The sequence below is a fragment of the Sminthopsis crassicaudata genome, chromosome 2, assembly GCF_048593235.1.
Source record: "Sminthopsis crassicaudata isolate SCR6 chromosome 2, ASM4859323v1, whole genome shotgun sequence".
In the NCBI taxonomy this organism is placed as follows: domain Eukaryota; kingdom Metazoa; phylum Chordata; class Mammalia; order Dasyuromorphia; family Dasyuridae; genus Sminthopsis; species Sminthopsis crassicaudata.
The window spans coordinates 661782321-661926499 of NC_133618.1; the positions used below are offsets into that span (position 1 = coordinate 661782321).

General features: G+C 39.9%; 1 protein-coding gene across 3 annotated transcripts; it reads right to left on the reverse strand.

The window, feature by feature from the left end:
* Positions 1–2758: 2758 nt before the first annotated feature.
* Positions 2759–47409, reverse strand: LOXL1 (lysyl oxidase like 1). Of its 3 annotated transcripts, XM_074297027.1 has the most exons (9): positions 47285–47356; positions 47154–47216; positions 45784–46507; positions 20397–20505; positions 11960–12097; positions 10668–10824; positions 9485–9580; positions 7077–7192; positions 2759–3079 (listed from the first exon to the last, which is right to left on the reverse strand). In XM_074297027.1, exons 2-9 carry the CDS (start codon positions 47187–47189, stop codon positions 3073–3075), a joined length of 1383 nt encoding a protein of 460 aa, XP_074153128.1. In that variant the 5' UTR covers positions 47190–47216; positions 47285–47356; the 3' UTR covers positions 2759–3072. The 3 variants fall into 3 exon arrangements, with proteins under 3 accessions (XP_074153128.1, XP_074153129.1, XP_074153127.1); XM_074297028.1 differs by having other exon boundaries at positions 47154–47409; XM_074297026.1 differs by having other exon boundaries at positions 45784–47389.
* Between the last annotated feature and the right edge of the window lie 96770 nt (positions 47410–144179).

The following is a 144179-nucleotide window of genomic DNA, read 5'->3' on the forward strand; positions in this document are numbered from 1 at the left end:
CTAGACTTTAATGGGGCAAGATGATTGGTGCATGAAATGGGCATAAGATGGATTTGGGGAGCTGGGAAGGAGTCATTTCCTGCCTAGGTATCTCTTCAGTCTCTTCTGCTTTTTTGTTTTGGAAGTGGATGCATGCATGATAAATTCTAATCCCTTCTAGCAGGATCTCTCAGTAGAGTCTGTTCTGTCCAGGGAGGGCGGGGGCTGCAGCTGCTGCCCCTGAAAGAGTTAAGTCCAGGTGGAATGCACTGATTGACAAGCTGGCTTGGGGAACACATTCCAGTCATATTGTCACCATCACCCCCTCCCTGGGCTTGCCTGCCATGACCTGAGTTTCTCAGGCTCTGCTGCTGTAGACTGGGATTCTTTGGAAGGAGGATTAACTCCCTCTCAGCAGGAACTGCTCCCTGGGTCCTGGCTCCAGACAACATTCTCAGCTTCTTATCTGAGAAGTTTCGCTGACTGGGAATATGTGAGGTAGTTAGCAGAGCCATGGGTCCAGTGGGCCCCTACTGGGAATGGAGTGGATGGATCTTGCCCCTCCTTAGAAATTTTCATTGTCATCAGTTCCTGAGCATTTACAGGATTAGAAATATGATAAGCTTTACTTGCTCCTCCAAAGTTGTATATATTTCTTCTGACACTGATGACCAAAATTCGCTTTTAATTTGGGAGATGGTCTTTAAGAATTGATGTGACTGAAAGGTTCAATACCAAAGATCAAATCTGGTGATGAATAGGACTAGTCTCCCATGGCAACCAGTCAGCCAGCCTTTGGGCCCTGGACCGAAACACAGGAGCCATTATTAGCACGTCAGGTCTTGCTTTCATATCCATCATCAGATAAATCTGTCAGCCTGTTATATCTTCTATCTCAGCTAGAACATTGTAAGTCCTTGGTCAACTTGGGGCCTGAGATAGAAGGCACTCGTTTGTCCTATCCTTTTCGCCTGGGAGAATGGAAATACCAGGAAAGATGGATGAGACTCTGGAGAAAGAAAAAGGATGGAGAGTTTAAAATGACCATCGCTCTATGGCCAGTCAGCTGCCTTTCAGATACTCCCATGATGAGATTTGAATAGTGAATTATATGAGGGAATAAGCTAGTCCTAGTGGAAAAATGAGAAATGTTGAGTGAGAAGGGGAAGGCATCGTCGGGGGCTGCAGCAACAAGCAAAGTGGGGAACCATATTGATGAATGGAGAATCATTCTAGATCCAGCCAGAACCACTAGCATCCACCCCGCCCACAAGCCTCAGTCAGTCTCTACCATCCTGTTCTTTCTGTAGAGGTGAAAGTGGTCCGACTCTTAGCTCCTGAACTATATTTCTTTAAATTCCTCAGTTTTGGCTTTACTGCAACAAAAAAGGCTGCCAGCTCTAGGGGTGGGGCTTAGGAGCTGAGTCCATGGTGAGTACTTGATATACTAATTTAATTCTTTTCTGCTAGTATGATTAAAGAACTATGCTGTGCTTCTGTAGAAAATTCCCATTGAAATGCAGCAAGGATTGGACAAAATGTTCCTAGGTCATTCCTAAGTTTTCCTAAGGGATGGGGACACCAAAAGCCAGGGATCTGATAGGAAACATTCACTTGTAGCCTAACAATATGGATATTAGCAGTCACAAAGAAGTTAAAAGGAGGAGAATATTTTGGCTTTGATATCAGACTATAATTATTATATGTTCCTTTCCAAGCAAACAGATTGACCCTGCCATATCTCATTCCCAGCATCTTGATTTGGAGACAGAGGCCTGAATTTCAAAACTGATTCTATTATTTAGTGAGTCTGGCTAAGTGACTTAGTTCTTGTCCTATTCCCCGTTATCTTTTCAATTTCTTGCTGTAATATGTACAATGACTCTAAGGTAGATGAATTTCTTGATTTCTTCTACTGTAAAATGAGGAACAAATTGTGATTCTTTTTTTTCTTTTTTTGGCTGAGGCCATTGTGACTTGCCCAGGGTCACACAGCTAGGAAGTGTTAGGTGTCTGAGATCTGATTTGAACTCGGGTCCTCCTGACTTCAGGGCTGGAGCTCCATCCACTGTGCCATTTAGCTGCCCCAAATTATGATTCTTTTAACATAGATAAATTGCTACTTTAGATAATAATTGTTTAAATTTCTGTAATGTTTGAAGGTTCACAAAATGCTTTCTTCACTACAGCCCTGCCAGGTGGAAATACAAGAATTTCCCTCCTCATTTTATAGATAGGAAAACTGAAGCTCACAGAGTTTAAGTAACTTAGAGTCACATAGCTAGTAAGCAGTGGAAGCAGGATTTTTATTCCCAGAATGAGGGGTAATGTTTTAAGAAGAATATGAACCTCTCAATATGAAGTGTTCCTAAGTCCTTGATTTGGAAAACCGGACAATGTGAGTGTGGGGAATCTATCTTAGATTTGTCCTAGGTGACTGCCAGTTATTTGCTTCTTGATCTTGATAGCGGATGTGACTCTTGTTGAGATTTTTTTTTTTTTTTTTAGTTGACAAAAAAGGAGCCCAGAGGTGGAAAAAATCCTAATTTTGAGAATAGAAGAGCTGAGTGCAAATCCCTGCTTTACTTATGAGGCCTTAGGCAAAGCACTTATTTTCTTTTGGACTCAATTTCCTTATTTATAATAAAAGGGTCTCTTTTTTGGCTCTAAATCCTGTGAGTAACAGTGGTTTAAGCCCCAGAAACCTACTATAGTGGTCTAGCCTCCTGGATATTTGCCCAGAGTCCTGTCGGAGCCAGATGAAATGGAGATCAACAGAGTAGAAAATCTTGTTTTATTCAATTTAAATCATCAATAATCTTCACTCAGCATTGTGGTCAAAATAATAAAAACAAATTTTTTTAAAACCAACAACCGACACAACAAAGTTTTGGGGGGAAGTTAAGTATAAAAATAAGACCCAGAGTCACTTAAATCATCCAGTTTTTTCCATGATGCCAGTTCCCCTTCCTTCCTGTCCAAGGTCCACAGGCCCATGAGGGTTTTGTCTGTGTTCACAGGGCCCAGAAAGAGCCTGACCATGCTTGGAGAAGGGTGGCTTGGGTGGGGTGATATCAGTGAATCCTGAGCAGATCAAGATCTAAGAGAAAAGAGGCAAACACATCAATCAGCAGCCACGGGATAGATTTCCACCACTTCCCCTTGTTTTGTTTGGCTTCCTCCACCCTCCTGCTGCAACTAGCCTTTCCTCAAGGGTAACTCACTCTCCTGCTCCCCTCTCCATCCTAGGAACGTCTGGATGCATTACACATTATACAGGACTCTACCTTGGAATTTTAAAAAGTCTTCAGTAACTCCCTATAATTTCTTAGCCTTGCATTCAAGGCCTCTCCAAGAAGTCCTCAGCTTATCCTTCCTATGTCCATATTTTCCCCTCCCCATGTTCATATTTCCATCTTCTTTCATCTTGACCATGCTTCCTTTCTTCCCAGATGGTGGGTCACAGAGTTCTCTTGTCTAGAAACCTTTCCCTTCCTGCTCTCCCAGTCAACTTTTTTTTTTTTTTTCATTCATCCAAAATTTGTTAAACATCTGTTTATAGAGTTATAAGCTTGTTGATTACATGAATGTAAGGCTTTGATAAGATACACCTCCTTCTCTCATGGAGCTTACATATACTTAATTTGTCTTAATAATATGAAAAATATTAATATATTTTAAAATGTCCTATATTTCTAGAAATGCAAATATTTGTTTAAATTGAGGCAGCAGAGGCAGTAAAGTTGATCATTTGAAAAGATTCTTGTCTCATTCTAGTAGCTGTTTTTAACTTGCACTCAAATAAAAAATTCTACTATTACTACCTCTTTCCACTCTGTATTTCAAGGCTCAGGAAAATAACCAAGTATAGCTCAACTTTCACTTCCTTCCCTTGTCCAACTCACTCTTCATATCAGTCTGGTCTTGGGCAATAATGGTAATAATAATAATAACAGTTAACATTTATATGGAACTTTGAGTTTTGAAAAGCAAACATTTCATTTTATTCTTAAAACAATCATGTAGGGAGGTGTTCTTATTATTTCCATTTTTACAGAGAAGGGAACTGAGGTAAACAGACACTGAGTGTCCCGTCCAGAGTCATACAGCCAGTAAACATCGGAGGAAGGATTTGAACTCGGGGCTTGACTCTAGGTCCTGTATTGTATCATCTAACTGTCTAGTATTTGAGGTTCACAGACTAGGAAAGATTTAGCTAAAGAAGGAAGCTCCTGTTTTCATTAAGGTCTTCTACAATGTCACATTTCGGCATGAATTTATCCCTTTTTTAAAAGATTGTGCCAACATGGGACCAAGTCTCATAATGACTATGATTAGACCATAGATTTGGCACAGAAGGGGGCTCTATAAGTCTGTTAATTTTGCTGATGAGGAAACAAAAACCTCAGTGAATGTCTGAGGTGGGGTTTAAATCCAAATCCTCCTGACTCTGAGGTCAATGCCCTGTCTATAACCTCATGATTTGGCAGCTACAAGTATAGGTCAGATCTTGGATTGTGAGTCTATCATCCAAGGACCAATGATCAATGCAGAAGGATTCCTCATAATGGTCACCACCAAGAGGGATGGGCTTTTTTGGTAGGGGGAGGAATCCTGGCCAGATAACTGGAATGGGATGTCTAAAAAGCCAGTTTCTAGTCCCAGATTACCTACTAACTCAACATGCACCTTTGGTCAAATTATTTAGTCTCTCTGTTGGATCTACCAGTTGATCCTGCGGCCATGTCCCAAGTCACATCCCTCACTTTTCATCCTTCCAAATTAAGCCTGAGCATGACTTAATTTAGAGCAGGGGTTCTCTAACTACGGCCTGAGGGCCAGATGCTGCTGCTGAAGATGTTTATGTGGCTCACTGGGTTATGGCAAATGGGCTGAGGGGCGGAGACAGAGGGTGAGCTTTTGTTTTTACTATAGTCCGGCCCTCCCACAGTCTGAGGGACAGTGACCTGGCCCCTATTTAAAAAGATTGAGGACCACTGCATGGAGATTCATGGAGGCAGAGGAAACTGGGAGGGTTTGGGATGGGCCCTTCCCCTCACTTGTCACATGGACATCATGATGTTTGCTCTGCCTCCTTTTTTTAAGCTCACAGAAACCTCAGCACCAGCTCAGAGAAACTCCAGACCAACTTAGACAAGTTCCTTGGACCAGCTTGAGACTATCTCAGGATGAGATCAGAGAGACTCTTGGAACAAGCTCTCTATCCATTAGAGGTTTCATTGAAAGATTCCCATAAAGCCAATCAAACAACATTCATCTCCACCCTGGATCATTTTTCATTCCCTAACCATAACTGGGACTGTCTGGAAATTCTATTTTTCTGCCTTCCTTCTTTAAAGGCCATTAAAAAAGTGTCTCTCTTTTATTTTTCAAAAATGTTGTCAAAACCAACAGGCGTCTCATGGCCTTTCTGGGAAAACTTCATTCCTAGATTCCTGTTTGTCCTGGCTCTTCTAGAGTGTGGTTGGAGTCACAGAGAAATATTAATAGCCTTGTTTCATTGAACTCTGCAGCTCCTTCCAAACACTTATGTAAAATGTTTGGAAGAGAGCACGGTGTGGATTTCCACAAAGTGATGGAGTCTACAAGGAGAAAACCTGTCCCTGAAGCCCTAGGGCAAACAGAATGGGCTCTTCTGCCCCTTAATTCTCCCATTCTTTTGTTGAATGGCTTTTATAGTTCGGTTGCATCTTCTGTGGAAAAGATGTTGCTGCCCTTTTCCTCTTTTGGCAGAAGGAGGCAGATCAATGCAGGCCTCCATAGCCTATCTCTCAGTTGCTGCTGATATCCTTCCCCAGATTGCCCCTGACTTGCTTTCTTGGCTCCATGGTCTGCTTGGGCAAAGTGAGACTATGATGAGAAATCTGGAAACATGTCCTGCTTTTCTTCCTCCAATTTAGATAAGCTGTATTTAACTTACTTCAAAGTGATTTTAAACTCCAACTTAATGTCAACTGTTGGAGGACTTTATCAGAATATAAGTGCAAGGGGGTAGAGTTTCTGTTCTATTTACTAATCGGGCCTAAGAGCAACTACCTTGGTGCTTAAAGTACAGTGCAAATAAGGGCAAGATTTTGATTCCGAAGGCTAAGCGGGTTAATTATCTGTGCTAGGTCTCTGATAACAGATGGACTCCTAAGACACAGCCTAAACTCCTACCTCAGGTCCATCACTGACTGTGGTTGCAGACTGCCCTTTAGTACCAACCACCGAATAATGACTAATTTTGCCACAAATTCCCTAACATGCCTCAGAATGCTCCCTCACTCTAGCCACAGAATGATTCTGAAGTATATTAACCGACCAGATCTTTAAGGTTTGTCACAGACAAATCCCTAATCTGGCCACAGGCTGACCCCTCCTCACCTCACTCACAGACTAGCTGTTTAATTATATACACAGACTCAGCTCCCAACTTTCTAGCCCAAATTGATCTCCAATTCTGACTATAGATTGATAATCTGATTGCTTAGTTGCCTCAAAAATGTATATGAATGGTTATTAGGGGAACCAGATATGAGACTGTGGATGGCTCAGTAGAGTCTATGTCTTACTATGTGGACATAAATATGTGGTCAAAAATATGTGGACATAAAGGACCACAATGTTATCTAAAGCAACCAGAGCATGCCTTATGTGTGCTCAAAGTAAGTGATTTCCACAATCACAACTAAGTGAGTTATTCCCTTACTAATTGGGCACTCTATAGGAGAAGTCAGGTTTGGGGTCCCAAGTGAATTTCTACAGCTGTAGCTCTAATTGAATATGTTTGGCTGAACATCTATATGGTCCATTTCTATAGGATCCTGGGAGATCAGATGATCCTGACAGTATTTTTGATTTAAATATTTTTAAAACCCTCAAAAAAAAAAAAAAAAGACAAAACAAAAAAAAAATCTTTTTTCTTTCTCCCTCCACTGCCCCCCACAGCTCCATGCTTTCTCCTCCTTCTTTGTTTGGCTCATTGGTTTACCATTTCCTGGTGCATCCATTGTTTCCCTACCCAAAGTATAGATAAAACAGCCTGAAAGAAGGGAAGGAAGGAGTCCCTTGAGAGGACTTGTGAGGCTTCTTACTGGGCAATTTTGCAGTTCGTGGTGGCAACATAGCGTCCGGTGTAGTGGATGTTGCATCTCACAACATTGTTGGTAAAGTCAGACTCCTGCACGATGTACTTTGGGTTTACTTGGACCTATGAGACAAAAGGGGGTGGAAAGAGATGGGAAACTTGGTCATCCTCTTTTATTTAAAGTCTTCCTTCTTGATACTTTAGCTCTACTCCATGAAATTGGAATATTATGGAATACAGCAGAGCTAGAAGGGATTTAGAGATAACTTAGCCTGATTTTCTTTATTTTAAAGAGAAATAAACCAAGAGCTAGGATGGCAGAACTGGAAGCAGAACTCAGTATTTATGACTCTTCATTCAATGGCCTCTCAGCAATGGCTACTCAGATAGACAATGGTGACAGAAACAATACAAAGGAAAGGTCACAACATTTTTCCCCTTTCCCTTTCCCTCCCTTTCTTAGAAAAATTCAAGGTCTTCCACAAAACAATGGGGATTTTTCAACCCCATTCTATATTTATGATTCCAGAAAAGACATTTTTTGACAAATAGAACATGCTGCTACTCAAATACCAATGTAAAATAAACATGATTCATAGATAATGGATTCCAAGCATTGCCACTATTCTCCTGTAATAGATATACTGTCAAATCTTAATATTTTTGACTGTTTTTTTGTTTTGTTATCTGTGAGCATGTGTGTGTGTGTGTGTGTGTGTGTGTGTGTGTGTGCCTTATTTGTGAATTATTTAAAATAATGTGATTATAGAATTTTACAGTGCTAGGTTATAAACTTTTAGATGCCAAAAATCATAGCTTACTCATTCTTGCATCCCCACAGTATAAGTAGTTTTTTTTTTTAATCTCACTAAATGTCAGTGCCTTCCATCTGCTGATTAATTTCAATTGATATTACATAGATGTTGTTTGTACAGTTATTTATGTGGTTTCTCCCCCATTAGACTGCGAGAGCCTTGAGAGCAGGACCTGCATTTTGCTTTTCTTTATATTTTTAGTGCTTATCCTACTGCTTGGTACAAAATGGGCACTTAATAAATGCTTGTCAAATAACTGAAAAAATGTACTAGATGAATAAACTTTTAAAGGATACAAAATGTTCCCAAGCAGAGATTACCCCAAGCCTGATTTAATGAATAGTTAAGGGTAGGTTGTTATTAGTACATTAGAGGATGTAAACAAGGCAGTATGTGATGCTGAAAGTGTACTAGTTTTGGAATTAGAGAAATTGGCTTAATTCCTGCCCCCAACATGTATTGGCTGGGGGACCACAGGCAGCTCATGATGAGCTTCAGGTTTCTCCACTTTAAAATTGTGTGCTTATTTTGAGGCTGAAATAAGGCAAAGAAGGTAAGGTGCTTTTCCAACCTAAAAGTATCACATAATCTCTGTTATCACAGAGTTTGTTAAAATAACAATGCATGTTTTAATGGCTTGAATTTACAAAGCACATTATCTCCAAGGCTTCAAGGGATCTTTGCACCAATATGGTAAATAGGATTAGTATTAGTAGCTGAGGAAAATAAGCTCACAGGGATGAAACAATTTATCCAAGAATCCAATTAGCAAGCAGTGGGTTAGTATTGAAAATCTGAGACCAGTACACTTCCTATCATATATGCTGCCTCTTCTGTTATCATGTTATATTCATCTGTTTAACTATATCCCTCATAATTTCATTTTCATGGTTCATTAGCTCAATAAAAAGTGATGAAGTTTCATAGAAGAATGATTCTAAATTCCATGAGTAGGATTTAAATGGACCTGAATACAGGGGTCAACTCCCTTTCATTACCCAGAACACTCAATCTAGGATCTGAGTTCTAAAGCCTAAAGTCCTATTTTCTAGGAGGGCGTTCAGAATAATTTTCTGTTCCCACTGAGAAAGAAGGGCTTTAATTAGTTAAGAAGGACGCTTTGACCCAAGGTCTGGGAACTCTGGGATGTGCTGCTTACAACAGACTGTATTGTACCTTCTCTCTGAGGAGGGCAGAGATGCCTTGGGGGTGGTTCAAAAGGCCACATTGCCCAAGGAAGGAGCATGGATGACCCTTTTTTATCCTTCCTGGTCTTCAGATATCCTACCATATTTTTAATGTCAATAACACTGCCCACTGAAATGTCCTTGCCAAAGGCTTTATTATGATCTTTTGAGGTATGTAATGTTTAAGAATCTCTTTAGAAAGTATACATCTTGTCTCTCTCCTCCCTCCCCACTATAACAGAATGCTTTAGTTATTCAATTGTAAGTATTTGCAGATGAGATGTGGATAAAGCACTGCATCTATTATTTTTTGCTTATCTAGATGCAGAGGCAAGACCCATGTATCTGCGCAAAATGTTCCTTGTTTTCATTCCCTAGCGTTGGTGCCTCTCTTGGTTGTCATGGAAACCTACCTTGAGGATGTAGTTGCCAGGCTGCACATCAGTGATGTCAATCCATTGGCAGTCAATGTCAGCATTGTATGTATCATAGCAACCGGGACTCAGGCCCTGGGAAGAGAGAAGTGGAGGGAGAAAAGAATTCAGAATTCAGCCTCTCCTTTAGGCTACTCACCTCCCACACTGTGCTCTTTATTCCAATCCTTTTCTTATTGATCCTCAGGACTGACTGATGCTGTTCAGACCTAGTAGTTGGTGGAAGATTGAATCATCTTTTATTTCAAGTCTTCCTTCCTGATATTTTGGAATTTCCATGTATTTCCATGAAATTGGAATACTATGGAATATAGTACACCTAAAAGGGATTTAGAGATAATCCAGCATGATTCTCTTTATTTTAAAGGGAAAAAACAAGGCTTAGAGTGATTGAATAATGTGCCCAAATTAGTGGCAGAATTGGGCTCAGAACTCAGAATTTATGATTCTTCTTTCAATGGTCTCTCAGATTTCAAGTCACCTCTCACAGCAGGGCTGGGAAAGAAGGCATGGTGGAAGGGCTGATGGCAAAGAGCAGAAAGAGATAGGGATGTTAGAGATCCCTGAAGGAATCTGAAAAATCAGTAAAGAAAAAGTCAGGTCTTTATACTCAACACTATTTCCCTGGACAAAAGGACAGTAACAATGAAAGAAAAGGATTGTTAGTTAATCCGGGTAATTGTAATCACTGGCCACTTCAATCTTATCAGTTTTATGGACCCCATTAAATTCCTAAAACATTTGAAAGGTTTTCAACCATCTCTTCTCTATCCTCCTCCTTACCTCTTTGCTAAAACATGTGGAAAATTACCAGATCAGCCCTTCTGTTTTCCTCCTCATCCCTTATTATTAATCCTTACAAACCCCTTACATTAATCAATCCCTCAATCTCTTCTATATTACTAAATATACAGTGAGTGCTCAATAAAGACACTAATGTATTTAGTAGGTATTTTTGTTTTCTGATTATTATTGTGCTGTGTAGAGACTTACCTATGATCATGCAACTGCTTGCACATGTCAGAGATAGAGTCAGACTCATATTCTATCCACTAAACACAGGGTCTCATCAGAAAGGACCCACAGACCTTCCTTTAGCTTTTTCTATTGGACAGGTCCCCTTTCACCCTTCCATTGCCTTCCCACTCTTCCCCTCACTGACCTGTGTGTGGGAAGTACAGGCATAGCGCTTCAGGTTGCCAAAATCGCACGTGGTGTCCTCTAGGCAGAAGCTGGCCTTGTGACCCTCGGCCACTTTTCTGCCTGTGGTAGCATCCAGCAGGTCATAGTGGCTGAACTCATCCATGCTATGATAATGCCTGCAAAGAACAAAGATGCTCAGCCATGGCTTGCTATGCAGTAGATGACACAGTGCTGACCAAGGTGCTGAACAAAGATCCAGATAGTAATAGAGAACTCCCAGCATCTGTTCCCATCCTTCTTTACTTCCCTCTTTACCCATCCTCTTACCTGCCTTTCACAAATGATGGGCTGATGAGACAGAAGCCCAGGTATTAATAGAGAACTCCCAGCATCTGTGGTCCATGGGTCTTTTCCCTTTATACCATTGCTGGCTGCTTCACTTTCCCCTTTGCTCATCCTCTTATCTGCTTTTCCCAAAAGATGGGCTGATGAGACAGAGGGGAATCTTCTGCCTGCTCTTTGGTGTGAATGTGGGAATCAAGTCTTTTCCAATAGGACTTTCATACATCTCTTACTTCTCCCCATCCCCTCAGCATCCCTAGGATCCACATCTGTTCAATACTGTCTTAAACTCATACCCTTTCTTTTGATAGTGGTTACCCTATTAAAATATCTACATATTTTATTCCTTTAAATCACATTAAATTTTTACTAAGGTCTTGAATGCCTTCTTTCTTCAAGATTCATGATTTCATTGATGTCCAAACTTTCCCCATGGTATATATCACAACCCCTGCTCTTGATAACATAACATGGGTTGTCAAAAAAATTCACCACCTAATGGTCAATCTTCTGATGGTGAACCTTCTCTACATTTAGTTTGGTTTTCTGATACAAGTCATATATTTTTGGCCCACACTCAAAACCTTTTCAAGTTGGTAGCACCTTGCAGAACATTTTCTTCATACCCCCAAGTCAGAATAAAACAATGGGAGCCAATTTTAGCCAAAGTATAATTCTTTACAGGTGGAAGTTCAGTTCACTGGAAGAAATATTTTGGACAGTGGGAAAAAACTTCCTGGTACCCTTTGTATCACATGACAAAGGCTGTTATTCTATATTAGAGTACCAGTGGTTTGTTATAATATGCAAATGTTCCTTTTCTAAATCCAAATGACAAACAGGTACATAAAGGCAGAAAAAAGACCCCTCCAATAGAAGGCTGGCAGGATATCTAAAGGTATCTGTCCTTATCCCATCTGCTTACATTTCCCTAATCCCCTTCTGTTGCTTCTGAGAACCATTACTTACTGGTGACAGCTGTGCCATTCCCAGGTGTGGCGGGGCCGATTGGGCAGAAAGTCAGCCGAGCCCTGGTTCTTCACTCGTTGAGGAAACCTCAGTAAGACACGTACATCATAGTCGGTAGCCTCAGGGCTATATGCAGTGCTGGAGGGAAAAGGAATGGGAAGAATATCAGGGGAATTATCACTGTTAACACTGTCACCTTGACCAAGCCAATGATTTCACTGGTATTTATGGAAAATATTAGGGGACTTACTCTTGGAAGAAATAGTCTCAACTTCAATTAAGCCTAAATATTCATTGAATGTCTGTGCACATGACACTAAAATATGAGCTGGGAAGATGGATGATGTGAATCAGACTCCCTACTTTTATGGAGCTTACAGTCTAATGAAGGATAATACATATACACAGATAAACATAACATGAGGCAGAATGTTATGGGTATAAAGGAGAGTGATATCCAAAGTACAATGAGAGACTTAAGGAAAAAGATCATGGGATCACAAATCTAAGATGGAAAGGGAAATAAAAAGCTAGCTACTCCAACACTCATTTTACAGATGAGGTCCTGGAGGCTGACTTGCTCTAGTGCATGGCTTGTGAGCTCCTGGAGCTGGAATTAAGCTCAAGTCCTCTGATGAGAAGGTGAGTGATCTTTCCACTGTATCACACTGCCTCACTTAAGAAGGGTTGGGGGGGTGATCCGGGAACAGGTTGTGGAGGAGGTGTCTCCTGGATTGGTCCTTAAAGAAAGACAGAGTTTTTAATGGTCGGGAATCCATTCCAGGAAGGGGGCTGGCATGAACCTAAACAAATGTCCACAGATGGAAAAAAAATCATAAGAACAGAAGATAGCAAATGGTCCAAATGGTGAAGACAACACTTCGAATACTACCAACACCTCCAGCACGATGGCTAAACACTGCCAGAGAAGTAGCAATGGTAAGAAAGTTGGATTTAGAGCCAGAGGCTTGGGATCCACGTCCTGGCAGTGGACCTGTATTACTCCAGCAAGTGACCTGGTTTCTTTAGTTACCTGATCTACAACATGAGGTCTGGATGGCCTCTATGTTCCTTCTGAATTCTACGCCATATGAAGCAACATGGTGTGATGGCGTAGTGATTTAGCGTCAAAAGACCAAAGTTCAAATTCTGGTTCTGCTATTTACCACCTGTGTGAATTTAGGCAAGTCACGTGGCCATTCTAAGACTCAGTTTCCCTATCTGTAAAATGCAGAGGTTGTATAAGATGAGTCCTAAGGTAACTTCTAGCCCTAACAGTGTGTGTTTCTGTAATGCAGTCAAATGGAGTCAGATTGTAAAGGACCTTGAAAGCCAGAGTTTTACTTAGTAGACCGCAGAACCACTGAAGGTTTTAGAACTTTCGGGGAGTCCCCTGTCTAGATATATAAGAATACTAAACATTAGAAGAGCAGAGGGAGAGAAAAACTAAGAAAATTAGAGACATACAAACATCAAAGCCAGGATCACCAATTGAGGATTCCAAGTCTGAAATATTCATAGGTTTCTTTAGATTTCTTTTATTAAACTAAAATCTGCTATGTTGTTACTTCTACTAACTGGTCTTAGTTCTGTCCTCTGGGGCCAAGAAAAACAAGGTTAATTCATTTTCCATTGGCTAGCTCCTTTAATACTTGAAGAAAACTATATCATGTTTCTCTAAGTCTTTTCTTCTTCAGGCTAAAGACTCCCAGTTCATCCAATAGATCTTCCTATGGCATGGCTCCCAGTCTCCCCACCATCATGGCTACCCTCCAGTGGAAGTGCTTCAGTTGGATATAGGCTTTTTAAAATGTGGTGCACCTAACTGGAAGCAATTATCCAAATGTAGACTAAATGTAGACAGCATACTATGGCTTTAAATTCCCTTGATCTGAACCCTATTTTTCTATTAATGTACCCTAAGACTGGAGGAGTTCTTTCAGTTACCATGTACATTACTGACTCATAGCTTTACCCATCTATTAAAACAGTTGGGTTCTATTTGTACTGTTATCTATTCATGTCTTTCCAGTTCTGTCTTTGATGTAGTTGCCTTTCTGAAATGAGGATTAGGATTTCAAAATTATCCTTATTGCATTTCATTTTATAGATTCAGTCTATTTTTTCTAGAGATCTCATCACTTTAGCAGCGAACTTTTTTCCCTTTCCCCATAAGGCGTTTATCCCAGCCCATCTTTCAAACAATAATCTTTACTAACCTATTAATGAAATTATATATTAACTAATCACTACTATTTTTTTGTGCGACATTGGGGATTAAGTAACTTGCCCAGGGTCACACAGTTAGGAAGTGTTATGTATCTGAGGCTGGATTTGAATTCAGGTTGTCCTGACTCTAGAGCAGTGCTAACCATCACTATTTAGATCTGATAGTGTAAACTATGTTAGATTTTGACCAGTTAATAATCCTTTAGGCTGCACCTTTCTGTTATATACACAAGGATTCTGTTGGAAACAAAATTCTGAACCCCAAAAAGGACACAGTAAATGAACAAGCTCAGGATGAGTAGAGCAGTTAAACTTTTAACAAGTTCCTGCAGAAGTGGGTGGAATTCCATGAGTTCACACACACATACAGAAGGGAAAATGAGCTTTTAAACCCTAAAGTCAGTCCTACTCTTCCCTTCAGAGTTTCGTTGGCCCAAGCCCTTATCCATACCTTACATGTTGCTCCTAGACATGTTTCCCTTTCCTGGTCATACAGTTCATGTTCAAATGTGGGTGATTAATCCCACTATTAATTAATGTGTATGAAGTTCATTAAGCAAGTGTAGTTGCTAAAAGCTTGGATTCTTTATTCTAGCCCATTTTAAAAAGCCAACTTTCAGCCTAGGCCCCTTTATTAGGAACTCTATAATTTAACTAGTGTCTCCTCCTCCTCCTCCTCCTCCTCCTCCTCCTCCTCCTCCTCCTCCTCCTCCTCCTCCTCCCCCTCCTCTTCCTCCCCCCCTCCTCCTCCTCCCCCTCCTCCTCCTTCTCCTCCTCCTTCTCCTCTTCCTCCTCCTCCTCCTCTTCCTCCTCCTCTTCCTCCTCCTCCTCCTCTTCCTTTTCCTCTTTCTCCTCCTCCTTCCACTGCTGCTATTGCTCTCTCTCTTCCTCTTTTTTATCTTTCTCTTCCTTCTTCCTCCAACCTTTTCACCATTCTCAGATTTTTTTTCACATGACTTGCCCAGAGTTACACAGCTAGTAAGTGTCTGAGACCAGATTGGAACTTGGGTCCTCCTGACTGCAGGGCTGGTGCTCTTTCCACTGTGCCACCTAGCTGCCCCATCTAACTAGTTTCTTATGAGAAATTGCCAAAAACTTTCAGAAATTGAAGTATGTTGGCTATGACACTCTCCTGATCTGCAAATCTAGTAAATCTATTTAAAATGGTAAACAATATCAGTTTACCATAGTTATTCTTTTGTGTGTGTTTGAAATGAAATATTTAATTTAACTAAGGAACTGACAATCATTAACAAATATGACACAGAATTTCCCAATATGTTTGGGAAAAGAAGTAATATAAATTGATAATCATTTCATTAATTTCAAAGTAATCTTGAGCTTCCTTACTCTTCATTTAAAAATAGATTATTATTTTATTTATTTTCTAGCTTTATTATTATTTTATTACATATGTGTTGATATATTATAATAATATATAAATACATAAACATTATGCTTGTTATTTCTATATTACTTATTTATTAATTTTAAATATCAAGAAAACCTTGCGAATGTTAGAATGTAAGCCCCTTAAAGGAAGGGGCTGTTCTTGTTTCTGTCTTCTTTCTCTGATGCCAGAAAGCCAGCATGGCTTATGGACGGACAGAGATCTGGCCACAAAGTCAGAAAAACCCTTTTGCCTTGATCACATACTGGCTGCATGGTCCCTGGACAAGTCATTTAATTTCTCAATGTTTTAGTCTCTAAGATTATATGTTGCAGAGAGTTGTTGACTTCTAGTGGTAGAGACATTTTCTTCATTTGGAAGTTCCCATAGCAAAGAAATCAGAGATGCACTTCCTATTTCCAGTGCCTAACACAGTGCCTGGCATATGACAAGTATTTATACATGCTTATAATGTTGAACTCAATACACACTTATAACTATTTACATATAAACATTAACTTATATGTTCCTTTATGTCCATCATATCTTACTGGTCACTTTCTCCATATCTACTCTATAAATCCATATCTGTTTTCTGGCTATTCATCTCAGTATTTTGTATATTCTTTATTTCTTTCATATAGTTGTAGAATGGTTCTGATTTTTTCAATTTGTATTCAACCTTTCTAAATTTCATGTTCTTCAAATTTCTGACACATATAATATTACTTTATATCGATATATCTTTTTCACTCACTCACCAACCAATGGAATTTAGTTTTTTCAAGTCATCAAATACTTATTAAGTGCATATCATGTGCCAGGCACTACTCTAACCACTAGGATAAAAAAAAAAAAAAAAAAAAAAAAAAGACAAAACTAAAGTCTCTGCCCTCAAGGAACTCAAAGTTCACTGTTGTTTGTTCTTCATTCTTGAAGACCACCATGACATCACAGAGGTGGAGCCATGACATGCAAGTGAGTTGGATTAGAGGGAAAAAGAACTGTGCAAAGTCACCAACCTCAAATTTCTCTTTTTACATCAGGACAACTGGAGATGGCCCCGGATGCAGTGGGAGACCTTGGCTTTTTAAGCTAAGGTTTTTAACAGGTCTCAGTTTGACTGAGGCAATGCCCAATTAGTGATTAAGACTAAGTAAGAAAAAATGAGGTCCCCAAAATAGCCCTTTTTTACCTAGTCAAAAAAGTACAGAAAGAACTTGCCTACCATCATAGCATCATAAAAGTAGTAAGAACCAGAGCTGGAATTCAAATCTGGATTTTCAAACCCTAAGTTCATTGCTCTTTACTTTACAAGCTCTACAAAAACACATTGTTATTTTGGTTAGTATGACATATAATCTCCAAAGTACTTTAAGGTAGTTTTTAAAATTATGTTGATTAGACCCATCTATGAAAACTGAATTTCACTCCTATTATTCAGATCTTTCTTTGCCAAAATATTTTAAAAACTATTTTTATAAAAGTAATATGTCTAGACATACATTATTTCTAGACATATATATATACATGTAGATTTATTTAGTAGTATTGTAAATTGAGGTTTTACTTAAAAATAATAGATTGTTAATCTTGAATGGTAGTGTTCTTGTTCAGTCATGTCTCACTCTTCCTGATCCCATTTGGGATTTTGTTAGCAAGATACTAGAGTGGTTTACTATTTCTTTCTTCAACTCATTTTACAGATGAGGAATTGAGGCAAACAAGGTGAAGTGGTTTGCCCAGGTCATAGGACTAGTATGTGTCTGAGGCCAGAAACTAAAGATGAATCTTCCTGATTCTCAGTCTAGTGCTTTATCTACTTTTGCCCTATCTCTGCTCCCAGTCTTGTGACAATATATGAGAAAACAAACATTTGTTTATTGTCATTATATACTGTGCAATTGGTGATGGATTTTCTATGTAAACATCCATGTCATCTGAAAATAATGATAATCTGATCTCCTTTTGTACATTAATCTATTTATTATTGGAATTTCTAGCATTTCTAACAACTGAATAGAAATGGCTAAAATTAGACACACCTTGTTTCATCCCTGTTTCTTGTAAAAAATACTTCTCATGTTCCTTCATTGCATACAATGCTATGTCCTACTTTATATAAACATTTCTTCTGATTTTGAGGGATATAATTTTATTCTTTTTTCACAGTTTTCTTTCTTTTGAAACAATGAATAAAATTTTTATTTTACTGGAAGAATTTTAGGAATCTATTGTTAAAAGATTTTAAAATATTTTTCTTTTTAATAGCTTCTGGTTTTCCTAATATCGAGCTGTTCTTATATTGTTGACATAAATTTCACTGGACTAGAATGAAGAAATTTTAAAAATGTGGTGGTGTTTTTTATTTGCTAATAATTTTACTTGGAATTTTCACCTCCATATTCATTAATGAGTTTGGCCTAGACTTTTTCTTTTAAGTTTTGGTTTTATAAAGTTTAGACTTAAGACCATATTTTCCTCATAAAATGAACTGGGTACCAGTCCATCTTTCTCTAAATTTAGCAACATTCTTTGTAACATAGGAATTATTTGTTCTTTGGAGGTTTGGAAAAATTCCCCTGAAAATACCTTTGATTTAGTAATTTTTTTGCAAGGTAATTCACTGATGATTTGTCTTATTTGTTCCTTTGAAATTTGTTAATTTATCTATTTCATGTTGTATTAATTTCAACAATATTTAGCAAATATTTACTTTTTTCACACAATATCCAATTTGTGTATAGAATTCCTTAATGATGATATTAATTTTCCTTGCATTTTTATTATCTATTTTATTTTAAATTGGTAAATTATGTTTTTTTTTTTTTTTTTTTTAATTTTGGTGGGGCTTTCTAATGTGTCAACATGATGGGTTTTTTAAAGCTCTTAGCTCCATTGATTAAAATGATTCTTTTTCTTTTTCTGTCCTATTCATTATTGCTCTTATATCTCTTTTTAATTTCCTTTGCAATATTACTGTGTTCTGTTAGCAATGTTTTTAAGTATTGATAATCAATTTAATCTCTATTTTCCTTTTGTTAATTAAAGCCAAAATTTTTCTTCTAAAAATCACTAGTTGCATTCCATAGATTTTGATGAGTTATTATTATCTTTGAAATGTCATGTCATTTTCTTCCTTAATTTGCTTTTAATTTTAGTTTAGTATATTTTCTACTTTAGTTATGTTAAAAGATTTTTTTTAGTTTTCAGGTAGCTTTAAAACTTTTATTAATGCTACAGCTACATTTTCCCAGTTTTATTATATTATCTGATATAATGAAAAATGGAAATAAAGAGCATGAAAATAGAGTACATGTATTTTTGTCTTTTACCATTTATCCTTGGTTCCTTTAAGTCTAACTATGTAGTGACATGGTTTTCAGAATTTTCATCATTTTGGACTCTTTCTAATTTATAAATGTCCCATTTAGAACATGGTGCCCTGAACTAACATAATAGAATGGTCAGCACAGTAAAGGAGGGTTTAAATAAATTGGAGCAATCTGTCTATAAAGAGAGACTGAATCAAGGGAGTATTCCAGCAGAATAGGCTAGTAATTGAGTAGATGGAGCTGGGAAGAATAGCTGGATATGATCAAAATCACACAAAAGAAATCTATGCTGAATGTGAATTTTGAAAATGCTGAAGGATTAGTTTTTCAAGACATCTGAAAAAGGAGAGGATAGCAAAAGATTTGGATTTTTAAAAAGTGTTGGAGAGAATTATTGGGAGGGAAAAAAAAGGTGACCAAGAGGATACTGGCAACAACTGACTCATAAACCTAATTTTTTATCTCTATAATAAACCCAGGACAGCTATGGTTAGAGTGCTGGGTCTAGAGTAAAAAAAAGTTTTGTCTTTTGTGGATCAAATCAGGCCTTAGATATTTACTAGCTGTGTGACCCTGGAGAAGCCATTAACCACGTTTGTCTCAGGCTCCTGGTTTGTAAAATGAGCTAGAGAAGGAAATGGCCGAGCACTAGAATCTCTGCAGGAAAACCCCAAATGGAGTCACAAAGAATCGGGAATGAACAATACCAATAATGTCCTCTGATATACTCCAATGCAGCAGGGGTGAAACATGATCCAGCAAAGGGGACTGAGAAGGGATGAGCATAGAGGTAGGAGCAGAACTAGGAGAAACCAGTGACTCCAGAACTTGGGGAGGAGAGTGTTCAGGACACTTTAAAACAGTTTCAATTGAGTGGTGAGAGTAGAAGCCAGATGGAAAGGGATTAAAAAATAAGTGTTTTTTAAAAATGATTTTGGTTAAAAAAAAAGAGTTTACCCCCAGGAATGAATCAATTGCACATAACTTAAAATATAGCTAAGGTGTTTCTATCTTTTCCCATTTGATAAGAGTAGAATTAGTCCTATTCACTACCCACTCCCTCCTCTCCTAGGTACCTGCCAGAGCTAATGTCAACAAAACCATCCTATAATCATATTCTCCATCTGTAAGGCCTGAGTTGCCATGGGGATGTTCTGAGTGCTTGCCTCTTTCTCTCAATTTGAAGAGAAAGCTATGAAATTGAGGAAGGCGAGGGGAGGAATGATGACTCTGGAAATGAGAGCTGCCTTTGAAGGGGAGAATTTCTATAATTCTATAGTAATTCAGACCTGTGTGCAAAGACTTTGATCCTGGGGCTCTGAGTGAGCAATTAGAAAGCACAATTTTCCTTTTCAGGGAGAGAGGAATCAGGGATGAGGATTAGGTCTAATGTGATGTGTCCAAGGCTAGCGAGTGAGTGGGGACTAGAAATGAGTCCGTGGTATTGTCCTCCATCTTGCCATGACGTAGTTTTTATTCCTACCTGGCTAGACACTTCTCCTCTGCTGCACAACGCAGTGAATACAGATGAGCTCTCTGGACGTAAGTAGAAGCCTGTACGTAATTGGGATCAGGCACCAAGTCAGGCAGACCTGGAAGAGAGGGACAAAGATTATTAGAAAGATCTTTGGACTATTTAGGAGGCTTCCCCATCACTGCCATCTCCTGGCAGATTGAGGCTCCATTATTTTCAATTCTATTTCACATACTCATTTTCAATGTCCATCATGGGCAAATTGTACACTGCAGTAAGAAAAATTGGACTCGAATTCTACTTCTGATGCTCATTAGCTTAAGGTCCAGGCAACTCTCCAAGACCCTAAATGACAGATGTGAGGCCATTGAGCATCGGTGAAAGGGGTTTTCAGAAGAAGAGCTCTCATAGCTGTCAATGGATTTTCCTAAAATTCAGGTCTGATCTACTATTCAATTATTGCCTCCTGGATAAAACATAAAAGTTGCTTTGTCTTTTAAAGCCCTTCCTCACTTGACTCCATTGTCCCTTTCTTTAAAAAGTCTTTGTGAACCTTTTTTTTTTTTTTAAGAGTAATTATCCCTTTGTTAATAATTTCAGTTCTGAAAATTTAATTCCTTAAATATTATGTTTTCATTAAAGGACATTTGTGGTCATTATCCTATGATAACTTTTTTCATTTTTAAAAATAATAATAGCTTTTTATTTTTCAAGATACATGCAAAGATAGTTTTCAACATTCACCCTTGCAAAAATTTGTGTTCCAAAATTTTCCCCCTACTTCTCTTCTTCCCTCTCCCCTAAACAGCAAGTTATCCAATATAGAACCTTACTCCTTTCCACTTTCTCTGCCCTCCTGGGACACCAATCCCTGGTGCTTCCTTGGACCAAACACACAAAATTCCATGCCTGGAATGAACCCTACCTCCTGGCTTCTATCCCGTCCCAGCTTAGATCCCATGTTCTACCATGTTTCTGATGCCCTGCAATCTAACACCTTCTCTTTATTAATTATCTCAAAAATATCTACAATACACCTTTTTTTTCCCCCTGAGGCATTTGGGGTTGACTTGCCCAGAGTCACCCAGCTATTAAGGGTTAAGTAACTGAGACCATCTGAGCTCAGATCCTCCTGACTCCAGGGTACTGCACCATCTAGCTGCTCCCCCTGCTATATATATATATATATATATATATATATATATATATATATATATCTATATATCTCCCCCCCCCCCCCGCTGGGGTTAAGTGACTTGCCCAGGGTCACACAGCCAGGAAGTGTTAAGTGTCTGAGACCAGATTTGAACTCAGGTCCTCCTGAATTCAGGGCTGGGGCTCTATCCACTGCGCCACCTGGCTGCCCCCCTCCCCTGCTATATATCTTGATAGCATGCGGCTGTTTGCATGTTCTCTCCCTCATTATACTGTGAAATCCTTAAGGGCAAGGACTAAACCGCAGCTCCAAGATTTCTCAGTGGCTCTCCTCAGAAGACCCCTCCTTTGCCTCTGCCTCGGCCCTGCTTCCAGGAGCCATGGCAGCCCATTGGTGAGATAGGATTATTCCCCCTTAATAATGAGCAAACTGAGCGCCTTGCTCACCGAGTGTCTGAGGCCACATTGGAACTCAAAGCTTCTAGTCTTAGTGATAGTACAAAGCTCTATCCAACGGGTCACTTAGTTGCCAATCTTTGATCCCCAAATCCTACAGCATAGCCTCCTTGGGCCTCAGTTTCCCTTTCTGTAGAATAAAGCCCCTCCCCATTCTAGATCTGTGAGACAGGGAGGGAGAACAGTTTAGGAGGAAAGGGGGGAGTAGAGGGGACAGGAACATGAGGCTAGGAAGGAGTGAGGTCTTCATATGGACTCAGAGTGACCACTGGGCAGGAAATGAACCCATCTGGCCATGTGCAGCACCAGGAAACTCCCAGGAGGGAGCATGGAAAATTCTTTGTCCTGGGGCTGCTGACCCGGCAGGATTCCTAGACTGGGCTCTCGGCCTGACCTTTATTGAGTTTGCTTTGGCGAGGACCGTGTTTCCCTCATTTAGTTCCACACAAAAAGTCCCTTTTTTTTGTGCCTCTGGCCAGGCCCTGCATCCATCCCAGTCCCTCCTTTCACCTTCTCTGGCTTTGTTCTGCCCCCTCCCCCCTCACACCTGCCTCCATCTTCACTGGCTCGATGCTGGCCATTCCTCCTCCTTCTTACCTGGGCTTATTTTTCCTCAGCCTTCAAGGCCGAGTCCACAGCCAGTCTGCTCTATGAAGCTTTCATCAGCTGCCTTTCCCAAGCTCATTCTGCTCTAGCTGCTGCAGCCCCTCACTGCCTATCCTCCCTGACTGCTCCCCAGCCAGACAGAGGGTTCTCTCAGGCTCAGTTTCCCTATCTGTAAAACAGAGATAAAAATAGCACCCCCCCCCCCTCAGGACTGTTGTGGAGATCAGGTGACATACTATAAGGAAAATAAAGTGCTGTATAAATACTATTAGGAGGGGCAGTGTAAAAAGCACTACTGCATTTGGAGTGAGACAGCCCTGAATTCAAATCTGACCTCCAACTCTTACTAGCCGTGTGATCCTGGGCAAATCACTTCATTCTATTTGCCTCAGTTTCCTCATCTGTAAAAAACTGCAGAAGGAAAAGGCAAACTAGTCTCTTCACTAGGAAAACTCCAAATGAGGTCATGATAATTCAAACTGACCTCAGAATTAGGGTTCTTACACTCAGAGAGAAAATGCAATACAGGGGAAAGTGCATCGGACTGAGGGTCAGGTCTGCCACCGATGCCGTGTGTGAGCTTGGCTCACTTTCCTCTCTGTGTGTCTCAGTTTCCCCACCTGTATAATCGGGGTTTAGAGCTGGCTAGACTCTCCAGTTCCATAATTCTGCCAGGGAGCAGACCCTCGGGGGTCAGAATTTTTCCTCCTTACCACCCTCCCTCTGGCTTCTCCGGAACCCTCGTAACAGCCGCTTGGATCGGGTTGACATGGAAGGACAGCGGAAGCTTTGGTTTTCTGACCCCTCCATCCCCCACTTCACCTTCCCAGCCCCTCCTCTCCCCCTGGGCTCAGTGCCACTCAATAACTCACTCAGGGGCCTCTCCCAAGGCAGCCAGCACGACTTCACCCTCTAGGAATGAAGGGAGAGATTGGAGAATGAGGATGAGGTTAATCCTGGTGGGGGGCAGTGAGGGAGGAGGGCTACAGGGAGCCTTGGCTAGCAGCATCCCCATTACCCAAGGCCTCTGGAACGATTGCCTCATTTCCTAAGGGGCCCCAGACTCCAGTGGCCTTTTTGGCAGAAATCGAAGCAGCATTTCCAAGCAGGGACCTGGGACAGAGCATTTCCCTCCGTGGGGCCTCCATTCCCAGAACATCAGTGACCTTCATGGTGAATTCTCCCCCTCTGAAGGCCCAGGCAGAGCTCCGGCCTGAGACAGTTTGGAAGCCCCATGGATGAGGCAACACTCCCATTTCCCATACAGGATGGAATCCCTCTTCCCTGAGAATCCGTCCCAGAGCCAGTGCGTCTACCTCTGCCCTGCCCTGTGTCTGGGGCTGCTCAGGGAGCAACTCAGAGGGGATGCTCTCACTCTTTCCTCGTCATGGACCCCCCTTGGCAGTCTGGAGAAGCCTATGGACCCCTCGCAGAATCAAGGCTTTTATTTCATAAAATAAAGGAGCAGCGAGGTGGGCAGTAGAGAGAGCGCTGACCCTGGATCTCCGAGGATCAAATCTTGAACACTTGACCCTTGCTAGCTGGGCAAGTCCCTTAACCCGCCTGCCTTGCAAAAGTCAAATAAATTACAAGATCACAAAAAAGTCAATTAAATTAAAATAGAGTAATTTATAAAATCATATGTAAATATACACCATGCAGACTTGCATAGATTTGTCTTTATGTATAGGAACATACATGTTTACATATGTTTGTGTGTGAACATGTCCATGTGCCTACACACATACATAAAGAAAGGAACAGACCTATCTAGGGATATAGTATGTTCATATATAGGAACATTATAAACACATGTAGGATTATGTACATATGTATATGTAGAAACAGATCTATGTGGATGTACATAATTCCTCATATGTATATGTATATATCCCCATACAGGAATATATTCATATATGTAAATGGGGACATGGGGATGCCCCATATAGAGATACAGGGAGACAATTGTACTTCTCTCCCAGGGTGGTTGTGAAGGTAAAATGAGAAATATTTGCAAAGTACTATATCAATGCTATTTATTATTATTGCTATTATTACTATCATTACTGTTATCTCATTTGATATTATGAACAACCACAGCTTCAGACACAACTCTATTATAAGTCTGCTGGCTTCCTTCTAGATCTCAGCCACAGATGAATCCCCGAAGCTCACCATGGATTGACTCCAATCCTTCCCACACATAGACTAAGTACCCATTAGCTCTTCGACTATGGGCAAATCCCATAATTTTTCATTTGCAGAACAAGAGTAAGAACAGCTAAAGTAACTGACTTAACATTGTTGTATGGGGAAATTTGGGGAGGGGGGCAGACCTGATTTCATCCATGTGGGACCTCCCTGGGTAGAAATTACTCCATTGAGGGAACCCGGCAACTACTCAGTAATTCCTCCTCCTGTCTGAGGGCAACCATTCAGGCAATGTGCCCCAAAGGTAGGACTTGAAACCGGGTTTTCCTAACTTTTTTAGACTGGTCTTTTTTTTATCTTCTACGCTTTCCTGCTTTTCTATATATTACGCTGCCTTGTGAAGGCTAAATGAGGTAATACACAAAAGCCCTTTATAAACCTGAAATTGTGTCTATATGTCCACTAATAGTAGTGGTGGAGTAGGAGTAGGAGTCGTGGCAATGGGTGGTTCTAGAGGTAGCAGTAAATTATGGATCCTCCCTCTCCATTTACTAAAAGATTCAATTGTATGATACGTGGAAATTGTTTGCAAGGCTTTTTCATATTCTCTTCGCAAAGACCCTCAAAGACCCCTAGACCACGGGTCACAGAACCCCAGGAGCTGGAGGTCGCCTGGGAGAACATCTAGTCGGTTCTGCTGCCCTTCTCTACAAGTGACAATGGTAACCCCTAGAAAGAGGAAGTGAAAAAAAAGAGGAAGTCAAAGAAAAGAAAGAGGAAGTCAAAAATCACCAAGTAAATTAGCAGCAGAGCTGGGACTGCCTCTCTAGTAACAAACATTAGCCACAATAATTAATAAGAAGAACTAGCTGTTATATAATGCTTTGATATAATGGCACCCCCTCCTTTGTGAAGTAGATTAAGGACTTGGCTGTCCTTAGCCTATCAGTCAACCAAACCTCAAGTCTGGATTTATTAAGCACCTACTGTATGCCAAGCACTGCGATCAAGAATGAAATGATCGCTACTCACAGTGAGCTTACATTCCAATCAGGGTAACAACAAGTATGCGTAAACCTATACCACATAAATGTCCGGCTAACACACACAAGTGCATGAGAAAAAGCCAAAGACAAAGTCCTGTGGCTTTCCCTTCTACAGGACAGCCTCAGTTTCCTGCTTAGAAGAGAGGGCTTGTGGGAGCAGATTTAAGTGCTGCTCTCCTCAGCCCCCAGCCTCCTCCAAGTGGGGATGGGCTCATTTCCCCCTGCCCTCAATCCAGGCAAAAGAGTGTGTGTGTGTGTGTGTGTGTGTGTGTGTGCTTCTCTTTTCACTTGGACTGTTTGCCCAGGAGGAATTTCTGCTCGTCAGCAGTATGGCTCTCATTTCCTGCAGCCCCACTTGGTCATCTGTGGTGATGTCATACTCGGGGGCCCAAAGACCCAGAGAGAAGTCCACGGGGTGGGACTGTGTGTTGAAAGGGTGTGGTAAGGGAGTTTTTTTTTTTTTTTAGATAAGGGGAGAGCTTTCCCAGGGCAGGCAGCACAGAACCATAGAAAGGTCATTAAAGTTGGACTTATCAGAGGATCTGGATTAAAACCTGACTCTTTGTTCTCTGAGCCTCAGTTTCTTCATCTGTAAAATGAGGTACTAAGATGGGATCATTGCTAAAGTCCTTCCCAACTCTGGATCTACAGAGGACTGAGTCAGTACACTCCCCCTGAAAGGGAGAAGATCTTCCCAAAGGATCCTGAATCAGCCAGAGCTGGTTCTAAAACAAGAGAACTCTGAAGGGAGCCATGAGAGGGCAGATGGGGGAAACCACGTATCACTCATTTACTCACCCAGGCAGAGGGCTGCTCTCCTTCCACCTAAATCTCAGTTTGGGGAGGGCAGCAGCACTCTGCTACTAATTTACCGAGTCCCTGTCTCCCTTTGTGCCTTATTTTCCTCATATGAAGAGGTCGGCAGAGAGTATTTCCAAGGTCCTTTCCAACCCTATCCTTTTATTGTCTTGCTGGGTTTTTGTCTCTCCCCTTCAACTGTAAGGTCCTTGAGAGCAGGAATTGCTTTTGTGTTCCACTGTATTATCCCCGACACTCCGCACAGCACCCGGTCCATTTGTTGTTGTTGCCGTCCAGTTGTTTCAGTCGTTATCTGACTCTCTGTGGCAGGTTTGGTGTTTTCTTGTCAAAAATACTGAAGGGGTTCGCCATTTCCTTCTCCAGCACTTTTGTCAGAGGAGGAAACTGAGACACACAGGGTTAGGTGGTTTGCCCAGGGTCCCCCAGCTAGTGTCTGAGGCCAGGTTGGAATTCTGCAAGATGGACCCTCCTGACTGCAGGCCCCCTGTGCTCTGTGAAACTTAACAAATGTCTGTTGACTTGACTTGTTGACTTTATTAGCAGGATCTTGACTTTATTAGCAGGATCTTGTCTCTCCAAAAAGGCAACTTTTTTTTTTTTTTTTTTTCCCCAGAGAAGTGATCTAAGAAAGTGTTTTCAAAAGGACACAAAACTGCCGGGAACCTAGGACAGAGCTTGTACAGGGAGGGAGGGAAACGGCCCCAGCTGATAGCCATTTGTTACTTCTCTGCTGCTTCCCAGAGTGAAAGGGCGTCCTTTGGGAATAGGTGCTGGGTAAGGGTGCCAGGATCTAGCACGACCTGGAGTCCCCTTTCAGGAATTAGGCCATTTGCAATCAGCCACTACTGACATATTGCCTTAACTCTGAGGAGCTGAAGAAAGTCCACACTGAGCTAGCCTGGAAGCCAATCCCGGCTTCTGGCTCTCACTCCCTAGCACTGACTCACAGCTCTGACCTTAGAAGACATCTGGCCTCCAATAAGAATAGTAAGGAAATAAAGCCAATAGCTGTGGAGAGTGTGTGTGTGTGTGTGTGTGTGTGTGTGTGTGTGTGTGTGTGTGTGTGTGTACACAGGCCCTGGGTACTTTTCTGCTCCCCTACTGGGACTCAGTATGATCCTTCCCTTAGAAAGAACAAGACTTGGTCATTTTAGACCAGGATGACAGAGGCTCCTCCTGTGAGACAGACAACCATAGGATGCTAAGTCTAGAAAGAAATCTAGTAACATTCTTACTAGAATGTTACTCAAAAACATTGGATTCTGCCCCCTTAATTTACACATGTGAAAAACTGAGACACAAAGTAATGCCCAAGGTCACATGGCTAGTAAATAGCAGAATGGTATTGGGACCAAAACCACGAAAAATTAAGCATTCTTCCCATTCTAAACATCTCATCCTGTCCTTTTACAGATGAGGAAACTGAGGTACAGAGAGATCAAGCCTTGTCCAAGGTCACACAATGGACCAGCGGTGGGCCCCAATGCCTGATTTCTGCCAGCACTCTAAATTAACTTTGATATATTGAAAACACTGACTGGCTTACTCAGAAAGTATGAAAAGAATCAGGGATCCTGGCTTTTCTGGGCACCAAGGACAAATGGAGGGTTTATGGAAAGGCAGGCAAGAATTGCACGGGATGTGAAGGTGAGATGGGATGAAAGAAGCCGTACCCATGAGAGGCAGCATGGAAGAATGGAAGGGGGGAACTTGGGTTCAAATTCTGCCTCATAGACTTATTGGTTGTGTCATTCTGGTCAAGTCATTTAACTCTCGTGGCCTCTGTTTTCCTTTAAGGTCATCTTTAAATTTATAGTCTCACTTTACACTTGAGATCATGAGATCACAGGTTTGCTGAAGTAAAAGTATTGCTTTAAGATTTCCAGAAAAGTATAGTTGCCTTCAACTTGTTAGGAAAACTCCTGCCATTTTGATGTAAACTCTTGAAAGGTAGAATCTTTGTCTTCTTGATCAGCAGGTTGAGATTTAGTCTCTGGTCTTGCAATCAATTCCTATTGCTATATCTAATTACCAAGCTGTAATTGTAGTCATCTCTCTGGGTATCTGTAGGATAGGATCAATTGAAAATCATTTCTTGCCTTCCCTACACTACTACTACAGAGCTGGGTTCTACAGAATGTGCTCAATAGAAACGACTCAAAGACCTGTGGCTGCCACTTAATATATCCCTATGTCTCTGTCCTCAGGCAGGACTGGCACTGTAGAGATAGCTACATTCCCTCTTCCTAGACATCTTTAGAGATAGAAACCATAAAATGTCCACAGACGTTTCTTCAACAAATAGAAATTTCTTCCTCTTCACGGTCTGACCTAAATTGTTCCTGTTGCAATTGGTTCCTTCTTGCTTCATATGTGGAAATCGGGACTAGATTCCAGGTCTCCTGACTTCCAGCTTCATGCACAAATAAACACACACCATGTTCTTTTGGAGGTGACTTACAGATTATTACTGGGTTTCTTCTTGGACTCCACTTTTAAAGACTTGGTTAATCCAGTCTCCTTAAGGCCCTTCCCCTTGGAAGACTGAATCATTCATGAAAAGCAGAGTGGGAGGCTGAATTATTCCAGTTGTTCAAATGGAGCCCAGGACTGAAGACTATGCAGAGGCAAAATGCAACCCATCAATCATTCCAGAAATATTTACTTAAGGAGGTCCCTTCCAACTCTGAAAATTCTCGGACTTGAGGATCATTTTGGCTGGTTCTTCCAGACTCCAGAATTCTTTCTTTCCACGTACTCTATGCTCTGGCCAAACCAGGCTATTCATCATTCCCCATATACACCCCACCTCCACTTTCCCACCTTTGTGGCTTTGCTTAAGCTGTTCCCAATGTCAAGAATGTCCTGTCTTTTTTCTTGTGCCCAATTCTCTGTCTGAATCACAGAGTCATAGATCCTCAGACCTGGAAAGCACCTCGGAAGCCATCAAGACCAACTAACCGAGAATCTCCCTAACCTTGTCCAACAAGTGGCTTATCGAGAGCTCTTCCCCATAATGGAGAGTCTATTTGTTATCTGTTCCCAGTTCTTCTCTTTGAGACCAAGGAGAAAAAGTCTAATCTCTCTTGCCTGACTTAGCCCTTCAGACACTTGAAGACAACAACTGCACCCTCCATAACTTTTGCACAGGCTGAACAATGCCAGTTTCTTCTATCAATGATAGAGCTCTTAAGGTCCTGGATATCCAGCGTCTGAACATTTTCCATATTATCAACGTCCTTCCTAAAATTTGGAGACAAGATATTCTGGATGAGGTCTGATAAATTAGTTTCAACTCCAGCAGTACTGATTTAGCACCCACTAGTGCCAGCCACTGGGCTACATGCCGGGGCTACAAAGACAAAAAAGAAAATGGTCACGCCCAAGAACAATTTTATGTTCTGGGCAAAATCAGGGCAGAGGGTGATGTGCATTTCTATAGTGTTTTGTATATTTTCTCATTTGCTCTATGGGAGGCAGAATGTGCAATCACCCCATTACTGTTATTCATTCATTTCAATCGTGTCTAATTCTTCATGACCCCATTCAGGATATTCTAGGGAAAGACTGCAGTGGTTTGCCATTTTCTTCTCCAACTCATTTTACAAATGAGGAAACTCATATGGGATTAATTTTACCCTCTACCCTATCTCTTCAAAATCAGAAGGAAAAGAAAGAGCAGGAGGAGGAACAGGAGGAAAAGTGGGAAGAGGAAGAAGAGGGTCCAAATCAAATAAGCAGGGTTAAGTAACTTAGTCAGGATCTCACAGTTCCAGGCCCAGTGCTACCTAGCTCTCCCCTATTTCCCCATAATGCAGATAGTAAGACTGAGGTTCTGAGATGGTAAATGATTTGCTTGAAGACCAGGACTCCAACCAAGGCCAGAGTTCTTTCTCCTGCACCCTCAGCTGTCCTTTTAAATGCTATATAGTTTTTCTTGATCTTCCTGATCAATGGTGTCTCCTTCCCATAACCGTGCTTTGATTTTTCTTATGCAAATCATGTTTTATTTTGTATGAAAGTTAGCTCTGTTTCTATCATATTGCTCTCTCATTATTAGATTGTAAGCATTCGCCAAAGCAGGCAAGGTATCAGACTTATCCTTGTGTCCCTGAGGACTTAGCACTAAGCATATGGTAGGAGTTTAATGAATATTCAGTGAATTTTTTTTTCCAAACTGCATTTGTAAGCAAGGGGAGAAGGATGATTTCTCTGAGCACCATCTTGAAAAAAGCAGAAAGAGAAATGACCCTCCCCTATTCCCATCCCCAGGGCCTGGGATGGCAGCTCTATCCTAGAACTAATCACCATCTAGCAGTCATTGGTCAGACTGGCCTAGCACGTGACTGCTGCTTCCATAGAAACACCTGGGCAAGGTTATGAGCAGAAAAGACTGCAGGATGTTCCATTTCTCCTTCCTTGTTGATGCTGGCTCAGCGGGGGCAGAGTGGAATCTGCATCTGGCAAGGCTACTGATGAAAGGAAGGAGCGTTTGGGCCAAATTCCACGGCAGATGCAATTGTCTGGATCCCGGTTGTTAATCAATTCAACAAATTAAATAAACATTCATTAAGCTCTGTTATGTGAGCCACTAGAACAGGCATGGGGGCAGTGAAAAGGAAAAGAATCACACGGTCCCTGTCTTCAAGAAGCTCATGATCTAAAAGATATCGTAAAGAAGCATAATTGATGAAAAAATGTGGCAGAGGCCAAGAAGATCCAGACAAACACTCCAAAAAATTTTGAGGGGGGGAGAGAAAAAGGGAGAGAGAGAGAGACAGAGACAAAGAGAGAGAAAGACAGAAAGAGACAAAACGAATCCTCAGGGTTATCAGGGAAGGGTTCATAGAGAAAGTGGAACTGAGTCATGAAGGAAGAAAATCACGTTTCTATAGAAGACTTTTGAAAGAGACTATTATTATATGCCCAGGAGGCTGAGGTTGGCAATCTCTTGAGACTCAGTGAGTTCTGAGCTGCATAAAACCCACCTTCTGTATTAAATTCAATATCAATATGATGAGCAACTGGGAATGTGAAGGGTGACAGTGGCAGGCAACAGGATACCTAAGAAGGAATGAGACCCATATCTGAAAACAAAGAAAATTAAACTTCTTGGATTCCCATCTGGGTGACATAGAGAGACAATCAACCAAACAACCAAACAACCAACCAAACAAAAATCGCTAGAACAGATGGAGAGGCCTTAAACTAGGGTGGTATGGGGTGGGGGGGTAGATCTAATGATACTTGGCAGCTCATTGGATGTAAGGAGTGAAGGACAAAGAATGGCAAAAATGACTCCAAAATTTCAAGCTTGGGAAAATGGCAGTCAATAAATATTTAGGACTGCAGTCAGTATATGGCCATTTGAGTGTCTCTAATGGGCACACAGAAAAGAAGCAAGTGAAGAGCTTCATATTTTAATGAAACGTACCATGAAGCCTGTTCAATATCAGCTACTAGACTGAAGACTTCAGTTGATTGAAGGTTAATGTAGATAAAGTTCCAATCATGACTTTGCCATAAATATGCACAGTTATTATCTTTTCCTATGAGCGAGTCTGGATTCCCCTATTAGGCTATGTCCTTCTAAAGAGTAGGGGGTCATTGTTTATTCTTTTTTTCTGTCCCTCATGGCAAAATCTAATATTCATGTTTCCTAAATACTTGATAATGGATTTCTGAGGATGTGTTTATATATCCCCAAATAATAGCTTAAATTCATTCTCTCTTCCTCTCTCCCATTCTCTCTCTCTCTCTCTCTCTCTCTCTCTCTCTCTCTCTCTCTCTCTCTCTCTCTCTCTCTCTCTCTCTCTCTCTCTCTCTCTCTCTCTCTCTCTCTCTGGGTGTATGTCTGTCTGTCTGTCTCTGTCTCTCTCTCTCTCTCTCTCTCTCTCTCAAAGCAATTGGACTAGGCCAAAGTCACACAAATAAAAAATGTTAATTATCTGAACTCAGATTCTCCTGAGGCTAAAGCTGATGCTCCATCTACTGAGATATCTCTGTCTCTTCCTCTTCCTCCCATTTTTCCTCCTCTTCCTCTTCCTGCTCATTCTCTTCCTCCTCCTCCTGGTCCTTTTCCTTCTTCTCCTCTCCTTATGATTTTTGGAGAGACAGAGTAGAGGATAAAATTAATCCCAAAGGTCTTGCCTTTTAAATATAGATGTGATTCTTAAAAAAAAAAAAATCCAATAGTTTTTTGTGCCCTGTAATGTTACTAGCAAAGACGTGTTTGAGGGTACATGAATTCCCAATTTTTGCAGCCCCAAACCTGAAGAAGAAGAAAAAATCCTTGTGAGGATGTTTTCTATCTGTTCATATGAACATGAATCTGTGAGAAAAGGATTGTTCTCATTACTTCCTTCAAGTATTTTGTTATTGTTGTTACTATTCAGCTGTTTTCACTCATAACCAACTCTTTGTGACCTCATTTGAGGTTTTCCTGGCAGAGATACTGGAGTGGTTCGCCATTTCCTTCTCCAGCTATTTTACAGATGAGGAAACTGGAGCAGTTAGTTGACTTGCCCAGGGTCACATAGCTAGGAAGTATCTGAAACCAGATTTGAACTCTGGAAGAGGAATCTTCCTTATTCCAAGCCTAGTGTTCTACGTACTTCACTGCTTGACGATCTCTTCACACACTTTACCACCTTGTAAAAATGGCCTTTTTTTCCTCCCTGTAGCCACAGGCTGTTCCCTTTGCCTGTAATGTACTTCTTCCCCACCTCTGCCTCAGAATTCCTAGCTTCCTTCAAAAAAATCAGCCTCCCTTATCTCTTCCCCACAGAAGTTTATCTTTAATTTGTAAATTATTCATTTGTGTATATGTTGTTTCTTCTGATAGCATATAAGCTCTCTGAGGACAGAGATAATTTAATTTTCATCTTTGTATTCCCAGTGTTTAGCAAGGTACCTGGTAACTAGTAGTCAGCTAGATAGTTTAGTGGATAGATTGCTGAACCTGGAATCAGCAAGACCTGAATTCAAATCCAACCTCAAATAATTGCTAGTTATGTATCCTTGGGCAACTCACTTAATCCTGGTTTGTCTTAATCCACTGGAGAAGTAAATGACAAACCACTCCAGTATCTCTGTTGGAGGCCACTGAATGATTCAATATTAACTTAAGAAATAGTTATTGACTAATTGATTTAGTGAAGATCTTCCAGCAGTTAGCTCCCCTTAGGAAGGGACTATTTCATTTTTCACTATATATATCCTTACTGGCTAGCAGGGTGCTTAGAACATAGTAGGTCCTTAATAAATGTTTTGATTGGCTGACCTGCTTCATGGTCTGCTGGTGGAGATGGGCCAAGAAAGGAAGGAAAGATTGGGAGGGATGAGGGTGGAGACGGGGTCCGATGGGGAGAAGGGAGGAACATTAGCCAGCAATCTTGGCCAGCTTCTCTGTCCTCTGCTGGGATGAGAAGTGGTTGGGTTTCTTGTTTCCTTCCTGCCTTCCTTTGTCCTTTTCCTTCCAAAGGCCCTTCCAGACAGCCGAGGGCACATTTAGCCCTGGCAGGCTCTGTAACTGGAAGCAGGTGTGGGTAGCTGGCTCCCACCCTATAGGGATGAGGCTTTGGAACCTTGATGTCTGTTCCTCCTTCCTTCCTTCCCTCCCTCCGGGAGGATTTTCCTATTCATTCTTGGCTCAGGTAGAGCTATGAAGAGTGTCCACAAAGTTCTGGGGAACACAGAGATTTGGTCAGAGGGAAGAGTTCTAGAGAAAAAAGAGAGCTCATGACATCCCAGGCCATATGGTGGATGATCACCAAGAGGAGGAAAAATGAAGAGAAGGCCTGCGGGAGGGGGTCCCAACTGCCCCAGATGTTCATTAGCTGGAGGAAACTTGGAACCTGGGAAGCTCGGAGCAATCACCAGTAAGCTGCCTCCTCCTGGACTATTCCAAGCCTCTGGTGTCTGGCACATGTTTTGTGGGACTGGGGGAGGAAGTGCTGAGCCAGCGAGTGGTCAGGCTGAAGAGGCAAATTCAAAAGCAGATTGAGGGAGGCTGAGGCTGCAGAGTCTGGCTCTCAGGCCTTGTGGTCAGGGGTGCTGGGACTGGATTTTAAACCTGTTCCAGATAGCAAAAGTAGCTCACCATCTTCAGGTGTGACATGGGAAACAGTAGGAATCACATACCTCTGGGCAGGGCCTGGAGATCACAGATCTTTACTACATAGAGTTAGGAAGAGTTAGTGGTCATACAGAATTACTACCTGGAGATGGAAGGAACCCAGAGGCTACACATCTCATTTTATACATTAAGAAACTAAGGAACAACCCACAACAATAATAAGCATCTACATATTAAAAATTAAAAATGATCATAGCATGTATATGCTGCTCTAAGGCTTGCAAAGTTCTCAGCACATGTTACCGAGGTGGATTGCTATTAGTATCCTCATTTTACTGAGGGAAATGAGGTTAATGACTTGCCCAGGATCACACAGCTAAGTCAGTGTCTGAGGAGGTTTTGAACTCAGGTCTTTGTGACTATAAGAGCGACCTATCCACACAACACCTTGCTTCATTTAACCAAATTAGGGGACTCGTCCAGAGTTTCTGCAGCAGGATTTGAATCTGTTCTGCACTCTACCCATTGTGCCATGCTGCTCATTTGGAATAGACATCAGAAGATTTAAATTCTGCCTCTTTATCGCTGAATGACCCTGGCAATCTCTTCCACTTTGGAAATTCTCCATTTTCTTCATCTCTTAAAACAAGGGAACTGGCCTTGGTGAAAAGATTCCTCTATCTTTCCTAGCTTTTCACATTTTCTGATTTAGAGGTTACCAGAGTAGGAATAAGCTAGTTCTTGGGCCACCAAACTAATAACAGCTGGGAGCTAATAATATTTCTTTACATTTCAAAATAAAATTTTGTTGTATTTTAAAATGTGAACATTTTTTCTTCACTTGGGGAATATAAAAACAGGTAGCGAGCTGGAATGAAGTTTGCTGATTTGGATTGTCTAGATTACAGCTGCCATTTCCAAACAATTTGATCTCCATTTTAAAGATAGAGATTGGAGTTCAGAAAAGTTGTTTGGTAATCTCATAAACTCCTATGGGGCCCACTATCATCTCATGTCATCACCCAAGTCTGGATAATTTCCAGATGTTCGCCATCCTTCTCTGTCTCCCTCCCTGGGCCTCGCACAGGGCTGACCACATAGCTGACATCAGCAGAGACCCAGGGATTGAGTGGCTTCTCAAGCTGCATTTCCAAGGGAAAAGAGAAGGAGGCTGCATGTGTGGATAGATGGGGAGACTGTGGGTAGGGAATCTATAGGACCTGACGACTAATTGAACAAGAGAAGGGGAAGCAATGTCAAGGGAGAGAAGAAAGGTAAAGAACTGGAGTGAACAGAAAAGTGGGGATGTCTTTGAGAGATAAAGGGAATTCAGGAAGAAAGTAGTTTTTCAGGGACAGGGTAGATAATGAGTTCTGTTTTAGACATGCTGATTTTGAGGTGCCTATAGGATATCTTACAGAAGAGAGCTGAAAAATTTAGAGACATCTGCATAAGAAATGTTATTGTCTTCAAGACATTTGTTAGACACATGACAATGAGCAAAGGAGAAGAGAAGGCTCAGGAAGGAGCGCTGGGTCACATTCACACAAAGGAAGCAGAGCAGAGGTCCATCAGCAAAGAAGAAATAGTCAGGAGCCAGAGGAGAAGCAGGAGAATGTAGAGTCACAAAAATCAGGGAAGAGAATGTTTTGGAAGAAAGAATGATCAATGATGCAAAATGAGAGGTTAAGAAGGATGAGGACTGAGAAATATCCTGTCAGACTGAGGGTCAGAAGGCCCCTGACAACCTTAGAACAGTTTTAGTTAAGAGGTGGAGAGAGAAGTCAAATTATAGAGAATTAAGTAATATGAGTAGAAGGTGGGATTTAAAGGCAAGAATACTGACAGCATTTGATTATTAAAGGGAGGACAAATAGAAGGTACAGCTTGAGAGGATGGAGAGCTAAATTAAGGGATTTTTAAAATGGAAAAGTCATAAAATGTCTATAAGCAACAAGAAAGGAACTAGTGGATAGATATTATGGAATATAAAGAGGGAAGGGGATTCTCAGAGGTATGCTCCTGGAAGAGATATGTGCGGTTGGAATCAAGAGCTCTGATAGAAGATTTGACACTGGCAAGGAGAAGGATCGTCCCTCCCTTAACTGTGTACATATATGTCTTTGTGCACATATATACTCTGAGACTAGAGCCAATGGGAAGAGAATGGGACAACAACTGAAAAGCTTTCAGTTAGAGGAAAGGAGCTGCTGACAGATGGCTTCAATTTTCTTTATAAAGTATGAAGTGAAGTCCTTTGCTAAGAGGGAGGGGGTGGCGTAGGTGGTTTGAGCATAAAAGAGGCAGTTTTGAACATATTTTTGAGGGGAGTTTGGTAGAAAAAGAGTAAAAGGATTGTCTAGGAAGACCCTGGTTTAGAAAAACCAGGCCTTGGAAGTTTATCATCAGTGTGACCCTGAGCAAGCCATCTAATTTCTCTGCTAAGACAAACAGTCACAAGTGTCGATGTAAGGAAGGTTTTCAGCACTGGCCAAAATTACTAGTTTTGCATGTATCCAAATCTCTGTGCTTGGCACGGGAATATACAAAAATAGAGAGCAACTTGCTCTCAAAAATATGACATGTAGTAGTAGTAGCAGCAATAGTGGTGGTGATGATAGTAGTAGTAGTAGTAGTAGTAAGCAGCAAAAAGGACAGATACACAAATGGCTATGATCTATAGCAGTAAGAGAGCTAAATGGAAAGAAGACCGATTGAAGTGCTTCAATAAATCAAAGGAAGGAGACCCTTTTTGCCTGGAGAGTCATTAAAGACTTCATAGAAAAGGGGATAGCAGAGCAGGCTATAACTTAAAGAAGCAGGTGATTTCAAAAGCCAGAGCTGGAGAGAAAGGCTACATTAGAAATGGGATCTGTGAAAACCAAGAAGGTGAGGGCAGGGCAAGAACAGGCAATGGAGAGTACTGAATTTGGCCAAGATGCTCCAGGGTCACCCTCTGAGAACCTTTCCCTGCTCTCTGACTACTCTCTTCCTTCTCAAATGAACTCAAAGTACTTCTCTTTCCCCAAGGTGTATTCCATCCTCCTCCCCCAACTGTAACCAAAATTTCTCATAGGTAAGTACTACTTCATTTTTGCTTTTGTATTTTCAGTGTCCATCAAGGTGTCTTGTACAAAATAGGTGCTTAATAAATGCTTGGTAAAGTTGAATTTGAACCCAGATCATAAGAAAGGAAGTATTATGATATAAGGCTGGAAAGGTAGGTTGAAATCAGATTGGAGAGAGCCATCAGTGGCAGAATCAACATTGTTAGCTGATCAAGCACTTTCCTTCCAATCACTAGACAACTGATTAAGAATATTAACCTTTAGAAGTAGATAATGAATGGTGGTGATCCTTTTTGGAACTTTTTTAACTTCTCAAAACAGTTTCTATTTCTTTCTATTCATTATCTCCCTTGATTCAATGGCTTGGTAAGATTGGTAGAGAAGTGAATGTAATTTTGGAGAAATAGAGGGTCACGAAGATTAAATGAAATTGAAGATTAAATGAATTTAAAGTCCTATTATCTACTGACTGGACATGGAGCTGATCTTCCCACTCAAGTCCTTCCTTCTTATTAAGCCACACTGACCTTCATTCTTGTTCAGCTCAATTGTCCTTGCTGAAATGGACTAATGACAACTGAGATTCACGTAAACGTTTTTTACACATAGTTTCCCCGTGAAGTAAGTAAAGAGATTATTGTCTCCATTTTGTAGAAGAATAAATAGGCTCTGAGGGAGAACTCTGAATTAACATTTAGTCAGTCAACAAGTATTTATTAAGCACTTATTTATTCCTAGGGACCATTTGTGTCTGACTTGTGGCAGAGCATTCTGAGCTTTTATTGGCGTGATCAGCCGGTCAGACCCATTGACTTGACTCTAAGATAATGCTGCCATTTTGGTCCTTTTTGAATCTGAAAGACAACCACCAACTATTTGTGAGCTCCTCACCCTTAAGGAGCCCTGACTCTAACTGGGAGACATTATACTAACAACTACGTACATAAGATAAAAATGAGGTAAATGTGGAGTAATTTCAGGGAAAGGTGCTAGGAGTGAGAGAGTTGAGGGGGTTAGAAAGCCCTCTGAAATCTGGATCTCATTAAATCTGGAAGCTGCTTTGGATTTTCTCGGGAGGGTATAAAATCTAAAACAAAGATCCTTGCTTCCGGAGTAGAAAGATTCGAGGTCCAAATTCTTCCCACCTGAGTGACCTTAGGCAAATTGCAGCCTCTGTGTGCCTCAGTTTTCTCATTTTTAAAATGAGGGTTAAACTACGTGGTCCCCAAGACCTTTTCCTGCTCTAAATCTGGGATGTTAGGATGCTTAATGAGGCAGCTTCGCTCCTGAATGATGGGGAGTGGGTAGGTATTCTGGGATTTGCCCCCCGCCCCCCCAGTCCCCTCATTTCAGTGTAAACCTTTGGTATGCAGAGAACAGTTTTGGAGAAACAGCTTAAGCCCCACACCGCCCACGCTGAGCTGAGCAATCCCTCTGGGAGACCAAGACAAGAATGCTGGGCTGAGCAGTTGCTAGGTGACTCAGGCACATAAAGGGAAAATAAATCTAATCAGAGACATGTGGAGGTAGGAGGCATGGGGAAGTGGCCCCATCAGCGGGTGGGATCAGGAATGGACATCCAGCCTGGTGGCTTGGTCCCTGCTGAACAAGGATGTGAGCTCTGGGGAGGGGGCAGAGTACAAGGCCCACACTAATGCTTTGTGGAGGATGGGGGGAGTGGGGGGCAGGGAGGTTATTACAGCATGGGAGAGGATTAGCCCTGCCCACCTTTGCTGAGAATTCCCAGGTGCAGTTTTCAGGACAGAGAGAAGCGATGGGAGGGATGTGGGTTTTAAAGCTTTAATATTCCAAGACATAGGGTTTTTGATTGTTTCTTTTGTTTTTTAAATAAAATCCCTTAATCTTTCATATCAAGAAAGGTAAGTTCCCCACATTGCCTTTGTTGGCAATGTCTGTGTGGCTTTGAGTAAGCTGCCCTTTCTGCAGCTGAGCTCCTCCTTCTATTAAATGGATGCCAGTCCTCAAAGGGAAAGCAATGAGCTATAATGAGGAAGAGTGGGAATGCAGACAAAGTTCCTGAGCTCTTTCTTTGTCCAGCTTTGCCACCAACTCACTCTGTACCCTATCATTTCTTCCTCCATCCAGCTGCACTAATCTCTAAGGTTCCTCCAGCTTTAAGAGGCTGTGGTTCTATGAAATGTTGCAGATGTTTGTGGTGCTCTGAGCTCATAAAGGTGGCTGTACAAATCCTCTGAGTTATCAAGATGGGCGCCAAAGGTTCCTTCTTCCTGGGGTAGGGGAAATCAGTAACGACGCCTCCACCAAAAAAAAAAAAAAAAAAAAAAAAAAAAAAAAAAGCTAGTCCTATTCATCACACTCTATTTTTTTTTTTTTTCCAATCCACTGAGATTTTTATTAGAATTTTTCCTGGAGAAGAATAGAGAAATATCAAAAAATATTTGGGATGGTACAGATGCTTACATATAAGGGGATAGAAAAGAATTAGTGCCTATTTTGGGTCAGATGGACTAAAACTCTCATGTTTTTTGTCTCATTCATCTTAAAAACAGAAAAGTAGACAAACTGATTCTCTATTTGATATTTGCCACAGCTGGGGGAGACAAAGCACCTTCTTTTTTTTTTTTTAACTCATCACACTCCTAATGGAGAGACCAGATCAATCCACCAAAAAGAGGTCTGCTGGTCTGGAGAACCCAATGAACAATCCAGTGATTTAATAGGCGCTTTTTTTCAGTTCTGCTTTTTCATTCATTCACTTCATACATTAGCTCACTTATTCATATACTCATTCATTCATGTATTCAGATATTTACTGGGTACTTACTCTATCTAAGAGTAAAGATGCAAGAGAAAGCAGACACAATCTTTCCCCAAAAAGCAAGATCTCTGACACATATCACAATATGAGATTAGGACCCAATAAATGGTATGAATACAAAGTGGTGAAATAGGGAAGAAATTTAGATTTTATCCAGTAGGCAGCAAGGAGCCTGGGAAGATATGGGCCAAAATTCTGCTACAACTCTTCATTCTGGGGGAGGATACGTGAGTGAAGTAGGAGTAAGGGTATAAATAGGTCTTTTTGACCAAATCCCAAAGAAGAAATCCTATCCTCAAATTATGGTACTTCATTCACTACATCATGCCTAGTCACTGATCCCTTGAATCTTGGACAATCTAAGGACAATGCTGGCTCGGATCACATCCTCCATTCCCAAATTGGTTGCTTTTTATCTCCCGACAAGTTCTAGAGAACAAGAGGCCTTTACTGAGATTTATTTAAGAAGGAAGAGGTAATCCATACAATCTAATCAAATTTCTAGTGTATATAAAAATACTCTGACCAGCAGTCCCATTGACTCGCTTTAATGTTGCTTATCTAATCTACTGTTTTCTTCTAAAAGATGTGGTGCCATCTTGGAGAAGGGAACATCATTTCCCTCTGTTTCCAGAACTCTTGGCAGACCCTGACTTCGTCCAGCTTCTGAGTCCCAGCCTTTAGTAGATTGGTATGTTTAGTTATGTGCCACACCCTCTGCCAATCAAGAATGAACCATGATCACTTGGCTGAGCCTTGGTACTGTGCCTATAAATTCCCATGAGATTCCTATTGTCTACTGCCTGCATTACTGATCTCTCCCTCATTTGAGGGGGTGGAGACCCAATGTAATAATGTTTATACAGATGATTTTCCCATCACCATGGGAGAATTTTAAACTTGGGAGGAACAAGATCAGAACTGGATGGCCAAATGGAACTCTATGAGTGAGAGCTATAAACTAGGTGGCACAGTGGATAGAGACCTGAACCTGTTATTAGGAAGAACTGAGTCCAAGTGCAGCAGCTGTGTGACCGTGGGTGCCTGCCTCAGTTTCTTTATCTGTAAGATGAGGACAATAAAAGTACCTACCTCAGACAGTTTTTATAAAGATAAAATGAGATATTACTTGTAAAGCTTTTAGCATAATACTTGGCACATAGTAGGTAATTAAAATACCTATTAGCGATTTCTTCCTTCTCCCCCCTTTCCTTATATGTGACAATGGCCCAATCACTTTCCTTCTCTAGTTCTCAGTTTCTTTGTCTATTCATAAAGTGATCATAGCATGTTTGGATTAATGTTGATAAAGTCTCACCAAAGATTATGCAGGAGAAAGGTCTTTATTAGTTGCTGTTAAATTCCCTTTTGCTCCATGAGTTAGTGATGGATTCTCACCAAAGTCAGAATTTTCTGTAATTGATTTTACTCTCTATTTACACTGAATCTACCTCATAGATGAAAAGAAATCCAGAAATGGAGGAAAGAGATCAATAGGAATTCAGAATGAGTGAGGGATGAGTCACAGCCACATGAAGACAAAGAGAAATGGAATGAATAGAAGAGACAGACAGAAAGGAAAAGTGAAAAGTTAGTGCCATCTCCTATGAAACCCAAACAGGTGTGGATGAGTCCATGTCAAATAGGGTATGAGGCAATGTTCGTAATTATTAATTAGCTGGGATTGCATGTATATATATATATATATATCCATATCTTTATGTGTACTGCTTAACTTAGACTCTGAGCCCTGGTTAATGGGCTATAGAAAAAAGTGAGGTTCTTAAAATCCACATTTCTACCCAAAACTGCTGGCATAAAACTTGTATATGTGTGTGTGTGTGTGCGTGTGTGTGTGTTGGGGGGGGAAGGGAAGTGTTTTCTGCTCTTCAGTATAAACTCAAGACCTGGTATGCCCTTACCAAGGCTGGAATTTTCCATCATAACAGACTCTCTGGGAGTGGAGTTGGGGTCAGGAGGGAGCAGGTAGCAGAGGGAGATTGGCAAGACCTACCCTCTGTCATATGTCCCCCTTCAACTCCATTAAATAAACTGTCTCATTCCATGGGGTCTTTTATCTTATAATCCGGGGTAAGCCCTGACTGCCTGACAGCAACACTGTACAAAGGCAGAGGGGAACCCCTATGGATAGGAAAGGACAGAGGGGACCAATTAAGGAGTCTGTGAAATTGGGAACTCTTCTTTGTGCCCTTCATATCCTAAAGTTCACGCAATACAACTGTGATCATCTCATAAGCTTCTATGGGATCAATAACCATATCATGTGATCACCCAGTTCTGGATCATTTCTAGAAGTTTTACATCCTTCTCCATTTCCCTTGCTTAGATTTTGCATATTTTAGCTTGCATTTATGTAGTAATTTACATGAGTCCTCTGCCTTGATTCAACTTTACAAAGTAGATAATATGACTTACACTCCCATTTCACAATGGAAGGAACCAGAATTAAGAAATATACCTAATGACCCATAGCTATTAAAGGATAGAATTACAAATTAAACATCTAGGCAACTAGATGGCATAGTGGTCCTGGAGTCAGGAAGAGCTGAGTTCAAACCCTACCTCAGACACTTAATAGCTATGTAACCTGGACAAGTTAATTTAAAGCATTATATAAAGACCAGCTATTTTAAAATTATAGGTAGACATTAGAAAAACTCAATAGATAGGTAAGACTTGCTTTAAGAAAAACCCACAATGGTGTAGACTTATAAGTTCACAAAACATTCTGGAAAGCAGTTTGGAACTGTGCAGAAAATGTCCATTCCTTTGACATAGAAATCTCATTATTAGATATCTACCCCAAGGAGGTCACTAACAAAAAAGAATGGCCCCATGTCCACCAAAATATTTACAGCAGCACCTTTTGGAGTAACAAAAACCAACCAAACCAAAAAAAACCCAAAAACAAAACAAAACAAAAAATTGCAAACAAAGATTCCCCTTCAATTGGAGCCAAATTAAACAGATGATAATGCATGAGCATAAATGAAATATTACTGCATAGTAAGAAATGATGAATATGAAAAAACTGGAAGATTCATATGAACTATGCAAAATGAAGTAAGCAGAATCAGGAAAACAATATGTACAATAACTATAAAAACATGATTTATTTACAAAATGCTGTGATTGAAATTGAATGCTGTGAAATTATTGTGTTCAAATTTGGTCCCAAAGAAGATGCATGAGGAAGCACCTTCTCCTTCTTTGCTAAGGTGGGAACGGCATATAAAGTCAGACTTTTGATATATTGTCTAGCTTTGCCGAATTTTTCCTTTCCTTTTTTATTCTTTGTTATAAAGTTTTGCTGGATTCCCCCTTCTGTTGTATAAAGGGTGATTCTGGAAAGTGGAGAGGAAGCTTTGTTATAAAGGATGGCTCTTTGGAAGGAGGAAGGGCTGTAACGGGAAATATAGGTGATGAAAAAGATAAAATTTCTATTAAAATTGGAAGAAAACCAAATATAGAAGACTCCACCAGAATCAGTGAGGAAAGGAAGGAAGACTATATGTTTTACAAAGTAATTCTTCACTTTTGGTTCCTCTGTTCCCTAGCTGGGTAAGTCACTTAGCTCTAATTGCCTCAGAAAAAATAAAAAATAAAAATAAAATGACATATAATCTATGATATGTAGCAATCTTGTGCTAAGTAAAGCGAGGTACGACTGGCAGCAGAGAGCAGGGGAGCAACACTGATGACAATAGCACCTCCTGCCTACACAGTGAGTCATGGAGTGGCTTGAGCTCCATAGAAGGGGGAATAAGGAACAGAGCTTGATTAGCTTGTAGCAGGAATTAGGGCGAATGGCTTGGTTAGTTAGAATAACATAGAAACAGGGGTTTATGGGATAAATCCCTCGGGGATCTGCCTTCCAAGCGAGACCTTGAGGCTTATCAGGTCTGCTGTTACCTAGGAGACTCATCAGCCTAGGTGTTTCCATGGCAACCGCATTCAATCGGATTGGATAAGTGGATAGAGAAGAGGTTTGTTTACATTGGTTAAAGGCACTGACCAATTACCTTGAAAGACATGGGGCTGCCAGAGGGTTCTGGCTGAATAAGGATGGGCAGCTCCCATACCCCGAAGAGCAATGGCCAAAGTGCTCAAAAGGAGTGAAGAGGGAGTTGGGCAATGCACCAATAGATTTTAAATCTTCGGGGGTTTATATAATTAAATAGTTGCTCGTCTTTCTCCAGTCTCTCTAGGGTAAAAGCAAAACCTTCCTCTCTTCTCGGAGTCCCCCGGTCACTTCCAAGCTCTACTCGGGAACCTCGTCCTACACGAGCCCCTCTCGGACCTCCCTTTTGTTAGTGCTTGCCACTCCCCAAATCATTTTATCTTTTGTCTGTTCTTAACTGCGTAGGTGTTAAACCCTCCCCACTCCCCCACATATGCCAGCTCCTGGAGAGGAAGCTCCATCTTGCTTTGTGTTTGTATCACTCTTCTTACAAATGGGGAAACTAAGGTTCAGAAAAGCAGCTTAATAAGCGCTTGCTAAATTAATGTAATAGTCACGTTTCCTGAAAGACAAGATCACGATTTTTGAAAAGCTTCCCCCAGTGGGGGGAGGGGAGGGGGAGGTAGCCTTGCATCTTTCCTTATCTCTACTTTATTGGGGCTGGGGGCTGGGGTTGAGGTGAGTCCTTAGAATAGTTTCATTGCATTAGAAGTAAAGGGACCTCAGAGGTCATAACCCCCTCGTTTTGTAGATCAAGGATAAGAGCATAAATGATAAGTCCCAGGTCCCACAAACAGAAAGCTTCAGATCTGTACCCGGGACCTCTGCTTCCAGAAGCCACGTTCTCTCCACTTCCTTTGTAGTTTCTATAACATAATTTCTATAACAACAGCTGGCATCTGTGTCCTGCTTTCCAGTGGGACATAAGGTTTTAGAGGGCAGGAACGGTTCTGGGCGTGGGGGGGGGCGTGGGGGGGCCCTGGGGCTCAGTAAGTCAGGATTGGAAACCATAGTTTTCACTTAGACAGCCCTTTAAATGGACGGTCTCATTTGGTACCTAGGGAGTGATATCTCCATTTTACAGATGAGGAAACTAAGGGCTACTGACTTGCCCACGTATTTCTGCTCGCCACATTGGACGGCTTTCCATGCTCGGGACGGGTGTTCTCGGTGATCTCACATCATTAAACATCTCCCGTCCGCTCCTTTAGACCATCAGAGGTGGCCAGTACTCACCTCTTCCGTTCTGGTTGGGCCTGTACACACTGCCCACGCTGACCCGGCCTTGCTGGCTGCCCTGCCTGTCCCCGCCCAACGGGGGGGCTTCGGAGCTCCTGACGGGCAGGTAGGGTTCTGCTCTCGGGGCACTCCCATAGGGTTCCAGGACCCGGAATGGCGGCTGAGGCTCCACCACTCGGGGCGGGACGTAAGCTTCGGGGGGCACGTTGGCGTAGGGCGATTGCCAGCCCAGACGGGGATCGGTCACGTAGCCCGGTCCCAAGCCGGGCGAGGAGCCCCCGTTCAGCTGCGGGCTCTCGGGAGCAGCTGCCCCCTGGCCGGGCACGGCCTGGCCGGGCACCGAGTTGTAGGTGTCCTGATAAGGCTGATCAAAGTTCGTGGTGCCCTCATGATACAGGCTGTGGGAGTACCTGCGGTCCAGCCCGTCGGAGGGCTGGGGCTGGGGCTGGGGCACGGGCACGAGGGGCACTTCCTGAGCCGGATAGAAGCCCTGCGGCTGGTACGGGGCCTGCTCCTCCCCGTACTCCTCGTACCTCAGCCGGGGCTGGAAGGGGTAGATGACCCCGGCCGAAGCTACGGCCGCCGCCCCGGCCCCGGGCACGCCTCCGTTACTCCGGTAATACACGTAGCTCTCATCGTAGGCCCGGGGCGCCTGCTCGTACGTCTCGTACTGACTGACGAAGGGGGGCTGGGGGTAGGGGAACTGCGCGGGGTAAGATGGCTGCCGGTAGGTGGTCTGGGCGAAGGCGGAGGCTGCGGCCGAGGCCGAGCCCGAGGAGACCACGGAGGAGGCGGAGCTCGCCTGTCGTTGCCGGGAGACCGAGGTGCGGGCCCTGGCCATGCCCGCGCCGTCCCCGACGGCCACTTCCCGCCAGTTTTCTGGCACCTGGCCGAAGCCGAACGGGTGCCGGGCCTGCCCTCGGACGGTGTCCGAGCCGGCCCTCCCCGGCAGCGGGGGCGCCTGCCTGCGCGTGGGGCGCCCCTGGCTCCTCCGCCGGGGCGTCTGCGGGGCCCCGGCCAGAAGCACCTGGGCGCTGCCGTCGCCCAGCACGCCGCCCGGGGGCAGGTACTCGGAGCCCGAGTTCAGGAGGCTGTACACGCGCCCGTTGTTCTCCCACTGGATCATCTGCCTCCAGGGGCCGGCGTCGGGGCTCGGCTGCGCGGGCTGCTGCTGGCCGCGGGTCAGGAGCGCGAGCCCGCAGCCCAGCAGCGCCCAGAGCTCCCAGCGCGCGCGGCCCATGGTCTCCGCCCGCCTCTCTCGCCCTCCGGGGTCTGCACTAGCGGCGCGGGCCGCAGAGCGCCGAGCCTCTCCCGAGTCCCCCACCCCCCGCCTGGCGCGTCCCTCCCTTCCCCGAGGCGTGGTGGGCAGCTCCTCTCCTCCCCCGGCCTCTAGCGCCGGCCATCCCGGGCCAGTCCAGAGCGGGGGGCTCCTCCGGGCCGCGGCATGGCGAGGGCGAGGCGGGGCGCCGAGAGCGCAGCGGCTGGCCGGGCCCGGGGCTCCGTGTGGCCGAGGCGGGGCCGGGCACGCCGCGGAGCCGGGCTGGGCTTGGACTCGCTCCCTGCAGGTCCGGCCCCAAGGACGGGACCACCGCCGGGAGGGGCTTTACATGGCTCCAGAGCGGGGGGGGGGAGGGGGGGACTGGCCGGCTCCTTCCTCCCTCCTCCCTCCTCCCGCCCCTCCCTCAGTCCCCTCTCCCCTCGGTCTGGGGCCAGCCGGGCTGGCTCTTTCCCACTCCGAATGAATAAGCAACAGGCGGTGAAAAGTTTGGAAGTTTCAGAGCCGCCTGGTCCGTCCCGGGACTCCGGCGCTGGGCCTTAGTGCCCGTCCGGTTTCAGCTATGCGGCCAGCCCCGGGGCGCCTGGCCCGGGCTCTCAGCGTGGCCAGCCAAGCGGGGATGATGAGGAGAGAAGGAGACAGCCCCAGGGAAGACCCGGGCCAGGGAGGGGGCTGGGGCGCGAGGAGAGGAGCGGGGCTCGGTCCCCGTCTGGCTGCTCCTGCGGGGCAGCTGCCCCACAAAGCCCGGGGACCGGGCCCGCGGCGGGAGGAGCTCGGGCCCCCTGGGAGCCGAGGCTCGGACAGGCCCCGGGCCGGGCAGCCCAGGCTCCGCTCGGAGGCGGCCCCGGGGGGACGGGGAGTGGTGGGGCTGGGGGACCGACAGTGAAACAGCTTTTATTACACTCTCCCTGGGGCCCGCGCCCTGCGCTTAGGGAGAGAGCCGGTCCCCCGAGGTAACTCCAGGGCAGCGTGGTGCTCAGGAGCCGGGGTCCGGGCAGTGGGAGCTGCTGGAAAGATCTCCAGGCTTCAAGGAAGAGGACGTGGGCTGGGAACCCGGCCCTGCGGGGAAAGCCGCCCCCCCCCCCCTGCCCCGAAGTGCCCTTGTAAAGTGAGGGGCCCGGACCGGATGGTGATCCCGGCCTTCCTCACAGTCCTTCCTTCTAGAACCTTCTGCCATGGGATTCCGGAGAGTTCTCCGTCATGTAAGCTAGGTCCGAGAATCCCGGACCGATTCCCCATCCTTCTGGCCCCACCAGTGACTTCAGAGGCAAATGAGGAGCCACTCCAAGCAGGAGGGCTATCTCCCCAGACCCTTCACTTTGCAGAAAGAACATCCAAACCCCGAAAAGTTAAGTGGTCACACAGCTGGCAACTGTCAAGAACCTGCACCCACCTTTTCTGGGGTTCAAACCAAACATTCTATTCCCTGATGCTCCAGGTTGCAATCCCGACATTTTCCCTTCCCTTCCCTTCCCTTTTTGTTTCTTTTCCTTCCTTCCTTCCTTCCTTCCTTCCTTCCTTCCTTCCTTCCTTCCTTCCTTCCTTCCTTCCTTCCTTCCTTCCTTCCTTCCTTCCTTCCTTCCTTCCTTCCTTCCTAACTTCCTTCCTTCCTTCCTTCCTTCCTTCCTTCCTTCCTTCCTTCCTAACTTCCTTCCTTCCTTCCTAACTTCCTTCCTTCCTTCCTAACTTCCTTCCTTCCTTCCTTCCTTCCTTCCTTCCTTCCTTCCTTCCTTCCTTCCTTCCTTCCTTCCTTCCTTCCTTCCTTCCTTCCTTCCTTCCTTCCTAACTTCCTAACTTCCTAACTTCCTAACTTCCTTTCTTCCTTCTTTGATAGATCATCTAAACCAAGTCTTTCCTTTTACAGAAAAGAAAATTGAGACACAATTTTCAAAGCCCAAACTTACTCATTAAATACATAGCAGAACTAGGAGTCCACATCTCCTGTCCTTATTCAGTGTTTTTTCTCACTGTTTCCTCTTTGCTGTGATCAGCTTTGTCTTGGATACCCAGAGACCTGACACTGTTGAATTAGAGTTTCTAAGGTTCTTTACAGCCCAGAAGATCTGGAATTCTATGAATTCCCCTCTATTCTCTAGATAATTCTAATTAGTGGAAAGATTAAGAAACTGAGGAAGAAGGGGGAGTACATCTAGGTGGCACAGTGAATAGAGCACAGGGCCTGGAGTCAGAAAACCTTGTTAGGTTCTTACTAAGTGCTAATGAGATAATGAGATGTTAGGTTCTTACTAAGCGCTAAGTCAGTACTTGACAATTCTCTAGTTCCGGCCTTTACTGGGAGTTTTTACTTGTGAATTCCTGGGGAAGAGCTTGCATGCTTAGGAGGAGCAAGTTCATTGTTGAATTTTTCCCAGAAGGCCTTGCATTATCCCACGCCCATTCTCTGGGAAGATAAAAGAGGGAAGTCACTACTCTGGACCAGAGTTAACAGCAACTGTCTGGAGACAACGGTTATCTACAGGAAGAAGAATCTGTCCAAGAGATTTGAGTTGACACAGCAGATCTCCCAGAGAGCGATCGGCAGTTTCTGGAGACAACAGCACGTTACAAAACCTGAGTTCAAATCCAGCCTCAGATACTTGCTAGCTATGTGACAAGTCACTTTATGCTGTTTCAGTTTTCTCTTCTGGAAAAATAAACTGAAGAAGGAAATGGCAAGTCACTTCAATGGGTTTTTCTGCTAAGAAAAACCCAAAGTGAGATCACAAAAGACTAGATAGGATTAAACAACAACCATAGGGAAATGGAAGGCGAGAGGGAAATTAGAAACCTGGATTTCTCAGGAGCTGAAAAAGGAGTCCTCAATAATGAAGAATTTAGACTCTAAAAGAAAGAAAGAATGACTTACTGGGTAGAATGATTGAAGTGAAGTCAGGAAATCTGGATTTACGTCCTACCTTTGATACTTATTGTTTCAAATACTTATTACTTGATACTTATTGTATTCAGTAGAGACAGAGTCTCAGGCAGCTAAGACTAAATAGTGGAAAGCAAGGTTGTAAAGAACATTGCTCAGGAGTCGGAATCCTGATTTCAGATCCCGATTCTGTAGATCCTACCCCATATGTGACTTTAGATAAGTTACTCTTTGGGCATCAGATCTTCATCTATAAAATGAGGGGGGGGGTGGACTTAGAAGGAAGTCTATGACCCTATGAAATTACAAAGAGGTTGCCTTATCAGAGGGAGAACGTAACCCCTTTTGTCATGAATTTCTGTAAGGAGTTGGGACTCCTGACAAGATCCAGGTAACTTCTGAAGTTGTCTCTGTCATTTTTCTTGTTGATCTGAGATCTAAACCTGGATTCCACCAAGTATGGGATGCCCTTTAGACAAAAACTTGGAGGTATAAAAGTACATTATGGCTCTAACAAGTGTCCTGGAAACCTTGAAGGCAAATTCAACCCTGAAAACTGGAGGAAGGATGCTTCCTTGGGGCTCTTAACCTAGCTGACTTGTACCCCCAAACTATATGGCTCTGCCACCAGGATGCATTTGATCTCCAGCCCAGTGGAAGGAACAAGTGATGCTGGGCCGGTAAGCCAAGTCTCCAGGGAGTGGTAGACCCCTGTGACTCCTCCCTGTGCCTCTGAGAGGAGGCCAGAGTTCAGCCTGTCCCCAGGATGCCCAGAACCATGTCTGACTCTCCTCAATGGAGAGAAGTGAGATCACCTCTGCTGGCCAGCCCTAAAGCTCAAGCTCACTCCAGGGGAGTGCTTGGTTTTCCTGCCCAGAGTCTACCAGGGAGATCCTCATTCTCCTTTTCTTTTTCTGACTTTGGAGCTAAGGCTAGGGGAGTACATTCAACATTTAGGGAGATCTCTCGATGCTAGCTACTGGGCTTCGTGTCCAGCACCCAGACCACTCTGACCACTTGTTAGCTGCTGCCATAGTCACTGAGACATTTCCCTGAGGCAATCAGTCAGAGCGTGCAGGCCTTGGGAGAGTCCAAGGTCCAAGAGTTATTTTTACAATCCCATGGTTCCAGCCCACTGCTCTCTTTGGGTTGCTTTCTCAATTTGGACAGAGCGTGAAATGTCTGCATGGGTATTTTATTTGTTCTTGTGTTTCTAATTGGGAGAGAGAAGATGGAAAGAGATGTCAAACTATTCTCATTACACTGGCCATTGGGAAAATTCTTTTATGCCAAAGAATTCTCTCTCTCTCTCTCTCTCTCTCTCTCTCTCTCTCTCTCTCTCTCTCTCTCTCTCTCTCTCTCTCTCTCTCTCTCTCTCTCTCTCTCTCTCTCTCTCTCTCTCTCTCTCTCTCTCTCTCTCTCTCTCTCTTTTCTCTGTCTCTTTCCTCTCTCTCTCTCTCTGTCTCTCTCTCTCTGTCTCTCTCTTTCCTTCTTTCTGTCTCTTTTTCTGTCTGTATGACTGCCCCTCTTTATGTGTCTCTTTCTATCTCTCTCTCTCTTTCACCAGCAGAAATGTAGGGAATGGGAAGAGAGGATTGGTATAGGCTAGAACACAGAGGAGTTGAAGATTGATTGAAAATTGCTGAGATTTTTTGGAGTTGGGATTGTAACAATTCAGCTTTCATTTTCTCCTTTGAGATCTGGCTTTGCTGAACACAATACCCCCAAGGCAAGACCTTAAACCCCTAGGAAGGGAAAGTCTCTTTTGGTTCTTTAGAGGCAGATAGATTATACACATATCTGAGGAAATGCCTGCCCAAAGAAGGGCATTAACTAGGCAGCTCCTTACATTTGGCTTGAGTCAGTATGGTATTTAGTATGAAATACTTTTTTTTTTCCTGAAGGGTCTTTAAATTTTTAAAAAGCAGTCTGAAAGTGAATCATCAAAGCTCAGTTTCTTGCATTTGCTCCTACAAAAGACTAAGTTGTGCATTGGATAGAGTGCTGGACCTGGAGTCAGAAAAATCTGAGTTCAAATCCAACTTAAAACTATTGGTGGGACCTTGGGAAGATCACTTAACTTTTGCCTGCCCCAGTTTCCTCATCTGTAAAATGAGGATAACCATAGCACTTACTTGAGGGTTATTCTGAGGATCAAATGTGATACTACATGTTAAGTGCTTTGAAATCTTAAAGCTCCACAAAGATATTAGCTGTTAACCTGATTATATAAACTCTCCTCTGGATCTAATTAGGGAGCTGGTATGCTGGTCTGGGAGATCTGAGGTCTGGCCTGTTATTGATGTGGTGACATTTGACAAATCCTCTGAGCCTCAGTTTCCCCATGTGTACATGAAGGGATTGGACAAGATGCTCTCTAAAGACTCAGTGTTAACTCTCTTTGATCTTAGAAAGATGTCTCAGGGCTTTTCAAGTCTCATTCCTCATTCTTGTCATCTTTTCTGAGACCTGAGAGCTGACCTTCCTCTAAGAGAGAAGTGGCCAGAAGCCTTTTATTACATGGTGTAATTCTGGGCAAATTCCTTCTCCAGATCTGGGCTGCTTGTTGTTTTTTGTTGTTTTTGTTCTTATTGTTGTTCTCCTTCTTTTCCTTTTTCTCCTTGTTGTTCTCCTCCTTTTCCTTCTCTTCCTGTTCTTATTGTTGTTCTCCTTTTCCATTTTTCTTCTTGTTGTTTTTCTTTTTCTTGTTCTCCTTCTTCTCTTCCTCCTCCTCTTCATTCTTTTTTCTTGTTGTTTTTGTTCTGCTCCTCCTCCACTTCTCCTCCTCCTCCTCCTTCTCTACACATTTCCCCAAAGAGGTCATCTAGTCCAATTCATCTCTAAACAGAGTCCCCTCCACAGTCCTGTTCCTAGTACCAATTAAATGCTTAATAAATGATAGTTCTTTAATGGAGAAGTAATAACCCAGATTTTTTTCTGGAAAGATTGTCAATGAAGGATAATTCCTCTATCTCCCAAATTAGTCCATCTTACTTCTGGACAGCTTTAGTAAGCTTCCTACCCTTTTTTCTAAGATTAAATTGCCTCTTCATAGCATCTACTTTTTTTAAAATTTAAAATTAGTTCAGGCATAATAAAAAATAAAGTCTTCCCTAATTATCCTAGATTTAAATTTGTCATGATTTGAACACATTCCAAAAGACACATATTGTGGCTCTTTCTGTTCATATCTAAGAAATTATATTTATTTACTGGAATATCTTTTTATAGCTTTTTATTGATAGAACATATGCATGGGTAATTTTTCAACATTGTCCCTTGTAATCACTTCTGTCCTGAGTTTTCCCTTTCCTCCCTCTACCCCTCCCCTAGATGGCAGGCAGGCTCATATATGTTAAACATGTTAAAGTATATCTTAAATACAATATATGTGTACACATCCATACAGTTCTCTTGTTGCACAAGAAAAATTAGATTTAGAAAAAAGATAAAAATAACCTGGGGAGAAAAACAAAAATGCAAGTAGCCCACACTCATTCCCCAGTGTTCTTTCTCTGGGTGTACCTGGTTCTATTCATCATTGATCAATTGGAACTGAATTGGATCTTCTCATTGCCAAAGAGAGCCACTTCCATCAGAATACTTCCTCATACAGTATTGTTGTTGCCATGTATAACGATTTCCTGGTTCTGCTCATTTCACTCAGCATCAGTTCATGTAAGTCTCACCAGACCTCTCTATTCATCCCGCTGGTCATTTCTTACAATAATATTCCATAACATTCATATACCACAATTTATTCAGCCATTTTCCAATTGATGGGCATCCATTCACTTTCCAGTTTCTGGCCACTACAAAGAGAGCTTCCACAAACATTCTTGCACATACAGGTCCCTTTCCCTTCTTTAATATCTCTTTGGGATATAAGCCCAGTAGTAGCACTTCTGGATCAAAGGGTATGCACAGATTGATAACTTTTTGAGCATAGTTCCAAATTACTCTCCAGAATGGTTGGATTCTTTCACAACTCCACCGACAATGTATCAGTGTCTCAGTTTTCCCACATCCCCTCCAACATTTATCATTATTTGTTCCTGTCATCTTAGCCAATCTGACAGGTGTGTAGTGGTATCTCAGAGTTGTCTTAATTTGCATTTCTCTGATTAATAATGACTTGGAACATCTTTTCATATGGCTAGAAATAGTTTCAATTTCATCATCTGAAAATTGTCTGTTCATATCCTTTGACCATTTATCGGTTGGAGAATGTATAGCCTCTACTCTTGCTCCTACTTCTCTTTTCTCAAGGACTCTAAACCCTAACATGATAGACTTTCAACTACTCAAAGAAAACCAAAATCTGACCCTCTACCTGTTTTATAACCCTTTAACTATTCCAGGTCTTTATTTTATTTTATTTTAATTGTAACTGCTGGCTTGCAACACCTCTCCCCTTCCCCATATACAAAGAAATTCTGTACTGGGAAAATGCTTTTTTTGAACCCAAGGGTAAAACTGGACAGTTGGCATGCAGCTATAGGTCATAGAATGGGAAGGAAGAAGTTCTTTGAGGTATAAGTCCCTTATTTTCCATGAAACTCAGAGAGGTATCAAGTGACTTGCTCCTAAGTGTTCTCTTAGTTAGCGACAGATCCAGGCTCTGGTTTTCCCTTCTTTTACCCATTCCTTCTCTTTGTTCTTGATCCTTTTGCTTGGTAGAACTCCCCCATGGTGAAATCAGACCCATCGTTTGCTTCACTTTGTCAGATACAGTGTGACCAGGGACCAATAGTATCACAATAATTCCCCATATTCCTTCTTTTGTCTAAATGGCCTTCTGCTTATGCACCATGGGGCCCTATTCCCTGTCCACTGAAAAGAAAATGGACCTCAGGTGTAATGCTCAAGCTTTTAGACTTTCTGCTTCAGTCAACTTGATTTGGACACTCTGGCACTTAGAAACCTTGGCTTCTTTAGCTCATTGACACTTCCTACTACCTTAAGGGTAAAGTGGAACCTTTTTTTTTTTTTTTTTTTTTTTTTTTTTTTTTTGCATTTTTTATCTGACTTTTAAGGCTGGCTCCATTTGACTCCACCTTACCTTCCCAGCTTTATTTCAAATGATTCTCATTTGTGTGCTTTAAGTTCCAACCAATTTGGACAATGAATTGGTCCACAAATGTGATTTGTCATTCCTTGCCTTTCTGCATTCACATCAATTGTGTCCCTGAATGGGAATTCCCCTTCTCATCTGATTTGCAGGATCTTTCCCTTCTCTTAAAACTCAGGTTTGTTGCTGCCCTATCGAAGCCCTGATCTCCCCATAAATTATTATCTCCTTCTAAATTCCCTCGCTCCCTTTGGGACTCTCCTTTGCCCGCATCATACCCAGATATGTACTTCTCTGTAGGTTCGTTTTCTACCTATCCCCCTCTTCCCCCCAAGATAATGGAAGCTGTGGGAGGGCAGAAACTATTGGCATCTTTGGCTGTTTCTTCCAGCCTAGAACAGAGGGATCTGTCTCTCCCTTATTGCACAACTAAGGAAACAGAGATGAGTGACTTGTCCAAGGCCATTCAAGTATTTAATACTTGATATTAGATTACACGGGTATCTAAGATTTACACCTTGTCCCCTGGACTCTAAAGTCAGCAAGTCAGGGGCTTCTGCTACAAGATGCCCTTTTTGATGAAGATTCCTTCCTCAGGCTGTTATTCCATCCTAGGTCCTTGCCAGTGTGTGTGTGTGTGTGTGTGTGTGTGTGTGTGTGTGTGTGTATTTATCATTGTAAGTCATGAAGACTTCATGACCCCATTTGGAGTTTTTTTGGCAGAGACTTGAGTGGTGTGCCATTCCTTCTCCAACTCATTTGACAGATGAAGAAACTGAGGCAAACGGGTGTAGGTGACTTGCCCAGGGTCACACAATCAGTGTGACTTTTCCTTTCCCTTCCCTTCCCTTCCTTCTCTTTTCTTCCTTTCCTTTGTCTCCTCTCTTTTTTCCTCTTCCTTGATCTTGCTTCCTCTCCCTCCTCTCCTTTTCCCTCTTCTCCTATAATTTTTTTCCTTCTCCCTCTTCCTCTTCTTTTTTCTTCTTTTAATTTGAATCTACCTCCTTTCTCCCCCCCACCCCCCCTCCACATCCCATTCTTTCTGGCTGGCTGAGAGATCAGCCTGTTTTGTCTCTTCCCACATTTGGGTGAGGCGCAATCTTTGCCTGACCCCAGAGATGATGGACTGCAGGCCAGAGGCCAATGTCTCCTGCTGCCCTGAGTCACCACCAGGGCCAGTTTGTTTTCCTGTGAGGTTGCTTTGGTTGGAAGCTGCATAATCAGAGACAGAAATGGTCACAGGGCAGGTGCTGGGGGAAATGGTTGGAATGCAGAACATGTGACCCGAGCAGGGATCTGATCCTATCTGGGCTTGGGGCTAGAGCAGGATAAGAGACAGACACTTCAGGTCTGAAGCATGGCTGCCTCCCAGGGATGGAAACCTTAGTCTTTATTCCTTTCCTGCCCAACCACCTTCCTTGGTGCTTGGATCGTCCCCTCATGGGCTCAGCTCAGCAATATTTTTCCAGAGATAATTCAAATGTTTAACCCTCTCTACTCTATACCAGATACTTCTGTTTTCTGGAATTAGCCATGAGGTATAGTGAAAAGAGTCTGGAACTTGCATTCAAATCTTTTCTCTGACCTGTACTAGTCCTTTGGCAGTGGACAAGTCACTTAGACTCACGGAACCTCAGTTCCCTCATCTGCAAACTAGGGGTGACAGTAACTACCACAGGAGTTGTTGTGGAAATTAAATGAACTAAATGGAGCACTTTGTAAACCTTTAAAGCACTAAATAATGTCAGTTATCATCAGGGGTATGCTGGTGTGTCTATTTACATCTTGGGAATCATCAAGCACTACAAATCAAGGTTCAATTTATTGTTTTGTTAAGCATTGATTTAAGAGAATGATGGAGAAAATATTAATGATGAAGATTGAAATAAAAAGTGTGTCTGGGATAGGGTAGTTCCACACTATCCAGCACACTCCTGGCTATTATTAACAAAAAGAGAGCCAGATACATAGCAGACACTTAGTAAATGCATGTTGATTTATTGGATAATACTAACAACCACTTCACCTGGTCCTGAATCAGGGCCTTGAATTCATAAAATGGGTCCAATTACATTCAATAATTATGTCATAGAGTCATGAATTGAGAACTTGAATAAACCTTAAGGTCATCTAGTGAAATCCATCTCTCTTATTTTAAAGATGAAGAAACTTCGACCCAGAGAATTAGGTGAGTCTCAGATCCAGAATTCAAGTCTCCGAATGCACAGCTTTTCTTCATTTCACCACTTTTCCTCTCTAGCCTTCACTGAACTCCTAGATCAGATGAGCCATGTGATCTAGTCATGTCTATATGTGATATTCTCTCAAAAAGAAAGACAAACCAAAGCAAATGAACACTAAAGTTCTATTCAACAAAAAAGAACAAGAGATTCGGAAGAGCAGAAATTCACCAAAAATTCCCATCTGGCCAGTGGGAATGTCTTGGCTGAGGATAATTAGGAATATGGATCATCTTGTTGTAAGAATGGTCGGTTGTAGGTAGCCCTAAGTGGCCAATTAAGAGACTAGAGTAGGGAGAGCTGAATCAAGGTTGCTTTTTCTGCAGGAGCCCCCTCCCCTCTCTGTTCTATCACCTGGATGATAGATTTGGAAGTTGTGGGGAAACCAAGAACAGCCAGTGGGAGGGTGATCGTGGGGGATGAAAAGGAAAGATAACTTTCTCAGTGAGTTGTAACATTCTCAAGGCTTGAATGCTGTGCTTTAACATGGATGTAATTTGTGCAATATGGGGGATGTGTGAGTGGCCCATCTGAAGCTGATCATGGGGGTCAAAAAGACTGGATTTGACACATTGGTGCTGTGTGCATCCTGGGCTATGGTCTGGAGACAGAATATAGGTTTCAGTCTGCCATCTAGGACTCACCTTCTTTTCTGGGCCTTGGTCCCTTCTCTTTAAAACAAAAGGGATGGACTTCACTGGATGATCTTAAAGCCCCAGTTTCATTTTTAGTGAAGTTGTGAATGGAACTATGCTCAGAGGGCAATCAAACCATGGATATCTTTTGATCTAGCAGTCCCACTATTTGGTGAGAAAGTCCAACAATATTTATGGCACCTCTTTTTGTGGTGGCAAGGGAATGGCCATCATTTGGGAAATGGCTGAACAAGTTGTGGTATATGAATATAATGGAATACTATTCTGCTGTAGAAATGAAGAGGAGGCAGATTTCAGAAAAGCCTGGAAAGACTCACCTGAACTGAAGCTGAATCAAGTGAACAGAACCAAGAGAACATTGTACAAAGTAAGAGCCACATTGTGTCATGATCAGCTTTCACTGACTTAGTTCTCAGCAATGCAATGATCCAAGACAATTCCAAGAGACTCATGACAGAAAATATTATCTTTATCCCCAGAGAATGAATAGAGGCTGAATACAGATCAAAGCATATGATTTTTACTTTTTTTGGTGGCTTTTCTCTTTTGATTCTTCTTTTATACATGACTAATGTAGAAATATGTTTATATGATTGTGTATATAGAATCTGTATCAGATAGCTTACCTTCTTTGGGAGGAGGGATGGAGAAAAAATTTAAAACTAAAACTCTTATAAAAATGAATGTTAAAAATTATATTTACATGTAATTATACTATTTACCAAAAATATGATTTCCACAAAAACCTACAATTAGGATTTGTAGAAGAGGAGACTAAGGGAAGATATAGCAAATTTTTTTTTTCTTTTCTAAAATTACATTTTCCCTTTTTAATTAACAAGCATTAATTTTCTCTCTCTTCCAACTCCCCTCTCTTGGAAAAGACAAACAAACCCCTTTTAACAAATATACAAAGGCAATCAAAACAAATTGGGCATGACTAATGGGGGGAAAAAAGTCCTAGCTTTCAATCCATGACCCTATGACATAATTATTGTATATAATAGGACCTCTTTTATATATTCAAGCCCCTAATCCAGGGCCAAGAAGGCGGGTGTTAGTATTATCCAATAAATCAACAATTTAATCTCTTTGCCCTCAGGTAATTCTCTAGATTAAAATCACAGAGAAAGTGCTGGCCTGAGTTACAGAGGAAATTCTCACCTTGCCAATTGAATCACAAATCCATTTTTTTAAAAAAGTGAAACAAATACAAAACCCAAACATAAAGCCTCTGATGACTAATGGATTTCCAACCCATCTATAACTTAGCAGATAGGGTTTATTATGGATCAGTTAAAACAAAATTGTGCTGAACTGAAAAAAGGGAGATGAGGGAGAAAAACTCGAAACAGGGCAGTGATCTTCCACAAAAGTGAAGTATCTGAGGAGGGTAGGGCCAGTTGGCTGGGAGAAAATGCTGAATCCACTTAGGGATCACCACCAAAGGTCCTCGCTGCCAAGAAACCCGGACTGCCTCCCTCTGCACCAGCCAGCATCTAGCCTCAGCACTGTCAGGAGGAGTAGGAATGGGGGGGGGGAGTGGAGAAGAAGGGGAAGCAAGAAGTCACTTCAGGTCTCCTAAATGTGGGCCAGGTCTCAAGAAGAGACCCCAGGGGACCCTCCTTCTATGGATTTCTGCTCTGCAGTGGCTCAGACCCCAAGGAGCCATCAGGGTCTCTTTTTTTCTCAGGGACCTCTGAGTTGGAAGGGGGAAGTAAACCCTTCTCTTCTAGGACCGTGGGGGAATTCTGAGCCTTCAGCTGTTCCTCAGTTTGTTTTTCTTTCTCCTCCTTTCCCTTTCCCCCTCCCCCTTCATTGGAAATACCAGAGTTGATATAATAGACCAGGCAGTTGCGTGCCAGGAACGAAGTCTTGGATTCAGACATGGGCTACTTTCTCTACCCCATCCCCCTTCCTTCTAATTACAGCTTCTCTTCCCCCCTCCACACCCTCTGTTACCCGAGATCATCCCTTCTTCTCCTTAGCCATTTTGTTTTCAATAGTCCCTAGGCTTTCTCAGGATACAGCCTCTCCCCCACAGTGTCCCCCACTAATCCACATGGGCCACAGACCAAGCAGCTCACCAGCTTCAGGTAATACAAGCTCATGAAGCTTGGTTTGGGGCACAGCCTGGCCAGTGAGTGGGTGTGGGCCTTTTGGCTTTAATTTTCACACGAGACTTTGGGGAGTGAGCAGAGGGTGGAGGTCCTGTAGGAGAGGAGAAGACTATAGAGGGAAAGAATGAGTCTTGAAGAATAAAAGTACAAGCTCAGAGGGAAAGTGTACTCTTTCTGAGGGACTTCTCAGGGGCCTTGAGACAGATGTGTCCAAGTTTTTTCAACATTGGGCCAGAAATATGCATATGCACAGCTGGCTTGCCATTCTAAATTGATAATAATGGTGGGGCCTAGCCACTTAGCTTTTTTATTATTATTATAGCTTTTTATTGACAAAACATATGCATGGGTAATTTTTCAACATTGACCCTTGCAAAACCTTCTCTTCCAACTTTTCCCCTCCTTCCCCCCACCCTCTCCCCTAGATGGCAGGCAGTCCCATACATATTAAATATGCTAAAATATATGTTAAATACAATATATGTATACATATTTATAGAGTTATCTTGTTGCACAAGAAAAATCAGATTAAAAAAAAAAGATAAAAATAATCTGGGGAGAAAAACAAAAATGCAAGCAACAACAGAAAGGTGAAAATGCCCTGTGGCCACTTAGCTTTTAAAAATCTTGTGTTATTTTACGTCAGGGAGAAATATGATACCGTGGAAAGAGCAATATTTTTGGATCAGAATTCCTGAGTTCCAATTTTGGTTCTGCTACTCCTAGTTGTGTGGTCTTAGAAAGTCACTTATGTTAGGTGGGCAACAGCAATATAGTGGCCAGTAAACCCCAAAGCTACTGTAGCATTGGAAGTGCAGGCAAGAGAGAAGTGTCAAAAACTGCTGGGGAAACAGGAATTTTTGGCAGAAATTGGGTATGATTTTCACCTCACACCATATAACAGGATAAACTCCAAATGGATATATAACTTAGACATATAAGCTCAGTCATAAATGAATTAGAAGGAACAAGAGGAAAATTTTACCTTTCAGATCTATGGCTAAGTAAAGAGTTCATGGCTACACAATAGAAAGATTCACAAAAAATAAAATAGTTGTGATTACATAAAGTTGATATGGTTTTGCACAGAGAAATGTAATGCAGTTATAGTTAGGGAACAAGTAAATGGGGACAATTGTTACAGTGGCTCTCTTACAAAGGCCTCATAGCTAAACTATGTATGGAATTGATCAAATTTATAAGACTTAGAGTGATTCTCCAAAAGAAGAGTTGAATTATAATATGAAAAGGAAGTTTTGAAAGGAATAAATCCAGACTATTACTAACCATATAAAAACACTCAAAATCACTAATCATTTGAGAAATAAAGCTCCAAGTTCCTACCTCATACCCATCAGATTGACAAAGATGACAAAAGAAGAAAATACATGTTGAATGGGCTGTGGGAATGCTTATAAATGTGCTATTATTGATGGAGCTGGGAATTGGTTACATCATTTGGAAAACAATTTGGAGTCATTTTCCTTAAGTTACTAAACTATACTTATCTTTTGACCCAACTGAAATAAAAAAAGAGGAAAAGAATAAATAAGAAATATTTATGGAAGCTCTTTTTACAATACCCTCAAACTAGCAAGTAAGGGGGCACCCACTATTTGGAGTGACATATAAGTGTAACAGAGTATTATTGTGCCATAAGAAATGATGAAATTAGCAATTTCAGAAGAAACTGGAAAGAGTCCTGTAATCTGATTCACAATATGGTGATCAGAACTAGCTAAGGAGGGAAAATCATTTTGGAGTAAAAATTCTCAGTCAGAATCAGAATCATAGAATCTCATGGATAAAAAGGGCATCAGAGACCATCTAGTACAATCTATAATTGTAGATGATGATAACAACTCTATAGAGGAAAAACAATTTGGAAAAATTTAGAACTCTAATCAATGGTACAACAAACCACGATTTCAGAAGACTGAAGAGACCCTCCTGGCTGCTCAACTACCTGATTACTAGTTAAATTTAAAAAAATTGAGTGGAGCATTAGAAAAATCTCAGGGTTGGAATAAGATTCGGAGGCTATCTAATCCAACTCTACAAGAATCTACAAGAATCCTTGCTACAACACACTCCAGAAATCTTTCATCAGGTCTTTCCTTGAAGACCACCAGTGAAGGGAACCCACTAATTCCCAAGGCAGCCCATTCAACTCTGGAGACAGCTATGATTATAAAGAATTAGGTTTTGCTTTTGTTTTTCAAAAAGTTGAAATATTATTCTTCAAGTTTCTCTCATTCATGAAATCTACATTAATTTATTAAGTAATAAGAAAACAGTTAGATAGCATAACATATAGATCATAGGTCTTGGAATCAGGAAGATCTGAGTTCAAATTATTTTTCTGAATTTTTCTAATTGTAGGATCCTGGGCAAATCACTTAACTTCTCCCCATCAGTTTACCCATTTGTAAAACAGAGTTAATACTGGTGCCTCCCTCATATAGTTGTTTGAGGTCAAAGGAATTTATATATATATATAGAGCGCTTCTGCACACTTTAAAGCATAATCAAAATGTTAACCATTATTATTATTTGTTAATTCAGAATATTGGGCTGGACACTGTGGCTATTAAAACAAAAATAAGACACTGACTTTGGAGAACATATTCTAATTGGAAATGTGGGTAATATCATGTATTCAGATAATATAAATATGTGTGTGTGTATATATGTATAGATATATGTATTTAAACATACATATCTGTGTATATAACATTACATCTATTTAGTATATATTTACATATAGTTATTTATATATACTTATATGTATCTATAGGATTTACTTATCTATATACATTATATTTCACTACATATGGATATATATATGCATGTATAGATATATAAATATATGTGTGTTTGTATCTATTTATCTATATAAACAAAGGTGTGGGATGTGAGGAGACCTCAGAAAAAAACTCCTAAAGGATCATCCAGTTCTGCCCTCTGGGGCCCAAGAGAACAAATTTAATCTTTCTTTTGGCAATTCTCCCTGAATAAAGTTGGCAACTTTATCTCAGCTCCTTCTGATTCCCACCCCCACCTTCTTTCCTGCAGGTTCGGAATGAGGCCTCCTGACCTCAGGTCTTTCAGGACCACCAGATGAATGCTTGGGCCCTTCTGGAGGGGGAGGGGTAGTAGAGATTTCCTGTCCAGGTCTCTAACCCTGTGGGTGGGCTTAGTGCCACATGGCTCAAGAAAGGCAGCTCTTTCAGGGGCTGGAGCTCAGGAGCTGCTTAGCTGACTCTGGCTCTGTTTCAGAGTCAGGGGAGGGACAGGATGTCAGGACAGATAGCACAGTCCAAGATGTCCTGACAATGACTGCTCCACAGCCCTCTTGGTTCATGGTCCATGAAGACAAGAGGGCAGGGGAGAGGTCACCATGGTTGTGAAGAGAGACGGGGACTGGGGTCTTCCTAGTTGGGTTCCTTATACTCTTACCTGGGTCTCCTACCTAACATGCTTCTGATACCTAGGAGGTTCTTCAGCCAATATATATATATCACAGTATCCCCACTTCTCTGAGAGGAAAACTAAGTCCAAACTATGGAGGATACTAAGGGCCTTCTTGAGAAGGAAGATACTACATACAACCTAAGAAATGGGGAAGCTATGGTACAAAGTTTGTCCAGGAAGATTTTAAGATGCCAAAGGGGGAAGGCATTTGCCATTTTCACAAGATTATTGTGGGGAATCAAATGAAAGAATGCACAATATTGCCACAACAAGAAAAAGATTGTTTTAAATCAATCTTATTATTTTTATGTTAAAATAATATTAGAAGTAAGACAAATTTAATTGAGAGAGGATGAAGAATTATAGTGGCTAAGAGCTGGAGCCTATTAATAATGACAGCATCTGGTAATTCCATGTTTTAATAAATTATTCTTCTGAAATATTACTATTTATTGTTTCAACTTGTAAGAGGAGTCATATAGTAATTTTGTTTTAAATCTCCTAAAATTTGGTGCCCTGGGACAATGTCCTTATCCTACCTTAATTGTAACTTTAAATAAAATTAAAAATAGGATCATGGGACTGGAGGAGTCTTTTTTTTTTAATAATTTAATTTTTATTTTATTTTATAATTATAACATTTTTTTGACCGTACATATGCATGGGTAATTTTTTACAACATTATCCCTTGCACTTACTTCTATTCATATTTTTTCCCTTTCTCCCCCAACCCCCACCCCCAGATGGCAGGCAGTCTTGTACATGTTAAATATATTACAGTATACTCTAGATACAATATATGTGTGTAGAACCGAATTTTTTGTTGCACAGGAAGAATTGGATTCAGAAGGTAAAAATAACAGTTTACATTCATTTCCCAGTGTTCCTTTTCTGGATGTAGCTGGTTCTGTCCATCATTAATCAATTGGAATTGGATTAGTTCTTCTCTATGGTGAAGATATCCACTTCCATCAGCATACATCCTCGTACATTATCATTGTTGAAGTGTATAATGATCTTCTGGTTCTGCTCGTTTCACTCAGCATCAGGTGATGTAAGTCTCTCCAAGCCTCTCTGTATTTCTCCTGTTGGTCATTTCTTACAGAACAATAATATTCCATAACATTCATATACCATAATTTACCCAAACATTCTCCAATTGATGGACATCCATTCATCTTCCAGCTTCTAGCCACTACAAAAAGGGCTGCCACAAACATTTTGGCACATACAGGTCCCTTTCCCTTCTTTAGTATTTCCTTGGGGTATAAGCCCAGTAGTAGTATGGCTGGGTCAAAGGGTATGTACATTTTGATAACTTTTTGGGCATAATTCCAGATTACTCTCCAGAATGGTTGGATTCTTTCACAACTCCACCAACAATGCATCAGTGTCCCAGTTTTCCCACAGCCCTTCCAACATTCATCTTTATTTGTTCCTGTCATCTTAGCCAATCTGACAGGTGTGTAATGATACCTCAGAGTTGTCTTAATTTGCATTTCTCTGATCAATAGTGATTTGAAACACTCTTTCATATGAGTGGAAATAGTTTTAATTTCATCATCTGAAAATTGTCTGTTCATATCCTTTGACCATTTATCAATTGGAGAATGGCTTGATTTGTTATAAATTAAAGTCAATTCTCTGTATATTTTGGAGATGAGGCCTTTATCAGAACCTTTAACTGTAAAAATGTTTTCCCAATTTGTTACTTCCCTTCTAATCTTGTTTGCATTAGTTTTGTTTGTGCAGAAACTTTTTAATTTGGTGTAATCAAAATGTTCTATTTTGTGATCAATAATGGTCTCTAGTTCTCCCTTGGACACAAACTCCTTCCTCCTCCACAAGTCTGAGAGGTAAACCATCCCATGTTCCTCCAATTTATTTATGATTTCATTCTTTATGCCTAAATCTTGGACCCATTTTGATCATATCTTAGTATGTGGTGTTAAATGTGGGTCCATGCCTAGTTTCTGCCATACTAATTTCCAGTTTTCCCAGCAGTTTTTGTCAAATAATGAATTCTTATCCCAAAATTTGGGATCTTTGGGTTTGTCAAAGATTAGATTGCTATTTTTATTCACTATCTTGCCCTGTGAACCTAACCTATGCCACTGATCAACTAGTCTATTTCTTAGCCAATACCAAATGGTTTTGGTGACTGTTGCTTTATAATATAGTTTTAGATCAGGTACAGCTAGACCACCTTCACTTAATTTTTTTTTCATTACTTCCCTTGAAATTCTCGACCTTTTGTTGTTCCATATGAATTCTGTTGTTATTTTTTCTAGGTTATTTAAATAGTTTCTTGGGAGTCTGATTGGTAGAGCACTAAATAAATAGATTAGTTTGGGGAGTATTGTCATCTTTATTATATTCGCTTGGCCTATCCAAGAGCACTGAATGTCTTTCCAATTATTTAAGTCTGACTTTATTTTTGTGGCAAGTGTTTTGTAATTTTGCTCATATAATTCCTGACTCTCCTTTGGTAGATATATTCCCAAATATTTTATACTATCGACTGTTATTTTGAATGGAATTTCTCTTTGTATCTCTTGCTGTTGGATTGTGTTGGTAATATATAAAAATGCTGAGGATTTATGTGGATTTATTTTGTATCCTGCAACTTTGCTAAAATTCTGAATTATTTCTATAGACCAATTTCCTTAATGAATATTGATGCTAAAATCTTAAATAAGATATTAGCAAATAGACTTCAGAAAATCATCCCCAGGATAATACACTATGACCAAGTGGGATTTATACCAGGAATGCAGGGCTGGTTTAATATTAGGAAAACTATTAGTATAATTGACCATATTAATAATCAAATTAATAAAAACCATATGATCATCTCAATAGATGCAGAAAAGGCATTTGATAAAATCCAACATCCATTCCTACTAAAAACGCTTGAGAGTATAGGAATAAATGGACTATTCCTTAAAATAATAAGGAGCATATATTTAAAACCTTCAGTAAACATCATATGTAATGGTGATAAACTAGAACCTTTCCCTGTAAGATCAGGAGTGAGACAAGGTTGCCCACTATCACCATTACTATTCAATATAGTACTAGAAACTCTAGCCTTGGCAATAAGAGCCGAGAAAGTGATCCAAGGAATTAGAGTAGGAAATGAAGAAATCAAATTGTCACTTTTCGCAGATGATATGATGGTATACTTAGAGAACCCCAAAGACTCTGCTAAAAAGCTATTAGAAATAATTCAGAATTTTAGCAAAGTCGCAGGATACAAAATAAATCCACATAAATCCTCAGGATTTTTATACATTACCAACACAATCCAACAGCAAGAGATACAAAGAGAAATTCCATTCAAAATAACAGTCGATAGTATAAAATATTTGGGAATATATCTACCAAAGGAGAGTCAGGAATTATATGAGCAAAATTACAAAACACTTGCCACAAAAATAAAGTCAGACTTAAATAATTGGAAAGACATTCAGTGCTCTTGGATAGGCCGAGCGAATATAATAAAGATGACAATACTCCCCAAACTAATCTATTTATTTAGTGCTATACCAATCAGACTTCCAAGAAACTATTTTAATGACCTAGAAAAAATAACAACAAAATTCATATGGAAGAATAAAAGGTCGAGAATTGCAAGGGAACTAATGAAAAAAAAGTCAGAGGAAGGTGGTCTAAGTGTACCTGATTTAAAGCTATATTATAAAGCAACAGTCACCAAAACCATTTGGTATTGGCTAAGAAATAGACTAGTTGATCAGTGGCATAGGTTAGGTTCACAGGGCAAGATAGTGAATAAAAATAGCAATCTAATCTTTGACAAACCCAAAGATCCCAAATTTTGGGATAAGAATTCATTATTTGACAAAAACTGCTGGGAAAACTGGAAATTAGTATGGCAGAAACTAGGCATGGACCCACATTTAACACCACATACTAAGATATGATCAAAATGGGTCCAAGATTTAGGCATAAAGAATGAAATCATAAATAAATTGGAGGAACATGGGATGGTTTACCTCTCAGACTTGTGGAGGAGGAAGGAGTTTGTGTCCAAGGGAGAACTAGAGACCATTATTGATCACAAAATAGAACATTTTGATTACACCAAATTAAAAAGTTTCTGCACAAACAAAACTAATGCAAACAAGATTAGAAGGGAAGTAACAAATTGGGAAAACATTTTTACAGTTAAAAGTTCTGATAAAGGCCTCATCTCCAAAATATACAGAGAATTGACTTTAATTTATAACAAATCAAGCCATTCTCCAATTGATAAATGGTCAAAGGATATGAACAGACAATTTTCAGATGATGAAATTAAAACTATTTCCACTCATATGAAAGAGTGTTTCAAATCACTATTGATCAGAGAAATGCAAATTAAGACAACTCTGAGGTACACACAGTTACACACCTGTCAGATTGGCTAAGATGACAGGAACAAATAAAGATGAATGTTGGAGGGGCTGTGGGAAAACTGGGACACTGATGCATTGTTGGTGGAGTTGTGAAAGAATCCAACCATTCTGGAGAGCAATCTGGAATTATGCCCAAAAAGTTATCAAAATGTGCATACCCTTTGACCCAGCCATACTACTACTGGGCTTATACCCCAAGGAACTACTAAAGAAGGGAAAGGGACCTGTATGTGCCAAAATGTTTGTGGCAGCCCTTTTCATAGTGGCTAGAAGCTGGAAGATGAATGGATGTCCATCAATTGGAGAATGGTTGGGTAAACTATGGTATATGAATGTTATGGAATATTATTGTTCTAAAAGAAATGATCAACAGGAGAAATACAGAGAGGCTTGGAGAGACTTACATCAACTGATGCTGAGTGAAACGAGCAGAACCAGAAGATCATTATACACTTCAACAATGATACTGTACGAGGATGTATGCTGATGGAAGTGGATTTCTTCAACATAGAGAAGAGCTAATCCAATTCCAATTGATTAATGATGGACAGAACCAGCTACATCCAGAAAAGGAACACTGGGAAATGAATGTAAACTGTTATTTTTACCTTCTGAATCCAATTCTTCCTGTGCAACAAAAAATTCGGTTCTACACACATATATTGTATCTAGAGTATACTGTAATATATTTAACATATATAAGACTGCTTGCCATCTGGGGGTGGGGGTTGGGGGAGGAAGGGAAAAAATCTGAATAGAAGTAAGTGCAAGGGATAATGTTGTAAAAAATTACCCATGCATATGTACTGTCAAAAAATGTTATAATTATAAAATAAAATTAAAATTAAAAAAAAAAAAAAAAAGAAAAGAAAAACTGAAGTACAGGTATATGAGTGGCCCATGTAGCCAATTATATACTGCTCAGCATGTTTCCATGTTGAACAAAAAAAATCTCTTGATTGATTAAAAATGTACAAATTCAAAAAAAAAAAAAGACTAACAATTTGCTTTTTCTCTTTCCTTTTTTAAATCAGGTTTACTAAGGGTTTGTCTATTTTGTTGGTTTTTTCATAAAACCAACTCTTAGTTTTATTAATTAATTCAATAGTTTTTTTACTTTCAATTTTATTAATCTCACCTTTTATTTTTTGAATTTCAAGTTTTGTGTTTGTCTGGGGGTTTTTAATTTGTTCCTTTTCTAGCAATTTTAGTTGTAAGCCCAATTCTTTGGCCCTCTCTTTCTCTATTTTATGCAAGTAGGCCTGTAGATATATAAAACTTCCCCTTATTACTGCTTTGGCTGTATCCCACACATTTTGGTATGATGTCTCATTATTGTCATTTTCTTGGGTGAAGTTATTAATTATGTCTATGATTTGCTGTTTTACCCAATCATTCTTTAGTATAAGATTATTTAATTTCCAATTGTTTTTTGGTCTATTTTCCCCTGGCTTTTTATTAAATGTAATTTTGATTGCATTATGGTCTGAAAAGGATGCATTTACTATTTCTGCCTTACTGCATTTGATTTTAAGGTTTTTATGCCCTAGTATATGATCAATTTTTGTATAAGTTCCATGAACTGCTGAGAAGAAAGTATATTCCTTTCTGTCTCCATTTAGCTTTCACCAAAGATCTATCATATCAAACTTTTCTAGTATTCTATTTACCTCTTTGACTTCTTTATTATTTATTTTGTGGTTTGATTTATCTAATTCTGAGAGTGCAAGGTTGAGATCTCCCACTATTATAGTTTTGCTATCTATTTCCTCTTGCAGCTCTCTTAATTTCTCTTTTAAGAATTTAGATGCTGCACCACTTGGTGCATATATGTTTAATATTGATACTGCTTCATTATTGATGCTGCCCTTTAGCAGGATATAATGCCCTTCCTTATCTCTTTTAATTAGATCAATTTTTGTTTTTGCTTGATCTGAGATGAGGATGGCTACTCCTGCTTTTTTGGTTTTGCCTGAAGCATAATAGATTCTGCTCCACCCTTTTACTTTTAGTTTGAATGTCTCACCCTGTTTCAGGTGTGTTTCCTGTAAACAACATATAGTAGGATTCTGACTTTTAATGACTGGAGGAGTCTTAGCTATCCTCTCATCACCTCACTTTACAGAGGAGGAAACTGAGGCTGAGAGTTTAACTTGTTTGTTGCCCTGTTAAGACCATATTGAAACTATTGCATTCATTTATAGGAATTACATTTTAGGGAAGATGTTGACAAACTGCAACATGTCTGATTTCAAATGTTAGCTATTATCGAAAAATAAATAGAATTCATGGACAGTGGATTCTTCTGTCTCTGACTTATGATTACACTTGTTCTGATGAGTGTCTATATCATACGATACATAACATGATGTCTTTTTTTCTCCTGTGTTTGTGAGTTTTTTCTCCTCAAGCAGCTACCTGAGAAGTGGAGATATTTTCAGGAAATAAGGGGAGAGAGACACACATACAAAGAGAGGGATAAAAGGTATATATATGGAAATACATTAAAATAATAGATAAATGGATAATGACAGATTTTATACACACATCTATGTATTATATATAATATAATGTACATACATATATGAGAGAGAGAAAGACAGAGACAAAGAGAGGGAGGAAGACAGAGAGAGAGGGAAAGGGAAAAGGAGAGATGAGATGACATAAAACATTGTCTATTCCCATAAAGAACTTGGCACTTCCCCAACACATCTGTTCCCTTCTCATTAGTGCACATAACTGGCTGCCAAGGTGAACATGGGATTTGCCCAGCACTTGAGCTTTCCTGTTAAGTAGGCTCAGGTTAGGGGCTAACAGCACCACCTAGTGACTGAGTCTTCTTCAGGCTAAACAGTCCCAGTTTCTTCATTTGAGTCTCACATGAAATATTCTTCAGGCTTTAAAATTTTTAATATTACAGTTTGTCCACATCTTTCCTAAGGTGTAATTCCTATAAATGAACACAGTAGTTCAATGTGATCTCAACAGGACTACAAACAAAATGAGTTTCCTTCTTTTAGGACATTCTGCTTCTCCTAATGTCCAGGTTAGCATTAGTTTTCTGTGTAATATAGCATGCATTTGGATCACATTGAACTGGTGGTCCACTGTAACCTTGAAAATCCTTTTCTACTTTGTAATCACATTTCAATTATCCTAAATAATTTCTGTTTTCAGAACTCAAAGAACTAGTTCTTTAATTCCATATTATTAAATTTATCCTGGCATACTAACTCATTAAGATTTCTTTTGGTTCCAAACTTTCTCATACAGTGAGTTAGCAATTCCTCCATGCTTCATGCAGTCTAAAACTTTATGCCTTCAACCAAGTCATTGATGAGATCACAGGGCTAATGCCAAATTTCCTGGGGCAGCCTTTCTTTAAGTTGCCATTGACTCATTACTGATTTTTCTTTGGACTTGGTCTACCTCCAGCCACTTCCAAATCTATCTGAATTCTTGATCCTCTAATCTAGATAATCCCATTTTATCTACAAATGTGACACAAAATACTGAACTTCTGCTGAATTTAAATATCCACCAGAATACATACTCCATTAAATAAAGAAAACAAAGCTTCTTTGATATAACCTGTTCTCACAGGGAACCTTTACTGAAGGTTCACACACCACCTCTGAGAATTTGCTCTAAAATTTTAACAGGGATAGAAGGAAAGTTTGTTAGTCTCTCAACAACAGACAGGGTGCCGGGCACTGTTTATAGACTATGACGATGAACTTTATTCTTTTTTTTTTTTTCTTTTGAAAATTGGGATGAAATTTATCTTCTTCAGTTCTAGGGCACTTCTCTCATTCTTCAGGATCACTCAAAGATCTGGATGATGATTCGCCAAGAGTTTTGTTTTATTTTATTCTCAATGGGAGGAAAACATTTTTAAATTTTCCTTTGGGCAAGGAAGCATGACTTAATGCTTATAGTGGTGATGGAAGTCAGGTGAAGGAGACAGTGTCCCCCTTCAGAAGAATTTCAGATCATGAAATATGAGAATCAGAAGGAATTTTCAAGAACTCTAATGCAAAAACTACCTCATTCTACAAAAAAAGAAGACTGAGACCCAGAGGGATAAAGTGATTTATCCAAGATTGTATATAGCTGGTTAATGGCCCTGGACTTCAAGGCAAAAATCTCTTTGGAAAAAAACTCTGTTCTTTCCTGAGTAGAACCAGTTTATAGTTCTGTGTCTATAAACATATTCATGAATGTATGGAAGAACAAATGTAAGTATGTATTATGTGCACATACATACGTAGGGCATGGGGAAAATGGTGGTGGCGATGATGGTGATTATCTCTCCTCTCCTGAGACCGAGACAGAGAAGGACCTGGTTACAAGTGGGCCACCTCCAGACCAGGGGAGTTTCTTATCCCTCTGATCTATTCTCTAGACCAGGGATTCTCAAACTATGGCCAGAGGGCCAGATGCTGTCATCGAGGACGTTTATGTGACCGCCTGGTTATAGCAAATGGGCTGAGGGGCGCAGACAGAGTGTGAGCTTTTGTTTTTACTATAGTCCGGCCCTCCCACAGTCTGAGGGACAGGGAACTGGCCCCCTGTTTAAAAAGTTTGAGGACCACTGGTCTAAATAGTCGATAAAGCTATTATTCTTGAGTGCTGATCTGGCCATATTACTCCCTTATTCAATTAGCTACATCTGTTCTCTGTGAATCTACAATAAAATATAAACAGTCCAGCTTGACTTTTAAAGATCTTCTCTCTGTGAGTCCATATATTTTACTTCATAAATAGGTACCAGGTTTATATATATACATATACATATATATGTATATGTATATTACTTTCTCTGATCAAGTTTCAATGCTTTAAGAATTAAGTATCGCTTCATTCATTATCTGTACCTCCCATAACTAACACAGCATCTATCATATAGTATTGCTTTCCCCCCCCCCCGCCCCCGAGGCTGGGGTTAAGTGACTTGCCCAGGGTCACACAGCTAGGAAGTGTTAAGTGTCTCAGATCACATTATCTTTTTTTTTTTAAATTTTATTTATAATTTTTTGACAGTATATATGCATGAGTGATTTTTTAAATAATATTATCCCTTGTATTCATTTTTCCAAATTATCCCCCCCTCCTTCCACTCCCTCCCCCCGATGACAGGCAATCCCATACATTTTACATGTGTTACAATATCACCTAGATACAATATATGTGTGTAAATCCCATTTTCTTGTTGCACGTTAAGTATTAGATTCCGAAGGTGTAAGTAACCTGGGTAGATAGACAGTAGTGTTACCAATTTACATTCACTTCCCAGTGCTCCTTCTCTGGGTGTACTTGTTTCTGTCCATCATTGATCAGCTGGAAGTGAGTTGGATCTTCTTTATGTTGAAGATATCCACTTCCATCAGAATACATCCTCATACAGTATTGAAGTGTACAGCTATCAGATCACATTATCACATTTGAACTCGGTCCTCCTCAATTCAAGGCTCTATCCACTGCGCCACCTAGCTGCCCCCATATAGTATTGCTTAATAATTGCTTCTCGGTTGTTGGGGGAGAATTAAAAATAATTTATTAAGTTTCTATTATGTAACAAAAAAGGGAGACAGTTTCTATTTTCAAGGAGCTCACACTCTAATAGGGGAAGAGAACGCGTGAAAGAGAGGTGGGCTCTGCAGAGGGAAGCAGGGCCCTTTTCTTCCTGGAAAACCTCTTCTATCAGGTGGACCAACCAGGCGCCCAAAGCCTTGGAAAATGATGCTCTTGGAAGGTGGGTCTTTTGAGGCACAGACGCACCTGGACCACTAGAGGGCACCAAAAGCCTTCCATAGAAAGAAAAAAATGGCCGGTGATTTGAGTCCTGGTGTTTTCATGGAAGCTTTGGAGATGGGGAGAGGCTGCTGCAGGGGCTACTTGGTCACCTTGTTCTGTTTGGGGAGGGTGTGTGTGTGTCTGACAGAGAGACAGAGACAGAGACAAAGTAAGAGAGATAGAGAGATAGAGACAGACAGAGAGACAGAGACAAAGACAGAGACAGAAAATAGAGATTCAGACAGAAAGAACAGAGACAGAAAGAACAGAGAGAGACAGAGAGACAGTCAGAGAGATAGAGAGACAGAGAATAGAGGCAGAGAGACAGAGACAGACACACAGAGAGACAGAGAGAGACAGAGACACACAGAGACAGAGAAACAGAGAGACAAACAGAGAGACAGAGAGAGAGGCAGAGAGATAGAGTTTGGCAGTTTGGTAGTGTGGTGGATGGACTGAAGTGAGGCAAAAATTAAGAGTTGCAAAAATATAAATGGGCGGTGATAAAGGCCTGAACTAAGGCTGTCGCTGTGTGACTAGAAAGATGGGATCAAATCTAAGAGATGTTGAGGGGGTAGAAATGGCAAACTGGCAACTGAGGCCTCCAGGTAGAGCAATGGACGGAGCCCTGTCCTCAGCATGTCTAAGTGTGAATCGTGACCCAGAAACAAGTACCTGACTGGCCAAGTCTCTCTCGCTAAACAAAGCGAGTCTACTAAGGCTTAAAGAAGTCTTAATTTCCCCATCTTTAAAATGGAGACAATAATAATACCTCTCAGAGGGATTTTTTAAGGATCAAGCAAGACAGCATGTAAAGTGTTTTGTAGCACTAAAGAGAGATTAATTCTTATTCTTATTCTTATACCAGGATGGGAGAGAGAGGAATTGAGAACAAGGTCAGTGTTACAAATGCCCACAGCCCTGGCTGGGATTCTTTCTCTCTCTGTCTTTATAAAATTTTTGCACCCACTGAATATCTTGAAACACACACCTGCCTGGCTGTTTTATGCACGTGGGCTACCAAAGTGCTGGCCCAAGGTGTTGAATCAATTACCCGGCTTTGTGGTTCTGCTCTAGAATCGGATCATGATCGAGAATCAGCATGTCTTTTTCCCAGAAGCCTCTGCACATTCCCACCAGTTCCCTTCTGTCTTCTTCTTTTGCCGCCCTGTTCTCCCCCCATATACTGACGGGTCCCTATAAAGTGCCCCCAGTGAACCAAATCCTGAAAAAGGCTCTGCCAGACCTGGGCTTCTTAGCTCACCACAGAAGAAAATTCTGTTTCCTAAAGACATAGACTGATCCCCATCCTGAGTCACAGACTGTCTGACCATTGGCTAAAAACCAGACCCTTCTTCATTCAAGGAACAGATTGAGCTTTAAATGTAGCCACCGATGCACCCTGAATCTCTTTGCTGAGGCACTGTCATCCTTTCAGTCTTCCAGGTGTGCAAACACGCCGTCTTTCTTGACTCTTCTATTTCCTCTGTAACCACTAAGTTCTCAAGGTCCATCAGTTTTATCTCCAAAGATGTCCCTCCCATCTTTCCCTTATTCTCCATGCTGATAGTCACTCCCATAGTTCATATCTTTATCACTATCCCCCCCCCATATCATTGCCTCCTAATTTGTCTCTCTGATTGTAGTTTTTTCCTCTCTTCAATTATACAACCCATCACACAGGTGCCGAATTAATATTCCTAAAACAAAAGTCAGATCATATTTCTCTCCTACTTAAAAAAATGGCCAGTGGCTACTATTATCTCTAGGCTAAACTCCGTAGTCTGACTCTTCCCAGTCTGACCTCCATCACCCTTTCCAAATATATCTCATATTTCCTACTTTCATGTTCTAGCCAGAGTGGCTACTGTTTTAAACCTCATGTGCCATCTCCTGTCCCCATGCCTCTGCCTAGGCTGTATCCTATGTACTTCTTCCTCATCTCTACCCCTTCAAATTCCCAATTACTTCTGACATTAAGGATACTTAACTTTTTTGGTGTGTCATAGACCCGAGGCCTGCAGGACACTTCTCAGAAGAATATTTTAAATAATATTAAATAATAAATTATCATTTTAACCAATCAATATTTGTTTCAGTTAGAGATTACCAAAAATAATTAGACATCCTGAAATCTATGGGGTCCATAGATCCCAGGTTAATAATTCATGTTCTCTATAAAATCTTTATTTTTAACTTCCTTTTTCTTCTCATTTTCCTTAATTTAATTAACATTAGTTAATGTTTTTCCCTTCTCAGAAACAAAACAAAAAAATCCAAATTGGTGTTTACTAAATGGTATGGATCTTGTATATATGAGCCTGTTGAGGGTAGGAACTGTTTCACTATTTTGAATTATCCTCTTCCCTCACTCTCTTAAGTTCTTGAATATAGTTTGTTTGGTTTTTTCCTCTCTAATTTAAAAATTGTATTTCCCCCTAGATTACATATTTGGTGTTTAATAAAAGTTGGTTGATTGGATTGAATTGAATTGTAGCTTTCCTTTTGTATCAGACATAGTCTGTATTTTGGATTTATCTGTTTCTAGTTGAATCTTTCTTGCCATTGGATAAGTAGTGAAAATAACATTGAGTTTGGATTGAAAGGAGTGGAAAATTCTTCTTTAAACAGAGCTACTAATTAACTGTGTTACCTTGGAAAAGTCAACTTTGTTGTTCAATTAAAACACTCTCTCGGAGTTATTAATCATCTCTTAACTGCCAAATCTAATGGCTTTTGTGCATCCTTCTTCACCTGTATCCAATTTGTTACCAAAAAAGAATTGTCTTTTCTGCCTTTACAAGATCTTTCCTATAGAGCCCCTTCTCTCCACTCATGCAGTTGCCAGTTGGGTTCTGACTCTCACCATTTCACAAATAATCTCCTGAATTATGGCAACAGAACATTGTTTGGTTTTACTGCTTCCATCGCCTTCCCAGTCCAGTCCATCCTCCAATGAGTAGCCAAGATGATCTAACCACATAACCATCTTGTTCAATAAACACCAGAGACTATGACCTTCAGGATCAAGTAGAAAATCCTGTTTGACACTTAAAACCTTTCACAACCTGGCACTGTCTGTCTCTCTAGGCTCCTTGAATTGTAGTCCCCAGCCATGATCCATCCAGACCATCTTCCTTGGTGTTCTTCCCACAGGACATCTCAGCTCTTGTATACTCTCATTTCCAGTCTATCATGACTGGAATGTTCTCCTTCCTTCAAGACTTAGTTCAAATCCCACCTTCTTCTGCAAGAAGCCTATTCCAGTTTCCTCCTTCCTCCCCTCTGAGAGTACCTTCCATTTCTTACCCAACCTTAATCACTGAATGGATGTTGCTTTAGTCAAACTGAGACTTCTTGAAGACCTTCACTAAAAAAAGACTCAACATCTCTCATTCAGGGCCATCTTCATCATCCTGATCTAGATCTGTCCACTGGACCCAAATGGTTCTGGAGGGGAAAGGGAGGCCGGTGACCTTGCACAGCCTTCTCTCTCTCTCTCAGATCCAGTTCACGTGCACCTTCCTGAGACCATTGCTCCTCTTCCAGGACAGAGAACAAACAAAACCTTCCATTCCCACTGAATAGTTCCTGTATTACCTATGCATTTGTATATTGTACCTTTCCTTAGAATTATAAATTCCTTATGGACTTGTTTGTATAGTTTTTTTTTTAAAGTTGTTTATTTTTGCATTCTTTTCTAAAACAAGATTCTTAGTCAAGAGCCTGGCACATAGTAAGCACTTAATAAATGCTTATATTAATGACCTGAATAGTCTCTGTGTGACAAGAGGTTGGACAGATCCAGTGAAATCAGAGCTCTGCAGAAACCTTGAAAAAATCCAGGCCTCTATAGACTTGAGAGAATAGGAGGTAGAGAATCTGAGAGACAGAGACACCATGAAATCCTTTTGAAAGGAACTTAATTAGTTATTTTAATTAGTCTGAGAGCAGTGTGTGAGCGGAAGGATTAGTGACTTGAATACCAGTCTGCAGGCCCAGGCCCACTGCCCTAAGTCCCAGCATGAGGTGAAGAACCCTGCCTTAATCTATGTGATGGGGATTTAAAGGAAGGGATGGATCTAAGTAGAACTCTGGACCTGAAAGCCAGAAAGACTTACGTTCAAATATCACTTCAGATACTTTTTTAGTTGTATGACTCATTCAACACTCTCAAATCTTAGTTTCTTTCTTTCTTTCTTTCTTTCTTTCTTTCTTTCTTTCTTTCTTTCTTTCTTTCTTTCTTTCTTTCTTTCTTTCTTTCTTTCTTTCTTTCTTTCTTTCTTTCTTTCTTTCTTTCTTTCTTTCTTTCTTTCTTTCTTTCTTTCTTTCTTTCTTTCTTTCTCTTTTGTTCTTTTTCTCTCTCTTTTTCTTTCTTTCTTTCTTTCTTTCTTTCTTTCTTTCTTTCTTTCTTTCTTTCTTTCTTTCTTTCTTTCTTTCTTTCTTTCTTTCTTTCTTTCTTTCTTTCTCTCTCTCTCTCTCTCTCTTTCTTTCTTTCTTTCTTTCTTTCTTTCTTTCTTTTTGTAGTGGATGGAGTCATGGACTCTGGAAGATGTGAATTTGAATCTTGTTTCAAATACTGCTGTGGGATCCTGGACAAATCACTTAAACTCTCTGGATTTGGGGTTCCCCATCTGTGAAATGTAAAATGTAAAATTTTTAAAATTAAAATTGTAAAATTTGTAAAATGGGATGAATTTTAAGGTTTCAAAATTTCATCCAGCTCAAAATCTATTATTAGATCTTATCATCCCATCACTGCCTCCTTATTTGATAACAGCTTTTATCGTAATGAAAGTGAGAGTCTCAGACTGTCACTTCTTGGCATGAGCTGAATCAGCAACTTGAAAAAAAATTGATATTTGTTTCCCTTGTGCATAGCATAGTGTCTGGTACATAGTAAATGCTTAATTAATGCTTTTCCATTCATTCATTAATTCAGCAGAGAAATCACCATAGGCTGCTTGTCCCTGTAGGCTGAGCTGGGTCTCTCCTTAATATTTCCCCTTTGACTGAGTCTGGGAAGATGAGACAAACAAATCCTTCTTCTACAAGACCAACAGACCTGACCACTCCCAGAGGGTCTGGATCCTATGGAAGGAAAACCTGGTTTGATGACTTTCTCATTTTTGTTATATAAACAGAAGAGCTCTAGCTTCTCAGAACCAAGATGGCTGGGCCCTCCTCAAGATCCTCAGCAGCAGGATGGAGGCCTGGTTTCAATCACTGGCACTGCATAGGAATTGGAAACTTCTGCTTATGGGGCTGTTTCCAAAGCTTAGACAGAGCTTTGTCGTCCTTAAGTTTTTGCTGGAAAACATTCCCCATCTCCCAGAGTGGAGGGAGACATTGCTGCTTTTTCCAGGCAAGTGTTTGTGAGATGGAGATGGACTTTGCATGGCAAGAGCAAAGGTGGGCCCTCACATTGGTCGCTGAGCTGTTTCCCCTTCAGCTGTTCTACTCTGTCCCTTCTTGTGACTGTCTGTCCGCATCCACTGGGCAGTTAACCCTCTGCTGTTCCAAAGGCTTAGAAGGCCCAAGCCTCTGGGGCTGCGCTGCCTCTGTAATTGCTTCAGGATTTGGTGACTGGCTAGAATCCATAGAATGTTATTGTGAGCGACCTTAGAGATCATCTGGTGACATTCTTAACTGAGGTCCCAGAAAATTGAGTTTTTGAATTGTGTGTATGAATATAAATTCATAAATTGGAAAAATATATACATTCATATGTATTCTCTAACCTATGAATTTTTAAAAATGCATTCAAGAACATATTCTGAGAAGTGGTCCATAGCCTTCAACAGCATCAGTCAAAGGGGGTCCCGGACACAGAAAAGGCTGAGATCCCCTTCTCAGCCCAATTTCTTCATTTCAAGGATGGAAAAATCAAGGTCTGGAGAATCTGAAAGACTTAAAGTCACAAAGCAAACCACAGATGTCCGAGATCCATAATCCCTAATGCAGTTCCCTACTGGCTAGTACGTGACTTTGGATGGGTGACTGCTCCTCATGGGTCCTCGTCTACTTGCCTGTAGACCAAGAGCTGGATTTGGAGACCTCTAAGGTCATTTCCTTTTCATTAATTAGGGCTGGGGAGTGAGAGTAAAGAGGGACAGTCAGAGCTAAGTCTGTGGTTTTGGAGATGAGCAAAATAAACAGTGGGAGCAGCAACAGACAGGAAAGGTGAAGGGGGCCATGGACACCCATCTTTGTCTCTGTCTTTAGAACTAACACAGAGCCCGGTGTACAGCAAATGCCTAATAAATGATTGCTGAATAAATGAATGAAAGATGTCAGCCTTTGCAATCAGAGGTTCTCTGTAAATGAGGAAAAGAAGGCCCAAGGGTTTATAAGGTTTGTCTTGGGATACAAGTGGTATCAGAAGGGGGATTTGGACCCAGTTCCTACTGACTCGAAGTCCAGCTGGAGAGGATCCAGAGGCCATTTAGGCCAATTGTGTTGGAGAAGAAGCAGTCCTATGAGTATTATGATTCTTATTTATGGTGAGAAAACTGAAGCTCACACACAAGGAGGGAATATGACTTGGCCATTGTCAAACAGTTGCTCAGTAAGAGGAAGAGTTTAAACTCAGGTCTTCCCTGACCCTAAGTCCAAGACCTTTGCTGCTGAAGGGAATTCTCTTAGAGATGATATTAGGGAATGCCTAATCCAGTCTTCTGAAGTGAAAACAGGACCAGAGGAGGGAGCTGATGGTCCAAACTCACAGACAGCAGTCAATGGGAGGACTTTGGTCTGCTGACCCTCACCCAGTGCTCTTGGACCATATCACTACTGGTCAGCTGGCTAGAAACTATCAGGGCAGCAGAAAAAACAGTCTTTCCCCTTCATCTCAAGGGCCCTGACTTTCTTTTTTCCATTCCCTGAGAGGAGTAAAAGAGAATAATTTGATCAAAGGCATTTAGTTCTCTTTCTCTTTCCTCCTCTTTCTCTTCCTTCTTCTCCTCCTCCTTTTCCTCTTCCTTCTTTTTTCTCCTCCTCCTCTTCTGGGCCTGAAAGAACAGGCAGATGTGATTGCTCAGCCACTGTCAGTGATATTTGGAAGATCCAAGAATACAAGAGTCAGCACAGGATTGGAGAAAGGCAAATGTTCCTGATTTTCAAAAAAAAAAAAAAAAAAAATGAAGTAACCTCCTGATTTCCAAATCTTATGTTCTTTTCTTAATCCTGGTCCTTCTTGACCTCTTTATGGTATTTAACACTGTTGATCTCTTTGTTCTCCCAGGTTCTTACTCCTCCATTCAGGTTTTGGGACCCAGCTCTTTGCTTGTTTTCCCATCTCTCTGATCACTTCTCAGTCTTCTTTTCTGATCTTCATTCATGTTGTGCAACCTAATACTGGGGTGTCCCCAAAGCTTTCTCTGAGGCCATTTTTTTACTCTATACTATATCACATGGTGCTTACAATAGATTCAATTATTATCTCTATTAAGTGATTTCCTGGCCTTAAATGTCATCTCTGTTTCTTGGATATCTTTCAATTGATACCTCCTGGACATTCTAAACTCAACAAACAGAACCCATTGTCTTTTCCCCAAACACCTTATGCTCTTTACTTCCCTTTTACAGCTGAAAGATCCATCATCCTCTTAGTCACAAAGGCTTGCTTCCTGGTTATTATCCACACTGGGAAGTTTCCCCTCCCTTCCTCTGTAATCCAGTTACACCAGATCTAACTACATAACTTTGTTTTAGCTGTCCCCAATGACTGGAATGTTCTGCTTCCTCCCTTTTGCTTTTCACATTCCCTGTCTTTTTTTCCAGATTCATCTCATTCCTCACCTTCTGCAGGAGGCCTTACTTCCCCCAGTGGCCTCCATCCCCTTTCAGATTGCCTTCAGTCTATTTTGTGAATATTTTGTATGTACCTAATTACTTTCATGGCAGGAACTAAATTTTTTACTTTTTTTGCTTTTGTATACTTAGTTTAGAATAGTGGCCTGGCACATAGTAGTTGCTATGTAAATGCTTATTACCTTACCCTTTCCTTTCCCAAGTAGCTTTTTCCTTCTTTGAAGTTTTAAATAGAGCTTGGAAAACCACATGTTTTGGTGGAGATTCCTGCTGTGCACAGGTTGGATTGATAATCATTGGGAAGAGTTAGAAGAACTCTCAAATGCTGTAAAACTTTTAGCCATAGGCTAATCCCTAATCTGGGGGCAGAGCTATGTCTTAAATCTCCCACCATCACACAAATTCTTCTAACCATAAGGAGAACCAGGTAAGAGAGTGGGGATGGCCCCATGTAGCCCATTCTCCTTGTTAGAGACACAGCCCAGAGAATACATTTTATTGAGGGCAAAACAGGTGCACTGCCTTTGTAGAGAAAGGTACCTGATTACTCATATCTTATTACAGTATATCTGATAAGGAAAGTATTCTTTTTTCTTATTTGATATTTTTCCCAATTATATATACATACACATTTAACATTCTTTTTTTTCCTTCAAATTTTGGGTTCCAAATTCTCTTCCCTTCCTCTTCCCTTTTCATTTAGAAGGCAAGCTATTTGACCTAGATTACACATTTATAGAGATGCAAAACACATGTAAGTCATTCTGTGAAAATAAATACAGACCAAAAAAACCCCCAGAAAAATAAAGTAAATAAAAACTTTGATCTGCCTTCAGGTCCTACCAGTTTTTTCTCTGGAGATAGACAGCACCTTTCATCCTAAATCCTACAGAATTGTCTTGGATCATTGCATTGCTAAGAATATTTAGTAGATCAGTATTGCTGATAATAATTAGTAGTTAATATATACCATTGCTATTACTGTGTACAATGTTCTCTCGGTTCTGCTCATTTCACTTTGCATTAGTTCAGTCTTTCCATGTTTTTTCTCAGTGTCCTGCTCATCATTTCCTAAAGCACAATAGTATTCCATCATAATCATATGCAACAACTTATTGTTATTCCCAGTTGATGGATTTTCCCCTCAATTTCCAATTCTTTGCTATCACTAAAAGAGCTGTTATACGTATTTTTGTATAAAGAGGCCTTTTTCCTTTTTGTTATTTATCTGGATTTTGGATACAGATCTAGTAGCGGTAATGCTTAGTGGAAGGGTATGCATGGTTTTATAACCCTTTAGACATAATTTCAAATTGCTCTCCAGAATAGTGGAATCAGTATACAATTTCATCAATAGTTCATTAGTGTTTTAATTATCCCACATCCCCTCCAACATTTGTCATTTCCCTTTTCTTTCAAATTAGCTAATCCAACAGGTTTGAGATAGTAGATCAGAATTGTTCTAGTCTGCATTTCTCTCATCAACAGTGATTTAAAGCATTTTCATCCCACATGGCTATAGATATCGTTGATTGCTTTGTTCGACAACTGTCTGTAAATATCCTTCGACCATTTATCAATTGAGGAATGCTTCTTATTTCTATAAGTTTGATTTGATTTTTTTTTAGAAATGAAGTCTTTTTCAGAGAAATTCAATTAAAATTTTTTGTGTTAATGATTACCAATTATGTATTTCCCTCCATCCTATTTTCCCCATCCTACTCTTTCCTTTCACCCTATCCGTTCTCAAAAGTGTTTTGCTTTTGAATTTTGTCTCCCCAATTTACCCTCCCTTCTATCAGCTCCTTTCCCCCTTCTCTTATCCCCTTTCCTTCCTACTTTCCTATATGATAAACTAGATTTCTATACCCATCTGAGTATGTATGTTATTTTTCATCTTGAGCCAGTTCTGAAGAGAGTAATGTTCATGTGCTCTCTCCTTAGGGAAAGTATTCTTGAATGAGAGAGACAAGCCAGAGGTACAGACGCTCTCTGTAAAAGACCACTGATGGAAACTAAAGGGGTGCTCATTGATTGGGAATAAACAAGCTATGATAAATGATAAATGGGTGGTAATACTACTGTGGTATCATAGATGATGAAGGACATGGCTTCAGAGTAACCTGGGAAGATTTGGATAAACTCCTGTAGAAGGAAGTAGGGAGGACCAGGAGAATGATTGTACAATAAAAGCAACATTATAAAGGACAAACAACTCTGAAAGACTTAGTAACTCTAACCAACACAATGACAAACCCCAATTTCAAAGGAGTTTTCATGAAACATTCTACTCACCTCCAGATAAAAATAATGAACTCAGAGTGAAGACCGAGACATATATATGTATGTACAATAGATACACATCCACCTCGCATATGCAATATATTTGTGATAGGGCAGCTAGGTGGTACAATGGACAGAGTACTGGGCTTGGAGTCAGGAAGACTCATCTTCATGAGGACAAATTTACTCTTAAGACACTTTCTATGTCACCCTGGGCAATTCACTATACCCTGTTTGCCTCAGTTTCTCATCTGTAAAATGAGCTGGAGAAGAAAATAGCAAACTACTCCAATATCTTTGCAAAGAAAATCCCAAATAAGGTAATGAAGAATGGGACATTACTGAAACAATGCACATGTTATATAATGAGAAAAATGATTCTTAATAAGCAACAATTCCAGGAGACTCAGAGTACTCCCCTTCTTCCAAAGTCCTGATTTTAAAGGTTCAGCCCCTTGGAAGACATTAATGATAATGAGATTAGACCCAGCCCAGGGCCATCATTGTCTCCTGGTCAAGCTTGGGAGGGGCATCATAGACCAAAGCTAGCAGTGGTCTGAGTGTAGAGATAATTCTCAGTTCAAGGGGGATAAGATGTGATTCTTAGCCCCTCATTTTAATATAGCTTACCTCCTTCTGTATTGACTAATCCGATTTAATTGCCACTCCTCTTCCAAAAGAATTTATAAATTCTGAGTTCATAGTCATGATTGTCATTGGTATATGAGGGAAGGGGCAGCTAGGTGGCGCAGTGGATAGAGCACCAGCCCTGAAGTCAGGAGGACCCGAGTTCAAATCTGGTCTCAGACACTTAACACTTCCTAGCTGTGTGTGACCCTGGGCAAGTCACTTAACCCCAGCCCTCCAAAAAAACAAACAAACAAACAAAAAAAAACCAGTTATGGTATACGAGGAGATGGGCAAAGGATCATTCTTTTATGAATAATGTGCTGGGCTTATCAATAAAATGATTAAATTACCCAGAAACGTCTCTCAATCTCCACAATTCATGTGTATATCACAATGAATTTTAAAACTCTTGTATATATACACTATTCATGTAAACATATATGTTCATGCATCTCACATATAGAAATGTAAAATATACACAACATAGCATATTTAACACATGTGTATGTACTTATGCAAATATATGCATATATAGGGCAACTAGGTGTCTCAGTGGAAAGAGCACAGGATTTAGGGCACTAGTGCTGTGACCTTTATTTTCCTCAGTTTCCTCATTTGTAAAATGAATCGGAGAAGGAAATGGTAAACCACTCCAAGTCTCTTTGGAAGAAAAACCACAAAATGGGTCATAAAGAGTTGGACATTACTATAAACCATAAAGCTGAAAATGTACATATTCACACATATTATATATATACACACATGGGCTGCATATATATATATATACACACACACACACACACACATATATATACATATATATATACACACACATATACATATAATCACATGGCCAACATGGAAATGTGATTGCTTGACTGTGTATTTTTCATGTGTTTTATTCTTGATTTTTCAATGTGGGGCAGGGTGAGTGGAGTAGGAGGTGAGAGAGAGGAAATGTGAACCTAAAAATAAAATAAAATTTAATTTAGAAAAAAAAAAAAGATCATTGAGTCAGTAATCACTCCACTTTTGGAGGGAGGTGAAAGGGAAAGGACACTAAAAAGAGAGATTTCTCCCCAGCTAGTGCTTTGACCCAGCGTAATTCCCATCTCCCTAATAAGATGGCTCCCCACTCTGCCTTGGCCATTTCCGGACCACTGTTCTCCTGATGCTCAGACCCAGCCAGAGACAGACCGAGCCCAGCGGCCAAACAAAATATCAGCAACAGCAGCTGGCGAACAGCTGGGCCAGCTGTGCTGAGGAATTAATACCGCTCGACAGTTTGTGGCCGGATTTCTAACAGTCAAGGAATGAAGGGCTATATTTAGCTGTCCACAAGGAGACAGATCTCAGATAAGGTAGAAAGCTCCGTATACAAACACTGCCATGTTTTCCCCTCTTCTTGCTCTGGCCTGCTCCCCCAATGCCCCTGAGGACCTGCTCTCGGCCGAAGGCCTTCCCAGGCCACATTCCTGAGGATTTAAAATTCATTAACTGAAACCATGTCCACGGTTTTCTGAGGATGAGAGAGCTCGGTCACACACTGTCTGTGGCCTTCTCGGAGCTGGGTCTGCGTCGACCTGTATGGGAAAGGGGGGGAGGGCGGGAGATGGAGGGGGCTGATCAATCACCTGAAGAATTTGATTTGTCTAAAAGAATTATTGACACCTTAAGGTCCAAAGGCCTTTTTCTTTCACATAACAAAGGCAGATGATGGAATCATTGGCTTCCAATTTTCTTTGTGCTCAAAAGGAAAATTCAGACTCTGCAAATCTTCTCCAATTATCTCTACACTCAGACTTCTCCACTGACCTCTGACACTTAGCATCCCAGTGAGAAGCCCGTATGATATTATAGAGAGAATAGAAGACTGAAATAGGCTCTGGAAGAGACCTTATGGAGGCAGGGAGGTAGACGAGGAACCTGCCTTGGACAATAGCTGGACAACCCTGGGCAAGACATCTAAACTTGTCTCACTATCACTTTCCTCATCGATAAAATGGGGATTATAAAACCTCATAGAGTTATGAGAATCAAATGAGATAACACATGTTTAGAATTGTGCAAGCTTTAAGGTGCTGTCTGTATAAAGGGTACTTGTTGTTTATTGTTTTTTAGTTGTATCTCATTTGGGTTTTCTTGGCAAAGCTATTGGAGTGGTTTGCCATTTCCTTTTCCAGCCCATTTTACAGTTGAGAAAACTGAGACAAACAGGGTTAAGTGACTTGCCCAGGGTCACATGGCTAATATGTGTCTGAGGTTAGATTTGAACTCAGGACTTCCTAACTCCAAGCCCAGTGCTCTATGTACTATGGCACCCATAGTTGCTCTATCTGTATATCTATTCATCCATCCATTTGCTAGCCAGTGATTATCTAGCACAACCCTCTCATTTCAAAGATGAGATTGTGAATGGTTAGATAACTCACTCTTAGTCTCACAGATGGTAAGTATTAGATATGAGACTTGAATACAGGTCTTTTTTTTTTTTAAGTATAGCATCATTGTTTTATTTTTTATTATAGCTTTTTATTTACCAGATATATTCATGGGTAATTTTTCAGCATTGACAATTGCAAAACCTTTTGTTCCAACTTTCTCCCTCCTTCCCCTTCCCCTCTCCCCCAGATGGCAGGTTGACAACACATGTTAAATATGTTAAAGTATAAATTAAATACAATATATGTATACATTTGCTCTACAAAAAGAATCAGACTTTGAGATAGTGTACAATTAGCCTGTGAAGGAAATCCAGAATGCAGGCAGAAAATAGAGGGATTGGGAATTCTATGTCGTGGTTCATAGTCATCTCCCAGAGTTCTTTCACTGGGTGTAGCTGGTTCAGTTCATTACTGCTCTATTGCAACTGATTTGGTTCTTCTCATTGTTGATAATGGCCACATCCATCAGAATTGATCATCATATAGTATTGTTGTTGAAGTGTATAATGATCTCCTGGTCCTGCTCATTTCACTCAGCATCAGTTCATGTAAGTCTCTCCAGGCCTTTCTGAAATCATCCTGTTGGTCATTTGAATACAGGTCTTAATGACTTCAAAGTCATACTCTAGACATTAGACCCATCATTTCACTCAAACAGAAGCAAAGCCATTCCTAAGGATCCATGCAAGCTACATAATGACTCAATTTTAAAACATAATACTATCTATGTTTTATTGTATTTTAATTTATCTTGTTAAATATTTCCTAATTTCATTTTAATCGGGTTTGGCTTGCCCTGGGGAGTGTTATTGTTGCCTCTAGGCTGTGGGTTCAATAATTCTGCACTATATCACAAGTCTGAACAGTCAAAGAACCTAAATTCAGATCTTGATTCTGCTACTTATTACTTATATGATAGTGGGCACTTGACGAGACTGGTTCTCACTTTCCTCATCTGAAATATGAGAGAATTGGACCTCTCTGGTCCTTTCTAGGGCTAAATGTTAAGATTCTACAAGTTGTAGAAAGAGATGATCCGGGGAAGATGGGATTTTAAGTGCAAAGTTGATGTTCGGGATGGGTGTTTAAATTCCATTATTGACACTCATCCGTCAATCAAATTATTTGTGTCTTCTCAGAAATGTCCAAGTCAGCCAACATGATCTCATTTTGCTTCACTAGCCCTAAGAAGTCTGAGGAGAGGATAGATTTTTGCCCCCATAACTCAGCTCCTTCCCTATTCTAATGTCCTCAGGGTCTGTGGATTAGGTTTGTGAAGAGTTAGAGCTGGAGGAGGAAGATTCAGTCTCCTCCCAACAAGGTATCTTAGGCAATTTCAGTTAGGAAGGTATTGTCCCTTAGAAGAGCCTTTCAGATAAACTGTTGTTCCTTCCTCGGTCATAATCCCCTCTAGGTTTATGCTGTAAATGATGAGTTAAAAGACCAGCAGAAATGAATGAAAGACCTGAGTTCAAATCTAGCATCAGATACTTATTGGTTGTATGATGTTGGGAAAGTCATTTCACTTCTGTCTGCCTCAATTTCCTTAACTATAAAATGGGATAATAATCCTCCCAGGGTAGTCTCAATATGAATTCTCCTAGAATCCTGTGCATGGGCTGCTACAATCTGAGGATTTTATGACAATCCAATTCCACAGAATTAATATGCTGATGGGGTTAAATACAGGTCCGGATGACCAGTGTCCTGATGGGCCAAGCCCACCCCCCTTGCTTAATCAGGCAGTCTGCCCAATCCATGATACTTTCTCCCTATAAAGGCCCCCATGACAGCTCAGGATAGGGCATGCAAGGCTATTCAAAATTCTACTTATATTCACCCAGGAACGCTGGCTCAGATAGGATGCTAGCTGACATTTATCATCCTGGGGAATTATAAATATGTAGGACCCAAGAATGAAGGTTTCAGGGTCACCAGGCCATGGACCAGGCAGAGTGCTTCAAAGGTCACCTGGGCCATCCCTATCATTTTACCAACAAGAAAATTGGAGCTTGTGGATTAAGGTCACACCAGCACTATGTATAAGAAGTAGCATTTGAACCCAGTTTTTTTTTTTTCCTTCTACTGTCCTTTTTCTACAAAATCACAATTCTGAAATCCCTCAAGCCCTCCTGAGAAGCCATGGAATTAATCTTTCTCCCCAAGCTATTCCCATTCCTGTGTCTCCATGCTGGTACCTGCAGATACTCACTAAAATGACCCATTTTATCTCCCTCAGGCCGGTATTTGACAAAGCTCTTTCATTTCCCAGGCAGTTCCTTTCAGCCACACGACCTTCCTTTCCCCATCCCTTTAGATTAGACTTCCATGGTTATAGCACCTATTTAGTCCACCTTTTTCGCTCTTCATCAGGTTAAAATTCTCTTCTCCACTGCTTGGAATCCCGCTTCTCCATTGATTAGTTGGGAGGGCTGTCCACCCAAATGACCACACTTATCAGCAAGGTGACTCTGGTGCATCCTCCTTCCCACCACCCAATTTGCTCACAATAACTCCATATATTCTTCCGCATGAAACCCTCCATTATGCTCCAAGTACGGTGCGTGCTCCCTGCTTCTTTGCTGAAGTAATCCCTCATGCTCCTTGTGTAATGGATACAGCTACCTGGGGATTCTCAAAGCTGCTCAGAATGACCTACAGCAAATACTGCTGTCTTCTGAGGCCATAAGGAAATAGAAGGATAAAAGGGAGACCAGAGAGTCCTTGGGGAACCTTGAAGCAGGAGGAGTGGGGGGACCTGCCTTGGCTTGTGCAATACCCATGAAGATGGGCTAGTTTGATAGAAGGGGCCACGTGGAAGTGGGGTCAAAATCCTGTCCCTGCCCCAACTCACTGTGTGATCCTGGGAAAGTCACTCCCTCTAAAAAGGCTTTTTAACAGTTTTTGTGCCATAGACCCATGGGCAGTGTGGTAGAGCCTATAGATTCCCTCTCAGAATGCTGTTTTTAAATGCATAAGATATATAGAGAAGATTACCAACCCCCCCCCCAATTATATTGAAATAAAATTTTCTAATTTTTAAAAAATCAAGATCACAAACCCAAGATTAAGAATCACTTATCTAGTTTCTTTATGTATAAAATGGAGATGTATGCCTGACTCACAAAGAAGTTGTTGTAAAAATTAAATGAGACAGTGGGTTTAAAGCACTTTGCAAATCTTAAGTAATAATAACAATATCTCGGATATCCTCAGATGATTCAATCAACTAACAGACATCTAATAAGCACCCAGTGTATGCCAGACACTGTGCTAAGTCTTGGGATTAAATGTTAAAAAAAGGAACAATTGAATGAAAAAGCATTGATTAAGCGCTTGTGGTATGCCAGGAACAGGAATACAGATGTAAAAAGCAGAACAGTTCCGGTCCTCAAGGAGCTTATATTCTAGGAGGAGGAGGAAATGCTTGGCCAAGTTGCGGTGATGGTGATTGCAGTTTCAGAGCAGTGGACTGATAACACGTGGAACAAAGCATTGGTTTTCTCCTGAAACTTGGAGTTTTGGGGGGAATAGCTTGCCCACGGAGAAAGGAGATCCAGTGCCTTCCCTGGATGATGCTGGTAGAGGGATCGCCCTTCCGCACTAATAGGATGCACCTGTTGGTCCTGGGTGTTTGTGAGGACAGAGGGGGTGGTGGTGGTGAATGGCCAAGAGGGCAGAGCAGTTATCACAGCAATAATGCAGCCGTTGAACATGGGAAACAGAAGCCCTCCTCCAAGGATGCTCCCATGATGCTGCATGTGTAGAAAGACAAGACGTCTAATTAAAAACCAGAAGCCCTCGAATGTTGAGTCATATCACGTACCTGGGTTACCAAGTGAAAAGCTTTAAAATTGTAGCACATCGCAGTCCTTTCTGTGCTCACTGACCTGAATAGAATTTACAAATCTGAAAAACCCTGGGTGATTGCCCATAATCATTATATCATTTTAAACCCCACACTGCAGGAGGGTTTTTAGTGATGCCATATATATTTCTACTTTTTTTTTTTTTTTGCGATGTGTTTTAGTTTTTATGCCATTTTTATTTTCCAGTACAAATCCCATTTCAATACACAGACAGTATCTTCTTTGTAATAAAGAAGATAATTTAGCTAAGAATGAGAACAATGACTAACATTCCATAGCTCTTTGGGGTTTGCAAAAACTTTTGCAAATATCTCATTTGAACCTCACAACAGTCCTGGGAACAAGATTCCCATTTTCCAGAAGACAAAACTGAGGATAAGCTAAGGTGATTTGTCCAGGGTTGATGGAGAATTAAAACCCACTCTTAATTGCAAGTTCAGTGCTCTGAGCATCATATACACTGTCAAATTACACATAGCTGGCACAGTGACGAAGGCTGATAGTTTATGTAATGTTCCATACAATAGTCTACCACCTTTCCTCTAAGAGAAGGAACTAGTGGACAGAACTCAGGACTCTGAGTCAGGAAGAGCTGAGTTTAAATGATTCCTCATGTATTTACTTGCTGTGTAATTCTGGGCAGTTCACAAAATTTCTGTTTGCCTCAATTTCCTCCTTTGTAAAAATGGGGGCGATTCTCCTTCTTCTCATTTTATATAACAACTCCCAGAGCTGTTATGAGGATAAAACGAGATAACGTTTGGAAAGTACTTTGAATATCTTAAAGGTCTATATAAATGGCAACTATTATTATTTCATCGTCTGTTCTCTGGAAACAAAATTGGTCAATGTGTTTAAACTGAGTTCAGATGGTTTCCCCCCCACCAATATGGTGCATAGCTCACAATAGTAATGGCAATAACTATTGTAATAAAGAGAGTTAAGGGATCAGAATTAGGAAAACTGAGATCTGTTCCCAACTCAGCTACCTACGAGCCACTGCGAAGTCACTTGCCTTCCCTCATCTCTGGGGTCTGATCTTTAAAATTAAGTCTTTTCCTGGACCAATAAAACTCCTTTCTCTGGCCCAACACAGAGGAAAGTTCACTAAAAACTCATCAGTCTGCAAGTATAAAGGGAGAGACAGAGACAGAGAAGAGAGAGAGAGAGACAGAGAGACAGAGAGAGACAGAGAGGGAGAGGAAGAGAGGAAAGACCGGAGGAGAGGAAGAAGGGAGGGATGAAAGGAGGGAAAGAGATCTATATAGATGGAGCAGAATGAAGTGCCCTGCCCAAATGCAAGCATGACCTGATTATAGTGACTTTCTAGGTTTAAGTTCCCTGGGGTCTCTGCTTTAGAGCTACTTTAGGCCACTGCTGTGAAAGCCATCTCAGCAAAGGTGGGTGTGGAGGGCAAGGCAGAAAAAAGATAGGATTGGACCAAGAAGAAGCCATGGGCCATTTAGTAGCTTCCCGTTTTATCTAATTTTAATTCTTTTTCCTAATTAGATGCCAAGCTCTGTAATTTCTTCATGTAAAGGGCTATGCTGTGAGCATTCTAAATTTAGCATCCTGGGGCAAAACCCAGGCCACAGTACCCTTGTTTCATTTAGGTAAGGAAGCACAGGTTTGATTCAGGTTGGGGATGTTCCTCATAAGGAAAAGGGGTCGAGGGCACAGTAAGGCATCATGGATGGAATCCTAGACTACAGTCAGGAAGACCTAGATTCTAATTCCACCTATGAGCCTTATCAGGTGCATGCTTTTGGGCAAAACATCAATCTGAGTCTCAGTTCCCTTATCTGTGAAATTGGGCTAATACCTGCAGCATCTATTTCATTATGAAGATCAAATAAGAAAATGCAAGTAAACCATTTTGCAAACTCAGAAATGTTATACAAATGCCGGCTTTAGTATTATTTGGAGACCTTGAAAGAACCTTAGCAGTCTTCTGGTCCAACTCTCTTCTTTTTTCAAATGAAGAAACAGAGGTCAGGAGAGGGAAGTGACTATTTGAGTTCACTCTGGCGTTAGAAAAAGGATTTGAATCCAGGGCTTCTGATTCTCCAGCCAGGGCTCTTTCTTTTCACTGCAGTAAATTAGATTCAGAATAGCATAGTTCAAAAATCTGGAAAGCAACAGTTCCAGCCCCCTTCTCTTGCAAATGAGGAAATTTGAAGTTCTTGGAAGGAAAATAACTCCTTCATCAATGCGGCATCCCATCTATCCCTGACCTGGTCTGGACCTTCCCCCCTTTAATTCTAGGACCTATTATGGCTACGTTCTGGAAGGGATGAACAATAGGGAGGGAGCCCCTCAGAAGCTGTTCATTTTACTGGTGGTGTGTGGGGAAAGAAAGGTAGAAAGAAAGAACCCATTGTGCTGCATTTAATTTCAGAAACGATCAAATTACTTAGCAACTTAATTGCCTAAATATTTTTAGGTGATTTAAAATTGGTAGTCATGTGAGTAATTAGGTGATGCATTATTGAGTTATAGAGTGATTTAGCACAGTTAGATTTATGGAGCAATCAAAGTTTTACATCCAAATGACTGATTGACTGCCTAACAGCACAGAGATGGGTGGGTATGAGTATGGGGAGGAGAACATTACATAGCGGCTGAATTGGGAAATAGAACCTTAAGATCTATGGGGCCTGAAAAATAATTTCCCTGGGGATCCCCGGGGTGGTCAAGGGAAGAAAAGTGAATTGGATCATAGAACTTCAAGTTAGGAAGTCTTGAGCCAGTTACCATGGACAGATCACTTACCTTCTCTGTGCCTCGATTTCCTAACCTGTAAAATGGAATAACATGACCTATAGCATCCACTTTACAAGGTAAGAGTTGATTCATTTAAATACAGGTACAGACCCTTAGGTGGCACAATGGATAGAATGTTATGCATGGAGTAAGGAAGAAGAGTTCAAATTCAACCTTGTGATATTTGAAAGTTGAAAGAGCCAGCGGACGAGTGAGTGACTTCTGATCTAACCTAGCAATGCATTTTCTGTGAGCAGGAGAGCAACTCCATCAGTCAGTGATGTCCCACTCATAAGTGATCTTGGTAGGGAGAAGGCTTTATTGTATCCACTCCAAGTCTGATCCCATTCTCCGTAGGGACTGAGTTTTAGAGGAGAGAGTTTGCCTTGTTTTGGGAGATGTTTTTGTCTTTTGTTTCCATCTATGTGTTTATAGTAAATGTCCCTTTGTAAAAGCTCTTTATGTTAATTTCTTCTCATTGATATCAAAGAGGAATCAACTGGATAATGTGGAGATAATCAATGGTATCAAAGATATTAAAGTATTAATCAGTAATTAATATTGGGGATAACAAACTGGAATAAAGGCTTGAGTGGGTATCTTTAAAAGAAACAATCCAATTATTCCTCATGGATACCTAGGACCCTGAGAGTAGAGACGTGGCCCTCCTACTCTGGGGATTTGATTTGCCAATGGGAGTGAGATTTGGGATAAGACCCCAGGGCTTATAAGGATATAATATGAATAATAGATTTCAGGGCTGAACATGTCTTAATTATTGCAGTGAGCAAAGGGAGTTCATGGATAAATGTCATAGAAGCATCATACAAATGTTAGGGATTATTAATCACTTAAACAGTGCCTGATGCATAGTTAGTAGGTCATAACTGTTATAGTATTGCAATGAAATCATTACATTTAGAACTGCAAAGGACCTTAGTGGCCAGTTAGTCCAATGCTCTGTGAGGAATCTGAGATCAAGAGAAATTGAAGTGGGTAGATCATAAATTGGAGGAAACAGAATTCTCCCTCCTAGCCAGTCTCACAGGAACGTTCTCCTTTGAGAAATCAAACAAATATTAAAATGGAATATTGCATGTAAAATACCTTGTAAACTTTAAAGCATCATATAGTGTCAGTCGTCATCATCATCATCATCATGAACACATGCTTTATATATTATTTCATTGGCTTTTGTATCTCCAGTCCCTAGTACAATGGCATATATTAGGTGCTTAATAAGAGCTTACTGACTTGAATTGACTAGTTCCAATCAATCATGGAATCTTAAAGATATAATTAATGGAGCTAACAAGCAGTCACATGTAAATGCATTTGATGTAAATCTAAGTTATTTTTGATAGGTGGGATGAGACTCTAGGGGTGAGGAACTGGGCAGGAAAGTCCTCATCTGGGAAGAAGGCCAGGCAGGAGAGCATCTCTTAAGTTTGACACCATAGAGATGTAGAAATGAGTTCTCACTTCTGAGAAAGTGAGCTCTTAACACTGAGCTATAATGATCTTTAAGGTGGTTTTTTCAGCAACTACATGATTTTTAAGGTGTTTTTTTTTCCCAGCAACTACAATCTCAAAAACTGGCTCCTATTTCATGCCCGTGGTTTGAGGAAGTACCTTCACCCCTTTGGCCATCAGTTTCTTCATCTATAAAATAGGAATAAATTTCTTCCCTGAACACCTCAAAAATATAGTCAATAAAACACACACACACATCTACATCTACATACACATACTTCTATATAATAAAATGAGATAACAGAAGAAAATATGCTTTGAAAAGGATACAAAGTGAGGATGCTATTTTCTAGCTCCTGGAGGACAAGGATTTTTGTCTAAACTAGATCCTGGTATATAATAAGTGTTCAATAAATGCTTATTTGGTTGTTTGGTTGAAATGACTATTCCCTGAAGATTAGAATATAGCAAGGAAATACTAATCAATATGTGTTGGCTTAAGTTGAATTGAACTGAATCAGACTAATGTATTATAGATAGAATGATACCATGTAGGAGAAAGAGAACTGGGCTTGGGAGTCAAAGACCTGGTTCTGAGACCTGCCCCATCACTAATTTTCTGTGGACCTGGGCAAGTTACTTCATCTTTGAGACTCAGTCTCCTTATATGTAAAATGGGGAGATTTGCTGTGACTATATATATATATATATATATATATATATATATATATATATATATATATATATATATGTGTGTGTGTGTGTGTGTGTGTGTGTGTGTGTGTGTGTGTGTGTGTATTTTATTATAGCTTTTTTATTTACAAAATATATGCATGGGTAGTTTTTCAACATTGACCCTTGCAAACACTTCTGTTCCAACTTTTCCCCTCCTTCCCTCCACCCCATCCTCTAGATGGCAGGCAGTCCCATACAGGTTAAATATGTTAAGTTATATGTTAAATACAATATACATGTCCATATTTATACAGTTTTCTTGCTGCACAAGAAAGATCGGATTTAGAAAGAAGGTTAAAAAAACCTGAGAAGGAAAACAAAAATGTAAGCAAACAATAACAGAAAGAGTGGAAATGTTATGTTGTGGTCCACAGTTTTTTCCCATAGTTCTCTCTCTGGGTGTAGCTGGTTTTGTTCATTACAGATCAATTGGAACTGATTTGGATCCTCTCATTGCTGAAGAGGGCCATGTCTGTCATCATATAGTATTGTTGTTGAAGTTGTAATGCTCTCCTGGTTCTATATATACTATATAGTGACTATATGTACGGTGAAAGGTTAGAGACAGGGCATGGACGTGTGATTTCAGTGACAGCCATAGTGACCGTCTGAAGGAGGAAACTCTCTTCCAAAGTGGGTCAGAACCTGCTCTGTGGCTCGTGGTTCAGAGAGCTGTCTAGAGCACTGAGAGTTCTGGCCCAGGGTCACACAGCCAGGATGTGTCAGAGACGGGGCTTGAATCCAGGTCTCCCTTGCTCCAGGGGCAGTCTCCCTCTCCACTGGGAAGTGTGTTGTAACTGAGAGTGCTTGGATATTATTCATCCCAAATCTTGGAACCAGTCTCTTCTGGTGGGACCGTTCCCCTGCCCGCCACCCCTCCCCAGGGCCAGAGCGGCAGCCTCTACCCCTTCATCTCCCTCTGGGTCCAGCATCTCAGAAGCTGCTGCCTGGGGTGGGGGGTGGGTCACTGGAAGGCCATTTCCCCTCAGAGTAGGGGGGCCGATGTTTATCTGTGCAGATAGAGCCTCTGTAAACAAAACCAGCCCTGTTAGAACTACCCTGAAAACAGGAAATGGTTGGAGCTCAGTCAAAGAAGGAATTCGGCCGGTCTCTCCCACCCTCCCAGGCTTGGCTGCCGTGGGTGTCCCAGCAGAGCACAGGCAGTTCGAGCCAAGCGGACCAGAGGCGGAGGATTGCTCAGTCCTTCTGGACACTTGCCTCTCCCCCCACCCTTAGAGGAGCTCTGTCTAGGCTCAGCCCTGTCAAGAGGACAGACCCCATACTAAATGCACGCCCTGCCCCACTGGCTCTGGGGCAGCCTTATCCACTTGTCCTGTGGGACCCCCTTGCAGGAGATTCTCCAGGTTCAGCCCCTCTCAGGGAGTTCTGGGAAGGCTGAGCCTTCATGACTTACCTTTCTTACCTGTGATGTTAGACACATTCTCTGCAGTAGCTAATGATGATGATAACTATAACAGTAACCAAACTACTGCAAAAGTTTGCAAAAGATAAGTACATGTTAAGTACATGCTTTTTATTAACCTCATTTAAGATGAGAAAACAGACAGAAAATTTACGTGACATTGTCAGCACCCCACAGCCAGTTTCTGAGGCAGGATTTGAACACAGGTCTTTCTGATTATCTCACTTCAATTCCCAAAGCTTAGCCCAGCAACGGGCATGTAATAAGCTTAATAAATGCTCTTTTGTTTCTTCCATCACCAACACAACTGGATTACATCCCAGCGTCCTCTGTTTACATATGCACAACTAAGTCCTGACTGTGTGGGAGATAGGACCTGGAGCCAGGACTTTATCAATATAAAGAATGCCCGAAGAGGAAATTACTGTTCCAATGCACACTGGTACCTTTCCTGTAACTTTTCTAAATTTGTAAAATTTATAAGTTTATAAGATATTTAAGTATAATAGATATAAGATAATTGGAAAATTGCATAGAAAATTAGAAACTTGATCAAGACTATCTAGCCAGCACGGGGCAGAGGCCGGATTTCAGTCCATATTTTTCTGATTGTTAGCCAGCTCACTGAGTTGTGGAATATGAATTCTCTGTAAATGTAATAGCAAAGAGGTTCACCACTAACTTTGTGAGATGGGTATTGCAAAAATTATTAGCCCATTTTACAGGTGAAGAAACTGAGATTCAGAGTACATGAGGTTTTTCTCCTGCATGTTTAAGCATCCTTTTATGGAATAGTAGATAAGAAGGGATCTCAGAGGCTATTTAGTCCAACCTAAACCTTAGCCACACTCTCTCCCTATAGCATCTCTGAAAAGAGGTCATCCAGCCTCTCTTTTTTATAAGGAAGCCCAATAATGTATCCGGAGACAGTTCATTCTAGTTTGGGATTATTTCACTAAAAAGTATTTCCTTATATGAAACCTAAAGCTGCCTCTAGAACCTCCATCTGTTAATAACGTTGCCTTCTGGGACCAAAAATGGCAAATATATTATGTTGGTCACATGATAGCCTTTGAAGTACTTAAAATGATTGTCATATCACTCCATTTTCTTTTCTCCTATTAACCATCCCCATCTAATTTTTAAGATTTAATTTATTTTTCCCATTACTTTCAAAAATAAAAAAAATTACATTTGTTTTAAAAATATTTGACTTCTAGGTTTTTGCTCTTATTCCCACCCACAATTAAGAAATCACATGTTTCCATAAAAGTCAAGTTGTGAAAAAAAATCATAGAGCTTCAACCCTAATGAAAATAAAGACCCTCAAGAAAAATTAAGTTAAAAAGAAGAGAGAGAAAGAGAGAATAAATATTCAGATATAACCAGTTTCTTCTTTGGGTCTGGATAAGATTTTTCATCGTAAGTTCTTCGGAGTGGTTGTGGATATTTATACTACTGAGAATAGCAAAGTCATTTACAGCTGGTCACCCCAGAATATTGTTATTATTTTATATACACTATATTTCACTTTGCTTGAGTTCATGGAGGACTTTCCAGGTGCTTTTTTTTCTGAGAACATCCTTCTCCTTATTTCCTATAGAACAATAATATTCCACCACAGACACATAAACTATGATTAATTGAACCATTCCTCAATTGATGGGCATTCCCTCAATTTCCAATTTTTTTGTCCTTAGAAGAGAGCTGCTATGAATATATTTTGTACATATAAGTCATTTCCTTTCTAAAAAATAATCTCTTTTGGTATTCACGCTTAGTATTAGTGTTGTGAGGTCAAAAGATATGCATGAATTTGTAAGCCTTTTTATTTTATAGGCCTTATAATTTTATAAGCTGTGGGCACAGATCATATCTTTTGATCATTTATCAAATGGGGACATGGCTCTTATTTTATTTTTTATAAATTTGACTCAGTTCCCTCTATATTTGAGAAATGAGGCCTTATTAGAGACATTTTCTTCAAAATTCTTTTTACAATTACTATTGCTAACTGTGTTTTCCTTCATTTATTCTCTTCCTCCTTTTATTCTGCCTCTCTTGAAAAAGTGTTTTGGTACTGAACACTCCCTTCCCCTATATGCCCTTCTTTTATCACCCTCTCCACTTCCATATCCCATTCCCCTACTATTTCTTTCAGAGTAAGATAGATTTCTATACCCCTATTGAGTATATCTGTTATTTCCTCTTTGAGTCAATTCTGATGAGAATAAGGTTCACTCACTCACCCTCTCCTCTCCTGTAAAAGCTTTTTCTTGCCTCTTTTTTATGCCAGATAATTCTCACCATTCCACTTTTCCCTTTTCATTTCTCCCAGTACATTCTTCTCTAACCCCTTAATTTCATCATTAAAAAAAGATATTATCCCTTCCTATTCAACTCATAACAGTGCCCAACTTCTAATTGCTATAAAAATGAAAAGTTCTAATGAGTTACAAGTATCGTCCTCCCATATAGGAAAATAAACATATAAACCTTATTAAGATCCTTATGATATCACTGTTTTGATTATCTCCTTATGCTTCCCCAGAGTCTTGAATATGAAATCAGATTTCTCATTCAGCTCTGATCTTTTCATCATGAATGCTTGAAAATCTTTTATTTCATTGAATGATCATCTTTTTTCTCTGAAGGATTATACTCAGTTTTGTTGGGGAGAGGATTCTTGGTTGTAATCCTAATGCCATTGCTCTCCAGAATATCATATTCTGAGCCCTCCAGTCCTTTAATATAGAAGCTGCTAAATCTTGTGTTATCCTGACTGTGGCTCCACTAGAATTGCTTCTTTCTGGATGCTTGCAATATTTTTTCCTTGACCTGAGCATTCTAGAATTTGGCCATAATATTCCTGGGAGTTTTCATTTTGGGATTTCTTTTAGGAAGTGATTGGTGGATTCTTTCAATTTCTATTTTACCTTTTAGTTCTAGAATATCAGGACAGTTTTCCTTGGATAATGTTCAAGCTCTTTTTTTTTTTTTTTTGATTATGACTTTCAGGTAAACCAATAATTTTACAATTATCTCTCCTGGATCTATTTTCCAGATCAGTTATTTTTCCAATGAAATATTTCACATTTTTTCTATTTTTTCATTTTTTATTGTATCTTGATTTTTTATTAAGTCAATAGCTTCTATTTGATCAATTCTATTTTATAAGGGATTATTTTCCTCAATGAGCTTTTGTACCTTCTTCCCCAACTGGTCAACTTTGCTTTTTAAGGCATTCTTCTCATTAGTTTTTTATATTTCCTTTTGCATCATTCTCAGTTTTTTCCCTAATTTTCCCTCTATCTCTCTTACTTGATTTTTAAAATCCTTTTTGAGCTCTCCCATTATCTGAGCTCAATTCTCATTTTTCTTAGAGCCTTTGGATATAGGATCTGTGACTTTGTTATTGTTTTCTGAGTGTGTGTTTTTATCTTCCTTGTCACCACAATAACTTTCAATGATCAGAAACTTTTTCTGTTGTCTGCTCATTTCTCTAGTCTATCACTCAGCTTTTAATTGTTAAAGTAAGGCTCTGGGTCGAGGGTGGAAGACACACTGTCCCAAGCTTCAGGAGTTTTATGCAGCTATTTTCAGAGATCCAGAAGCTTTCAGCACCGCTGTTGATTCAAAGGTCCTGCTTTGGTGATTCTGGAGTCCTGGCCAGGGCTGGGGTCAGGTTGGGGCCTGCTAAGGCCAGAGTGACACTGGGCTGGCCTATATGAAAATACGTGCTGGGTTCCTACCTGGTTCCACAAACCTTTTCTCCTAATCTTTTTCTTTTTTTTCTGAGGTAATTGAGGTTAAGTGACTTGCCCAGGGTCACACAGCTAGGAAGTGTTAAGTGTCTGAGGCCGGGTTTGAACTCAGGTCCTCCTGACTTTAGGGCTGGTGCGCTATCTACTGCATCACCTAGCTGCCCCCTGATAATCTTTCAAGTCCTCTTTAGTGTCTCTGGGTTGAGAGGGTCTGGAAGTCATTAGTATTTGCACTTATTCAGAGGTAGGAGCTGGGGCCAAGCTGGGGCCAACCTGGAACATAGACCTTTTCTGCTGACCTAAGTTGCCTTCAGCTGGAACATGTTCTACTCCATCTTTTTGGGTGTTCTGGTCCTCTTGTTTACAGTCATTTAAAAAAGGAATTTGGAGCAATTTGGTGGAAAGATTGGGCGAGTTCCTGCTTTTACTCTTCCATCTTGACTCTGTAGCTCTCATCCCCAATTACTTCAACCGGACTTAATGTGATCAGAGTTTATGTGATTTGTTCATTTTGGTTGCTTATTTTTTTAAATGGACTCCATCTAATAAATGTCCTTCCTAAAATGGGGTAATGAAAAATGGACAATGGAAACTGGACACAATCTTTCAGAGATGGTCTCCCCAAGGCAGAATGCACCAGGACTATTCTTCTGGAAATTCTGCCCTTCTGGATATAGTCTAGGATAATTTTGCATGGGGAAGGGGCACCATGTCACTGCCACTTCATATTGAAGATGCCATCCACTAAAACCTTCAGGCTTTTCTCACATAAACCCTTGCTAAGCCACACCTTCCTTGTCTTGTCCTTGTGATGTTGGTGGTTTTAAGTCAAGTATAGCCCATTTACTTTTATCTTATGAGAATCAAACCATTGATCATTGTAGTTTTCCCTCTTGGTTTCACATTTGAGAAATGGTCCCTGATTTTTCATGTGTTGCTCCTTTTTGGATAGAACAGATGAAGCCCATGCTCCAGAAATCCCCATTCTGAGGGGGAGATGAACAGCAGCAACTCATGTCTGTATAAAAATACATGAGTTATACAAATAACTCATGTCTTCATAAAATACATGCCTTGTCAGATGGGTTGTACACATATTATTGGCTTATTTTACAAGTGAAGAAATGGAGACTCAGAAAACCAAGTCATTTACTTTGACCACAGATATTAAATAGCAAGGCTGAGATTCAAGACTACATCTTTTGAGTCTAGGTTCAATATTTTTTTTCACTATACACACAACATACATATATATAAACAAGCATAAAATATACTTAAGTGTAGAGGGAGTTGGAATGGTGTAAACCCTATAAAACATGCATAGGAATGGGTTTACAGGTGAGTGCTCCATTGAGCATGAGCTTAGCTACTCTGGCTGTTCCTACCTTAGCCATGGGCAGTTCACCTCTGAAGGACTTGGCTGTTATGGGATGAAGAAGTAATTCTTTTATTGGACCTTTGGTCTTGTGATGGTAGCAAGCGATTCAAATCCAAAATATTGTCCATTGAGCTGAAATAGCTACTCACTCCTTTCCTGTCTCTGGAACATGTGACATGTAACACTCCCTGAATTTCTCAGAATAAATGAAGAATTGCTTGTACACTGTGGCCTGCACATTGAACTGGTCGAAGTGAGTTTGAGACTAGGTCTCAACCTCAACTAGGCCTGTCTCTTCTGCTTTGTGCTTATTTCTTGAACACAGGTGAACAAGCAGTGATAATGAGATGGACATTTCTTTTTTTTAAATAAAAGCTTTTTATTTTTCAAAACATATGCTTGAACAATTCTTCAACATTGGCCCTTGCAAAACTCTTCCCCCACACCCTCCCTTGGATGGCAAGTAGTCCAATATATGTTAAACATGGTAGAAATATGTTAAATCCAATATATGTATATATATATATATATATATATATATATATATATATATATATATATATATATATATATATACATATACATATACATATATATATATAAATATATATACATATAAATATATATATATATATACACACAATTATCATGCCACACAAGAGAAAAAGAGAAGCAAATAAAATGCAAGCAAACAACAACAGAAAAAGTGAGAATACTATGTTGTAAACCACACTCAGTTTCCACGTTCCTCTCTCTGGATGTAGATAACTCTCTTCATCACTGAACATTTGGAACTGGTTTGAATCATCTCATTGTTGAAGAGAGTCATGGAGATGGACATTTCTAATAATGGAGGCAGCTGCTTGTCGGAGAACTTGGACTCCTACGTCCCTCAGTTGTGCTGAATGCATCATGGGAGATACCCCCAAGGTAGCATTTTTTGAAAGAAAAGACTTGGAAGATAAGCCCAATCCTTGAGCTGGTTTCCCAGAAGACATGAATCTTGAATGGGAAGCCAAAGTAAAGGTGAAATGTCTAGTCAGTTGTTCTACAAAATATTTCTTGAATATGTTAACAATTAAAAAACCAACCTCTTAAGAAATACAATAGCTACAACTTACTGTGGTTTTTGTTTTATTTTGTTTTTCATTTTTTTTTTTTTTTGTTCTTGGACAACATGCTTATAGTATCTTACCTCACATAGTTATTGTAGGACTCGAATGAAACAGTTCAACTCAAGAAGCATTTATTAAGAGCCTCCTATGTGCCAAGTACTTTACAAATATCATTTGATCCTCACAAAAGCTCTGGGAGGTTTTGTTTTTGTTGTTCAGTCATTGTGTCTGACTCTTTGTGACCCCATTTGGAGGTTTTTTGGGCAAAGCTACTGGAATGGTTAGTCATTTCCTTCTCCTATTTTATAGATAAGGAAACTGAGGTAAACAAGTTAAATGATTTGGCTAGGATCACACACTAGTATTATCTGAAGCTAGATTTAAACTCAGGAAGATAGATGCATTCTATCCACTCCGGTGTCCCCGCTACCCTTATTCTGGGAGGGAGGTACTTTTATTATCTCCATTTTACAGTTGAAGAAACTGAAGAAGACATAGATTAAGTGACTCATACAGGATCATACAACTGTTATATGTCTAAAGCTGGATTTGAACTCTGGTTTCCTGACTCTGGGCAGCTAGAACTCCACAGCACTCTTAACGATTACAAAACATTTTCCTCAAAACAATCCTTTGGGGGTCAATAGGATGAATATCAATATTTTTATTTTATGGAGGAAAATAATAAAGGTTCAAGAGATGAAATGACTTGCAGAGGCAACTAGACTGCATAGTGATTAGAGCAATATGCTTTTTGTCAGAAAGAACTGAGCTTAAATTCTGTCTCAGACACTTACTAGTCATGTGATCATGGGCAAGTAATTTAATTTGCTTACTTCAGTTTCCTCAGCTGTAAAATGAGGACAATAATTGCACTTTCTTCTTGGGTTGTTTTAAGAATTAAAACATAATATATGAAATGTGCTCAGTACAGTTCTGACACATAGTAAGTGCTTAATAAATGTTTATTTTCTTCCATGATTACACTGGTAGTAAGCATCAGAGGCAGGATTTGAATCCAGGTCTCTAGACAGAAAATCTCACACTCTATCCACTGTCCCCACACACTCTCTCATCCTGCTGGGTAGCTAGATTGGGGTGACAGACCATGAGAGTGATTTTCCTGGCCTGGCCTGAGGCAGATAGGCCCTGCACAATGATAAGGAATGCCATTTTTCAGGGGAATGAATGTAGATATTAGGGTGACAGCTTTATTATACATACAAGAAAAAGGCAAGAGAAGATCTGGGGACAACTGTTATTTCTCCCCTGAGCTTCCCAGTAATTGACTTCTTTTTCAGGCAAAGGAATGGATGTAGCAGGGTCTGGACTTCATGCTGCAATGGGATTGGGATGGGGATAAAGGAAAATGGAGAGAGAGAGAAGGAGAGAGTAAAAGACCCATACAGAGAGAGAGAGACAGAGAGAGAGAAAGAGAGAGGGATAGAGACAGAGAGAGTAGAGAAAATATGAAGCTGTCCTGGAGTGCTCTCTCTTATTTCCCAACTCAATTTTAGGCACCAGAGGAATTTCTTGTTCCTCCTGATCTTCATCTGCTGTTCCCAAACAGAGAATGATTTCCCTACCTCTCTAAGACATTTGACCAAATCTCTACAGTCCTAGCCCAGGGATTACTTTTTCAGTATAGTTTGCCTTGGTACATCCCCTTTTGTCCACCTCAACTCCAACTGCCAAACTGGAAGTGATTTTTTCCTTTTCCAGTCTTATGGCCCCTTAACATCACTGTTATTATTGTTGTCCATTCTTCATTCCTGAAAACGACCGGTGACATCATAAGGATGTTGGATATTGTAAGTGAATTGAATTTAAGTGTATCAACAGAATTTTTGAATGCAGTCCTGACTGGATCAATCTCCACCCTGGGAATGGCTGGAGTCAGCACAAGCCAGAGGCAGGTCAGTCAGGACCCAAGGTAGTGATATAATTTATTACAGAGAAAGGAAAAGTATAAGGAAGGAAGCCCCTATTCCTGAGAAGAACTTAACATATATGCAATATAGTAGTGCTTATATACATATTTGGATTAGGATGTAATCATTCTTAGGTCTTGAGTAGCAGTTTCCAATATGAGGTTCACATGTGGGCAGTGCAGGTATTCCTGGGTTTTGTGGGAAGTCTCCAAGTTGATTGTTACAGAACCAGAGTTAGCATGATGGGAACAGGAGTGCCTTACCTAGTTCGGTTCAGTTCAGGGATTGTGAGCAAGTCAAGATTAATGATTAATGACTTTAGGCTGTAGCATGTTGGCTCTCTGGGAAACAGGGGGCAGTGAACACCTGGTGCTGGTCAAAGCATTACTCTTTGCCAGAAGGTGAGATCATTCAGAGCGCCAAGGATTGTTGTTACGCCAAACTCAGGGCACAGCCTGCTTGCTGAGCCTTATCTCTGGACACGGAGTATCTCCAAAATATTTTGACAAATGAGACAGGGCTGTGCAAAGTCACCAGCCTCACCCTTTCCTCCAGAATCATTACAGTCCAGTGGGAAGACAAAAGTCAGAATGACCGGTGATGGCCTTGGATGCACTTGGTCTCTTTCTAAGTTACAGTCTTTACTATTTCTCAGTTTTTCTGAGGCAATATCCAGGACCTAGATTTGAATCCTGCCTCTGATGTTCACTACCTGTGTGACTGTAGGGTAAATAATTTAACAGTCCTGGACCTTGGTTCCCTCATCTACAAAATGAGGGGGTGGAACTATGGGATTAGGTGACCTCTACTTCTTATCTCATGATCCATATTGCTTTATATTAATTTTGTGCATGATATGCACTGATTTGTTAGCAGATCTGCTTTTTTCCCTACTTCACAGAATGTAGCTCCTTGAGATCAGTTCTCTTTTTGTCTTTATCTCTAGCAACTAGCACCGTGCTCAGCATTTAGTATGTATTTAATAAGTACTTGTTGAATGAATGAATAATTGGATGAATGCATGGACATCTCTAGTGATGGAGCTCATCAGGTAGTAACCTATCCTCCTATAATCTCTGGTTCATAGGACCTGCACTTAGCACCTCTTCTTCCCCTTCTTCCTCAGTACTCAGTTCCTCTATGTCAATGAGGAGAATCCTTTTAAGAGTAGCAATGAAATCTTTCACTTTCAGACACCTTATGCTGCCCATAAGACAAAAGACACTAGGGGGCTCCCCGTGCACAAAGCCCTATACTTGCAGTCTGGAAGACTTGAGTGTCATTGCAGCCTTAGGCATTTACTAGCTGCATGTCTCTAGGCAAGCCAATTAAATGGATATCTGCCTCAGTTTCCTCAATTGAAAAATGGAGATAATAATGGAACCTACCTCCCATGGTGGTATACAGTGCTTGGTATACAGTAGGTGCTTAATAGATGTCTATTTTCTTCCTCCTTCTAAGAGTCCTAGCTTTAAGACTGCCTCTCCCCAGATACATTTCCTGATGTCACTGAGTGACCTTCAGCAAGTCAATCAAACTCTCAGAGTCTGACTTTTCTCAGCATTCTTCTTGCTGAGTCTCCACTGGCTGTGCATCCTTCTGCTTACTGTTAGCCTGCACTGGCTCCTGTCCAGGGTGCTGATTAGGGACCAGCAGTGTGATACAGTGATACTTACTGTAGGAGTTCTTAGACCTGGGGTCAATTCCTCCCTGTTACTTCCTTCCTGTGTAACTCTGTCTAGGCTGCAGTGTCCTTCTCTGTAACAGGGGAAGCTGCACAAGATGCCCTTCAAGGTCCCTTCCTATCCTGTTCCCATATTCCTATCCTATTCTTATACTTCTTTTGGTGTATTATTTAGTCTATTATTAGACACCTATTTAGTGTCTATTATTCCCACATTTGGGTTTGAAGCTATTCAAAGGCAGGGACTGTGTTTTTATGCGTTTCTATCTTCTCCAGTGTCCTGTGCAGCCCATTACACAGAGGACTCACCTAATCTTTTGCTGATTGTGTGTGTGAATGAATGAATGAATAAATGAATGAGCTAGCTGCTTCTCTAAGATTCCCCGGACGAAAGAAGCAAGTACAGTCACGGGCAGCCTTTCTCAAGATAACAGAAGGCATTCTATTTTTAATTAATTGAATAAATGCTGGCAGAACTGGTTCACACCAAGCAGCTCCATAATTCAAGAAGAGATGGAAGGAAGTCAGGCTGGAGTCCTGCAGCTTGACATAGACAGCACGCATGACCAGCTCCTGGGGAAGCTGGCAGCCACAAAAGAGTCCATTCCTACTGGTCTCCACAGAAGGCTTGTGTCAGACTTTGCTCACTTAAAGCTTCCTTTCCTGGTGCTTGCCATGTGCAACCACTGTCAACTGTTGGAGCAAGGAAGGGGGGGGGTGTTCCCAGTTCTTTGAGTGGGAAGAATAGATAAGAAGCCTGTTGAATCCTGTCCAAGGAACAGCAAGGGACCAGCGATGGAAATTCAGTCCTGGAGCCAGATTGCCTGAGGACAGACCCAACTGGCTAGGTGGGAAAAGGGATATACTCCAATCTTTTCACTGGTTTCGGCTTCTCCATCCAGCAATGGAGTTTTCATTTATTTCTCTAGGATCTCAGTGCCTGACAGAAGGATTTGCTCACTATTCAGTCAATTCTCCCTTTTTCTCTCCTTTGTCTTGAGCTTCCTTGGAGGAGCTGATGAGCTCTTGCAGACCTGTTGTTTGAATGCAGCCCCTTGCTTCCCACTCTTAGGCTTTGAATTATTACTGGTCTTATTTTTCCTCTTACATTCTAACTTTGGACCAGATCTGTGGCTTTATAAATTTAAGTAACTCAAGGTATTTAAACTCTCCAGAAGCATGGTTTAGAAAAGTAAGGACCCTCAGAAGGTGCCTAATCTGATGTCTTCATTTTACATGTAAAGAAACTGAGGCCCAGAGAAATAATGTGACTTGGCCAAGGTCACACATGAAGCTGCCTGTATAAATGCAGAAAGGCACATTATCTGTAATTTGTCATCAGAGAGTTATCTGGAGGAGCTGAGATGGTAAGTTCTCATCGTTATATAATAAAGATGATTAAGGGCTGGACTGGAATCCAGATTTTGATGACTTCCAGGCCGGATTAAATCTGTGCCACCTTATCACTTGTTAGTTTATGACTTTGTTTGTTTTGATAGGTCATGGAGATGGATTAAACTTAGAAAGACTTGGGTTTTCATCTTAGTTCTGAGATCTGCTAACTATGTCTTTGAGTAAAAGTTACTTAGCTTTCTAAGATTGAGTTTCCATATTTGAAAAATGAACCAATAATACTTGAACCACTCATACAACAAGGTGATTATAAATAATAGAGACATGATTTTCTGCTGTTCATCTTTTCTATCAGAATGGAAAATTTTGTTCTTAATATCTTGTTTTACATGTAAAAACACAACTTTTAAAAAATTTGGAATTCCAAATTCTTTTCCTCCTCTTCCTCCTCCTCCTTCTTGTCCCCTTCCCTGAAAAGGCAAGCAATTTGATATGTTATACATGTGCAATAATGCAAAACATATTTCCATATTAGTCATGTTGTAAAAGAAAACACAGAACAAAAAAACCTCACTAAAACCTTAAAAATAATTAACAGTATGCTTTGATCTGCATTCAGATTCCTTCAATTCTTTTCCATCATGAATCCTTTGGAGTTTTCTTGGATTTTTGTATTGCTGAGATAGCCAAGTCATTTATAGCTGAACATTGCACAATATTTCTATTGGTGTGTACAATGTTCTTGTTCTTGGTTCTGTTCACTTTACTTCATCAGTTCATGTAAGTCTCAGATTTTTCTGAACCTATCTCCTTTGTCATTTCTTTTTTTTTTTAAAGATAGCTTTGTATTTTCAAAATATATGCAAAGATAAATTTCAACATTCACCCTTGCAAAACTTTGTGTTCCAAATTTTTCTCCCTTTCTTCCACTACCCCCTCTCCCAGACAGCAAGTAATTCAATATATGCCAAACATGTACAGTTCTTCTATACATACATTATTTCTTATAGCACAATACTAGAATAGGAATTTTTTGGAGATGGAGCTTCATCTGCTTCATTAAACTGGAAGCTGCTTTAGGTCTAACAAAAAAAAATGGGGAATGCTTCTCAAATGCTGGAAGGGAGCTAAGACAATCAATGGATAGAATCTAATAAGCTGAAAGTCAGTGGAGGATAAATGTTCTACATTTTGCTTAAAAACACCAGTATTACAAGTACAAGATGGAGATGATATGATTTAGTAAGAGTTCATGTGAGATAGATTTTATACTAGGTTGCAAGAGTAATATGAATCAGCAAAATTAGATGGGCATTTGCATTGGCTATCCACTGCCTGGTCTACTCTCTCTTCCCCATGTTCCCTTCTAAGTTTTGTTTCAAGGTCCAGTTTAAATCCTACCTTTTTCAGGAAGTCTTTCCCAGCCCCCCTTAATTTTAATGCCTCCCTTCTGTTGATTATTTCCAATTTATTCTGTATATAGCCTATTTGCTCATAATTCTTTGTGTATAATTTTCCCCTTAGACTATGAGTTCCTTGAGAGCTAACATTGGTTTCTGCCTTTCTTTGTATCCTTAGCACTTAGTTTATAGCATGTAGTAGGTGCTTAGTAAATGTCTTATTGACTTACTGGGAAAAAAACTAATGGGATTTTAAGTCACATTGACAGGCAAGAGGTTCTATCTCTGCTGTACCATGTTCTGGTTGGAACACACATGGATATTTGCATTCAATTCTGATCTCATCCGTTGCTCTGGTCTCCTGGGAACAGACTAGTTTCTCTGAGGGTGGAATGCTCTTGAATTCTTTTCAGCCACTAGGACTGCACTGTGTTTGTCCTTGGAGGATTAAATCAAAATTGTTTACCTTAGAATGGTAGAAAGGATCCTTTTGGAATCCCCAGGATGAGTAGGACAGGATCCTCCATCCCCCCAAACCTTGCAACCAATTTCTGGCCAAAGAGTTAGTCCCATGAAATGAGCAGAAGTCTAAATCCTGGCCTAATAAGTATAACCAATGAAAGTGATTGGCAAGATGATGTCTGGGAAGAATGGGAAGAAACATATCTGGACTAGCTACATATAGAGAGCTTATCAAGCACATGGGTTTGTGCTTCCACACTCACCAATGGGGGTGTTTCAAAGTTGAGTGGGTTAAATCTCCCAGAGCATGTCTCTGTGGGTGGGGGGAGAGACAGGGAAATAAGAAGGAGATTCCCCAGAAAAGAAAGAATTAAATAGGGCTTCTGGCCCCTCGGTGTATCACGGGGAGTTTTTCCATGACATAACTGAAACTTAGAGCTTTCACTCTGATTTCATTCCCAGTTCTTTTTCTTTTTCCTCTCCTCTCAGCTCCTCCTAGGCTACCTTTGCCCCTCTGTTTTAGAAAGAGAAACACTCCCGAGACACTCATTTTAACCTTGGTGATGATGTGGCCACTTGAAGCAGTAGAATCTTGTAGTTGGAAATCTTCTGGTGCAACCAGGAAATGGATTAGAACGTCCTGGAGAAATGCTGGCGGAATCTCTCTGCCTGCAGAGCAGTTACTTAAATTTCTATGCACCTAGTAACAACTTGCAAGAGCATTCTAGTATAAAGTCCTTCACACTCCCTTGAATCAGGCTAAAGACAGGGAATATCAATCTTGCCTCCGGGAATAGACAAACTTCCATACTTTGGAACTTTAAATTCCTCAGATAGCTGCTTGCCCATAGGCAAGAGAAAGGGAATTGGAAACCTCAGATGACCCTGTCTGTGGCCTCCAGGGTCTATGGGAAAGAAGTGAGTGAGCTGGAAGAAATCCATCGAATAGTGGGACTGTGGTAATAGCTAGGCTTGGACATAGCGTACCATCTGCTGGATGCTCTGGGTATAGCATAAAGCTGGCAGAGGGGCTGAGACTCTGAACATGGCCTTCCCCATCTGCTAGATGAGGAGCTTGGCTACCTGAGTTCTAGGTTCCTTTCTCATTAATTAATTAGGTTCCTTTTCTCAATTAATCCCAACACTAACTCTGTAAGGTAGTGTTACACATGCATATACACATCCACACAGCATTTGTGAACACACAGGAATATCTGTACATGTATGCTATATACGACACATGTAATGGCATGTGTTCTATAATTATATATATTTAGGGTTTGTAAAATACTTTTACAGCTATTATCTCACTCTCAATTAATCCTAACACTAACTCTGTAAGGTAGTGTTACACATGCATATACACATACACACAGCATTTGTGAACACACAGGAATATCTGTACATGTATGCTATATATGTCACATATATATATATATGGCACATATATATATATATATGGCATGTGTTCTATAATTATATACATTTAAGATTTATAAAACACTTTTTTAACTATTACATCATGGTTGATCCTGACACTATTTCTATTTTATACATGGGGAAACCAAAGAGATGGGGCTAAGTGACTTGCCCAGATCCACACAGCTAATCTTCGCAGAGCTGGAACTCTGGCATGCTTGACTGCAGGCCATCCTTCTATCGACCGCATCACCCATTTGTAGCCAGAGTGGGGGATCAGTCTGTGGTCAGGATAGGGAGTGTTTAATTTGTAGCTGGAATTAAGGATCAGTTTGTGGATGGCATTAAGGGTCTGGTCTAGAGTTGGCTGTAGGGCACTGCACTCAGTCTCTGGTAATCTGAAATGTCAGTTCAAGATCTATGACAGCAAAGTCCTTAATTTGTACAAAGACAACCATAGAAGGGTCCGGTGAGGAGGATGCATTTCTCTGGATTATCTGAACTTCAGTGGGACACAGCACAGAAGAGAAGGCTAAAGGAAGAAAAGATGTGAAGCTCTCCATGTAATACCCAATATTGATGGAAATTATCCCTAGTGAGCCTGGGATGGCCAGTGGGTACGTCTGGGTACACTGAACATTGGCTCCTTTCCCCTCATCCCACATGAATGTAATTTCCATTCCACCTCCATTAATAAATTTCATTAAGACTTTTCCCCTTACTCCATTATTACTTCCCACCAGATCCTCATTGTAGTTTCCCTCATGACAAAGAAAAATCTGAGCAAAAAATGACCATATGTGACAATGCTTACAATATGGTATACTCATAATCCCTAAACCTCTCCATCAAAAGACATATTTTCTCTTCTTTTCCCCAGAATCAAAATTGGTCATTTCATTTCATCTAAATTTGGGTATATTTTTATTATATCAATTTAAATAGCATTGTTTCCATTTAAATTATTGTCATCATCAAATAGGTTGCGTTCTTGTTCCTGTTTTCTTTGGTCACTGACAGGTATATATAAATCTTGTGTTTCTCTGAATTTCTTATAATTATTATTTATTACAGTGTAATAGAATTCTGCTTCATCTATATGCTAAAATGTATTCAGGCATTCTCCAATTTATGGACCCTCTCTTTGTTTCCAGGTTACCACAAAGTGGGGTACTTTGAACATCTTGCTATATATGCGATGTCAGTTTTGATGACTGACCCTCTTGTGGTGTGTGCCAGCCATGGGATGCCTTAAAGAGAGTAAAGAGCTTAGTGGCTTTGCTTTCATAGTTCCAAATTGCTACCCAGATTTACAGCTCCACCAGCAGTGAATCAATATGCCTGTTTTCTCAGTCTTTTCACCATTGAATAGTGACTTTTTAAAAATTATCTTTACTATTTTAACCAGTCATCTTTACCATGAAATCTTTGAAATTTTAATTTGCATCTTTTTTCACTGATTAGGATGTTCTTTCATTTGATTATTAGTAATTTATATTTCTTTTTGAAAAAATAATTTGCTATTGAGGCAATACTATACTCCTGTGTCTTTCTCACCCTAGAGGATCCCTCAGTCCTGTAACCCCTTCCTCTGAATGGCCACTTCCTCCTAAAACTCCATTTTTAGGAAGGCACCAGATCAGCCATATTTATTTTTTTGTTGTTTTCCGGGTACTACTCCTGATTCTCTATATTTTTCTCTCCGCCATATAGAGACTTTCTCCCCATCTCCATCACCCACCACTTTTCAGTTCCCCTTTATATTTTATCTTTTCTCTGATCTTCTTGGAGGCAGAGATTTAGCACCAAGACTGACTCTCAGTAAGTGCTTAACAAATGTTTGTTGATACATTAATTTCAATCACAATTCTGCCAATCATAATCTATATAATCTTGAGCAAGTCACTTAATTTTATTAGAATTCAAATTATTCATCTTTAAATGAAGGTGTTCTTTCCAGCTCCTGATCTATATACCCCTTTTGATCATTTGTTTGTAGAAAGAATTTAGGGTCTAGAATCAGAAGAACTGAGTTTAAATCCCAGTTCTCCTAATTACTGATCAATTGGGCAACTTTGGATAAGTAACTTAAGCACTTCATGCCTCAATTTCCTTATCTATAAAATGAGGAGATAAAACTTCTAATTCTAAATGTATGATATTAAGATATAATTCTTCCTCTAGTTGTGTTCTTAAATTTCTCTTACACTGGGGTGATGAGTTAGATTGCTCTGAAATCTTATGTCATCTGCTCCACTGATCATTGTTTTTTTGCATTTTTAACCACTTTCAAATAGTTTTGATGATTACTGATGTATACTAAAGTTAGGGCTCTGTTAACATAATTCCCCTTTCATTCTTACTCCCTTTTTTCTTTTCCACTCTTTCTCTTGATATTCTAGACCTTTTGTTCCTTCAAATAACTTGTGTTATTATTTTGTCAAATTTTCTTAGGTAGTTTTATTGGCATAGGACTAAATTTGTAAATTAATTTAAGCAGTACTGGCATTTTATTATATTGACTCAGCCTAAATATGAATAGTAAATATTCAGTTATTTGTCTTTCTTTATTACTATAAAACACTCTTTAAGAGTGTTTTATAATTGTATTCGTAAAAGTCCTGAATTTGTCTGGGTGGGATAACCCATAAAGATCATCTGCATGTTATAATTACTTTGAATGGGGTTTGTTTTTTTTTATCTTTCCTCTTGTTCAATTTTTTTTAGTACTGTAAAAAATGTTAATGATTTTTGTGGAATTTTTTTACTCTGCTATTTTATTAAAGCTTTTAATAATTTCACTTGGTTTATTTATTCTTATATTTAAAAAAAATTACCATGCCATCAGCAAATAGGGATATTTTTGCCTCCTCTTCATTTATGTTTAGACCTTTAATTTCTCTGTCTTGCTTAATGCTATATTTAGTACTTCTGGAACTGTATCAAATAACAGTGGGCGAATAGGTGCATACTTGCTTTACTCTTGTATTTGCTGGGAAAATTTCCAGTATTTCTCCATTGCAGCTAATGCTAGCTTGGTTTTAGCTATAAGCTTTTGATTATATTAAGGGAATATCTATGCCTAAAAACATTAATATGGATGAATGTTGCAATTGCCAAAGGTTTGTTTCTGTATCTACTAAAATAATCACACGGGTTTTGTTGCTTCTATGATTAATCATATTATTTTTTCTCATTTTGGGGCATTCTTGTTTCCATAGTATTAAATTCCAATTGATCATAGATGCTAATCATTTGTTGATACTAGGCAAGTAATTTCCTTAGTGCCTCAGTTTTCTTACCCACAAAATAAAGAGGTTGGATTAGATGATCTCTCTGGTCCTTTAGTTCTATAAGGGTACAATCTTTAAGACTGTGATTCAGGATCTTATCTGTCTCTCTCTCTCTCTCTCTCACACACACACACACACACACTCTGCTATTTTATTAAAGCTTTTAATAATTTCACTTGGTTTATTTATTCTTATATTTAAAAAAATTACCATGCCATCAGCAAATAGGGATATTTTTGCCTCCTCTTCATTTATGTTTAGACCTTTAATTTCTCTGTCTTGCTTAATGCTATATTTAGTACTAGATCTAGATCTAAATATACACAGAAATATACATATATATTATCTCTATCTGCATGTATGTATAAATACATGTTATATATGTACATATACATATATACATATGTGTGTCTATATATCTAGGCTTGCAAAGCTCTGAGCCTTTTAAAATTCCAGTTATGCACATATTTCTTCTGATATTCCATATCAACTAAAGCTTATAAAGTATTTTTTTCACTTTCTGAGAAACGAAGCCCTGTGCCTCATCCTCATTGAAGAAATAAGGTCTATCCAGATTATAGACTGATTTGGAATGGGAGATCCATTTTATATGGGGAATATTCTGAGGAAAACAAAGGGAGTCTTTTCTGGATGCCCCAAGGCTGGGGCACCTGTAATACACCTGGAGAACGCCAGTAATGATTAGGTCAGATAAAGGTAAAACATAAGTTGCTGGGAACCCTTGGATGTTAGTGGCCAGTCTTCAAACTCGTAGGTAAATTGTGGCAGCTTCCGTCTGTCTCACTCCCTGACTCTGAGGTCAAGGCCCAGTTTCACATCCCTTGCTTTCCTGTTGGGCTCAGTTTAATTACCTCTTTTAACCAGCTCATTTCTGGCTACCTTATCTGGGACTTCCACAGCTGTGACAACACTAATAATCAGACACATATTTCTAGGGCACTTTAAGGCTTTTTAAAGCATTTTCTCCCTCCAAGCCTGCGAGGTAGCGAGGATGAGGATCAGATGAGCTCTGAGGTCCCTTGAGCTCTAAAGGTCTAGGAATCTATGAGTCTATTATCCTGTCCCAGCTTGTCCCAGCTGCCTTTTTTTTTAATTTAGAGATTTCCACAGGAAAAAAAACAAAGCTGCCAATAATGTTAGAAAGCAACAAGCCTTTTTTTTTCTAGGGGGCATAGCTTGCCTTGGCCACTGGGATTCGAGGTGTAGGGGGCAAGGAAGATAAGGAAAGGTACATCCGTGGGGGGAGCAGGATACCCTGGGGCCCAGCAGCAGGAGGAGGAGGATTGAATGACCCAGAAGGGAGGTGCCTTCCTAAGGCCACGTTCTCCTGGGTTGTCCCAAACAGGGTGACTGTTGAAGACGGTCAGCTCTAGAGCAGAAGGGGCATCTAGCCCAAGTCTCTTATTTAACAGTCAAAGAAAACTAAGGTCAAAAGGGGTAAAACAACAAGTTTGATGTCATCCACATGGCAAGAGTCCTCCGACCCTGAATCCAGAATGTTTTCCATTGATCAGGCTCATTTGATTGATGTCTCATCTCTCATGCAACAACTAACCAGGTTGCATGGGAGTATACAACAAGAAAGATCCTATTTATGAGGGTTCCAGAGGAAGGGCAGAGATGCTAGGTAAGAAATACCAATGGTCTCTGGAAAACAAGCAGCATTTTGGAGAGAGAGGAATCTAGGGAGAAAAAAAGAGAAAAGAAAAGAGGATATTTGGATTTACTGTCTGTGTCACTTTGGGAAGATCACTACGCTTCAATTTTTCTCATCTGTAAAATGGGAGAATGAACTAGTTTCTGAGGGTTTTTCCAGCACTAGTGCTCCATGAATCTACGATACTATAAAAATGATTTACAAAGCTATACACCAATAAATGAATTTTGACTTTTTAGGATATCAAGTAATATAGGAAATAGGGGAAGAAGAAATCAGGGTTGGATAGAAATAAAAACTATGCTTTCAGAGCTCATTCCTCCCCTTGGTGTTGGAAGCAGGGGAACATGGATCAGACACCTTGGGGAGCCCACTGATATGACAGGAATAACAGATGATGCTAAGATAATTTATATGAAATTATCTATTTTGGCATCTACTCATATTCTTTCTCTCTCTCTTCCCAGGGAAGTCCCTTAGGAAAGTGGCATCTGTGATTTTGGGGTTTTATTGGATAAGGAGGAATGGAAACTTGTCTATTTTCACCATCAATCTTTGAGTTAATAAGTCTTGATTCCAAATCTTTGCTCTGACATTTATGAACTAGGTGACCTTGAGTAAGGATGACCCTTTCTGGGTTTCAGGTTCATCTGTAAGATGACAGGGTTGATTAGCTGACTTCCAAGGTCTCCCCACTTCCAAATCCACGTTTCCAGGCCGGAATAATAAAGCCTTGGACCTACCACTTACTCGCTGTGTTCAAGTCTCAGATCTCAGATCTTTGTTATCAGATGTGGTTGGACTAGATCATTTCTAACGAGCCTTCGGTATCCCCCATTCGGTGAGTTTGCAGATGTGTCAATCAAGGAATTAAAAAAAGCATTTCTGAAGTGCTTACTCATCCGATGAGAAGGCGTGTTTGGGTTGCAGTTGGCACTGGTGGCAGGGTTACTCACGTGGCTGAGATCTTAGATATGGTGGAAGCGAGAAGTGCTCGGAGTGTTGCCCATAGGACAGGTCCAAAGACACTCCCCATTTTTCCCTTCCCCTTTCTCCTCCATCCCTCCCCATGATTAGATCTCAGCAGGATAAGCTCGGTCTCACTTAGGAGCATATTCCATCTTGACCTTGAGACTTTGTCGCTGGGTCCCCAGATTCATCCATCCCTCGTGAGCTTTGTTGGACGCAATTTCCAAGCTTAATTTCCTTTTAGGGAGCTCAGTACCACTCAGCTCAGAAATGTTCATTTTCCTTTGAATCGCTTTGACCTGGGGCCAGGAGATGGCACTCTTGAGGCATGAAGGGAATAGGGGAAAGAGGGAGAGGGATGTATTGAGGAAAGAGGGAGACTCACCAGCAGAAGAGGGATGCTGGAAAGGAGAGGGGCTCTGAGCAAATGTGACTCTAGTAGAGCTCATCCTAACAGCTGTTTGGAAATCTTCGGCTTGTAACTGGGAGGCTACGAGGAACATGCATTATTCCCTTAAGGAGCCCAAATCCCATCTTAAAGACAAAATTCTGCAAAGTGAAATGAAGCAGGGAGTAGCTGCTTTCCCTGCTTTCTTCTGGGGATTCAAGTACTGAGTGGGGACGAGGCTCAGTGTCTCAGGATTTCAGCTCCTCCCAGGAGGCTCTGCAGAGATTACCTCTGCTGTTTTCCCCGTGTGCTAGGATGGCAGGGGGTGGGGGAAGGTGGAGAGAGAGAAGAAGGAAGGAAGGGGGAGAGAGAAAGGAGGGAGGAAAAGAAGAAGGGAGAGGGAGACAGAAAGAGACCCAGAAGCAAACAGAAAGACAGAGACAGATAGACAGTGGAGGAGTAGGAAATAGAAGCAAAGAGAAAAGGGAAGAAAAAAGGGGGCAGAAGAGGGGAGGACTAGAAAGGAGAATATAGAAAGAGAAAGATGGGGAACAAAGAGGAGTCTGAGGGAGGAGGGAGAAAATAGGAGGAGAGAGAGGGAAAAGAAAGAGATGGGGGGGGGGAGAAAAAAAGAATCAAAGAGATGGGAGGAGGCAGAAGTAGAGGAGAAAGACAGAAAGAATAGAAGATAATGGAAAGAGCAGGGAAGAGGGAGGAAGGAAAAGAACAGACCCAAAGGAGCAGGGAGGTCAAAGAAGGGAAAGAGGCTAAAATGCATTCATAATGCATTTATTCATGAAAATGAGCATTTTTCAGAAGAAAGTGAATGTTTCATATGTGAGTTATTTCAATAATGGCTGAAGCTCTTGTTTCACCTTGAGGATAGAGGGAGAATTAAGCAGGAAGAGAAAAGCTAGGATTGGGGGAGGAGCAGAGAGGCAGAGGGAGGAAGAGGGAGTGAGATGAATTAATTACTAAGGCAAAGGGGATAATTAACAATGTTTGAACTTGTGGTCTGTTAGTGGAAAGAGCCTGGGGCTTCTTGCTGTAGAGAAATAGAAGTGTTTCCGTAGGGAATTTCCAAAAGAGAAAAATACATCATATATTATATAGACATATACCTATACCGGCATGATGAACAAACACAAGGTACTATGTACATAATCATATGCTTCTATCTACAAAGCACTTTTCATACATCATCTCATTCAACAAGTAGTACATGCCTTGTTCCATTTTGCAGATGAAAAGACTGAGTTCCAGGGAGATGAACCAACTGCCCATCTTCCTACACCTGGGTAGCGACAGTCAGGGCTAGAATCTGTTTTCTGATTCTGACTTTTCATTATAACAGGTTGTTTTTCTCTAGATAGATCAGATTCAAGTTGTAGGGAGCTTTGAATGCCAGATTAAAGAATTTAAACTAGTCTTTTCTTCCCCTCACCCCACAAGGACATAACAAGGTCATAGAGCCCCAGACTAGGGAGCCAGAAGACAGGTTCAAGTCTGGCTTTACCACTAATTGTCTATGTGATCACTTCCCGTCTGTCTCTGAGATTCAGTTTTCTTACTGATAACATGAAAGGATTAATTACTGACTTCTCCCTTACCAAAACTATGATACTAAATACACAGAGTCTTATCCATAGTGGGAAGAGTAAGTGTCAGGCTAGAAAGAGATTTTCAGTGTTTTGATGTTATTCAGACTTTTCTTCCCACTTGGAATGGGGCAGAGCATTGTTCCTCTCTAACAGTCTCTGTCCAAATCTTTCCCCCAACTCTTGGCTCGAGGGATGTCTCCTCCAAGAGGCCTTCTATGACCATTCTCACCTCCTTCACTCCCTCTCACTCTTGTGGATCTCAAATGCTCTTGAACTCAACTATTGACTTTACTGGGAAAAGACTCTCATTGTTCATGTCTCTGGACTTATGAGCTTCCAGAGAGTAGGGATTTTTGCCCCTTCTCTCACCGTGGCCATAGATTATCTGAGCTGCAGGAAGTACCTGGGGAGGTACCTTAAGGTGGGATGGGAACAGCAGCACTGAGAGTGTTAGAAGATATAGCTGTCAGGAGCGGAGCTGTCTAGTGAAATTAGGGCTCATGGACCCAGAGTTCTTTAAGCTGCAGGAGAGAGCTGGGTGCTGAAACCAGAAACCTGAGGTACTCTGGGAGCAGATCAAGGGCTTGACTTGAAACTCTTTCCAAGTAGAGCCTTAGAATTGAGAAAAAGGGAATCAGGCAGATCCAGAAGCCTCTGAGGTCATTTGGTCCTTCCCCAAGTCTATTCTTTTGACCTTTATGTGCCATTGAGAAATTGCCCCCTCTCAGACACAAGTAGAAATGTTTGTGCCTGGGGCAGGGGGACTGGAATTCACCCCAGAAGAGTGGTTGATGGGTGGTGGAAGAGGATGGCATACCATGGCAAAGAAAAATGCTGAGCTTGAGACACTGATGTGAGGCAGCTGTTGGGAAAGCTGCCAAGCTGGAGCAGGACAGGATAGGATATGAAAGGAGTTCATCCAGTCAGCCATCTTGTAGTTTTGTATTTAAACTAATTATTCATGAGAAATAAATGAAAAACTCTGTTGTTTCTATGCTGCCAGACAGCAAATGCATTCTCTAAATTTGGGTGCCCTCTAAAATCAGTACCCTAGGAGGATATCCCAGTTGTTCTTCCTCCTTTTTTTAAAACCATTTCTCTGTTTCCTACGCTCCCACTTCTTCTAATAACTTACCTGGCGTAGTTATCCCTATCCTTTCTTTAATTTCACCTGAAGGCAAAGGGTGTGTATTTTTTTTTTAAAGAAAAACTTTAGTAGCATATAAGATATACAAGAAAACCAGCCTTCAGAGCACATCATTGTTAAGTTAAAAAGACTGAGAATTATCATTGATTAGAATCTAGAGGACATGGATTTGAGTCTTAGCTCAACTATTAATTCCCTGTATTGCTGAATACAAGACACTTATTTTTTTTTTGGCCCTTAGTTTCTTTACATGGAAAATGGGTATCCTAATCCCTGCTGACCTTCCAAACTTTGTTGTGAGGTTTAATTGAAAGACATATGGAACCACTTTGGAAATTAGAAAGCACAAAGTCCCCTCTAGGATCACCAGAAGAGCAATGGAAAGACGCATGGCAGTCCTAACCAGACTGGAATTCAGAGAAAACAAGAAATTGTAAAGGAAAAGTGATATAAAGGAGGCAATTAAAGAAACAGATGGATTGGTCACATGGCGAAGATAAAAGATTATTGACAGATGCTCTCTTTGTATCTTTCTGTTAAGAAAATTCAAGGAAGATCTGCAACACATTATTTGGAACTCCTGCAGAGAACTTTTAGGAGATATGGATGAATGTGGGCAAGTTAGTATCTGTATGGTTGGAAAGAAGATGGACATTGAGTTCACACCCTGAGTATGTAAGAGTATCTCTCCACCTTCCCCTCGGGACTGGCCCTTTCTGCTTGAGTCATGGTGGAATGCAGGACTTCCCAGCAGGCTCCCTAGTCTGTCCAGGGATGAGTTATTGGTATGAATACAACCTTCCCAGAAGGACCCGTCACAGCTGGCCCAATGCTACACTCAGAGTGGTTTGGCAAGTTCAAAACTGGCTCTTTCAGACCTTGTTTATGTAGCAAACGGCTTCCTGAGGAGGAAAAACCCAAGTCAGATTTCCATGTTTATGCTCTTTTTATGCCTTTGCAATCTTTTTACAGATTTTACTTATATCACCTGGGAGGAATATGAATCATCCACTCTCCACAGTAAAAATCCTGCTGCCCAATCTTGTCAGGAAATGGTTCACTTTTGTTAATCTGATATTTTCCTTAAGAGTTCTCAAGTATCTTGCACTCAGATTACTGATTTTTCTGGTTGCATTTGAAATTTGCCTTTTGGCATTTGGCATTTGACAAAATACTTTGACTATCCACATAAAAAAAGCAAGTGGATGAGAATGTCTATTGTGAAGACTAAGATATGCAGTTTGATTAATAACCTATGAAGCATGTTGATTAGTTTTTATATTTTATTGGAAACTATGAATGGTAAACTGGTGACAGAATTGAAAAGAAGGAAGAAAAGACTTAGATTACTTCTTGGAATTAAACAGCTCTTTGGACAAAGGTCAATCTTTTCAACACTAATATTGCATTATATTGTATGCTGTGATGTTGGATATCTATGTCACCAAACACTACAAGTTTCTGAAACATTATATTTGAAGTTCACTCAGATGGCAGTGAGGAGGTACATGGTGATGGGCTGCAAAACATTGCAGATGAAGAACTGTTCAAGATAAAAATGCCATCAAATAGGACTGAGTGTGGATCACTTTTTGCTTTTGTTTGCTTGCATTTTGTTTTCTTTCTCATTTTTTTCCATCTTTGATTTGATTTTTTCTTGTTTGGCATGATAATTGTGGAGATATGTATAATTTATTTATTTAGTTTAAAATTTTTTTTCTGAGGCCGGGGTTAAGTGACTTGCCCAGGGTCACACAGCTAGGAAGTGTTAAGTGTCTGAGACCAGATTTGAACTCGGGTCCTCCTGAATTCAAGGCTGGTGCTCTATCCATTGCACCACCTGGCTGCCCCCTATTGTGGAGATATGTATAGAAATATTTCACATGTTTAATATGGATTGGATTACTTGCCATCTAGAGAAGGGGGTAGGGGAAGAGAGGGAGAAAAATATTTGGGACACAAGGTTTTGCAAGATTGAATGTTGAAAACTATCTATGCCTATGTTTTGAAAATAAACAGCTTTTAAAAAATGCCATCAGAGTAATGTACAACCAGAAAAAAGATAATCCAATCATAGAGAAAAGTTAGTCCAAGGATCATTTATTAAGTACCTACTATATCTGAGTCCTGTGCTCAGTGTTGGGGGAAGGTAAAATATAATTGTTATTTACTTATTGTCAACTCATAGTTATTTCCATTATTATTTATATTGTTATTTACTCATGTCAACTCATTGTTCATTGTTTATGTACTTGATGTTAAGCAATCTAGAAAAAGGATCCCAACAAGATGGGTGAATCCCTCTGGCAGATTTATACCACATGGATGAATGACATAGGATGTTTGAATGGGTTGCAATCTTTACTTTTGCAAGCATTATTCATATAAATGCAGTTGCCAAAGGTTCTTTTGACCTTAGTTTACTTTTTCTCAACCATAGGAAGATCACTTGAAGGAATAGAATCTCAGAAGAGAAAACTTAAAGGGATATGAGCTCTGTCTTCAAGTATTTTTAAAGGATTATCTTGTGAGGGTCAGATTAGCTTTGTTCAGCTTGATGCACAGAGTATGTGCAGGTGGGAGAGGTCAAAAGATATGAGCAATAAGCAGAAATAATGAGAAAAATCTCATTTTAATATAAGGAAGTGTTTCCTGACTAGTAAAACTTTCTGAACATGGAATCAGTTGCTATGGATGGTAGTTAGTCCCCTTTCACTAGGAGATGGTCAGGTGGAGATAAATAACAAGAAAGGAATTCTTACCCTATTTCAAAATAAGCTAGAAGGCAATGCGGTCCAGTTGAGATATCATCAGCTCTGAAGTCCTTGGGTCTCCATGCTGACTCTGATGATATTAGTGTTTTTGAGTCATTTCAGTCATATCCAACTCTTTGTGACCCCAACTGGGGTTTTCTTGGCAAAGATCCTACCCTGCTTTGCCATTTCCTTTTCCAGCTCATTTTACAGATAAGAAAACTGAGGCAAGTAGAGTTAAGTGACTTGCCCAGAGTCACACAGTTGGGAAGTATCCAAAGTCAGATTTGAGGTCAAAAAGAGGAGTCATCCTGCCTTTAAGCCCTACCTAGTCGTCCCTGCTATCTGATACTTCCTACCATTGTGACATTAGGTAAGTAATCACCTCCCCGGCTTTCAATTTCTTCATCTGTAAAGTAAAGGGCCTCTGAGGTCTTTTCTACTTCTAGATCTATGATCCTGACCTTTAAGGTCCTTTCAGCTCTGAGATTCAATGATCCCACTTATGATTCAGAGGGAATAATGTGCAAGGGCCTCAGGGCTGTTGTTTTAATAACACATTTCTAACTGCATTAAGGTTCACAAAGCACAGAAGCAGAGAATATTACAGTTAGAAGGGACCTCAGCCATCCTCTGGTATACCTATATCTGAAAGAGAATTCTTACTGACAACATGTCTCTTGAGGGTTTGAAGACCTCCGGTACCTCTGATTTTGGATAGCTCTAATTGGTAGACATGTTTCCAGATATTGAACCTCGGTCCTTCTCTGTGCAACTGCCCCCAAAGGCTCCTTGTACCCTGCCCTCTAGGGTCAAACAGAACATCTCTAATCCCTCTTCCAGGTGACAGCTCTTCAAGTACTTGAAGATTATTATAATATTTTTCTGATTCTTTTCTTCTCTCTAATTCCTTCAACTGACCCTTACTGAACCAGACCTCAAGGTCATTGGCCATCTTGGCTGTTTACCTGTAGACAGCTCCGTGTGGATTGCAAAACAGGATGCAGGAATCATGAAATTATGATTTCTTCATTAAATGTTTGATTTATACCTATTACCCAGTCTAATAAAAATTTCTCAGGCAAAAATGCTCATGAGTGAAAAAAGTTTAAGAAACCCTGATCAAGTCCATACTCTGTTTTTGTTTTTTTTTTCACAAGAAGAATATGAAATGCTAAATTAAAGAATTTACTGAGATCTGTAGCTTGTTAGTGGTTGGTTGTTTCAATTGTGTCCAACTTTTTGTAAATCTATTTGGGATTTTCTTGGCAAAGATACTAGAGTGGTTTGCAGTCTCCTTCTCCAGCTCATTTTATAGATGAGGAAAGGTTGAGTTACTTGCTCAGGGTCATACTTGTCTGAGGCCATCTTTGAATCAGGAAAATAAGTTTTCTATTCTAAGCTTGGTGTTCTATCTATATCCTCTAGCTACCTCTTGCTAAGATCTAGGTAAGCTCTAGTTCTAGCATTCCTCTAGGCTACCATTTGTCACTTAAAAAAACCTAGACCTATAATTTCACAGGTATAGGGGACTCCAGGTGAGGAATTTCCCTTACTGACACAGATCAGTACCTGCTCTGAAATTTACAGCTCTCTGGAGTTGCCTGGAGGGGACTGAGGTTCCCACAGTCTTATGCATTAAAGGTGAGACTAGAACCCAGATATTCTTGACCCTGAGGTCAGCTTTCTGTCCATCACACACTGCCTTTCACCCCTGAGGAACCTGTCACAAAAGGAAATAGGTTTAGTCTGGCAGAACCTCTTTGAGACATGACCATGTTGGCTCTTGGAGATCACTATTTCCTTTTCCTAAGTTCTCTAACCATCCCTTTTATATTATATTCTAGGATTTTCCCAGGTATTGAAATCCAGCATTCTACCCTATAGTCTGCAGTTTGCAGTCTCTTCCTTTTCTGGGAAGTCAGGATATTTGTCATTCTCCAGTCCTATAGTACCTCTTTCATTTCCCCACAGTCTTTCAGATAACAGTGACAATGATTCAGCAACCTTACCCACCACTCATTTCAGTGTCAGACCTTCTAGTTCATCTGGGTCAGGAAACTTGAATACATTAAAGGTAGCTCTGTGCTCTCTCTCCTTACTTATTTTGTTTGTCACCTTCCCATTAGTCATTTTGTTGTTCTGTCATTTGCGGTATAAAGCTCAGTCTCCTGGCAGAGAAAACAGACAACATAAAAATTAAGCAGCTCTGCCTTCCCTTTTATCAGTTCTCATCATCCCAAGAAGGAGCCTTATTCTTTCTTTAAAAGCTACGCTTTTTCTCCAATGCAGGAAAAACCAACCAACCCTTTTCCTGTCCTTAGCTTTCCTTGCTAGCCTCATCTCACCCTGAGCTTTAGCATTCCTGACAGTATTTTCTTACAGGGCCATAACATCCATTTGTATTCATCTTCTGTTACCTACCTGTGTTTCTATCTTCTAGATATAGATAGGGATGGGGACTGGACCCTGTGATTTCATTGGTTTAGGAAACTCCCGGGTGAGGAGATTCCCTCTATACCAATAAAGGCTGGCACCATCCCTACAAACTTACAGTGTACATGGCTCTTTAACATTTAAGTGGCTTCGTTGATTCTCTCACCAGACAAGTCCAATTTTTCCTCCCCATCAAAATTATTTCCTTTGTGACTCGGATTTTCATTAATTTTTTCCAAAGAAAAGCTTACAATTGTTTTTGAACTGATGGAAGTGATCTGAACAAAAGTAATTTATAAAATGACAACAGCATTATGAAGAAAAATAATTTTGAAAGATTTTAGGACTTTGATCAAGACAATGATAAGCAGAATTCTAAAGAATAATGAGATAAGAAACTCAAAATACATAGTGAGGAATATGTTTTTGGACATGACAAAAGAGGAAATTTTCTTTGACTAGATATATTTGTTACATGGGTTTTGTTTTGTTTGGTTTTCTTTCCTTTCTCCTGATCTTGTTTTTGATATGTTTATTTTAGTTATTTATTTTTAAAGTTTTTTATTTTAAAAACATAGGCATGGATACATTTTCAACATTGACCCTTGGTTGCCTTGTGTTTCAGATTTTTCCTTCTTTCCCCCCACCCTCTACCCTAGATGGCAAGCAATCCAATATATGTTATACATGTTAAAATAGATGTTAAATCCAATGTGTGTAAACATATTTATATGCACAAGAAAAATCATGTAAAAATGAAAGAAAATGAGTAAGAAAATAAAATGCAAGCAAACAACAACAAGAAAGTGACTATACTATGTTGTGAACCACATTCAGTTCCCACAGTCCTCTCTCTAGTGTAGATGGTTCTCTTCATCACAAGATCATTGGAAATGATCTGAATCATCTCATTGTTGAAGAGCCACATCCATCAGAATATCTCGTCAAATAATCTTGTTGTTGCTGTGTAAAATGAGCTCCTGGTTTTCACTTATTTCACTCAGCATCAGTTCATGTAAGTCTCTTTAGGTCTCTCTGAAATCATCCTGCTGATAATTTCTTACAGAACAATAAAATTCCATAGCATTCATATACCATAACGTATTCAGCCATTCTCCAGCCGATGGGCATCCACTTCATTTCCAGTTTCTAGCCTCTACACAAAGGACTGCCATAAATATTTTTGAACATGTGGGTTCCTTTCCCTTCTTTAGTATCTCTGGGATATAAGCCGAGTGGTAACACCGCTGGATCAGAGAGTATGTGCACATTTTGATAACTTTTTGAGCATAGTTCCAAATTGTTCTCCAGATTGGTTGGATCTGTTCACAATTCTACCAACAATGTATTAGTTCTCAGTTTTCTCACATCCCTTCCAATATTCATCATTATCTTTTCCTGCCATCTTAGCTAATCTCAGAGGTATGTAATAATGTCTCAAACTGTCTTAATTTGCATTCCTCTGATCAATAGTGATTTAGAGCATCATTTCATATATTTAGAAATGGTTTTAATTTCTTCATCTGAAAGTTGTCTGTTCATATTCTTTGATCACTTATTAATTGGAGAATGGCTTGAATTCTTATAAATTAGAATCAATTCTCTATATATTTTAGAAATGAGGCCTTATAACAGAACCTTTGAATGTTAAAGATGTTTTCCTAGTTTATTGCTTCCCTTCTAATCTTGCCTGCATCAGTTTTGTTTGTATAAAACCTTTTTAACTTAATATAATCAAAATTATTTATTTGGTGTTCAATTATGAGTTCCACGACATTATAAGTGTCTTCTTTGGCCACAAATTCCTTCCTTCTCCATAGATCTAAGGGGTAAACTATGCTATGTTCTTCTAATTTGCTTATAATATCACTCTATGTCTAAATCATATTTTCATTCTTGAGACTATTTTCCCTTTATTCTGGGATCTTGCCTGGATTTTCTCTGAGGGTTTTCCTCATTATCCCATGTAGCAAGGTAGTACAGTAAAAAAGTGATATCCAAGAAAGCCCAGTTAAGGTCCATGTTTACACAGCTGGTGGCATCTGATGTGAGATTTGAACTCAAGTTTCCCAATTTCATAACCACTTCATAGATGCTTATGGGATGATGGCATACCCTGGCACATGATGGGTTGCTGCTCCCTGGGTGGGAGGGTCACATGAGAGAAACAGATATGCCAGAGAAGAAAGATATGTCAGCAAATGATGGAGGGACCCCCAGGTCTTGGTCTGGCTCTTTGAGATCTGACATGAAGGGGTTTGTGCTTATAGATCAAAGACCTAAATTAGCTAGGCATCCTATCGGTTTGCTTAGGGAAAATATTCTTTCCTCTCAACTTTACCTACCCAGACCACAGCTGCATGTTGTCATTGAATACAGCCTCGCTGCAGCAGTAGGTAGAAAGTTTGGGGCTTTTATTTTCAGACTGGCAAAGACTTCTTGGCAGGTGGGTAATTTCTCCCTGAGACTGATTTTAGAAATACATACATACATACACATGTATTTTATATATAAATTTATATGTGTATTCACACATACACATACATATAAATTTAACAAAGGAGTTCCTGATATAATGGTCAGGTAGTATGATACTTTCATCAGTTTATAGGGAGGTCATCAGTTAATTCAATTAATAAGCTTTTATTAAGCTACTACTGTGTGCCAAGTGCTATGTTAGATGCTAACCATACAAATACGATGTTGAAATGGTCCCTTCAGGAAATCTAGAATGGTTGAATTGATAGATTCTGGAGGGAGCAGGGAATATGATCTCAAGTTTCCATAGTATAAGCTCCCCCACCCCATTCCCATTTTTACCCCTGGAGAATAATGGCAAAAAATAGGAAGTCTGTTCTCTACCATATCATTCCATTGGAATATTAACTCTAAGATAGCCTTGGTTCTCTCTAAGCAGCACAGTCCATCATCTAGGCTGTCAATTTGGCCAAATCTCATTATTATCTTTTAGAATCTCCTATTTTCTCCAAATAATTCAGAATTTATCCGCTAACCATAACTATTCCTAACTGGAATGATTCTACATGTGTGTTCATGTGTGGGTGAACACCCCAAAAGTCTAAATGAGTGAGAGTAAAGATAACTCATGTTTATATACCTCTCTGTCCATATTGTGCTTTCCTCACAATCAGTATCATAAGCATATTTGGGGGGGGCAATGGGACACTGGGGAAAGAGTCTTGGGTTTGGAGTCAGATGACCGGGTCCCAATGGTTCTCTTCTGCTTATTACCTTTGTGACCTAAGCAGATCCCGGGCTTCAGAATTTAAAGGGAGGGTCTTGGACTAGGCCATCTATAAAGTCCTTCCCAGTTTTCAATTTATGATCCTCTTACCCTGGACAATCATTATCCCTAGCTGTGCCTCAGTTTTCCAATATATAACTTGGGGAGATATATGGTCAAAGATTGTAGACTGAACATGAACGTCCATAAACCCGTAATCTTAGCCACAGATTGGCCCAAGGATCCCAACTGCAGTCTATCTCCAACCATGACCCCCGACTGATCCTTTGGCCTCCGCAGCAGCCTCATAAATGTGCATTGCTGGTTACACAAGATGGTCAGGAGAGCAGGAACAGGTGAGAGAGGATGGATGACTCAGTTCAGTTCAGTTCATCCAGGGGGTATGATGAAGCCATAATTGACTTCAAATTGGCTCTCAAAAGCCTATTGTTAAATTTTCAGTGTGAGCATTTTATATCTTAGAAATCTGCAAATTCTAAAAATCAGGGATTTATTTAATAATTTTTGGATTCTTCAGGCTTCAAAAACTGATGGGAAAATGGGAAATGACTAGAGTCATGGGAAAATGTAAATATGCAGATTAAACTTGGAAGGGTATCATTCATAATTTTTTTAAAAGGAAGGCAGGTTGTTAAATATTTACTAGCCCACCTCTGACTTTTCCCCCTGACTAGAGCCATGCTTCAGGGCACCTTTCCCTCTCCCAGCACCCCAGCATCAGACTCCCCTTCCATGAGAAATTGAACCTCTTCCACCCCCTGTCATTTGGAAGCAGCATGCAGAGAGCGGGGTCCCTGGCACAATGTTAGACAAACACTCATGCTATCAGTGATTATTATTGGTCTTATCAATATGACTCAGCCTCTGTTTGCTCCAGCACCCAGTGCAGAGCTGATGCTCTCCAAACACGCCATGCTCTAATAACAGTTATTAGCATCATTTTTATTACTTAAAATGAACCTGGGCCCCTAGTTTCTGCTTTGTTGCATGTATGTCCATGGAGGCAGATGGGAAATGGCTGGTGGGAAGAGAGAGGGGAGACAGGGCCAGAGGCTGAGGGTGGGGGTCCGGGGGGTGCTAGGGCAGGGGAGGGCTGCCTGGAAGAGAGGGATGTTCTCCCTTTCCAAATGCCTCTTTGCTCTCAATAATCACCCAAATTAATCTTCGCACCTATCTGTCCCACAACGTATTTATTTGTTTACTTGAAAAAACCCCAGCTCCGAGCCAGTGTGGGATCTCAGAGCTCAGCTTCTTGAATAATGCATGAGGCCTGAGCATCCCAGACTCTAACTCACCACATGCCTGGATCGGGGCTGATGAGTTTGCCTTAATGTAGCTCGGGATGGCTCTGAGCCCAAACCTTATTTCCTCCTGTTGAAAACATTCCCAGCAGCTGCCACAGGCAAAATGCAGGCAGGGTTTGTTTGTGGGGGTTTCTGGCTGCTTATTTTCTGTCTGTCTTTTTTTTTTTCTTTAAGGAAGAACATTCTTAAAAAAAATTTAAGACTACAGGAAAAGGAATTGTTAAGAGAGAGCTGGGATAGGATCTGTCTGATGGAAAGAAAGAGGTCTTTAAAGATGTCCGTAGTTTGTTCTCAAGCCAGGATGCAAAGGGAACCAAAAGGAGAACCCAGGGGAGGAGGTGGTCCATCTCAGAGCTGGGGTCTGTGCAGTGAGGACTGTGGTGGATCTTTCTGCATGAGAACCATCGCTCTTAGAAATGGGGTTAAAAGCTGGAGGGAACCTTAGACTTCATCAGCATATTTTGGTCCAGCTCCTGCTTGGGAGTCCGCTTCAAATCTTTCCTTCCTCCAGCCCATCATCCACGTTATTACCAAAATGATTTTTCTTAACTCAATCTCTAACCATGGTACTTAACAAAGTCCAGTTACTTCCCATGGCCTCCAGAATCAAATATAAACTCCTCTGTGGGGTATTTAATTCTCTTTATAAGCTGGCCCCACAGCATTGTTCCAGCTTCATTGTACCTCATTCCCCTCTGTTCTTTTCAGTCTGATCACACTGGCTCCTCTGTTTCTTCCACCCACCTCTCTTGCTTTCACCTCTGAGCCTTTGTGATGGCTTTTCCCAGAAACTAAAACGCACACCCTTGGAAGCGAGCCCTTTATTCCTTAAAAATGCAGCTCAGGTAGCACCTCCAGCACCAAGACTTTCTTGATCTCCCCAGCCGTTGATGCCCTCCCTTACCTGTAGATGGACAGAGCTGGAACAAGGACAGATGGAAAAGACAGGGATCTTTCCTTTTGTCTGTCTTACATTCATTTTATACTTGTCTGTGTATATTTAACTCTGCATCCTTAGGTAACTGTAGAATTGTAAAAGCAGAAATGCATAGAACATAGGTAAGAGGAGGAATGGTTTCATTCTTTGTGCTTAAAGTCTCAGCACTGAGTGTCCAGCACATAGTAGGTGGTTAATAAATGTAACTAGTTGGTTTTTTTCCATCTTGTAGATGAGGTGATTGGAGCCCAGAGAGAATATATGATTGATACCTTAATTGCTATGAAGGACAACACAATAATAAATGGTTCCCTATGTATAGACTCAAGTCAAGTGATCCAGTCTTCTCCCTTCCAGGGTCTGCCAGACCCGAGTCACACTCTCATAATACCCCGCACAGCCCTGGTCCCATAAGTCAATATGCAATTTCTCATAGTTGAGGATGCTGAGGGGAGCTACTGCATTCATCGGACCTCAGAGGTGGAAGGCATCCCAAAGATCTTCTAGTGATTAATTTAAGCCAGAGAAGAATAAAAAACAAAACACCTAATAAGGGGCTCCTTTGTCTTTGCCTTAATACCTCCAGTGAGAAGAAACCCACTAAGGCACGTACACAAGTACTAGATGACTAGACAGAACTTTGTCTGAAAAAGATCAGAAGGTTTCAGGGGACTGAAAGAACAAGGAGAGTCAGCAGCATGATATGGATAGCTTCCAGAAAAGCTCATACAAACCTAGGCTGCCTTCTGAAAGGCATAATTTCTAAGGCAAGGTAGTGATAATGTTGCTGTAGATTCTTCTTTAACACATTTCAAGTATTGGGTCCAATTATGTGTCACATTTTAGGAAGTAAATTAATAAACTATGGAGCATCCAAAGAGAGTCAGACATTCTCAAAGACTGTCCTCACAACTCAGACAATCATAGATCTAAGATTTGAAGGGAGCTTGGAGGCTATCTAATGCAACTTTTCAATTTTTTTTGTATTTCATCTTTTATTAATTAAATTTTATTTTATCGGTTAATGAAAGTCCATTCTCTCCCACTTACTTCTCTCCTTGCATTTCCAATTAAGAAAACAAGAAAACAAAAAACATGATACAGATAAGTAGTTCATATAAGTTTTCCCAGCTTTTTCTCCTTTTATTATCTACTTTATCATTATGGAAGTATTTCATTACATTCATGTGCAATGAATGTATATGTTTTTCAGTCAATTTATATTTTTTATGTTTGACTCTTTGTGACCCCATTTGGCATTTGCTTGGCAGAGATACTAGATTGGTTTGCCATTTCTTTTTCCAGATCATTTTCCAGATGAGAAAACTGAGTTGAATGGGATTAAGTGACTCGCTCTAAATCACATAGATAGTAAGTGTTTGAGACCAGATTTGAATTCAGAAATATGAATCTTCTTGATTCCAGACTCTGCATCCTATTCACAGAGCCACCTGGCTGCCCCCACAGTGTACATTCTCCTATTCTCCAGCTCTTTTTGTAGAGGCAAAGAATTAGAAACGAAGGGGGTATCCATGTGTATTTGCCAATTCCCAAAATGAGGAGCATTCCCTCATTTTTAAATTTTTTGCCACTGCAAAAAGAGCTACTACTAAGTAATTTTTTAAAACATGTGGCTCCATGTGGCTCCATTTCCATTTTATTTGAATCTCTATGGAGTATAGACCTACCTGGATCCATCCCTGGATAAAGGGTATGCAGTTTTATGGCTTTATAGTCCTAATTCCAAATTGCTTTTCAGAAAGGATATATCCATTCACAGCTCCACCAATGATCCTGTCATATTCTTGTCCATAGTCCCTCCAGCATGTGTTCTTTTTTCTTTTATTTTCAACTTTACAATCTGATGGAAGGTAGAACTGTTTTAATTTTTATTTCTCTAATTATTAGTTATAGTACTTTTTCCCCCATTATCTTCTTTATTGCTTAGATTTCATTCTCTGAAGATTACCTGTTCACATTCCTTGACTATTTATCAATTAGGGAATAATTTTTGTAAATTTGTTATCCATATGTTTATGCTAAAATATTCATATATCTATGTACAAATATACGTGTTTACATAAATGTATGTATGTGTATGCATACATATACATTTATTGGAAATTAGACCTTTATCAGAAAAACTTGCTGTAAATAACCTCTCCCCCATTTATATGCTTCTTTTCTAATTTTAGCTACGTTGATTTTATTTATGTAAAAAGTTTAATTTTATATAATCAAATTGCCCCATTTCGCCTTCTATAATCCTTTCTGTTTACTATTTGGATATGAATTCTTACTGTATTCATAGCTCTGACAGATAACTTCTTTTTTGTTGTTCTTTTTTCGATGAGGCAATTGGGATTAAGTGACTTGCCTAGGGTCATATAGCTAGGAAGTGTTAAGCGTTTGACACTAGATTTGAACTCAGGTCCTCCTGACTTCAGGGCTGGTAATCTCCTCACTGCACCAACTGGCTGTCTCTGATAAATAATTTCTTTTCTGCTCCTTTCATTTGTTTATGATATCACTCTTCATGTCTAATTCACGTAGCCAATCTTGTTGTATACAATGTGATATAGTGCCCCATAGCTGGTGTTTGCCAGATTGCTTTTTTTCTATTTCCTAATAGTTTTTGTCAATTAATGTGTTCTTGCACCAGTTGCTAACAGGGTATTGTGTTCATTTATTTCTGTATACTAGGTATCTAATCTGTTCCAATGATCAGTTTTTCCAATTCTTAACCAGCACCAAATTGTTTTGCTGTTTTTTTTTTTGTTCTAACTGATGAATTCTGTTATTTTTCCCCTATCTTAAAAAAAAGTAATCCTATGACAGTTTAATTCACATGGTACTAAATATGTAAAGTAGTGTTATCATATTTATCATAATGGCTCAGCCTATCCATGAGCCATTAATATTTCTCCAATTATTTACATCTGTTTTAGTATAAAGTGTTCTGTGGTTGTATTCATATAACACCTGTGTGGGTGTGTTTTAGCAGATAGATTCACAAATAACATATTTTCTCTACTTATTTTAAATTGAACTTTTCTATTTCATCTTGATGGATTTTATTGGTAATATATGCAAGTGCTGATGATTTATTTGGATTCATTTTATGTTCTGCAATTTTATCAAAGTTGTTTTTTTTAATCTAAAAATTTTTTATTAAAGCTTTTTATTTTCAAAACAAATGTGTAGATAATTTTCAACATTCAACCCTGAAAAACTCTTTCCCTCCCTTCCTCCTACTTCCTCTCTTAGATGGCAAGTAATCCAATATATGTTAAACATGTGCTATTTTTCTATACATATTTCCACAATTATGATGCTATACAAGAAAAATCAGATCCAAAAGGAAAAAAAAAGGAGAAAGAAAACAAAATGCAAGCAAAAAACAACAAAAAGTAAAAATACTATGTTGTGATTTATACTCAGTCCCCACAGTTCTCTCTCTGAGTGCAGATGGCTCTCTTCATCACACTAGATGTGTGATAGAACTGGTCTGAATCATCTCATTGTTGAAAAGTGCCAAGCCCATCAGAATTGATCATTATATAATCTTGCTGTTGCTATATACAGTGATCTGGTTCTACTCATTAAAGTTGTTTTAAGATTTGTTTGGTTTTTTTAGCTAACTCTCTAGAGTTTTTAAAGTAACCATCATTTTATCTGCAAAACGCAATGATTTTGTTTTCTCTTTTCCTATGTTCATTCCCTCAATTTATTTTAATGGTCCTATTGTTAAAGGTAGGAGTTCTTGCAGTATATTGAACAGCAATAGTCATAATGAATACTTTTGTTTTAACCCTCTCTTAGAAGAAAGGTCTCTATAGATAATGTTGGTTCTTGGTTTTAGATAAATATCATTTATCATATTAAGAAAAAAGGCATTTATTCCTATGCTTTCTAATTTAAAGAAAAAAAACCACCTTATCAAAGGTCCACTTCTGAATCTTATGATACAACTTATGGTTTTTGCTGCTTTGTTATTAATATGTTAAATTATATTGATGGTTTTCCTGATATTGAATCAGTTCTTGCTGGTATAAATTCTGACCTCATCATGATGTATAAGCTTTATGATATGCTGTTAATAGCTTCAATTGTTAATATTATATTTAAACTTTTTGCATTAATATTTGCTAAGTATATTAGTCTATATGTATTCACTTTCTCAGTGACATATTCATATTATATCATATTTATATCATAAAATTTAGGTGGGCTCCTTTTATCATTTTTAACATTTATGATAATTAATTTTCTTTTTAAAATTTTTGTTGGATTTATTTATAAAGTAGATATTCAGTTATTCAATAGACACTAACTGCTTACTATGTGCTAATAATTGTGCTAAGCATTGGGAATACAAAAAAAGATAAAAGATGCTGCTTTCAAGGAGCATGGTCTAATGAGGAAGATAATATGCTAACAATTAAGTATAATCAAACTATGCCTAGAATAAATAGGAAGTAATTATCAGAAAGCAGACATAGAATTAAAGGAGATCAGGAAAAGCTTTCCAAAGAAGGTGAGATTGTAACTGAGACTTGAAGAAAACTAAGGATTGAGGAAGGATGGTTCCATTCCAAGAATGAGAAATAGCTAGTGAAATTGCACAAAATAAGGCAATGGAGTCTCTTGTTTAAAGAACAAAATCCTTCTCGTCTCAGAGCTTTTTTCTTTGTGAGTTCATTTATGGCTCATTCAATTTCTTTGTCTGAAATTAGATTATGTAAGTCCTCTACTTCGTCTGTTAATCTGTACCTTTTATGTTTTTGTAAATATTCATATATTTCATTCATGTTGTCAGTTTTATGAAGATATAATTCTGTGAAATGGTTCCTAATAATTTCTTCTATCTCTTCTTCATTGATTGTGAATTACCTTGTACATTTTTCATACTGACAATTAATTTTTCTTCTTTCATTAAAAAATCAAATTTGCTAATGGCTTTTTTATTATATATTATTTTGCAAAAAAAAGTCTTATTAATTCAATGAGGTACTTTCGCCCTCAATTTTGTTAATCTCTTTTAGCATTTTCAGGACTTACATTTTGTCATTTAATTGAAGTTTTTTAATTTGTTGCTTTTCTATTTTTTTCAGTTGCATATCCAATTTGCTGATCTTTCTTTTATTGGCGAAAGTGTTTAGAGATATATCTTTTCTCCTAATGACTGCTTTAACTGTATCCAAATAAAAAAAAAAAAGTGTGTTGTCTCTTTGTTGTCATTATCTTTAATGAAATTATTCTTTCTATGATTTATTCTTTGACCTAGTAATTCTTTAGGATTAGGTTATTTAGTCTCTAATTATGTTCTCATTATTTCTTTGGGAGCCTTTAAAATTTTAAATTTTATTGCATTTGGGAGCTATAAATGATGTGTTTAGTATTTTGGCTTTTCTCTTATTTGTTTTTGAGGTTTTTATATCTTAATACATGGTCAATTTTTGCAAAGTTGCCATAAATAATTGAGGAATGTGTACATTCTTTCTATTTATCTCTGGGCACCTACAATATCTAGCTTTACAAAATAATATTTCGTTTTAATGTCTTTCTTGCTTATGTTTGGTTAGATCTGAAAGGGAGCAAATTAAGGTATACTACTATAATTTTACTATTTTTCCCACGAATTTGCCTAATTTTTTCCTTCAGCATCAATTCTATTCTAAATCACTCTTTGTTAGACAAATGCAAATTAAAACAGTTTTGAGATGCCATCTCACACCTATCAGATTAGCTAATATGACAGAAAAAGAAAATGATAAATGTTGGAGAGGATGTGGGAAAACAGTAATACTAATGCATTGTTAGTGGAATTGTGAACTGATCCAACCAATCATTCTGAAGAGCAATTTGAAACTATGCCCAAAGGGCTATAAAGCTGTGCATATCCTTTGATCCAGCTAGATCTGTATCAAAAAAAGATATCATAAATAGAGCCATCGATCAATGGAATAGGTTAGGTTCACAAGACACAATAGTCAATGACTATAGTAATCTAGTATTTGATGAACCCAAAGACCCCAGCTTCTGGAATAAGAACTCATATTTGACAAAAATTGCTAGAAATTAGTATGGCAGAAACTAAGCCTTGACCCACACCTAATACCCTATACCAAGATAAGCTCAAAATGGATTAATGATTTAGACATAAAAGAATGATATTATAAGCAAATTAGAAGAACAAAGGATAGTTTACCTCTTAGATCTGTGGATAAGGAAGAAATTTATGGCCAGAGAAGAATTAGAGTCCATTATTGAATACAAAACGGATAATTTTGATGATATTAAGTTTAAAAGTTTTTATACAAACAAAACCAATACAGACAAGATTAGAAAAGAAGCACTAAGCTAGGCAGAAAAATTTACCTTCAAGGGTTCTAATAAAGGCCTCATTTCTAAAACATTTAGAGAATTGTCTCAAATTTATAAGAAAACAAGGCATTCTCCAATTGATAAATGGTCAAAGGATATGAACAGGCAATTTTCAGATGAAATTAAAACCATTTCCAGTCTTATGAAAAGGTATTCCAAATCACTATTGATCAGAGAAATGTAAATTAATACACATCTGTCAGATTGGCTAAGATGACAGGAAAAGATAATGATGAATGTTGGAGGAGATGTGGAAAACTGGGACACTGATACATTGTTGGTGGAATTGTGAACGAATCCATCCATTCTGGAGAACAGTTTGGAACTATGCCCAAAAAGTTATCAAACTATGCATACCCTTTTATCCAGCAATGTTACTACTGGCCATATATCCCAAAGAAATATTAAAGGAGGAAAAAGAACCCACAAGTACAAAAATGTTTGTGGCAGCCTTTTTCATAGTGGCCAGAAATTGGAAAGTGAGTGGATGCTCATCAATTGGAGAATGGCTGTATAAATTGTGGTATATGAATGTTATGGAATGTTATTATTCTATAAGAAACAATCAGCAGGATGATTTCAGAGAGGCCTGGAGAGACTTACAGAAACTGATGCTGAGTGAAATGAGCAGGACCAGAAGATCATTATACACAGCAACAACAATGCTATATGATGATTAATTCTGACGGACAACAATGAGATGATTCAAACCAGTTCCAGTGGTCTTGTGATGAAGAAAGACATCCACACCCAGTGAAAGAACTATGAGAACTGAATATGGATCACAACATAGCATTTCCATTCTTTTTGTTGTTGTTCACTTGCATTTTTCTAAAAATTTTTTTCCCTTTTGGATCTGATTTTTCTTGTGCAGCATGATAACTGTGGAAATATGTATAGAAAAATTGCACATGTTTAACATATATTGGATTACTTGCCATCTAGGGAGAGAGTGGGGAGAAGGGAGGGGAAAAATTTGGAACGCAAAGTTTTGTAAGGGTGAATGTTGAAAATTATTTATGCATTTGCTTTGAAAATAAAAAAGCTTTAACAAAAAAGAAAAAAAGATATCATAAAGAGAAAATGACCCACATATACATCTTTTTAAATGTTTATTCACAGCTTTCTTTGTGACACCAAGGAATTGGAAATGATGTCCATCATTTGGGGAATGGCTGAATAAATTGTGCATGTAATGGGATACATATAGTTCTGTAATAAATGATGAGCTAGTGAATTTCAGAAAAACTTGACCTTAATGAACTGATGCAGAATAAAGCATGCAGAACCGGAGAACATTGTACCCAGTAATAGCAACATTGTACAGATGATTAGATTTGATAAATTTTGCTTTTCTCAGCAATCCAGTGATCTAAGACAATTCTAAAACACTAGTGAGGAAAAATGCTATCCACATCCAGAGGAAGAACTATGGAGTCTGAAAGTAGACTGAAGCATATTATTTTCACTTTTTAAATTTTTTCCCCGTGGTTTTCCTCTTTTGCTCTGATTCTTCCTTCATAGCATGACTAATGTGGAAATGTGTTTAACAATGACTGTCCATGCATAACCTATATTTTCCTTCCTGGGCAGAGATAAGGAGAATGAGAAAAAATGGAAATCAAAATGTGATAAAAATAAAAGTTGAAAACTAAAAAAGTAAATTAAAAAAAATAAAATTAGGAGGAAAAGATACTATGCTACATGGTGCATGTATGTGTGTTTATTATTGATGTTAATTCTTATCTATGGTATCTTTCAGAAAAATGTAATTTTCCTGTTTTTCTTTTAAAAATTATATATTTTTTCTGTTACTTTGTCTGAGACCATGAGTTCTTCCTCCTGCTTCTTTTACTGTAGTCTATGCATTATAGACTTTGCTCTAGCCTGCTACTTTAATTCTATGCAGATCTCTTCTGTTTCAAGTGTGCCTCTTGTGAACACTATATTGTTGAATTTGGGTTTCTACTCCATTTTGCTTTCCTTTTCCTTTTTATAAGTAACTTCATTCCATTGACATTCACAATATTATTAATTTGTGTGTTTTCTCTATATTCTTCTCATACTTTTGCTTCTTTTTGTTTCCTGCCCCCCTCCTTATAATGAAAAAGAGATAAATAATTTGCTCAGCACCCATACTCTAGCTTTGGTGCAATTTACTGCTCCTTTTCCCTATTTTCTTTCTCCCACTCCATACTCTATTATGAGTTCATATTCTTTACTTTAAAAAAAAAACACCCCCCCTTTTTTTTTTTGAGATCCACCTTCTTTACTTTTTTTTTTTTTTTTTTTTTGCTTAGAACTAATCTTTCCTTTATATTCCCTCTATCTTACTTTTTTTTTTCCTTCCAGTTTCCCATTTGAATGAAGTATATATATTCACGCAGATATGTATATCCTTTTCTTCTTTGACCAGTTCAAATGAACCACATTTAAGGTTTCCTGTTCCCCTACGCTTTCCTGTTTGATTAGTCTTTTACTTGCACACCCCAAATATGTGAGATAATTTTCTCCACCCCTTTTCTCCCTTTTAGTATACTTAATTTCTATCCCTTTCCATTTTTCTTTTAAGGTAATCAAAACTTACCAAAAAACAGTCTCAGGCTCCCTATTATATTAGACTGCCTCTATGACCTTTAATGATAATAGGGTTCTGGAAAGATACATCTTCCCATAGTAGAATAAAGTTTGTCCTTGTTTTGTCCCTTATGATTGCTAGCTCATGTTTACCTTTTTATATGTCTCTAAGACTTTTGTGTTTATATTTCAAAGTTTCTTCGTAGCTCAGTTCTTTTCATCAAGAATGCTTCAAAGTTTTCAATTTCATTTAAAGGTCCATATTTTCCCTGTTGTATTATATTCAGTTTTGCTGCCTAAGTTATTTTCGTTTTTATAATTTTTCTTCTAAAATATTATATTCCAAGGTCTCTACTCATCTACATGAAGTGTGATCTTGACTGTGGTTCTTTGGAAATTGAATTCTTTCTGCCTACTTATAGTATTTTTTTTTTGACCTGATAAATCTGAATTTTTGCTACAATGTTTGTGGCAGTTTTTGTTTAAGGATTCTTTTCAGAAGGTGGATGGTCAATTCTTTCTATTTTTACTTTGCCCTCTGATTCTAAGAAATCTAAGTAGTTCCTTTTATTATTTCTTGAATTATGATGCCTGGGATTTTTTTTCTGGTCCTGATTTTCAAGAATTTTAGTGGTTCTTTAATTATTTTTCCATAATCTATTCTATAAGTCAGTCACTTTGCTATTTGATACCTTATAGTTTCTTCTATATTTTTTCCTGGTTTTTTTTTTTTAAAAGCTTTGTTTTAATGGTTCTTATTTTCCCATGGAGTCACTTTCTTCTATTTGATTCATTTTAATGTTCAGGGAGATTGTTTCTTGGATAAGGGTCTGTATCTCTTGTACCAAATTGTTAAATCCCTTTCTAATTATTTCTTTCATAATTCTCATTTCTTTTCCATTTTCTCCCCTCTCCAATAATATCATTTAAGGCAGCTAGGTAATATAGTGGACAGAGCACTGATCCTGGAATCAGGAGGACCTGAGTCTAAATCTGACCTCAGAAACTCTGTGTGACTCTGGACAAGTCACTTAATCTTGTTCCCCACAGTTTCTCATCTGTAAAATGAGCTGGAGAAGGAAATGGCAAACCACTCCAGTATTTTTGCCAAGAAAATCCCAAATGGGGTCACTGAGAGTTGCAAATGAGTAAAACGATTGACAACAAATCTAATTTGATTTTAAAATCATTTTAATTTTTCTCCCTCTCCCAACATGATTCATAAGGGAATGAATTTTCTTTTAAATGAATGTACATGTATAACCAGAAAAAAATAACAATAAAAAATTAAACTTCTTAAAAAAAAAACCTCTTGTTTCATCTCACAGAAATTCTAGTCATACTTGTTCCTATGTTTTTCTTCAATTCTTTCTTTAAAGATATTTTGGAATCATTCTTTCCCTCTAGTATTGTTTTGAATGTCCCTGTCATTCCAGACGTGTGCTAAAGCCAGCTTAAACAGTCAATTATTAAATTTTCAATTATAAAACATTTTTCTCCTTTCCTTTCCTTTTCTTTCTTGAGGGAAAAAAACATCCTTGTAGCAAATAAATACAATCAAGAAACTCAAATTCTCATATTGGTTGTGTCCAAAAAGATTAGTTGGGTAGCATAGAATCATGTGGTTAAATGCATAAAATAAAATTATTAGAAAAAAACCCAATTACATTGAAATATAGTTGGCAATAGAAAAAAATGCTATATGTAATTATATATTTATCATACATAACCAACTAAACTCTATATAGTTATATATATGTAAATATGAGTATATATATGCATATCTATATATATATATACACTTAAAAGTATGTATATACACATGTGTATGTGTGTATATGTATGTGTATATAAATGTGTGTATATATATTATACACACACATATATTAAACAACCTCACAGATCTCTGTTTAAGAACCCTTTTTAATTTCTCTTTCTCTCTTCCTTGGTGACCCATGGGTTCATGATTATTAGCTCCATATATATGACTCTCAGATTTTTACATTTAATCCTAATCTGTCTCCTGAGCACCATCCACTATGTCACACTGTCTCTGGAGTGACTTGCCTAATAATAGGCGAGTGGTCCATTTGGGGCCCAAACTTCAGGCACCAGATACTTTTCCCTCCCAATGGAATGACTTCTAGTCCTGCTTAATTAAAGTTGCCGAATCAGGGCACTAACTAAGGAGTGAGGACATGACTTGATAGGGTGAAATGGGACTTGTAGATAACTGAAAAAATGGTTAGGGGAAAGGATAATCAAAGAAGGTGGTGCTACTAAAGACAGGAATAGGGGATAGTCAGAGAGGGACTCTTTAAAAAGTCTAGGAAGGAAATGCTACTTTTCATTTTTCATGTAGACTTCAAAACTTCAAGGACTTGTCATTTGTCAGTGGAGACACTCCCTATGAAGACACAGATCACAACCTCTCCACGAATTAGGAAATGGTTTTTCAAATCATCATCATCCTGCAGTCAACTTGGTGATTTATCAAGGCTAGTCATGTGATGGCAAGCATGTCATTTATCACTAGGTCCATATTCAAAATTTTCCCAGTTTCGTAGAACAAGCTGGGCTTACAGTCTATTGTCACAGCTTTCGAGAAACTAGAGCTTTATGCTATAATAAAGCATCCAAGTAGGATATTAGTAGAGGATTCAATAGTCATCTACTAAATATTTATTAAATAATTTGCCCAGGGTTACACAATTAATATTAATTGTCTAAAACTGGATGGAACTCAGGTTTTCCTGCCTGTAGGCTAAGCAATCTATCCACTGTGGTATTTAGCTGCCCAACCTTAAAGCAATTAAATATAGTTTGGAAAAGTGTGGTGGAAAGAGAAGGTGATTATGTAAGTCTCTTTTGGTCCTTGGAGCCTACAAAAATGGTAGCTGATAAGGGCTCCCTCCTCTCCATTTAGTCATTTCCTTTACTTAAGATGTCTCCTTGGGACAATGGCATGACCCCTTTGCATTTTCCCCATATTCATCCTCTGCAGTTAATTATTCCATCATATTACTCTCAGTCTGCCATTTTGAAAAGGAAACCTGTTCTTCTACAGTGAGAGAAGAAGGTACATTCAAGCCCTCAGAACCAGCAGCTGGAGTTCTCATGCAAAAAGCCTCCAAATTGGTCCAGTGAGCGCTTCTCTTTTCCACCGTCATCCATCATATATCAGTCACTTTTGGAGTGCTATGTTCAGTTCCAAGGACTGACTGCATTTGGAGAAAGTCATAGACTAGCTCAAGAACATTCTGGAGGTGATTGGGGGACTGGAGAATGTGTCAGAGGAGATGCATGGATAGGTTGAATAAGTTGCTTTTGAATTTGCTCTTGGCTAGAGCCTACAGACATCAGAATGGCGCCCTATGGTCCATGGAGATCACAAAGAGTTGGACACAACAACATCAATAACTCCAAAAGGACAAGATTATTTTCTTCAAGTTTTGGTGTGGAAAATGCAACAGTCATATTTGACTCAGCCCCGGAGGACAGAATTAAGAGCAATAACTGGAAATTCTAGCTTGTAAGTCAGTCAAAAACATTTAATAAGAACTTACCAAATGCTGGACACTGTGCTAAGTTCCAAGGATGAAAGAAGGGCAAAAATGTGGTCCATGTCCTCAATTATCTTAAATTCTAATGGAGAAGACATCACTTCAAAATGAGATATATCCCCAATATATGTCAATCTGAGAAGGGAAGGTACTGGGTGAACGGTCCAGAAAAGGTAGGGAGTGAGAAGGGAAGGTACTGGCAGGTGAGAGGTCTAGAAAAGGCAGGGAGTG

Coding starts and splice junctions, on each gene's coding strand:
- LOXL1 (XM_074297026.1), bottom strand. CDS start 47,026: ATGGGCCGCGCGCGCTGGGAGCTCTGGGCGCTGCTGGGCTGCGGGCTC. Junction 20,506..45,783: donor GCCCAACCAGAACGGAAGAG/GTGAGTACTGGC, acceptor CCTCTCTTCCAG/GTCTGCCTGACTTGGTGCCT. Junction 7,193..9,484: donor CTGGCAACTACATCCTCAAG/GTAGGTTTCCAT, acceptor TTTGTCTCATAG/GTCCAAGTAAACCCAAAGTA.